Source organism: Aristolochia californica, unplaced genomic scaffold (assembly GCF_029961685.1).
Source record: "Aristolochia californica isolate CCGP_79_NKW_82.1479 unplaced genomic scaffold, dmAriCali1.0.hap1 SCAF_11, whole genome shotgun sequence".
NCBI classification, from domain to species: domain Eukaryota; kingdom Viridiplantae; phylum Streptophyta; class Magnoliopsida; order Piperales; family Aristolochiaceae; genus Aristolochia; species Aristolochia californica.
In genome coordinates, this window is record NW_027181782.1 from 17,073,999 (window position 1) to 17,218,177 (window position 144,179).

Here is a 144,179-nt window from a genome sequence, read left to right on the forward strand (position 1 = left end):
TTCCTAACATGTTTTAAATATGGATATGCATGTTCGAAACATGTTAAAGATGCAAATGCCTTATGGATCAAAACCTTTTAAAGCGAACAACAAATGCTCATTAAATTCTCAAGTGAATGTGAGGTGGGATATTTACCCAAGTCAAACAAGCCATTATTTTGCCCATTTACAAAAAGCTGACCTAACAATCGCAGATAATTTGTAAAGTGATTTATCCATCAATCATACGTAATGGGCTATGTTTTTAGAAGAAATGACTTATGAATAGGGAGTGAAAACTCAATTAAAAATCCCCCACCTCCCCCTTTTCTCGATCATTGCAAAACCTAATATATAAAAACTAAAAGAGTTTGTAGTCTCTAAAAGTTACAGAGACTATTGGAATTATCTCTCTCTACATTTGTGCATTTCCATTCTATTTTAGATTTACATTTTTTTCTTAAATCAAAACTTTGAGTTTTCACATTCCGGTTCTCTCGTAAACAAGAAGATAAAGGCAAAATAGATCACAACAAAATGAAAATTTTAGAGTTTATGTATGGAAAAAATTAAAAACAATAACAAATGTAAGTAAAGAAAATTTATTCACACATCACAAACGAACACAAAATTTTAGTTGTCCAAGTTTGGGAAATTCCACTAGTTCAACCCTAAAGGCTTGGAATTTGATAAGAAAGAGATTTCTAACTGATCATAAAATGTTTTAAATATGGATATGCATGCTAGAAACATCTTAAACATGCAAATGCCCTATGGATCCAAACCATTTAAAACGAACAAAAAATTCTCATTAAATTCTCAGGTGAACTTGAGGAGGATATTTACCTGAGTCAAACAAGCAATTATTTTGCCCATTTACAAAAAGTTGACTTAACAATCACAGATGATTTGTAAAGTGATTTTTTGGTAAATCATGCATAACGGGCTATGTTTTTGTAAGAAATCACTTATGGATTGCGAGTCAACACTCAGTTAAAAATCCCTCGCCTTCCCTTTTTCCCGATCATTGCCAAACCTAATATATAAAAACCAAAAGAGTTTGTTGTCCCTAAAAGTTACAAAGACTTTTTGGAATTATCGCTCTCAATATTTGTGCATTTTCATTCCATTTTAGATGTACATTTTTTTCTTAAATCAAAAATTTGTGTTTTCACTTTCCTATTCTCTCGTAAACAAGAAGATAAAGGTGAAATAGATCACAAAAAAATGAAAATTTTAGAGTTTATGTATGTAAAAAATTAAAAACAATAACAAATGGAAGTAAAGAAAATTTATTCACGTCCCACAAATGAACACAAAAGATTTGTTGTCCAAGTTTGGGAAATTCCACTAGTTCAACCCTAATGGCTCTGAATTTGATAAGAAAGAGATTTTTAACTGATCCTAACATGTTTTAAATATGGATATGCATGCTTGAAACATGTTAAAGATGAAAATGCCCAATGGATCCAATACTTTTAAAGCGAACAACAAATGCTCATTAAATTGTCAAGTGAACGTGCGGTCAGATATTTACCCAAGTCAAACAAGCCATTATTTTGCCTATTTACAAAAAGTTGACCTAACAATCACAGATGATTTGTAAAGTGATTTATCAGTCAATCATGTGTAACGGGCTATATTTTTGTAAGAAACGACTTATGGATTGGGTGTCAACACTCTATTAAAAATCCCCCGCCTCCCCCTTTTCCCGATCATTGCAAAACCTAATATATAAAAACTAAAAGAGTTTGCAGTCCCACAAAGTCAAAGAGACTTTTTGGAATTATCTCTCTCTACATTTTTGCATTTCCATTCCATTTTATATGTACAATTTTTTCTTAAATCAAAACATTGAGTTTTCACTTTCCGATTCTCTTATAAACAAGAAGATAAAGGCAAAATAGATCACAACAAAATGAAAATTTTAGTGTTTATGTAAAGAAAGAATTAAAAACAATAAAAAATGTAAGTAAAGAAAATTTATTCACACATCACAAACGAACACAAAATTTTAGTTGTCCAAGTTTGGGAAATTCCACTAGTTCAACCCTAAAGGCTTGGAATTTGATAAGAAAGAGATTTCTAACTGATCATAAAATGTTTTAAATATGGATATGCATGCTAGAAACATCTTAAACATGTAAATGCCCTATGGATCCAAACCATTTAAAACGAACAAAAAATTCTCATTAAATTCTCAGGTGAACTTGAGGAGGATATTTACCTGAGTCAAACAAGCAATTATTTTGCCCATTTACAAAAAGTTGACTTAACAATCACAGATGATTTGTAAAGTGATTTTTTGGTAAATCATGCATAACGGGCTATGTTTTTGTAAGAAATCACTTATGGATTGCGAGTCAACACTCAGTTAAAAATCCCTCGCCTTCCCTTTTTCCCGATCATTGCCAAACCTAATATATAAAAACCAAAAGAGTTTGTTGTCCCTAAAAGTTACAAAGACTTTTTGGAATTATCGCTCTCAATATTTGTGCATTTTCATTCCATTTTAGATGTACATTTTTTTCTTAAATCAAAAATTTGTGTTTTCACTTTCCTATTCTCTCGTAAACAAGAAGATAAAGGTGAAATAGATCACAAAAAAATGAAAATTTTAGAGTTTATGTATGTAAAAAATTAAAAACAATAACAAATGGAAGTAAAGAAAATTTATTCACGCCCCACAAATGAACACAAAAGGTTTGTTGTCCAAGTTTGGGAAATTCCACTAGTTCAACCCTAATGGCTCTGAATTTGATAAGAAAGAGATTTTTAACTGATCCTAACATGTTTTAAATATGGATATGCATGCTTGAAACATGTTAAAGATGAAAATTCCCAATGGATCCAATACTTTTAAAGCGAACAACAAATGCTCATTAAATTGTCAAGTGAACGTGCGGTCAGATATTTACCCAAGTCAAACAAGCCATTATTTTGCCTATTTACAAAAAGTTGACCTAACAATCACAGATGATTTGTAAAGTGATTTATCAGTCAATCATGTGTAACGGGCTATATTTTTGTAAGAAACGACTTATGGATTGGGTGTCAACACTCTATTAAAAATCCCCCGCCTCCCCCTTTTCCCGATCATTGCAAAACCTAATATATAAAAACTAAAAGAGTTTGCAGTCCCACAAAGTCAAAGAGACTTTTTGGAATTATCTCTCTCTACATTTTTGCATTTCCATTCCATTTTATATGTACAATTGTTTCTTAAATCAAAACATTGAGTTTTCACTTTCCGATTCTCTTATAAACAAGAAGATAAAGGCAAAATAGATCACAACAAAATGAAAATTTTAGTGTTTATGTAAAGAAAGAATTAAAAACAATAAAAAATGTTAGTAAATAAAATTTATTCACACACCACAAATGAACACATAAGTTTTGTTGTCCAAGTTTGGGAAATTCCACTAGTTCAACCCTAATGGCTTGGAATTTGATAAGAAAGAGGTTTCTAACTGATTTTAACAAGTTTTAAATACGGAAATGCATGCTTGAAACATGTTAAAGATGCAAATGACCTATGGATCCAAACCTTTTAAAGCGAATAAAAAATGCTCATTAAATTCTCAAGTGAACGTGCGGTGGGTAATTTACCTGAGTCAAGAAAGCCATTATTTTGCCAATTTACATAAAGCTAACCTAATAATCACAAATGATTTGTAAAGTTATTTATTAGTCAATCATGTGTAACGGGTTATATTTTTTTAAGAAATGACTTATGGATTGGGAATCAACACTCAGTTAAAAATCCCCTGCCTCCCCCTTTTTCCGATCATTGCAAAACATAATATATAAAAGCTAAAAGACTTTGCAGTCCCCCAAATTCACAGAGACTTTTTGGAATTATCTCTCTCTACATTTTTACATTTCCATTCCATTTTATATGTACAATTATTTCTTAAATCAAAACATTCAGTTTTCACTTTTGGATTTTCTCATAAACAAGAAGATAAAGGTCAAATAGTTCACAACAAAATTAAAATTTTAGTGTTTATGTAAAGAAAGAATTAAAAAAATAAAAAATTTAAGTTAAGAAAATTTATTCACACACCACAAACGAACACATAAGTTTTGTTGTCCAAGTTTTGGAAAGTCCACTTGTTCAGCCCTATTGGCTTAGAATTTGATAAGAAAGATATTTCAAACTTATCCTAACATGTTTTAAATATGGATATGCATGTTTGAAACATGTTAAAGATGGAAATGCCCTATGGATCCAAACCTTTTAATAACTAATACTCATTAAATTCTCAAGTGCACGTGAGTTGGTATATTTACCCAAGTAAAAGAAGTCATTATTTTGCCCAGTTACAAAATGCTGACCTAACAATCACAGATGATTTGTAAAGTGATTTATTGGTCAATCATGCGTAACGGGCTATGTTTTTTTAAGAAATGACTTATGGATTGGGAGTCAACACTCTATTAAAAATCCCTGACTCCCCCTTTTCCCGAACATTGTAAAACCTAATATATAAAAACTAAAAGGGTTTGCAGTCCCTATAAGTTACAGAGACTTTTTGGAATTATCTCTCTCTAAATTTGTGCATTTCCATTCCATTTTAGATGTACACTTTTTCTTAAATCAAAACTTAGAGTCTTCACTTTCCGATTCTCTCGTAAACAAGTAGATAAATGCAAACTAGATCACAACAAAATGAAAATTTTAGAGTTTACGTATGGAAAAAATAAAAACAGTAACAAAAATAAGAAAAGAAAATTTATTCACACACCACAAACGAACACAAAAGTTTTCTTGTCCAAGTTTGGGAAATTCTACAAGTTCAACCCTAATGGCTTGGAATTTGATAAGAAAGATATTTCTAACTAATCATAACATGTTTTAAATATGGATATGCATGCCTGAAATATGTTAAAGATGGAAATGCCCTATGGATCCAAACCTTTTAACAACAAATGCTCATTAAATTCTCAAGTGTACGTGCGGTGGGATATTTACCCGAGCCAAAAAAGCCATTACTTGGTCCATTTACAAAAAGCTGACTTAACAATCACAGATGATTTGTAAAGTGATTTATCGGTCAATCATGGGTAACGGGCTAAGTTTTTGTAAGTAATGATTTATGGATTGGGAGTCAACACTCAGTTAAAAATCCCCCGCCTCCCTCTTTTCCCAATAGTTGCAAAACCTAATATATAAAAACTAAAAGAGTTTTCAGTCCTTAAAAGTTACAGAGACTTTTTGGAATTATCTCTCTCTACATTTGTGCATTTCCTTTCCATTTTAGATGTACATTTTTTTCTTAAATCAATACTTTGAGTTTTCACTTTCCGATTCTCTTGTAAACAAGATGATAAAGGCAAAATATATCATAAAAAAAATGAAAATTTTAGAATTTATGTATGGAAAAAATTAAAAACATATAAAAAATATAAGTAAATAAAATTTATTCACATACCACAAACGAACACAAAAGTTTTGTTGTCCAAGTTTTGGAAATTCCACTAGTTCAACACTAATGGCTATGAATTTGGTAAGAAAGATATTTCTAACTGATCCTAATATGTTTTAAATATGGATATGCATCCTTGAAACAAGTTAAAGGTGGAAAAATCCCTATGGATCCATAGCTTTTAAAGCAAACTACAAATGCTTATTAAATTTTCTAGTTAATGTGCGATGGGATATTTACCCGAGTCAAACAAGCCATTATTTTGCCCATTTACAAAAAGCTGACCTAACAATCACAGATGATTTGTAAAGTGATTTATTTGTTAATCATGCATAATGGGATATATTTTCGTAAGAAATGACTTATGGATTGGGTGTCAAGACTCGGTTAAAAATACATCGCCTCCTTTTTTTACGATCATTGCAAAACCTAATATATAAAAACAAAAAGAGTTTGTAGTCCCTAAAAGTTACAAAGACTTTTTGGAATTATCTGTTACGGTCCCGGTTCTGACACAAGGATTCGTTGGGAGGATCTTGGATCTGGCACGGGTTACAGTCTGCCATGCATTACTATAGGGATTATAGGAAGACGTGGAGAAGACAAAGATCAATGGAGGATGAGAGAATACGTGGGTTTTTGAGGAAAACCTTAACCTCGAGATCAAGAAGGTGATCTCAAGCCTGTTTACGCTAGATTTAACCTAATTCTCAATGTTTGACCTTCTCATTACTCTTACCCCTTAAATAGGGTTCACCCTGTTATGGTTTAATAAAATATTACAAAAATATCCCTATGAATAAAATATTAAAAAAATATCCCTATGAATAAATAATTTCAAAAATGCCCCTGTGACCTAAAACTGAAATAAAATAAAGTTAATTAAAGAAAACAACTAAAATAATAATGTTATTGTGTGCATAAAACTAGAGCATCCACCAAGAGAAATAATTTTTTTTTATCCTCCATAACCAGTCAGGTCAAGCGAAAACAAAAACATTAGCTCGTCTGACAGTGAAGGAACAATTGGTTCTCCCCATTCCATGGCCTTTTGCTCGAGATTCTCAAATTCTGCTTTTCCACCCTCAATCATGGCTCCACTTTCTGAGTCAAAGCTTGCATATCGCTTTTGACGCAGCTCATCCAATTCACCTTCATCAATAAGTTTTGCAATACTGTGAAGCCCTCGAGCTAGGGTATCCATCCCAGATATATGAGCAATGAATAAATCTTCTGGATTTGTACTCTCTCTCCGAAGTTTTGCATCAAAGTTGAATCCCCCAAGTGCCAGCCCTCCATTTCTAATCACACATAGCATAATCAGAGTGGCCTCTCCAATGTCCACGAGGACTTGAACAGTGTCCCAACAATTCTGGGGGTTGCCGGTGTTTGCATCAATGTTGCCAAGCAACCCACTGATGCTTGCAGTTTCAAGCTCATGGAAACAACTATGTTTGGATAGGGTAGCATGGTTACACTCACTGTTGGATTTGAATTCCCCTGAAAGACCATATTGTAGGAGAAAGCTTGCTGGAGTAGCAGCATCCCACTCATACTGGTGCGTAGTGGGTTCTTGTGGTTTAGTTTCAATCAAAAGAGTACCAGTAAATCCAATGTTCTGCTTCCAATCAGCCGCAACTTTAAGAAAAGTTGCCATAGCCATATGATCCAACTCCCTTTTCATATCTGTGTGTAAGAGAGATTGATATCCTTCCCTTCCATCCCAAAAAACATAATTTTGTCCTCCAAGATAATGAGTAATCTCCATGGCTGTCTTGATTTGCATTGTGGCATATGCATATACACCTACTTCCGACCTTGTAGCAGCTTCGTGCAGAAAATATGAATGTGCAAAGGCAGCATGAATAGTAGCCCCAACCGGCAGAGCATCTTCATCAATAGCATAGTAAAGGGCTATGTGGAGGATGAGGAGATCCAATCGTCTCCTCCCTTGTACCCAAAAGAATAAAGGTTCCTGGTATGTGGGCCATATAGAAGGCAAAAACCTCACCACCCATAATAGGTTGAGCTATGGGAATATTCTTCACACCAACAATACTAATAGAGGCACAGCGAACATGTTCATAAATCCTCTCATCATTCCCAGTTTGAGGAATCATGGGCTGCTCTTTGTCAAAGAAGTCTAACGCGGCCCTGCATCGGTGCACAGCTGCCTGCCCAGTGATTACCTCTTGAATTCTTTGTTTTAATGCATAGAAGCTCTTTTTACAAAATGCCCTGAAAGTTCCGTCAACTGTTACTGAATCAGGAATGAAAGTGTAAGCACTGCCTCCCTTGATGTGGGACATTGAAACCATCTGTGAATCTAGATGATCTGCCTCCCTTGAGGCAAAGTTTTGTAAGCTGATTACAGAAGATGATGCTGCCAAAACAGGGTCAATTGAAGATTGTGGAATAGCTGCAGAGCCTCCTTTTCCACTAATCTTTATTTTGGAGTGTCCACAGCCCGCCAAGAAGTCTAGCCACTACCCCTGTGGGATAGTGAAACCCCAAGTGAATTCCCAACATAGCCTCTACATTGTCCAACACCTCTTCGTGGAGCATGTTCCAAGCTCCTGTTCCTTGTGCCTCAGCAGGTTGAAATATAAGAACAATGGAATGTTGAAGTGCAGCACTGCTCTCCTTTCCCAAGAAGGACATCTCTGATTCACAGTGCACACTTGTGGCTGCTTGAAGTCCATGGAAATTCCGAAAAGAGTTGGTTGAGCTGCACCTCATTTCTGCAGTCTCAACTAAGGCACTTCTAATAGTAGAAACATGCAACACTGATTCGTCTTTCTCCGCATACCCAACAGTAGGGTGAGCTCGAATAGCATAATCATTTAACAAGCATGCATTCTTATCATTGTAGACAGCACTACTGCATACTTCAGCATTCTCAAAATTAACACATCCAAAACATCGGAATTTCCCATCTCAGTCTCGCCTGGCGAGACCCAAAAAATGTAGCACTACAACAGTTAGAGCAGCTGCTGCGGCTTTGTCAATTGAATAACGACCCCACACACAGTGACTGTGCTCATCAACATCAAAATATAGCCCCTCACAAAAAAATTTCAGCAATGGAAAAGATTCTACACTCCCACTGAAATGAAACATATCCACTAACAATGCCCGAGCAGCAAATAAATCATCCCCAAAACAACCAAGCCACCCGAAAAAAATTTCAGAGGTCTCCAAAAACATTTTCCAATGGGTCGCGGCATCCTCCAAAAAAATTCAGCTCGAATTGCATATCCCCAATCTGATATTCTAGAACTTGGGCATTGTTTCACTACTTCACGAAACAGAGACCCTTCGTCCGCAATTTTCGAGCAACATTGCTGCTACTCAGCCCCTCTGAGCCACATCAACGCCCTAAAAAACTTATTTTGATCTAAAATTCGAGTTTCCAACTAGTGAAACCTTATTTGATCCTAAGATCAATCTCATTCAAATCTCTCCAACTCATTCCAGCAGGCAAATTAACATACACACCGGTATTGTGCCCATAAACAGAAAAACAGAGTTGCTTAAAAAAAATTGCCGACCCCGGCCAGAAATCCAATCCCACCATAGTTGTTTCCGACCGAGCCTCCTCTTCCTCCGGTGGCCCACAGGAGGACGTTGAGGTGTCCCTGCTGGAGGATTTTCTATTGCCTGGTTCGAGAGGGGTTCTGGTGCCTCTTTTTCCCGTCGCCTTTCTCCCATGTGCTCCATGCCATGCCAGCTGCTAGATTTACGGACCCCGGCGGAAAGGAGTAGCGGTTGGGTGCCAGCTGAACTTTCTCCGACGGCGAAAGCACCCCTTAGGGGCTAGGCAATTTGATTTGTGTCCCCTGTGGAAGACTTCTGGTTGACCGTGATAAGGGGTTTGGGGAATACCCCTCCGATTTCCCCAAATCGTCATCGTCGTTTGGGTTTGGATTTCCGTGCACAAAAATCTTGATTTTTTGTGACACCAAGCCTCTCTGTTCGTTCAGATTTGAGGTCACCCCCAAATCGTCCGGTGGCGACGATTTCAGAATTTCTCCCTTTTTCAGAATTTCTGAATTCCCAAGTGCAGATGTCACTGCCATCGGAGATGCAGAGAGGTATCTGATTCCTTGCTTCTCCTGCTTGTCCGAGCTAGCGTCTCGAGCAACTGCGGCAGTGAGTTGCTTTCTATCACAACGTGCAATGGAAGCTACCACCCATTCACATATTCTTTCCCATTCATTGTGGTACTCAAAGGACTGAGGCCAGAAGACCTTCTCGGTGGCAGCGAGTTGCTTTGTTGCATAATCACGTATTCATTCCACTTCGTCGCACCGTGCACGTCTCATTGTGTTCCGGCTCTGATACCAATTGTTACGGTTCCAGATTTGACACAAGGATTTGTTGGAAGGATCTTGGATCTACCACGGGTTACACGTCTGCCATGCATTACTGTAGGGATAGTAGGAAGACATGGGGAAAGACGAATATCAATGGAGGATGAGAGAATACGTGGGTTTTTGAGGAAAACCCTAACCTCGAGATCAAGAAGGTGAACTCAAGCCTGTTTACGCTAGATTTAACCTAATTCTCAATGCTTGTCCTTCTCATTACTCTTAACCCTTAAATAGTGTTCACCCTGTTTGGGTTTAATAAAATATTACAAAAATATCCCTATGAATAAAATATTCAAAAAATACCCATGTGACCTAAAACTGAATTAAAATAAAGTAAATTAAAAAAAACTAAAATAATAATGTTATTGCGTGCATAACATTATCTCTCTCTACATTTGTGCATTTCCATTCCATTTTAGATGTACGATATTTTCTTAAATCAAAACTTTGAGTTTTCACTTTCCTATTCTCTCGTAAAGAAGAAGATAAAGGCAAAACAGATCACAACAAAATAAAAATTTTAGAGTTTATGCATGAAAAAAATTAAAAACAATAACAAATGTAAGTAAAGAAAATTTATTCTCAAAACACAAACGAACACAGGTTTTGTTGTAAAAGTTGGGGAAATTCCACTAATTCAACCTTAATGGCTTGGAATTTGATAAGAAAGATATTTCTAACTGATCCTAACATGTTTGAAATATGAATATGCATGCTTGAAACATGTTAAAGATGCAAAAAGACCTATGAATCCAAACCTTTTAAAGCGAACAACAAATGCTGATTAAATTCTCAAGTGAACGTGCGGTGGGATATTTATGATGATTTTTAAAGTGATTTAACGGTCAATCATGTGTAACGGGCTATTTTTTTTTTAAGAAATGACTTATTGATTGAGAGTCAACACTCAGTTTAAAATCCTCCGCCTCTCCCCTTTCCCGATCATCCCAAAACCTAATATATAAAAACAAAAAACGTTTGCAGTCCCTAAAAGTTACAGAAAGTTTTTGGAATTATCTCTCTCTACATTTGTGCATTTCCATTCCATTTTAGATGTACACTTTTTTCTTAAATCTGAAATTCGAGTTTTCACTTTCTGATTCTCTCATAAACAAGAAGATAAAGGCAAAATAGATCACAACAAAGTGAAAAATTTAGAGTTTATGTATGTAAAAAATTAAAAACAATAACAAAAGTAAGTAAAAAAAATTTTCACACACCACAAACGAACACAAAAGTTTTGTTGTCCAAGTTTGGGAAATTCCTCTGGTTCAACCCTAATTCCTTGGAATTTGGTAAGAAAGAGATTTATAACTAATCCTAACATGTTTTAAATATGGATATGCATGTTTGAAACATATTAAAGATGCAAATGACCCTATGGATCAAAACCTTTTAAAGTGAACAACAAATGCTCATTAAATTCTCAAGTGAACGTGCAATGGGATATTTACCTGAGTCAAACAATTCATTATTTTTCCCATTTACAAAAATATGATCTAACAATCACAGATGATTTTTAAAGTGATTTATCGGTCCATCATGTGTAACGGGCTACGATTTTTAAGAAATGACTTATGGATTGGGAGTCAACACTCAGTTAAAATTCCCCCGCCTCCCCCCTTTTCCTGATCATTTCAAAACCTAATATATAAAACTAAAAGAGTTTGCCATCCTTAAAATTTATAGAGGCTTTTTGGAATTATCTCTCTCTACATTTGTGCATTTCCATTCCATTTTAGATGTACACTTTTTTCTTAAATCAAAACTTTGAGTTTTCACTTTCCGATTCATTCATCAACAAGAAGATAATCACAACAAACTGAAAATTTAAGAGTTTATGTATGGAAAACAATTAAAAACAATAAAAAATTTAAGTAAAGAAAATTTATTCACTCACCACAAACGAACACAAAAGTTTGGTTATCTAAGTTTCGGAAATTCCACTAGTTTAACCGTAACGGCTTGGAATTTGATAAGAAAGAGATTTCTAAGTGATCCTAACATGTTTCAAATATGGATATGCATGGTTGAAACATATTAAAGATGCAAATGCCCTATGGATCAAAACCTTTTAAAGTGAACAACAAATGCTCATTAAATTCTCAAGTGAACGTGCGGTTGGATATTTACCCGAGTCAAAAAAGCCATTATTGTGTCCATTTACAAAAAGCTGACCTAAAAATCACAAATGATTTGTAAAATGATGTATTTGTTTATCATACATAACAGGCAATGTTTTTTTAAGAAATGACTGATGGATTGGGAGTAAATACTTCGATAAAAATCCCCCCCCCCCTTTTCCCGATCATTGCAAAACCTAATATATAAAAACAAAAAGAGTTTGCAGTCCCTAAAGTTTACATAGACCTTTTGGAATTGTCTCTCTCAACATTTGTGCACTTCCATTCCATTTTAAATGTATACTTTTTTCTTAAATCAAAACTTATAGTATTCACTTTCCGATTCTCTCTTAAACAAGAAGATATTGGCAAATTAGATCACAACAAAATAAAAATTTTAGAGTTTATGTCTGGAAAAAATTTAAAAAAAACAATAGCAAATGTAAGTAAAGAAAATTTATTCACTCATCACAAACGAACACAAAAGTTTTGTTGTCCAAGTTTCGGAAATTCCACTAGTTCAACCCTAATGGCTTTGAATTTGATAAGAAGAGATTTCTAACTGATCCTAACATGTTTTAAATATGGATATGCATGCTTGAAACATGTTAAAGATGCAAATTTCCTATGGATCCAAACCTTTTAAAGCGAACAACAAATGCTCAACATATGCTCATTAAATTCTCAAGTGAACGTGCAGTGGGATATTTACCCGAGTCCAACAAGCCATTATTTTGCTCAATTACAAAAAGTTGACCTAACAATCACAGATGATTTGTAAAGTGATTTATCCGTCAATCATGCATAACGGGCTATGTTTTTGTAAATAATGACTTATGGAATGGGAGTGAACACTCGGTTAAAATCCCTCACCTCCCCCTTTTTCTCTATCATTGCAAAACCTAATATATAAAAGCTAAAAGAGTATGCAGTCCCTAATAGTTACAGATACTTTTTGGAATTATCTCTCTCTACATTTGGGCATTTCCATTCCATTTTAGATGTACACGTTTTTCTTAAATCAAAATTTTGAGTTTTCACTTTCCTTTTCTCTTGTAAACAAGAAGATTAAGGCAAAATAGATCACAACAAAATGATAATTTTAGATTTTATCTATGGAAAAAATTAAAAAAAATAACAAATGTAAGAAGAGAAAATTTATTCACACACCACAAGAAAACACAAAAGTTTTGTTCTCCTAGTTTGGGAAATTGCACTAGTTCAGCCCAAATGGCTTTGAATTTGATAAGAAAGAGATTTCTAACTGATCCTAACATGTTTTAAATATGGATATGCATGGTTGAAACCTGTTAAAGAGGCAAATGCCCTATAAAGAGGCAAATGCCCTATAGATCAAAACCTTTTAAAGCAAACAACAAATGCTCATGAAATTCTCAAGTGAAGGTGCATTGGGATATTTACCCGAGTTAAACAAGCCATTATTTTTCCCATTTACAAAAAGCTCACCTAACAATCATAGATGATTTGTAAAAATATTTATCCGTCAATCATACGTAACGGGCTATGTTTTTGTTGGAAATGACTTATGGATTGGGAGTGAACACTCAATTAAAAATCCCCCGTCTCCTCCTTTTCCCGATCATTGCAAAACTGAATATATAAAAACTAAAAGAGTTTGCAGTCCCTAAAAGTTACAGAGACCTTTTGGAATTATCTCTCTTTACATTTGTGCATTTCCATTCCATTTTAGATATACACTTTTTTCTGAAATGAAATCTTGGAGTTTTCACTTTCCGATTCTCTCGTAAACTAGAAGATCAAGGCAAAATAGATCACAACAAAATGAAAATTTTAGAGTTGATCTATGGAAAAAATTAAAAAAATAACAAATGTAAGTAAAGAAAATTTATTCACACACCTTAAACGAACACAAAAGTTTTATTATCCAAGTTTGGGAAATTCCACTAGTTCAACCCTAATGACTTGGAATTTGATAAGAAAGAGATTTTTAACTGATCCTAAAATGTTTTAAATATGGATATGCATGTTTGAAACATATTAAACATGCAAATACCCTATGGATCCAAACCTTTTGAAGTGAACAACAAATGCTTATTAAATTTTCAAGTGAACGTGCGGTGAGATATTTACTTGAGTCAAACAAACCATTATTTTACCCATTTACATAAAGGTGACCTCACAAACATAGATGATTTGTAAAGTGATTTATTGGTCAATCATGCGTACAGGGCTATGTTTTTTTCAGAAATGACTTATGGATTGGGAGTCGCCACTCAGTTAAAAATCCCAAGCCTCCCCCTTTTGCTAATCATTGCAAAACCTTATATATAAAAACTAAAAGAGTTCGCAGAGTCTAAAAGTTAAGGAGACTTTTTATAATTATCTCTCTCTACATTTGTGCATTTCCATTTCATTTTAGATGTACACTTTTTTCTTTAATCAAAACTTTGAGTTTTCACTTTCCGATTCTCTCGTAAATAGGGAGATAAAGGCAAAATAGATCACAAAAAAATGAAAATTTTTGAGTTTATGTATAAAAAAATTAAAAACAATAACAAATGTAAGAAAAGAAAAATTTTTCACACACCACAAACGAACACAAAAATTTTGTTTTCCAAGTTTGGGAAATTCCACTAGTTCAACCCTAATGGCTTGGAAATTGATAAGAAAGAGATTTCTAACTGATCCTAACATGTTTTAAATATAGATATGCATGCTTGAACATGTTAAAGATGCAAATGCCCTATGGATCTAAACCTTTTAAAGAGAACAACAAATGCTAATGAAATTCTCAAGTGAACGTCCGGTGGGATATTTTCCCAAGTCAAACAAGCCATTATTTTGCCATTTGCATCAAGCTGACCTAACAATCAAAGATGAATTGTAAAGTTATTTACCGGTCAATCAAGTGTAACGGGCTATGTTTTTGTAAGAAATGACTTATGGATTGGAGTCAACACTCAGTTAAAAATCCCCTGCCTCTCCCTTTTCCCGGTCATTGGAAAACTTAATATATAAAAACTAAAATAGTTTGCAGAGTCTAAAAGTTACAGAGACTTTTTAGAATTATCTCTCTCTACATTTGTGCATTTCCATTCCATTTTAGATGTACACTTTTTTCTTAAATCAAAACTTTGATTTTTCACTTTCTGATTCTCTTGTGAAGAAGGAGATAGAGGTAAACTCGATCACAAAAAAATGAAAATGTTTTATTTAATATATGAAAAAATTTTAAAACCCTAATGGCTTGGAATTTCGTAAGAAAGATATTTCAAATTGATCCTAACATGTTTTAAACATGGATGTGCATGCTTGAAACATTTTAAACATGCAAATGGCCTATAGATCCAAACCTTTTAAGGCGAACAACAAATGCTCATTAAATTCTCAAGTGAACGTGCGGTGGGATCTTTACCCGAGTCAAACTAGCCATTATTTTGCCCATTTACAAAAAGGCTGACCTAAATATCATAGATGATATTTAAAGTGATTTATCGGTCAATCATGCGTAACGGTCTATGTTTTTGTAAAAAATGACTTATGGATTAGGAGTCAACACTTAGTTAAAACCCCCCACCTTCCCCTTTTCCCGATCATTGCAAAACCTAATATAAAAAAACTAAAAGACTTTCCAATCCCTAAAAGTTATAGAGAGTTTTTGGAATTATCTCTGTCTACATTTGTGCATTTCCATTCCATTTTAGATGTACACTTTTTTCTTAAATCAAAACTTTAAGTTTTCACTTTCCGATTCTCTCATAAACAAGAAGATAACTGCAAAATAGATAACAAGAAAGTGAAAATTTTAGTGTTTATGTATAGAAAAAATAAAAAACAATAAGTAATGTAAGTTAATAAAATTAATTCACACACCACACACGAACACAAAAGTTTTGTTGCCCAAGTTTGGGAAATTCCACTAGTTCAACCCTAATTGTTTGGAATTTTGTAAGAAAGAGATTTCTAACTGAAAATAACATGTATTAAATATAAACAGGTTAAAGATGCAAATTCCCTATGGATCAAAACCTTTTAAAGCGAACAACAAATTCTCACAAAATTCTCTAGTGAACGTGCGGTGGGATATTTACCCGAGTCAAACAAACCTTTATTTTGCCCAATTACAAAAACCTGACCTAACAATCACATATGATTTTGAAAGTGAGTTATCCATTAATCAAGCATAACCGGCTATGTTTTTGTAAGAAATGACTTATGGATTGGGTGTGAACACTCAGTTAAAAATCCCTCGCCTCCCCCTTTTCCCAATCATTGCAAAACCTAATATATAAAACCTCAAAGAGTTTGAAGTCCCTAAAAGTTACAAAGACTTTTTGGAATTATCTCTCTATACATTTGTGCATTTTCATTCCATTTTTAATGTACATTTTTTTCTCAAATTAAAAATTTGAGTTTTCACTCTCTCGTAAACAAGAAGATAAAGGCAAAATTGATCACAACAAAATGAAAATTTTAGAGTTGATGTATGGAAAAAGTTAAAAACAATATCAAATATAAGTAAAGAAAATTTATTCACACACCACAAATGAACACAAAAGTGTTGTTGTCCAAGTTTGGGAAATTCCACTTGTTCAACCGTAATTGCTTGACATTTGAAAAGAAAGAGGTTTTTAACTGATCCTATCATGTTTTAATTATGGATATGCAGGTTTGAAACCTGTTAAAGATGCAAATGACCTATGGATCAAAACCTTTTAAGCGAACAACAAATGCTCATTAAATTCTCATGTGAACGTTTGGTGGGATATTCACCCGAGTGAATCAAGCCATAATTTTGCAAATTTGCAAAAAGCTGACCTAACAATCACAAATGATTTATAAAGTGATTTATCGGTCAGTCATGCGTAATGGGCTATATTTTTGTAACAAATGACTTATGGATTGGGAGTCAACACTTGGTTAAAAATCCCCGGCCTCCCCCTTTTCCCGATCATTGGAAAACCTAATATATAAAAACTAAAAGAGTTTGCAGTCTCTAAAAGTGACAGAGACCTTTTGGAATTATCTCTCTTTACATTTGTGCATTTCCATTCCATATTAGATGTAAACTTTTTTCTTAAATCAAATCTCTGAGTATTCACTTTCCGATTCTCTCGTAAACAAGAAGATCAAGGCAAAATAAATCACAACAAAATGAAAATTTTAGAGTTGATCTATGGAAAAAATTAAAAACAATAAAAAATGTAAGTAAAGAAAATTTATTCACACACCATAAACGAACACAAAAGTTTTACTGTTCATGGTTTGGAAATTCCACTAGTTCAACCTTAATGGATGGGAAATTTCTAACTGATCCTAACATGTTTTAAATATGGATATTAATGCTTGAAACATGTCAAAGATGCAAATGCCCTATGGATCCAAACCTTTTGAAGCGAACAACAAATGCTCATTAAATTCTCAAGTGAACGTGTGGTGGGATATGTACCCGAGTCAATCAAACCATTATTTTGCCCATTTACATTAACCTGAGCTTACAATCACAGATGATTTTTAAAGTGATTTATCGGTCAATCATCCATAACGGGCTATGTTTTTTTAAGAAATGACTTATGGATTGGGAGTCACCACTCAGTTAAAAATCCCCTACCTCACCCTTTTCCCGATCATTGCAAAATCTAATATATAAAAACTAAAAGAGTTTGCAGTCCCTAAAAGTGACACAGACTTTCTGGAATTATCTCTCTCTACATTTGTGCATTTTCATTTCATTTTATATGTACATTTTTTTCTTAAATCAAAACTTTTAGTTTTCACTTTCTGATTCTCTTGTAAACTAGAAGATAAAAGCTAAATAGTTCACAAAAAAATGAAAATTTTAGAGTGTATGTATGGAAAAATTTTAAAACAATAACAAATGTAAGTAAAGAAAATTTATTCACACACCACAAACGAACACAAAAGTTTTGTTGACCAAGTTTGGGAAATTCCACTAGTTCAACCCTAATGGCTTGAAATTTGATAAGAAGGAGATTTCTAATTGATCCTAACATGTTTTAAATATGGATATGCATGGTTGAAACATGTTAAAGAGGAATATGCCCTATGGATCAAAACCTTTTAAAGCGAAGAACAAAAGCTCAATAAATTCTCAAGTGAACGTGCGATGGGATATTTACCCGAGTCAAACAAGCCATTATTTTGCCCTTTTATAAAAAGCTGATCTAACCATCACAGATGATTTGTAAAATGATTTATCTGTTAATCATACGTAACGGGCTATGCTTTTTTATGAAATGACTGATGGATTGGGAGTGAACACTAAGTTAAAAACCCCTGCCTCCTCCTTTTCCGTATCTTTGCAAAACCAAATATATAAAAACTAAAAGAGTTTGCAGTCCCTAAAATTTACATAGACCTTTTGGAATTATCTCTCTTTATATTTATGCATTTTCATTTATTTTGGATTTGCAGTTTTTTCTTAAATCAAAACTTTGAGTTTTCACTTTCCGATTCTCTCATAAACAAGATGATCAAGGCAAAATAGATCACAACAAAATAAAAATTTTAGAGTTGATCTACGGAAAAAATGAAAAACAATAAAAAATGTAAGTAAACAAAATTTATTCACACACCACAAACGAACATAAAAGTTTTATTGTCCAAATTTGGGAAATTCCACTAGTTCAACCCTTATGGCTAGGAATTTGGAAAGAAAAAAATTTCTAACTGATCCTAACATATTTTAAATTTGGATATGCATACTTGAAACATGTTAAATATACAAATGCCGTATGGATCCAAACCTTTTGGAGTGAACAACAAATGCTCATTAAATTCTCAAGTGAACGTGTAGTGGGATATTTACCCGAGTCAAACAAACCATTATTTTGCCCATTTGCATAATGCTGACCTTACAAGCATAGATGATTTGTAAAGTGATTTATCGGTCAATCATGTATAACGGGCTATGTTTTTTTAAGAAATGACTTATGGATTGGGAGTCAACACTAAGTTAAAAATCCCCTGCCTCCCCCTTTTCCCGATCATTGCAAATTCTAATATATAAAAACTAAAAGAGTTTCCAGAGTCTAAAAGTTATAGAGACTTTTTAGAATATCTCTCTCACAAATCTCTCTACATTTGTGCATTTCCATTCCATTCTAGATGTTCACTTTTTTCTTAAAACAAAACTTTGATTTTTCACTTTCCGTTTCTCTCGTCAACAAGGAGATAAAGGTAAAATAGATCACCACAAAATAAAATTTTTTGAGTTTATTTATTGAAAAAATAAAAAATGTAAGTAAATAAAATTTATTCACACACCGCAAACAAACATAAAAGTTTTGTTGTCCAAGTTTGGGAAATTCCAATAGTTCAACCCTAATGGCAAGGAATATGGTAAGAAAGATATTTCAAACTGATCCTAACATGTTTTAAATATGGATATGCATGCTTGAAACATATTAAACATGAAAATTCCCTATGGAACCAAACGTTTTAAAGCGAATAACAAATGCTCATTATATTCTCAAGTGAACGTGCGGTGGGATCTTTACCCCAGTCAAACAAGCCATTATTTTGCCCATTTACAAAATGTTGACCTAACAATCACAGATAATTTGTAAAGTCATTTATCGATCAGTCATGCGTAACGGGCTATGTTTTTGTAAGAAATGACTTATGGATTGGGAGTCAACACTTAGTTTAAAATCCCCAGCCTCCCCCCTTTCCCCATCTTTGCAAAACCAAATATATAAAAACTAAAAGAGTTTGCAATCCCTAAAAGTTACATTAAGTTTTTGGAATTATCTCTATCTACATTTGTGCATTTCCATTCCATTTTAGATGTACTCTTTTTTCTTAATTCAAAACTTTGAGTTTTCACTTTCCGTTTCTCTCATAACAAGAACATAACGGTAAAATAGATCACAAGAAAGTGAAAATTTTAGAGTTTATGTATGGAAAAATTAAAAACCAATAATTAATGTAATTAAATAAAATTTATTCACACACCACAAATGAACACAAAAGTTTTGTTGTCCAAGTTTGGGAAATTCCACTAGTTACCCCCTAATTGTTTAGAATTAGATAAGAAACATATTTCTAACTAATCCTAACATGTTTTAAATATGAATATGCAAGCTTGAAACGAGTTAAAGATGCAAATGCCCAATGGATCAAAACCTTTTAAAGCAAACAACAAATGCTCATTAAATTCTCAAGTGAACGTGTGGTGGGATATTTACTCGAGTCAAACAAGCCATTATTTGGCCCAATTACAAAAAGCAGAGCTAACAATCATAGATGATTTGTAGAGTGATTTATCCATCAATCATGCGTAAAAGGAAATGTTTTTGTAAAAAATGACTTTTGGATTGGGAGTGAACACTCAATTAAAAATCCCCCGCCTCCCCCTTTTCCCGATCATTGCAAAACCAAATATCTAAAAACTAAAAGAGTTTGCAGTCTCTAAAAGTTATAGAGAGTTTTCTGAATTATCTCTCTCTACTTTTGTGCATTTCCATTCCATTTTTTATGTACACTTTTTCTTCAATCAAAACTTTGAGTTTTCACTTTCCGATTCTCACGTAAACAAGAAGATAAAGGCAAAATAGATCACAACAAAATGAAAATTTTAGAGTTTATGTATGGAAATTTTTTTTAAAAAAAACAAATGTAAGTAAAGAAAATGTATTCACACACCACAAACGAACAAAAAAGTTTTGTTGCCTCAATTTGGGAAATTCCACTACTTCAACCCTATTGGCATGGAATTTGGTAAGACATAGATTTCTAACTAATCCTAACATGTTTTAAATATAGATATGCATGCTTGAAACATGTTAAAGATGTAAATGCCCTATGGATCAAAATCTTCTCAAGTGAACAAAAAATGCTCATTAAATTCTCAAGTGAACGTGCGGTGGAATACTTTCCCGAGTCAAATAAGCCATTATTTTGCCAATTTACAAAAAGCTGACCTAACAATCACAAATGATTTTTAAAGTGATTTATCCATATATCAAGTGTAACGGGCTATTGTTTTGTAAGAAATGACCTATGGATTTGGAGTGAACACTCAGTTAAAAATCTCCTGCCTCCCCCTTTTCCCGATCATTGCAAAATCTAATATAATAAAACTAAAAAAGTTTGAAGTCCATAAAAGTATAGACTTTTTGGAATTATCTCTCTCTACATTCATGCCTTTCCATTCCATTTTAGATTTACACTTTTTTCTCAAATCAAAACTTTGAGTTTTCATTTTCCGATTCCCTCGTAAAGAAGAAGATATAGGCAAAATTGATCACAACAAAATGAAAATTTTAGAGTTGATGTAAGGAAAAAATTTATCACACACCACAAACAAACGAAAAAGTTTTGTTGTCCAATTTTGGGAAATTCCACTTGTTCAACCCTAATTGTTTGGAATTTGATTAGAAAGAGGTTTTTAACTTATCCTAACATGTTTTAAATATGGATACGCCTACTTGAAACATGTTAAAGATGAAAATGTCCTATGGATCAAAACCTTTTAAGCGAACAAAAAATGCTCATTAAATTCTCAAGTGAACATGCGATGGGATGTTTCCCCGAGTCAATCAAGCCATTAGTTTGCACATTTACAAAAAGCTGACATTTGGAAAAGTTACAAAAACTTTTTGGAATTATCTCGCTTTACATTTGTGCATTTCGATTCCATTTTAGATGTACACTTTTTTCTTAAATCAAAACTTTGAGTTTTCACTATCTGATTCTCTCTTAAACAAGAAGATAAAGGAAAAATAGCTCACAACAAAATGAAAATTGTAGTGTTGATGTGTGGAAAAAATTAAAAACAATAACAAATGTAAGAAAAGAAAATTTATTCACACACCACAAACGAACACAAGTTTTGTTGTTCAAGTTCTGGAAATTCCACTCGTTCAACCCTAATGGCTTGGAATTTGATAAGAAATAGATTTCTAACTGATCCTAACATGTTTTAAATATGGATATGCATGCTTGAAACATGTTAAAGATGCAAATGCCCTATGGATCCAAACCTTTAAAAGAGAACAACAAATGCTCATTAAACTTTCAAGTGAACGTGCGGTGGGATATTTATCCAAGTTAGACAAGCCATTATTTGTAAAGTGATTTATCGGTCAATGATGCGTAACGGGCTATATTTTTTTGTTAGAAATGACATATGGATTGGGAGTCAACACTCAGTTAAACATTACCCGCCTCCCCTTTTCCCGATCATTGCAAAACCTAAAATATAAAAACTAAAAGAGTTTGCAGTCCCTAAAAGTTACAAAGACTTTTTTGAATTTTCTCTATCTATATTTGTGCATTTCCATTCCATTTTAGAAGTACACTTTTTTCTTAAATAAAAAATATGAGTTTTCACTTTCCGATTGTTTCGTAAACATGAAGATAAAGGAAAAATAGATCACATCAAAATGAATATTTGAGAGTTTATGTATGGAAAAAATTAAAAAGAATGAAAAATGCAAGAAAATAAAAATTATTCACACACCACAAACGAACACAAAAGTTTTGTTGTCCAAGTTTAGGAAATTCCACTACTTTACCCCTTATGGCTAAGAATATGTTAAGAAAAATATTTCTAACTAATTCTAACATGTTTTAAATATGGATATGCATGCTTCAAAGATGTTAAAGATGCAAATGCCCTGTGGATCCAAACCTTTTAAAGAGAACAAGAAATGCTCATTAAATTCTCAAGTGAACGTGCGGTGGGGAATTTACCCGAGTCAAACAAGCCATTATTTTGCCCATTTACAAAAAGCTGACCTAACAATCACAGATGATTTCTAAAGTGATTTATAAGTCAATCATGCATAACGGGCTATGTTTTTGAAAGAAAAGACTTATGGATTGGGAGTCAACACTCAGTTAAAAATCCCCTCACCTCCCCCTTTACCCGATCATTGCAAAACCTTAGATATAAAAATTAAAAGAGTTTACAGTCCCTAAAAGTTACAGAGATTTTTGGAATTATCTCTCTCTACATTTGTGCATTTCCATTCCATTTTAGACGTACACTTTTTTCTTAAATCAAAACTTTGAGTATTCACTTTCCGATTCTCTCGTAAACAAAAAGATTTAGGCAAAATAGATCACAACAAAATGAAATTTTAGAGTTTATGTATGGAAAAAATTTAAAAAAATTAAAAATTTAATTAAAGAAAATTTATTCACACACCACAAACGAACACAAAAGTTTTGTTGTCCAAGTTTGGGAAATTCCACTAGTTCAACCCTAATGGCTTGGAATTTGATAAGAAAGAGATTTTTAACTGATCCTAACATGTTTTATATATGGATATGCATGCTTGACGCATGTTAAAGATGAAAATGCCCTATGGATCCAAACCTTTTAAAGTGAACAACAAGTGCTCATTAACTTCTTAAGTGAACGTGCAGTGGGATATTTACCTGAGTCAACCAAGCCATTATTTTGCCCATTTATAAAATGTTGTCCTAACAATCACAGATGATTTTTCAAGTGATTTATCGGTCAATCATACGTAATGGGCTATTTTTAATTAGAAAATAATTATGGATTGGGAGTCAACACTCAGTTAAAAATCCCCGGTCTCCCCCTTTTTTCGATCATTGCAAAAAATAATATATAAAAACTAAAACATTTTGCAGTCCCTAAAAGTTACAGAAAATTTTTCAAATTATTTCTCTCTACATTTCTGCATTTCCATTCCATTTTAGATGTAATCTTTTTTCCTAAATCAAAACTTTGAGTTTTAGCTTTTCGAATATCTCGTAAACAAGAAGAGAGGCAAAATAGATCACAACAAAATGATAATTATAAAGTTTATGTATGGAAAAAATTAAGAACAATAACAAATGTAAGTAAAGTAAATTCATTCACACCACAAACGAACACAAAAGTTTTGTTGTCCAGGTTTGGGAAATTCCACTAGTTAAACCCTAATGACTTGGAATTTTATAAGAAAGAGATTTCTAACATGTTTCAAATATGGATATGCATGCTCAAACCATGTTAAAGATGCAAATGCCCAATGGATCAAAACCTTTTAAAGCGAACAACAAATGGTCATTAAATTCTCAAGTGAACGTGAGGTGGGATATTTACCCGAGTCAAACAAGCCATTATTTTGCCCATTTACAAAAAAGCTGACCTAAAAAACACATAAGAAATGACTTATGGATTAGGAGTCAACACTCAGTTAAAAATCCCACGCTCCCCCTTTTCTAGATCATTGCAAAACCTAATATATAAAAACTAAAAGAGTTTGAAGTCCCTAAAAGTTACAGAGACTTTGTGGAATTTTCTCTCTAAACGTTTGTGCATTTCCATTCCATTTTAGATGCACACTTTTTTCTTAAATATAAACTTTGAGTTTCACTTACCGATTCTCTCGTAAACAAGAAGATAAAGGCAATATAGATCACAACAAAATGAAAATTTTAAAGTTTAAGTATAGAAAAAATTTAAAACAATAAAAAATGTAAGTAAAGAAAATTCATTCACACACCACAAACGAAAACAAAAGTTTTGTTATCCGTGTTTTGGAAATTCCACTTGTTCAACCCTAATGGCTTGGAATTTGAGAAGAAATAGACATCTAACTGATCCAAACATGTTTTAAATATGGATATGCATGCTTGAAACATGTTAAAGATGCAAATGCCCTATGGATCCAAACATTTTAAAGAGAACAACAAAAGCTCATTAAATTCTCAAGTGAATGTGCGATGGGATATTTATCCAAGTCAGACAAGCCATTATTTTGCCCATTTTGAAAAAAAGTGACCTAAGAATCACATATGATTTGTAAAGTGATTTATCGGTCAATCATGCGTAATGGGCTATGTTTTTGTAAGAAATGACTTATAGATGGGGAGTCAACACTCAGTTAAAAATCCCCCGCCTCCCCCTTTTCCCCATCATTGCAAAACCTGGTAAATAAAAACTAAAAGAGTTTGCAGTCCCTAAAATTTAAAGAGACCTTTTGGAATTATCTCTATCTACATTTGTGCATTTCCATTTCCATTTTAGTTGTTGACTTTTTTCTTAAATCGAACTTTGAGTTTTCACTCTCCGATTCTCTCGTAAACATGAAGATAAAGGCAAAGTAGATCACAACAAAATGAAAAATTTAGAGTTTGTGTAAGAAAAAAATTAAAAACAATGACAAATGTCGGTAAAGAAAATTTATTTGCACACACCACAAACGAACACAAAAGTTTTATTGTCCAAGTTTGGGAAATTCAGCTAGTTCAACCCAAATGGCTCGGAATTCGGTAAGAAAGAGATTTCTAACTGATCCTAACATGTTTTAAATATGGATATGCTTGCTTTAAACAAGTTAAAGATGCAAATGCCCTATGGATCCAAACCTTCTAAAGCGAACAACAAATGCTCATTAAATTCTCAAATGAACGTGCGGTGGGATATTTACCCAAGTCAAATAAGCAATTATTTTGCCCATTTACAAAAAGCTAACCTAAAAATCACAGATGATTTGTAAAGTGATTTATCAGTCAATCATACGTAACAGGCTATTCTTTTTTAAGAAATGACTTATGGATGGGGAGTCAACACTTAGTTAAAAATCCTCCGCCTCCCCCTTTTTCCGAACATTGCAAAACCTAATATATAAAAAATAAAAGAGTTTGCAGTCCCTAGAAGGTACAGAGACTTTTTCGAATTATCTCTCTCTGCATTTGTGCATTTGTATTCAAATTTAGATATACTCTTTTTTATTAAATCAAAACTTTGAGTTTTCACTTTCCGATTCTCTCGTAAACAAGAAGATCAAGGCAAAATAAATCACAAAAAAATGAACATTTTAGAGTTTATGTACGGAAAAAATTAAAAAAAAATGTATGTAAAGAAAATATATTCACTTACGACAGACGAACACAAAATTTTTTTGTCCAAGTTTCGGAAATTCCACTAGTTAGACCCAAATGGCTTTGAACTTGATTAGAAAGAGATTCCTAACTGATCCTAACATGTTTTAAATATGGATGTGCATGCTTGAAACATGTTATAGATACAAATGCCCTATGGATCCAAACCTTTTAAAGTGAACAACAAATGCTGATTAAATTCTCAAGTGAACGTGCGGTGGGATATTTACCCTAGTCAAACAAGCCATTATTTTGCCCATTCACAAAAAGCTTACCTAACAATCATAGATAATTTTTAAATTGATTTATCAGTTAGTCATAACTAACGGGCTATTTTTTTTTAAGAAATGACTTATGGATTGGGAGTCAACACTCAGTTAAAAATTCCTCGCCTCCCCTTTTCCTGATCATTGCAAGACCTAGTATATAAAAAATAAAAGAGTTTGCAGTCCCTAAAAGTTACAGAGACTTTTTGGAATTATCTCTCTCTACATTTGTGCATTTCTATTCCATTTTAGAAGAACACTTTTTTCTTTAATAAAAAATTTGAGTTTTCACTTTTCGATTCTTTCGTAAACAAGAAGGTAAAAGCAAAATAGATCACATCAAAATGAAAATTTTAGTGTTTATGTATGGAAAAAATTTTAAAAAAATGACAAATTTAAGAAAATAAAAATTATTCGCACACCATAAACGAACACAAAAGTTTTGTTGTCCAAGTTTGGGAAATTCCACTAGTTCAACCCTAATGGCAAGGAATATGATAAGAAAAAGATTTCTAACTAATTCTAACATGTTTTAAATATGGATATCCATGTTTGAAACTTGTTAAAGATGAAAATGCCCTATGGATCCAAACCTTTTGAAGAGAACAAGAAACGCTCATTAAATTCTCAAGTGAACGTACGGTGGTGTACTTACCCGAGTCAAACAAGCCATTATTTTGCCCCTTTACAAAAAGCAGACCTAACAATCACAGATGATTTGTAAAGTGATTTATCAGTCAATCATGCGTAACGGGCTATGTTTTTGTAAGAAATGACTTATGGATTGGGAGTTAACACTCAGTTAAAAATCCTCTGCCTCCCCCTTTTCGCAATAATTGCAAAACCTAATATATAAAAACTAAAAGAATTTGCTGTCCCAAAAAGTTACAGGGATTTTTGTATTATCTCTCTCTACATTTGTGCATGTCCATTCCATTTTAGATGTACACTTTTTTCTTAAATCAAAACTTTGAGTATTCACTTTCCGATTCTCTCGTAAACAAAAAGATTATGGCAAAATAGATCACGACAAAATGAAAATTTTAGAGTTTATGTATGGAAAAAATTGTAAACAATATAAAATGTAATTAAAGAAAATTTATTCAAACTCAACAAATGAACACAAAATTTTTGCTTTCCAAGTTTGAGAAATTCCACTAGTTCAACCCTAATGGCTTGGGATTTGATAAGAAAGAGATTTTTAACTGATCCTAACATGTATTAAATATGGATATACATGCTTGAAATATTTTAAAGATAAAAATGCCCTATGGATCCAAACCTTTTAAAGAGAACAACAAGTGCTCATTAAATTTTCAAGTGAACGTGCGGTGGGATATTTACTCGAGTCAAACAAACCATTATTTTGCCCATTTACAAAAAGTTATCCTAACAATCACAGATGATTTGTCAAGTGATTTATTGATCAATCATACGTAATGGGCTATGTTGAATAAGAAATGACTTATGGAATGGGAGTCAACCCTCAGTTAAAAATCCCCGGCCTCTTCCTTTTCCCGATCATTCCAAAACCTAATATATAAAAACTAAAAGAGTTTGCAGTCCCTAAAAGTTACAGAGAATTTTTGGAAGTATTTCTCACTACATTTGTGCATTTCCATTCCATTTTATATGTACACTTTTTTCTTAAATCAAAACTTTAAGTTTTCACTTTCCGAATCTCTCATAAACAAGAAGAGAGAGGCAAAATAGATCACAACAAAATGAAAATTATAAAGTATATGTACGCAAAAAATGAAGAAAAATAACAAATGCAAGTAAAAAAATTTACTTACACACCACAAATGAACACAAAAGTTTTGTTGTCCAAGTTTGGGAAATTCCTCTAGTTCAAATATGGATGTGCATGCTTGAAACATGTTAAAGAATCAAAGGCCATATGGATCAAAACCTTTTAAAGCGAACAACAAATGCTTATTAAATTCTGAAGTGAATGTGCAGTGGGATATTTACCTTAGTCAAACAAGCCATTATTTTGCCCATTTACAAAAAAGTTGACCTAACAAACACAGATGATTTGTAATGTGATTTATTTGTCAATCATGCGTAATGGGCTATGTTTTTGTAGGAAATGACTTATGGATTGGGAGTCAACACTCAGTTAAAAATCCCCCGCCTCCCCCTTTTCCCGATCATTGCAAAACCTAATATATAAAAACTAAAAGAGTTTGAAGTCCCTATAAGTTACCGAGACTTTTTGGAATTATCTCTCTCTACATGTTTGCATTTTCACTCCATTTTAGATGTTCACTTTTTTCTTAAATCAAAACTTTGAGTTTTTCACTTTTCGATTCTCTTGTAAACAAGAAGATAAAAGGCAAAATTGATGCCAACAAAATGAAAATTTTAGAGTTTATGAATGGAAAATGTAAGTAAAGAAAATTTATTCACACACCACAAATGAACACAAAAGTTTTGTTGTCCAAGTGTCGAAAATTCTACTAGTTCAACCCCAATGGCTGGGAATTTGAAGAGAAAAAGATTTCTAATTGATCATAACATGTTTTATATATGGATATGCATGCTTGAAACATGTTAAAGATGCAATTGAACTATGGATCCAAACCTTTTAAAGCGAACAACAAGTGCTCATTAATATCCAGAGTGAACGTGCGGTGGGATATTTACCCGAGTCAAAGAAGCCATTATTTTGCCTATTTACAAAAAGCTGACCTTAAAATAACAGATGATATTTAAAGTGATTTATCGGTCAATCATGTGTAACAGGCTATCTTTTTATAAGAAATGACTTATGGATTGGGAATGAAAACTCAGTTAAAAATCCCTCGCCTCCCCCTTTTCCCGATCATTGCAAAACCTAATATTTGTAAACGAAAAGAGTTTGAAGTCCATAAAAGTTCCAGAGACTTTTTGGAATTATCTCTCTGTACATTTGTGTATTTCCATTCCATTTTAGATATACATTTTTTGTTAAATCAAAACGTTGAGTTTTTCGCTTTTCGATTCTCTTGTAAATAAGAAGTTAGTGGCAAAATGGATCACAAAAAATTGAAAATTTTAGAGTTTATGAATGGAAAAAATATAAAATAATAAACAATGTAAGTGAAAAAAATTTATTCACACACCACAAACGAACACAATAGTTTTGTTATCCAAGTGTCGAAAATTCTACTTGTTTAACCGCAATGGCTGGGAATTTGAAAAGAAAAAGATTTCTAATTGATCATAACATGTTTTAAATATGGATATGCATGCTTGAAACATGTTAAAGATGCAAATGCCCTATGGATCCAAACCTTTTAAAGAGAACAAGAAATGCTCATTAAATTCTCAAGTGCATATGCAGTGGGATATTTTTCTAAGTCAAACAAGCCATTATTTTACCCATTTACAAAAAAGCTGACCTAACAATCACAGATGATTTGTAAAGTGATTTATTGGTCAATCATGTGTAACGGGCTATGTTGTTGTAAGAAATGATTTATGGTTTGGGAGTCAACACTCAGTTAAAAATCCCCGGCCTCCCCCTTTTTCCGATCATTGGAAAACCTAATATATAAAAACAAAAAGAGTTTGTAGTCCCTAAAAGTTACAGAGAATTTTCTGAATTATTTCTCTCGACATTTGTGCATTTCCTTTCTATTTTAAAGGTACACTTTTTTCTTTAAACAATTTCCAAATCTCTCGTAAACAAGAAGAGAGAGGCAAAAAATATCACAAAAAAATTAAAACTATAAATTTTATGTATGGAAAAAATTAAAAAAAATAACAAATGTAAGTAAAGAAAATTTATTCACACATCATAAATGAACAGAAAAGTTTTGTTGTCCAATTTGGGGAAATTCCACTACTTCCACCCTAATGACTTGGAAATTTATACGAAAGATATTTCTAAGATGTTTTAAATATGGATATGCATGCTCAAAACATGTTAAAGATGCAAATGCCCTATGGATCAAAACCTTTTAATGCAAACAAAAAATGCTCATTAAATCCTCAAGTGAATATGCGGTGGGATATTTACCCGAGTCAAACAAGCCATTATTTTGCCCATTTACAAAAAAGCTGACCTAACAAACACAGATGATTTGTAAATTGATTTATCTGTCAATCATGTGTAACGGGCTATTTTTTCTGTAAGAAATGACTTTTGGATTGTGAGTCAACACTCAATTAAAAATCCCCCGCCACCCCCTTTTCCCGATCATTACAAAACCTAATATATAAAAACTAAAAGAGTTTGCAATTCCATTTTAGATGACACTTTTTTCTTAAATCAAAACTTTGGGTTTTCTCTTTCCGATTCTCTCGTAAACATGAAGATAAAGGCAAAATTGATCATAAAAAAATGAAAATTTTTAGAGTTTATGTATGGAAAAATTTTAAAAAATGACAAATGTAAGTAAAGAAAATTTATTCACACACCGCAAACGGACAAAAAAGTTTTGTTGTCCAAGTTTGGGAAATTCCACTAGTTCAATCCTAATGGCTTGGAATTTGATAAGAAAGAGATTTCTAACTGATCCTAACATGTTTTAAATATGGATATGCATGTTTGAAACATGTTAATGATGCAAATGCCCTATGGATCCAAACCTTTTAAAGAGAAAAACAAATGCACATTAAATTCTCAAGTGAACGTTCGGTGGGAAATTTACCTGTGTCAAACAAGCCAGTATTTTGCCCATTTACTAAAAAGCTGACCTAACAATCACATATGATTTTTAAAGGGATTTATCGGTCAATAATGCGTAACGGGCTATGTTTTTGTAAGAAATAACTTATGGATTGGGATTCAACACTCAGTTAAAAATCCTCGGCCTCCCCCTTTTCCTGATCATTACAAAACCTAATATATAAAAACTAAAACAACTTGCAGTTCCTAAAAGTTATAGAGATTTTTTTGAATTATCTCTCTCTACATTTGTATTTTCCATTCCATTATAGATGTACACATTTTTCTTAAATCAAAACTTTGAGTTTTCACTTTCCGATTCTGTCGTAAAAAAGAAGATTAAGGCAAAATAGATCACAACAAAGTAAAAATATAAGAGCTTATTCATGGAAATTGTTTTAAGAAATAACAAATGTAAGTAAAAAAAATTTATTCACACACCACAAACGAACACAAAAGTTTTATTGTCCAAGTTTTGGGAATTCCACTAGTTCAACCCTAATGGCTTGGAATTTGAAACGAAAGAGGTTTCTAACTGATTCTAACATGTTTTAAATATGGATATGCATGCTTGAAAAATGTTAAAGATGAAAATGCCTTATGGATCCAAACCTTTTAAAGCGAACAAGAAATGCTGATTAAATTCTCACGTGCACATGGAGTGGGATATTTTCCTGAGTCAAACAAGCCATTATTTTGCCCATTTACAAAAAAATTGTCCTAACAATCACAGATGTTTTGTCCAGTGATGTATCGGTCAATCATACATAAGGGACTATGTTTTTGTACGAAATTACTTATGGATTGGGAGTCAACACTCAGTTAAAAATCCCCGGCCTCCCCCTTTTTCTGATCATTGCAAAACCTAATATAAAAATTAAAAGAGTTACCTATCCCAAAAAGTTACACAGACCTTTTGCAATTATCTCTCTCTACATTTGTGCATTTCCATTCCATTTTAGATGTACACTTTTTTCTTAAATCAAAACTTTGAGTTTTCACTTGGCGATTCTCAAGTAAACAAGAAGGTAAAGGCAAAATAGATCACAACAAAATGAAAATTTTAGAGTTTATGTATGGTAAAATTTTTTAAAAATAACAAATGATAGTAAAGAAATTTATTCACAAACCACAAATGAACACAAAACTTTTTTTGTCCGAGTTTAGGAAATTCCACTAGTTCAACCCTAATGGCTTGGAATTTGATAAGAAAGAGATTTCTAACTGATCCTAACCTGTTTAAAATATGGATATGCATGCTTGATACATGTTAAAAATGCAAATGCCCTATGGATCTAAACCTATTAAAGCGAACAAAAAATGCTCAATAAGTTTAGAAGTGAACGTGTTGTGGGATATTTACCCGAGTCAAACAAACCTTTATATTGCCCATTTACAAAGAAGTTGGCCTAACAATCACAGATTATTTGTAAAGTGATTTACCTGACAATCATGCGTTGCTATGTTTTGTTATGAAATGACTTATGGATTGAAAGTCAACACTTAGTTAAAAATCCCCAACTTCCCCCTTTTCTCGATCATTGCAAAACCTAATATCTAAAAACTAAAAGAGTTTGCAGTCCCTAAAAGTTACAGAGACCTTTTGGAATTACCTCCCTCTATATTTGTGCATTTCCATTCCATTTTAGATGTACACTTTTTTCTTAAATAAAAACTTTGATTTTTCACTTTACGATTCTCTCGTAAACATGAACATAGAGGCAAAATTGATCACAACAAAATGAAAATTTTAGAGTTTATGTATGGAAAAAATTAAAAACAATAAAAAATGTAAGTAAAGAAAATTTATTCACATAGAACAAACGAACACAAATTTTTTGTTGTCCAAGTTTTGGAAATTCCACTAGTTCAACCCTAATGGCTTGTAATTTGATAAGTAAGAGATTTCTAACATGTTTTAAATATGGATATGCTTGCTTGAAACATGTTAAAGATGCAAATTCCTTATGGATCCAAACCTTTTAAAGAGAACAACAAATGCTCATTAAATTCTCAAGTGAACATGCGGTGGGATATTTACCCGAGTCAAACAAAATGGATTGAAAGTCAAGAAAATTTATCCACACACACCACAAACGAAAACAAAAGTTTTGTTGTCTGAGTATGGGAAATTCCGCTAGTTCAACCTTAATGGCTTGGAATTTGATAAGAAAGAGATTTCTAACAGATCCTAACCTGTTTTAAATATGGATAAGCATGCTTGAAACATTTTAAAGATGCAAATGCCCAATGGATCCAAACCTAATAAAGCAAACAACAAATGCTCATTAAATTATAAAGTGAACGTGCAGATGGATATTTACCTGAGTCAAACAAGCCATTATTTGGCCCATTTACAAAAGAGCAGACCTAACAATCACAAATGATTATTAAATTGATTTAGCAGTCAATCATGCGTAACGGGCAATGTTTTTGTAAGAAATAATTTATGGATTGGGAGTCACCACTAAGTTAAAAATCACCCGCCTCCCCCTTTTCCAAATCATTGGAAAACCTAATATTTAAAAACTAAAAGAGTTTGTAGACCCTAAATGCTACAGAGACTTTTTGGAATTATATCTCTCTACATTTGTGCATTTCCATTACATTTTAGATGTATACTTTTTTCTTGAAACAAAACTTTGAGTTTTCACTTTTCGAATCTCTTGTAAACAAGAAAAGGAAGGCAAAATAGATCACAAAGAAATGAAAATTTAAGAGTTTATGTATGGAAAAAATTAAAAACAATAGCAAATGTAAGTAATGAAAATTTGTTCACACGCCACAAACGAACATCAAAGTTTTGTGCTCTAAGTTTGGGAACTTCCACAAGTTCAACCCTAATGGCTTGGAATTTGATAAGAAAGAGATGTCTAATGGTTTCAAACATGTCTAAAATATGGATATGCATGCTTAAAACATGTTAAAGATGCAAATTCCCAATGGATCCAAACCTTTTTAAGCGAAAAACAAATGCTCATTAAATTCTCAAGTGAACGTGCGGTGCGATATTTACCCGAGTAAAAAAAGCCATTATTTTGCCCATTTAAAAAGAAGCTGACTTAACAAAGACAAATGATTTGTAAAGTGATTTATCTGTCAATCATGCGTAACAGGCTCTGTTTTTTGTAAGAAATGATTGTTGGATTGGGAGTCAACACTCAATTAAAAATCCCCCGCCTCCCCCTTTTCCCGATCATTGCAAAAATAATATATAAAAACTAATAGAGTTTGAAGTCCCTAAAAGTTACAGAGACTTTTTGGAATTATCTCACTCTACATTTTTGCATTTCCATTCCATTTTAGATGTTAACTTTTTTCCTAAATCAAAACTTTGATTTTTCATTTTTCAATTCCCTCGTAAACAAGAAGATAACGACAAAATTGATCACAACAAATGGAAAATTTTAGAGTTTATGCATGGAAAGAATTAAAAACAATAAAAAAATTAAGTAAAGAAAATTTATTCACACACCACAAACGAACACAAAAGTTTTGTTGTCCAAGTTTGGTAAATTCCACTAGTTCAACCTTAATGGCTTGGAATTTGATAAGAAAGAGATTTCTAACTGATCCTAACATGTTTTAAATATAGATATGCATGCTTGAAACATGTTAAAGATGCAAATGCCCTATGGATCCAAACCTTTTAAAGTGAAAAACAAATGCTCATTAAATTCTTTAGTGAAAGTGCAGTGGGATATTTTCCCGAGTCAAACAAGCCATTATTTTGCCTATTTTAAAAAAAGTTGACCTAACAATCTCTGATGATATGTAAAGTGATTCCTCAGTCAATCTTGTGTTACGGGCTATGTTTTTATAAGAAATCACTCATGGATTTGGAGACAACACTCAGTTAAAAATCCCCCGCCTCCCCCTTTCACGATCGTTGCAAAAGCTTATAAATAAAAACTAAAAAAGTTTACAGTCCCTAAAAGTTACAGCGACTTTTTGGAATTATCTCATGCTACATATGTGCCTTTCCATTCCATTTTAGATGAACACTTTTTTCTTAAATCAAAACTATGAGTTTTCACTTTCAAATTCTCTAGTCAACAAGAATATAAAGGCAAAATAGATCACAACAAAATAAAAAAATTAGAGTTTTTGTATGGAAAATTTGTCAAAAAATAACAAATGAGAGTAAATAAAATTTATTCACACACCACACAAGAACACAAAAGTTTTGTTGTCTAAGTTTGGGAAATTCTAGTAGTTCAACCCTAATATCTTGGAATTTGATAAGAAAGAGATTTCTAACTGTTTCTAACATGTTTTAAATATGGATATGCATGCTTGAAACATGTTAAATATGAAAATGCCCTATGGATACAAACCATTTAAAGTGAACAACAAATGCTCTTTAAATTCTCAAGTGAACGTGCGGTGGGATATTTACCCGAGTCAAAGAAGTCATTATTTTGCCCATTTAAAAAAAAACTGACCTAACAATCACAAATAATTTTTAAAGTGATTTATCTTTCAATCATGCATAACGGGCTATGTTTTAGCAAGAAATGACCTATGGATTGGGAGTCAACACTCAGCTAAAAATCCCCCGCCTCCCCTGTTTCCCGATCATTGTAAAACCTAATATATAAAAACTAAAAGAGTTTGCAGTCCATAAGAGTTACAAACACTTTGTGGATTTATGTCTCTCTACATTTGTGCATTTTCATTCCATTTTAGATGTTCCCTTTCTTTTTAAATCAAACTTTGAGTTTTCACTTTGCGATTCTCTCGTAAACAAGAAGATAAAGGCAAAATTGATCACAACAAAAGGAAAATTTTAGAGTTTAAGTATGGAAAAAATTTAAAAAAATAACAATAGTAAGTAAAGAAAATTTATTAATACACCACAAACGAACGCAAAGTTTTTGTTGTCCAAGTTTGGGAAATTCCACTAGTTCAACCCTAATGGCTTGGAATTTGATAAGAAAGAGATTTCTCACGGATCCTACCATGTTTTAAATATGGATATGCATACTTGAAACATGTTCAAGATGCAAATGCCCTATGGATCCAAAACTTTTAAAGCGAATAACAAATGCTCATTGAATTCTCCAGCGAACGCGCAGTGGGATATTTACTGGAGTCAAACAAGCCATTATTTTGCACATTTACAAAAAAGCTGACCTAACAATCATAGAAGATTTGTAAAGTGATTTATCGGTCAATCATATATAACAGGCTATGTTTTTGTAAGAAATGAATTATGGATTGGGAGTCAACACTCAATTAAAAATCCCCCGAATCCCCCTTTTCCCTATCATTGCAAAACCTAATATATAAAAACTAAAAAAGTTTGCAATCCATAACAGTTACAGAGACTTTTTGGAATTATCTCTCTCTACATTTGTGCATTTCCATTCCATTTTAGATGTTCACTTTTTTCTTAAATCAAACTTTGTGTTTTCACTTTTCGATTCTCTTATAAACAAGAAGATAAAGGCAAAATAGATCACAACAAAATGAAAATTTTAGTGTGTGTGTAAAGAAAGAATTAAAAACAATAAAAAATGTAACTAAAGAAATTTTATTCACACACCACAAATGAACACAAAAGGTTTTGTTGTCCAAGTTTGGGAAATTTCACAAGTTCAACCCTAATTTCTTGGAATTTGATACGAAAGAGATTTCTAACTGATCCTAACTTGTTTTAAATAAGGATATGCATGTTTGAGACATGTTAAAGATGCAAATGCCCTATGGATCCAAACCTTTTAAAGTGAATAACAAATGCTCATTGAATTCTCTAGTGAACGTGCGGTGGGATATTTACCGGAGTAAAACAAGCCAATATTTTGCCCATTACCAAAAAATTTCACCTAACAATCACAAATGATTTGTAAATGTTTTTGTAAGAAATGATTTATGGGTTGGGTGTCACCGCTCACTTAAAAATCCCCCGCCTCCCCCTTTTCACGATCATTGCTGTCCCTAAAAGTTATAGAGACTTTTTGGAATTATCTCTCTCTACATTTGCGCATTTGCATTCCATTTTAGATGTACACTTTTTTCTTAAATCAAAACTTCGAGTTTTCACTTTCCTATTCTCTCGTAAACAAGAAGATAAAGGAAAAATAAAATTTTAGAATTTACGTATGGAAAAAATTAAAAACAATAACAAATGTAAGTTAAAAAAACTTTATTCACACTCAACAAACGAACACAATTTTTTTTCCAAGTTTGGGAAATTCCACTAGTTCCACACTAATGGATTGGAATTTGATAAAAAAAATAGATTTCTAACTGATCCTAACATTTTTTAAATATGGATACGCATGCTTGAAACATGTTAAAGATGCAAATGCCCTATGGATGCAAACCTTTTAAAGAGAACAACAAGTGCTCATTAAATTCTCAAGTGAACGTGCAGTGGGATTTTTACCCGAGTCAATCAAGCTATTATTTTGCCCATTTACAAAAAAAGATGACCTAACAATCACAAATGATTTTTAAATTGATTTATCGGTCAATCATGCGTAACGGGCTATGTTTTTGTGAGAAACGACTTATGGATTGGGAGTCAACAATCAGTTAAAAATCCACTGCCTCCCCCTTTTTCCCGATCATTGGAAAACCTAATATATATAAAATAAAAGAGTTTGCAGTTCCTAAAAGTTACAAAGACTTTTTGGAATTATCTCTCTCCATTTTTGCATTTCCATTCCATTTTAAATGTACACTTTTTTCTAAAATGAAAACTTTGAGTTTTCACTTTCGGATTCTCTCGTCAACAAGAAGATATAGGCAAAATAGATCACAACAAAATGACAATTTTAAAGTTTATGTATGGAAAAAATTACAAACAATAACAAATGTAAGTAAAGAAAATTTATTCACACACTAGAAATGAACACAAAAGTTTTGTTGTCATTGTTTGGGAAATTCCACTAGTTCAACCCTAATGGCTTGGAATTTGATTAGAAAGAGATTTCTTACTGTTTCTAACATGGTTTAAATGTGGATATGCATGCTTGAAACATTAAAGATGCAAATACCCTATGGATCCAAACCTTTTAGAGCGAACAACAAATGCTCATTAAATTCTCAACTGAACATGCGGTGGGATATTTACCCAGGTCAAACATGTCATTATTTTGCCCATTTACAAAAAAGCTGACCTAACAATCACAGATGATTTTTAAAGTGATTTATCGGTCAATCATGCATAATGGGCTATGTTTTTGTAAGAAGTGACTTATGGATTGGGAGTCAACAATCAGTTAAAAGTCCCCTGCCTCCCCTTTTCCCAGATCATTGCAAGCATAATATATAAAAACTAAAAGAGTTTGCAGTCCCTAAAAGTTACAGAGAATTTTAGGAATTATCTCTCTCTACATTTGTGCATTTCCATTAATTACTAGATCTACAATTTTTTCTTAAATCAAACATTTGAGTTTTCACTTTCCGATTCTCTTGTAAACAAGAAGATAATGGCAAAAAAGATCACAACAAAATGAAAATTTTAGAGTTTATGTACGGAAAAAAATAAAAAAATAAAAAATATAAGTAAATAAAATTTATTCACACACCACAAATGAACACAAAAGTTTTGTTGTCCAAGTTTGGGAAATTCTACTACCTCAACCCTAATGGCTTGGAAATTGATAAGAAAGAGATTTCTAACTGTTTCTAACATGTTTTAAATATGGATATGCATGCTTGAAACATGTTAAAGATGCAAATGCCCTATGGATCCAAAACTAGTGAACGTGCGGTGGGATATTTACTCGAGTCAAATAAGTCTTTACTTTGCCCATTTACAAAAAAGTTGTCCTAACAATCACAAATGATTTGTAAAGTGATTTATCGGTAAATCATGGGTAACGGGCAATGTTTTTGTAAGAAATGACTTATAGATTGGGAGTCAACACTTTGTTAAAAATCCCCTGCCTCCCCTTTTCCCGATCATTGCAATATCTAATATATAGAAACTAAAAATGTTTGCAGTCCCTAAAAGTTACAGAGACTTTTTTGAATTATCTCTATCTATATTTGTGCATTCCCATTCCATTTTAGATTTTCACTTTTTTCTTAAATCAAAACTTTGAGTTTTCACTTTCCGATTCTCTCGTTGATAAGAAGATAAAGGCAAAATAGATCACAACAAAATGAAAATTTTGGAGTTTATGTATCGAAAAAGTTAAACACAATAACAAATGAAAATAAAGAAAATTTATTCACCCACCACAAACGAACACAAAAGTTTTGTTGTCTGAGTTTGGGAAATTCCTCTTGTTCAACCCTATGGCTTGGAATTTAATATGAAAGAGATTTCTAACTGATCCTAACATGTTTTAAATATGGATATGCATTCTTGAAATATGTTAAAGATGCAAATACCTTATGGATCCAAACCTGATAAAGTGAACAACAAATGCTCATTAAATTCTTAAGTGAACGTGCGATGGGATATTTACCCGAGTCAAACAAACCATTAGTTTTCCCATTTACAAAAAAGGTGACCAACAATCACAAATGATTTTTTAAGTGTTTTATTGGTCAATCATGCATAATGGGCTATGTTTTTGTAGGAAATCAGGTATGGATTGGGAGTCAACACTCAGTTAAAAATCCCCCGCCTCCCTCTTTTTCTGATCATTGCAAAATCAAATATATAAAAACTAAAAGAGTTTACAGTCCCTAAAAGTTACAAAGACGTTTTTGAATTATCTCTCTCTACATTTGTGCATTTCCATTCCATTTTAGATGTTCACTTTTTTCTTAAATCAAAACTTTGAGCTTTCACTTTCCGATTCTCTCGTAAATAAGAAGATAAAGGCAAAATAGATCACAACAAAATGAAAGTTTTAGAGTTTATGTATGGAAAAAATTAAAAAACAATAAAAAATGAAAGTAAAGAAAATTTATTCACACACCACAAACGAACACAAAAGTTTTGTTGTCCGTGTTTTGGAAATTCCACTTGTTCAACACTAATGGCTTGGAATTTGATAATAAAATGATTTCTAACAGATCCTAACCAGTTTTAAATATGGATATGAATGCTTTGAACATGTTGAAGATGCAAATGCCCTATGGATCCAAACCTATTAAAGTGAACAACAAATTCTCATTAAATTTTGAAGTGAACACGCGGTGGGATATTTACCCAAGTCAAACCAGCCATTATTTTCCCCATTTACAAAAAAGCTGACCTAACAATGATAGAGGATTTGTAAAGTGATTTATTGGTCAATCATGTGTAGCGGGCTATGTTTCTTTAAGAAATGACTTATGGATTGAGAGTCAACACTCAGTTAAATATCCCTCGCCTCCCCTTTTTCCCGATCATTGCAAAACCTAATATAAAAAAACCAAAAGAGTTTTTCATTCTGTAAAAGTTACATAAACTTTTTGGAATTATCTCTCTACATTTGTGCACTTCCATTCCATTTTAGACGTACACTTTTTTATTAAATCAAAACTTTGAGTTTTCACTTACCGATTCTCTCGTAAATAAGAAGATGAAGGCAAAAGAGATCACAACAAAATAAAATTTTAGAATTTAAGTATGGAAAACATTAAAAACAATAACAAATGTGTTGGAAGATAAGCTCAAGATCGAAAGACCATGGAAGGACTTAATATGTAAGATTATTAAAAGATGGGCCACATGACCAAGGAAGGCCCACAAGTTGGGGCCAAGCCCATAAGAAGTAGGACCCACAATGATTACCAAGAGCTGGCATCCTTATCACATCAGTTGGAAGATCAAGAAGGACTAACAAAAGTATCTATATCTTAGGGTCACGACCAAGAAGAGTTTTAGTTTAAGTTATATTTGTCTTTTATCAATAATGAGTTACCTAATTATGTTAGGACTTACCTTAAGTGTTAGAGTTTGGGTGCAATTATGGAAAACATTAAGCTCAAGATCGAAAGACCATGGAAGGACTCCATATGTAAGATTATTAAAAGATGGGCCACATGACCAAGGAAGGCCCACAAGTTGGGGCCAACCCCATAAGAAGTAGGACCCACAATGATTACCAAGAGCTGGCATCCTTATCAAATCAGTTGGAAGATCAAGAAGGACTCACAAAAGTATCTTTATCTTAGGGTCACGACCAAGAAGAGTTTTAGTTTAAGTTATATTTGTCTTTTATCAATAATGAGATACCTAATTATGTTAGGACTTACCTTAAGTGTTAGAGTTTGGGTGCAATTGGGACAAGGGTAGTGTTATTGTAATTGGACTCTACTACCTTCCTCTATTATAAATAGAGGTTCGTATACTCTGATTACAACAAGTTATTGATGTCAATGAAGTATTTTAATTTTACATAAATTCAACATGGTATCAGAGCAGGTTCTGTGAGTTGACTTGGTCAACTCACGGAGGTAATGTGATCCTTTTCTTTAAACCCTAAACCCTAGGTCTAGGTTCGTAGTTATTGTTTTTCAGTCCTACACCTGTAGTTTTATTTGCATCTTTAACCTCTATATTTAGTTTTTCATATTTAAAATTATATATTTATGAAAATATATTTGAGTATACATTCCAAAGAAAAATGATTTGTTCCAATCGGAGTTATCTACAGAGAGATATTGATATTTGCATGAGTGAAGGTCAGATTGCAAAAAGGTTCAAGTAGCAGCAGAAATCTTCGGATTCCGAGGTATTTTTTGCTATCAAGAACTAGACTTTATATGGAGAAATTTATATCAAAAGAAATATCTGTAAGTATATTTTTTTACCTATTCAACCAATTGTATATCTGAGTTATCTACAAAGAGAAATCAATATTTGAAGCAACAAAGGTCAGATTGAAAAAGAGGTTCAAGAGGCAGCATATAGGCTCAACTTCCGAGGTATTTTAAGATATCAAGAAAGAGACTTTATATGGATAATTATATATCAAGAGAAATATATGTAAGTCTATTTTCTGACCTATACAACCAATTCTCAGTATAATTTTTTTATAAGGATATATTGATCTTGGAAGTGTCAATGATCGTTCTGGAAAAACAGTAAAACCAGAACTTAGTTCGGCCAGATGACAGAGACCGAAACCTATCAGATTATTTATCTTCTGATAATTATATTTTATGAAGAGATGTTATACTTGGATGAAATTTATTTACGTCTACTTTTAGAAGGAAAATATTTCATGTCAATCTGATCTATATTGAAAGATATATTCGCATTGGAAGAATCAAAGGTCATGTTGGTATTCTGTTACATTGAAAATCCAAATTTATGCCAATTGTTTTGTGTCCCTTTTTGAGTTGATATAAAAGGAAAATATCTCACTTCTGCCTGGTTTGAAGGCTTATTTATACATCTCTATTATTTTATCTTATGGCTACATATATGATATTTGGTTCAAGTTGGGATCATTGCCATTACCTCCAAGCTTGAGGGGGAGAAGTAGAAGAAGAACAAGAAAGAGGTATTTTATTCCTTACATTGTGGATAAGTTTATGTGACCAAAATATTCAAGAAAGGTGGAGCTCAAAAGATGAAGCTTGTGCATCAATGAAGAAAATTTTATATCTGATTATTTCATGGGTTCTTTTACAAAGTTTATTATTTGGTTTGTGTTATATGTGTTGGAAGATGATCGTGTTATATTCAGTTGCAGCTATTGTGTCTCTTTGGGGACAGTAGTAATGAATAAGAGGTGGCCTCATGTCATCATTTATTTTACCTGTCATAAAGATCAAAATTGTTTGTGGTTGGGAGTCCATGACGGAGGAACTTCAACCCCGTCAAAAAGATGAAAATTATTTGTGGTTGGAAGTCCATGATGGAGGAACTTCATCCCCGAGCAATGCCGATAGACACACTATCGATAGTAGTGGAGTGTGCCCTACATCCAGCATTAAGACTGGAATATGAAGCAATGACTTACTGGCTAGGAGTGATTTTTACTCTCACTTATAATGTTGCAGGGCCTCATGGAAAGACGCAACAACGTGAGGGGGAATGTTGGAAGATGAAGTCATATTGGAAGATGGACCATTTTATACAAAAATATTGTATACAACATTTGTAGCAAGCTGGGAGTTCATATTGTTCTCTCACCCCCAGCTTCAGGGGGAGTGTTGGAAGATAAGCTCAAGCCGAAACGACCAAGTCCCACATATGTAAGATTATTATAAGATGGGCCACATGACCAAATAAGGCCCACAAGATGGGCCCAAACCCATAAGAACTAGGACCCATAATGATTACCCATTTTAGAGTTTGGATGTAATTGGGACAAGGGTAGTTTTATTGTAATTGGACTTTACTACCTTCCTCTATTATAAATAAAGGTTCGTGTACTCCGATTACAACAAGTTATTGATGTCAATGAAGTATTTCACTTTTCCATAAATTCAACAAAATGTAAGTAAAGAAAATTTATTCACACACCATAAACGAACACAAATGTTTTGTTGTCTAAGTTTGGGAAATTCTACTTGTTCAACCCTAATGGCTTAGAATTTAAAAAGAAAGAGATTTCTAACTGATCCTAACATGTTCTAAATAAGGATATGCATGTTTGAAACATGTCAAAGATGCAAATGCCCTATGGATCCAAACCTTTTAAAGCGAACAACAAATGCTCACTAAATTCTGAAGTGAACACGCGATGGGAAATTTACCCGAGTCAAGCAAGATATTATTTCGCCCATTTACAAAAAAGTTGACCTAACAATCACGAATGTGATTTATCGATCAATCATGCGGAACGGGCTATGTTTTCTTAAGAAATGACTTATGGATTGAGAGTCTACACTCAGTTAAAAATCCCCCGCCTCCCCCTTTTCCCTATCATTGCAAAACCTAATATATAAAAACTAAAAGAGTTTGCAGTTCCTAAAAGTTACAGAGACTTTTTGGAATTATCTCTCTCTCCATTTGTGCATTTCCATTCCATTTTATATGGACACTTTTTTCTTGAATCAAAACTTTGAGTTTTCATTTTCCGATTCTCGCGTAAACAAGAAGAAAAAGGCAAAATAGAACAATACAAAATGAAAATTTTAGATTTTATGTATCAAAAAAATTAAAAACAATAACAAATGTAAGTAAAGAAAATTTATTTACACACCACAAACAAACACAAAAGTTTTGTGGTCTAAGATTGGGAAATTCCACTAGTTCAACCCTAATGGTTTGAAATTTGATAAGAAAGAGATTTCTAACTGATCCTAACATGTTTTAAATATGGACATGCATGCATGAAACATGTAAAAGATTTAAATGACCTATGGATCCAAACCTTTTAAAGCGAACAAGAAATGCTCATTAAATTCTAAAGTGAACGTGCGGTGGGATATTTACCCGAGTCAAACAAGCCATTATTTTGCCCATTAAAAAAAACGCTGACCTAAAAATCATAGATGATTTCTAAAGTGATTTATCGGTCAATCATGTGTAACGCGCTATGTTTTTGTAAGAAATGACTTATGGATTGGGAGTCAACACTCAGTTAAAAATCCCCCGCCACCCCCTTTTCCCGATCATTCCAAAACCTAATCTATAAAGACTAAAAGATTTTGGAGTACCTTAAAGTTACAGAGACTTTTAAGAATTATCTCACTCTACATCTTTGCATTTCCATTCCATTTTAGATGTACACTTTTTTCCTAAATTAAAACTTTGAGTTGTCACTTTCTGATTCTTTCGTAAATAAGAAGATAAAGGTAAAATAGATCACAACAAAATGAAAATTTTTGAGTTTATATATTGAAAAAATTAAAAAAAATCAAATGTAAGTAAATTAAATTTATTCACACACCACAAACGAACACAAAAGTTTCGTTGTCCAAGTTTGAGAAATTCCACTAGTTCAACCCTAATGGATTGGAATTTGATAAGAAATAAATTTTCTAACTGATCGTAACATGTTTTAAATATGGATATGCATGCTTGAAATTTATTAAAGATGCAAATGCCCTGTGGATCCAAACCTTTAAAAGAAAACAACAAATGCTCATTAAATTCTCTAGTGAACGTATGGTGGGATATTCACCCGAGTCAAACAAGCCATTATTTCGCCCATTTACAAAAAAAACTAACCTAACAATTACATATGATTTGTAAAGTGATTTATCGGTCAATCATGTGTTACAGGCTATGTTTTTGTAAGAAATGACTTATGGATTGGGAATCAACACTCAGTTAAAAATCCCACACCTCCCCCTTTTCACGATATTTGCAAAACCTAATATATAAAAACTCAAAGAGTTTGCAGTCCCCAAGATTTACAGAGACTTTTAGGAATAATCTGTCTCTACATTTGTGCATTATAATTTCATTTTAGATGTAAACTTTTTTCTCAAATAAAAACTTTGAGTTTTCACTTTTCGATTCTCTCGTAAACAAGAAGATAAAGGCAAAATAGATCTCAAAAAAATAAAAGTTTAGAATTTATGTATGGAAAAAATTTAAAACAATAAACAATGTAAGTTAAAAAAAAAAATTTCACACTCCACAAACTAACACTAAAGTTTTGTTGTCCAAGTTCTGGAAATTCCACTAGTTCCACCCTAATGGCTTGGAATTTTATAAGAAAGAGATTTCTAACTGATCCTAACATGTTTTAAATATGGATATGCATGCCTGACACATGTTAAATATGCAAATAACCTATGGATCCAAACCTTTTAAAGCAAACAACAAATGCACATTAAATTCTCTAGTGAACATGCGGTGGGATATTTAACGGAGTCAAACAAGCCATTATTTTGCCCATTTACAAAAAAAGCTGACCTAACAATCACAGTTGATTTGTAAAGTGATTTATCGGTCAATCATGCATAATGGGCTATGTTATTGTAAGAAATGACTTATGGATTGGGAGTCAATGCTCAATTAAAAATCCACCGCCTTCCCTTTTTCCCGATCATTGCAAAACCTAATATATAAAAACTAAAAGAGTTTGGAGTTCCTAAAAGTTACACAGAATTTTTGGAATTATCTCTCTCTACATTTGTACATTTCCATTCCATTTTAGATGTACTTTTTTTCTTAAATCAAAACTTTGAGTTTTAACTTTTCGATTCTCTCGTTAACAAGAAGAAAAAGGCAAAATAGATCACAACAAAAATAAAATTTTAGAGTTTATGCATGGAAAAAATTAAAAATAATAACAAATGTAAGTAGAGAAAATATATTCATACACCACAAACGAACACAAAAGTTTTGTTGTCCAAGTTTGGGAAATTCCACTACTTTAACCCTATTGGCTTGGAATTTGATTAGAAAGAGATTTCAAGCTGATCCTAATATGTTTTAATTATGGATATGCATGCATGAAACATATTATAGATTCAAATGCCCTATGGATCGAAACCTTTTAAAGTGAACAACATATTCTAATTAAATTCTCAAGTGAACGTGCAGTGGTATATTTACCCCCGTCAAACAAGCCATTATTTTGCTCATTTACATAAAAGCTGACCTATCAATCACATATGGTTGTAAAGTTATTTGTCGGTCAATCATGCGTAACGGGCTATGTTTTTGTCAGAAATGACTTATGGATTGGGAGTCAACAATCAGTTGAAAATCCCCCACCTCTTACTTTTCCCGTTCATTGCAAAACCTAATATGTAAAAACTAAAAGAATTTGCAATTCCTAAAAGTTACAGATGCTTTTTGGAATTATCTCTCTCTACATTTGTGCATTTCCATTCCGTTTTAGATGTACACTTTTTTCTTAAATGAAAACTTTGAGTTTTCACTTTCTGATTCTCTCGTAAACAAGAAGATCAACGAAAAATAGATCACAACAAAATGAAAATTTTAGGGTCATTGTAAGGAAAAAATTAAAAAATATAACAAATGTAAGTAACTAAAATTTATTCACACACCACAAATGAACACAAAATTTTTGTTGTCCAAGTTTGGGAAATTCCACTAGTTCAACCCTAATTCCTTGGAATTTGATAAGAAAGAGGTTTCTAACATGTTTTAATATGGATATGCATGCTTCAAATATGTGAAAGATGCAAATGCCCTATGTATCCAAACCTTTTAAAGAGAACAACCAATACTCATTAAATTCTCAAGTGAACGTGCGGTGGGATATTTACCCAAGTCAAACAAGTCATTATTTTGCCCATTTACAAAAAAATTTACCTAACAATCACAGATGATTTGTAAAATGATTTATCGGTCAATCGTGCATAATGGGCTATGTTTTTTTTAGAAATGACTTATGGATTGCGAGTCAACACTTAGTTAAAAATCCCCTGCCTCTCCCTTTTCCCGATCATTGAAAAACTTAATATAAAAAAGCTAAAAGAGTTTTGAGCCCCTAAAAGTTACAGAGTCTTTTTGGAATTATTTCTTTCTATATTTGTGCATTTCGATTCCAGTTTAGATGGACATTTTTTTCTTAAATCAAAACTTTCACTTTCACTTTCCGATTCTTTCGTAAACAAGATGATAAAGGCAAAATAGAGCACAACAAAATAACATTTTGGAATTTATGTATGAAAAATAAAAAAAATAATAACAAATGTAAGTAAAGAAAATATATTAACACACCATAATCGAGCAAAAAAGTTTTGTTGTCCAAGTTTTGGAAACTCCACTTATTCAACCCTAATGGATTGGAATTTGATAAGAAAGAGATTTCTAATTGATCCTAACATGTTTTAAATATGGATATTCATGCTTGAAACGTGTTAAAGATGCAAATGCCCTATGGATCCAAGCCTTTTTAATTGAACAACAAATGCTCATTAAACTCTCAAGTGAACATGCGGTGGGATGTTTACCCGAGTCAAACAAGCCATTATTTTGCCCATTTACAAAAAAACTGACCTAACAATCACAAATGATTTGTAAAGTTATTTATCGGTCAATCATGCATAATGGGTTATGTGTTTGTAAAAAATGACTTATGGATTGGTTGTAACCACTCAATTAAAAATCCCTTGTCTCCCCCTTTTCCCTATTATTGCAAAACCTAGTATATAAAAACTAAAAGAGTTTCCAGTTCCTAAAAAAGTAACCGAGATGGTTTGGAATTATCTCTCTCTCCATTTGTGCATTTCCATTCCATTTTAGATATACCATTTTTTCTTAAATTAAAACTTTGAGTTTTCCCTTTCCGATTCTCGCGTAACCAAGAAGATAAAGGCAAATAGATGACAACAAAATGAAAATTTTAGAGTTTAAGTATGGAAACAACTGAAAAAAATAACAAATGTAAATAAAAAAATTTATTCACACACCACAAACGAACACAAAAGTTTTGTTGTCCATGTTTTGGAAATTCCACTAGTTCAACCATAATGGCTTAGAAATTTATTAGAAATAGATTTCTAACTAATCCTAACATGTTTTAGATATGGATTTGCATGCTTGAATAATGTTAAAGATGCAAATGCCCTATGCATCCAAACCTTTTAAAGCGAACAACAAATGCTCATTAAATTCTCAAGTGAACGTGCGGTGAGATATTTACCGAGTCAAACAAGTCATTATTTTACCCATTTACAAAAAAACTGACCTAACAATCACAGATGATTTGTAAAGTTATTTATCAATCAATCATACGTAACGGGGTATTTTTTCATAAGAAATGACTTATGGATTGGGGGTCAACACTTAGTTAAAAATCCCCCGCCTCCCCCTTTTCCCAATCATTGCAAAACCTAATATATAAAAACTAAAAGATATTGCAGTCCCTAAAAGTTACAAAGACTTTTTGGAAATATCTATCTCTACATTTGTGCATTTTCATTCCATTTTAGGTGTTCACGTTTTTCTTAAATCAAAACTTTGAGTTTTCACTTTCTGATTCTCACGTAAATAAGAAGATAAAAGCAAAAGAGATCACAGAAAAATGAAAATTTTGGAGTTTATGTATGGAAAAAATTTTAAAAAATAACAAATGAAAGTAAAGAAAATTTATTCACACACCACAAACGAACACAAATTTTTTGTAGTCCGAGTTTGGAAAATTCCCCTAGTTCAACCCTAATGGCTTAGAATTTGATAAGAAAGAGATTTCTAACTGATCCTAACTTGTTTTAAATATGCATATGGAAGCTTGAAACATGTTAAAGATGCAAATGCTTATGGATCTAAACGTATTAAAGAGAACAACAAATGCACATTAAATTCTGAAGTAAATGTGCGGACGGAAATTTATCCGAGTCAAACAAGCCATTATTTTGCCCATTTACAAAAAACCTGACCTAACAATCACGGATGATTTTTAAAGTGATTAATCAGTCAATCAAGCATAACGGGCAATGTTTTTGTAAGAAATGACATATGGATTGGGAGTCAACACTCAGTTAAAAATCCCACGCCTCCCCCTTTTCACGATCATTGAAAAACCCAATATATAAAAACTAAAAGAGTTTGCAGTCCCTAATAGTTACAGAGACTTTTTGGAATTATCACTCTCTAAATTTGTGCATTTCCATTTCATTTTAGTTGTGAACGTTTTTCTTAAATCAAAACTTAGAGTTTTCACTTTCCGATTCTCTCGTAAACAAGAAGATAAAAGGTAAAATAGATCACAACAAAATAAAAGTTTAGAATTTATGAATGGAAAAAATTTTAAAAAATAAAAAATGTAAGTTAAAAAATTTATTCACACACCACAAATGAAAAAAAAAGTTTTGTAGTCCAAGTTCTGGAAATTCCAGTAGTTCCACCCTAATAGCTTTGAATTTGATAAAAAATGAGATCTCTAACTGATCCTAACATGTTTTAAATATGGATATGCATGCTCGAAACATGTTAATGATGCAAAGGCCCTATGGATCCAAACCTTTTAAAGCGAACAACAAATGCTCATTAAATTCTCAAGTGAACGTGCGGTGGGATATTTACCTGAGTCAAACAAGTCATTATTTTGCCCATTTATAAAAAAATTGACCTAACAATCACATATGATTTGTAAAGTGATTTATTGGTCAATAATGCATAACGGGCTATGTCTTTTTTAGAAATGACTTATGGATTGGGAGTCCACACTTAGTTAAAAATCCCTCCCCCCCCCCCTTTTCCCGATCATTGCAAAACCTAATATATAAAAACTAAAAGATATTGCAGTCCCTAAAAGCTACAAAGACCTTTTGAAATTATCTCTATCTACATTTGTTCATTTCCTTTCCATTTTAGACATTCATTTTTTTCTGAAATCGAAACTTTGAGTTTTCACTTTGTGATTCTCTCTAAAATCAGAAGATAAAGGCAAAATAGATGACAACAAAATGAAAATTTTAGAGTTTATGTATGGAAAAAATTAAAAACAATAATAAATGAAAGAAGAAACTTTAGTCACACACCACAAATGAACACAAAATTTTTGATGTCCGAGTTTTGGAAATTCTACTGGTTAAACACTAATGTCATGGAATTTGATAAGAAAGAAATTTCTAAGTGATACTAACATATTTTAAATATGGATATGCATGCTTGAAACATGTTAAAGATGAAAATTCCCTTTGGATACAAACCTATTAAAGCGAACAAAAAATGCTCATTAAATTCAGAAGTGAACGTGCAGTAGGATATTTACCAGAGTCAAACAAGCCATTATTTTGCCCATTTACAAAAAAAGGCCTAACAATGACAGATGATTTGTAAAGTGATACATCGCTCAATCATGCATAATGGGCTATGTTTTTTTTAAGAAATTACTTATGGATTGAGAGTCAACACTCAGTAAAAAATCCCTCACCTCCCCCTTTTCTCGATCAATGCAAAACCTAATATATAAAAACTAAAAGTGTTTGTAGTCCCTAAAAGTTATAGAGACTTTTTGGAATTATCTCTCTCAACATTTGTGCATTTCCATTCCATTTTAGATGTACATTTTTTTCTTAAGTCAAAACTTTGAGTTTTCCCTTTCTGATTCTCTCGTAAACAAGAAGACAAACGCAAAATAGATTACAAAAAAATTAAATTTTAGAACTTATGTTTGGAAAAAATTAAAAAAAATAACAAATTTAATTAAAGAAGATTTATTCACACACCATATACGAACACAAAAGTTTTGTTGTCCAAGTTTGGGAAATTCCACTTGTTCAACCCTAATGGCTTGGAATTTGATAAGAAAGAGATTTCTAACTGATCCTAATATGTTTTAAATATGGATATACATGCTTGAAACATGTTAAAGATGCAAATGCCTTATGGATCGAAACCTTTTAAAGCGAACAAAAAATGCTCATTAAATTCTCAAGCGAACGTCCGAAGGGATATTTACCCGACTCAAACAAGCCATTATTTTGTCCATGAACAAAAAAGATGACCTACATTCTGAGATGATTTTTAAAGTGATTTATCAGTCTATCATGTGTAACAGGCTATGTTTTTTTAAGAAATTACTTATGGATTGAGAGTCAACACTCAGCAAAAACTCCCCCGCCTCCCCCTTTTCTCGATCATTGCAAAACATAATATATAAAAACTAAAAAAGTTTACAGTTCCTAAAAGGTACAGAGACTTTTTAGAATTATCTCTCTCTCCATTTGTGCATTTCCTTTCCATTTTAGATGTACACTTTTTTCTTAAATCAAAACTTTGAGTTTTCACTTTTCGATTCTCGCGTAAACCAGAAGATAAAGGCAAAATAAATCACAACAAAATGAAAATTTCAGAGTTTATGTATGGAAAAAATTAAAAATATAAAAAAATTATGTAAAGAAAATTTATTCACACACCACAAACGAACACAAAAGTTTTGTTGTCCATGTTCGACCCTAATGGCTTGGAATTTGATAAGAAAGAGATTTTAAACTGATCCTAACATGTTTTAAATATGGATATGCATTCTCGAAACATTTAAAGATGTAAATGCCCTATGGGTCAAAACCTTTTAAAGCGAACAAGAAATTCTCATTAAATTCTCAAGTGAATGTGCGTCTGGATATTTACCTGACCCAATCAAGCCCTTCTTTTGCCCATTTACAATAATATGACCTAACAATCACAGATGTTTTGTAAAGTGATTTATCGGTCAATCATGCATAACGTGCTATGTTTTAGTAAGAAATGACTTATGGATTGGTTGTAACCACTCAGTTAAAAATCCCATGCCTCCCACTTTTCCCTATTACTGCAAAACCTAATATATAAAAACTAAACGAGTTTGGAGTTCCTAAAAGTTACAGAGACGTTTTGGAATTATATCTCTCTCCATTTGGGCATTTCCATTCCATTTTAGATGCACATTTTTTTCTTAAATCAAAACTTTGAGTTTTCCCTTTCGATTCTCGCGTCAACAAGAAGATAAAGGCAAAATAGATCAAAACAAAATGAAAATTTTGGAGTTTATATATGGAAAAAATTAACAATAACAAATGTACGTAAATAAAATTTATTCACACCCCACAAACGAACACAAAAGTTTTGTTGTCCATGTTTGGGAAATTCCACTAGTTCAACCCTAATGGCTTGGAATATGATAAGAAAGAGATTTCTAGCTGATCCTAAAATGTTTTATATATGGATAGGCATGCTTGAATAATGTTATAGATGCAAATGCCCTGTGGATCCAAACCTTTTAAAGTGAACAACGAATGCTCATTAAATTCTCAAGTGAACGTGCGGTGGGATATTTACCTGAGTAAAACAAGTTATTATTTTGCCCATTTACTAAAAAAACTGACCTAACAATCACAGATGATTTGTAAAGAGATTTATCGATCAATCATTCTTAACGGGCTATGTTTTTGTAAGAAATGACTTATGGATTGGGAGTCAACACTCCGTTAAAAATCACCTGCCTCCCCCTTTTTCCGATCATTGCAAAACCTAAAATATAAAAACTAAAAGATTTTGCGTTTCCAAAAAGTTACAGAGACTTTTCGGAATTATCTCTCTCTACATTTGTGAATTTCCATTCCATTTTAGATGTTCACTTTTTTCTTAAATCAAAACTTTGTGTTTTCACTTGGCGATTCTCTCGTAAATAAGATAATAAAGGCAAAATAGATCACACCAAAATAAAACTTTTAGTGTTTATGTATGTAAAAAATTAAAAACAATAATCAATGAAAGTAAAGAAAATTTATTCACACACCACAAACGAACACAAAAGGTTTGTTATCCGAGTTTTGGAAATTCCATTAGTTCAACCCTAATGGCTTGGAATTTGATAAGAAAGAGATTTCTAAGAGATCCTAACCTGCTTTAAATATGGATATGCATGCTTTAAACATGTTAAAGATGAAAATTCCCTATGGATCATAACCTATTAAAGCGAACAACAAAAGCTCATTAAATTCAGAAGTGAACGTGACGTGGGATATTTACCCGAGTCAAACAAGCCATTATTTTGGACATTTACAAAAAAAACTAACCTAACAATCACATATGATTTGTAAAGTGATTTATCACTCAATTATGTGTAACGGGCTATGTTTTTGTAAGAAATTACTTATGAAGTGAGAGTCAACACTCAGTTAAAAATTCCCCGCCTCGCCCTTATCCCGATCATTGCAAAACCTAATATATAAAAACTAAAAGAGTTTGTAGTCCCTTAAAGTTACAGAGCCTTTTTGGAATTATCTCTCTCTACATTTGTGCATTTCCTTTCCATTTTAGATGTACACTTTTTCTTAAATCAAAACTTTCAGTTTTCACTTTCTAATTCTCTCGTAAACACGAAGATAAAGGCAAAATTTATCACAACAAAATTAAATTTTAGAAATTAAGTATGGAAAAAAATAAAAACAATAACAAATGTACGTAAATAAAATTTATTCACACACCATATACGAACACAAAAGTTTTGTTGTCCAAGTTTGGGAAATTCCACTTGTTCAACCCTAATGGCTTGGAATATTATAATCTAACTGATCCTAACATGTTTTAAATATAGATGTGCATGCTTGAAACATGTTAAAGATGCAAATGCCCTATGGTTCCAAACCTTTTAAATCAAACAACAAATACTCAGTAAAAATTCAAGTGAACGTCCGGTGGGATATTTACCCGAGTTAAACAAGCCATTATTTTGCCCATTCACAAAAAAAGATGGCCTAACAATCACAGATGATTTGTATATTGATTTATCAGTCAATCATGTGTAACGGGCTATGTTTTTTTAAGAAATGACTTATGGATTGGGTGTCAACACTCAGTTAAAAATCCCATGCCTCCCCCTTTTCCCTATCATTGCAAAACCTAATATATAAACATTAAAAGAGTTTGCAGTTCCTAAAAGGTGCATAAACTTTTTGGAATTATCTCTTTCTCCATTTGTGCATTTCCATTCCATTTTAGATGTACACATTTCTCTTAAATCAAAACTTTGAGTTTTCACTTTCCGATTCTCTCGTAAACATGAAGGTAAAGGCAAAATAGATCACAAAAAACAGAAAATTTTAGATTTTATGTATGGAAAAAATTAAACACAATAAAAAATGTTAGTAAAGAAAATTTATTCTCACACCACAAATGAACATAAAAGTTTTGTTGTCCAAGTTTAGGAAATTCCACTAGATTAACCCAAATGGGTCTGAATTTGATAAGAAAGAGATCTCTAACTAATCCTAACATGTTTTAAATATGGATATGCATGCTTGAAACATGTTAAAAATGCAAATGCCCTATGGATCTGAACCTTTTAAATCGAAGAACAAATGCTCATTAAATTCTCAAGTGAACGTGCAGAGGGATATTTACCCGAGTCAAACCAGCCATTATTTTGCCCATTTATATAAAGATAACCTAACAATCACAAATGATTTGTAAAGTGATTTATCGATCAATCATGCATAACGGGCTATGTTTTTGTAAGAAATGACTTATGGATTGGGAGTCAACACTCAGTTAAAAATCCCCCATCTCCCCTTTTGACGACCATTGCAAAACTTAAAATATAAAAACTAAAAGAGTTTGCAATCCCTAAAAGTTACAAAGACTTTTTGGAATTATCTCTCTCGACATTTGTGCATTTCCATTCTATGTTAGTTGTGCACTTTTTTCTTAAATCAAAACTTTGAGTTTTCACTTTTCAATTCTCTCGTAAACAAGATAAGGCAAAATAGATCACAACAAAATGAAAATTTTTGAGTTTATGTATGGAAAAATTAAAAACAATAAAAAAAGAAAGAAAAGAAAATTTATTAACACACCACAAATGAACACAAAAGTTTTGTTGTCCAAGTTTGGGAAATTCCACAAGTTCAACCCTAATGGCTTGGTATTTGATAAGAAAGAGATTTCTGATTTGATCATAACTTTTTTTAAATATGGATATGCATGCTTGAAACATGTTAAAGATGCAAATGCCCGATGGATCCAAACCTTTTAAGGGGAACAACAAATGCTCATTATTTTGCCCATTTACCAAAAGATGACCCAACAATCACAGATGATTTGTAAAGTGATTAATCGGTCAATCATGCATAACGGGCTATGTTTTCGTAAGAAATGACTTATGGATTGGGTCTCAATACTCTGTTAAAAAATCCTCCACCTCCCCTTTTTTCCTGATCATTATAAAACCTAATATATAAAAACTAAAAGATTTTGCAATGCCTAAAAGTTACATAGACTTTTTGGAATGAACTCTCTCTATATTTGTGCAGTTCTAATCCATTTTAGATGTACACTTTTTTCTTAAATCAAAACTTTAAGTTTTTACTTTTCGATTCTCTCGGAAACAAGAAGTTAAAGGCAAAACAGATCACAGAAAAATAAAAATTTTAGAGTTTATGAATGGAAACAATTTATTTAAGTAAAGAAAATTTCTTCAAACACCACAAACGAACACAAAAGTTTTGTTGTCCAAGTAATGGAAATTCCTCTAGTTCAACCCTAATGGCTTGAAATTTGATAAGAAATAGATTTCTAACAGATCATAACATGTTTTAAATAAGGATATGCATTCTTGAAACATGTTAAATATGCAAATGCCCTATGGATCGAAACCTTTTAAAGGGAAAAACTAATTCTTATTAAATTCTCAAGTGAACGTGCTTTGGGATATTTACTTGAGTCAAACAAGCGATTATTTTCCCCATTTACAAAAAGCTGACCTACCAATCACAGATGATTTGTTAAGTGATTTATCGGTCCATCATGTGTAACGGGCTATGTTTTTTTAAGAAATGACTAAGGATTGGGAGTCAAGACTCAGTTAAAGATCCCCCACTTCCCCGTTTTCCCGATCATTGCAAAACCTAATAAATAAAAACAGAAAGAATTTGCAGTCCCTAAAAGTTACAGAGACTTTTTGGAATTATCTCTCTATATATTTGTGCATTTGCATTCCACTTTAGATGAACATTTTTTATTAAATAAAAACTTTGAGTTTTCACTTTCCGATTTTCTCATAAACTAGAAGACAAAGGCAAAATAGATCACAAAAAAATGAAACTTTTAGAGTTAACAAACACAAAAAATTAAAAAAAATAAAAAATTTAAGTAAAGAAAATTTATTCATACACCACAAACGAACACAAAAGTTTTGTTGTCCGAGTTATGGAAATTCCACTTGTTCAACCCTATTGGCTTGGAATTTGATCAGAAAGAGATTTCTAACTGATCCTAACATGTTTTAAATATGGATATGCATGCTTGAAACATGTTAAAGATGCAAATGCCCTATGGATCCAAACCTAAAGTGAACAAAAAATGCTCATTAAATTCTCAAGTGAATGTGCAGTGGGATAGTTACCCGAGTCAAACAAGCCTTTATTTCGCCAATTTAAAAAAAAACTGACCTAACAATCACAGATGATTTGTAAAGTGATTTATCGATCAATCATGCGTAACAGGCTGTGTTTTTGTAAAAAATGACTAACGGATTTGGAGTCAAGACTCAGTGAAAGATCCCCCGCCTCCCCCTTTTCCCGATCAAATCAGATCCTAATATATAAGAACATAAATAGTTTGCAGTCCCAAAAAGTTACAGGGACTTTTCAGAATTATCTCTCTCTATGTTTGTGCATTTCCATTCCATTTTAGATGTAAAATTTTTTCTTAAATCAAAACTTTGAGTTTTCACATTCCGATTTTCTCGTAAATAAAAAGATAAAGGCAAAATAGATATAAAATGAAAAATTTAGAGTTTATGTATGGAAAAAATTTAAAAAAATAACAAATTTATGTAAAGAAAATTTATTCACCTATGACAAATGAACACAAAACTTTTGTTGTCCAAAGCTGGGAAGTTCCACTAGTTCAACCCTAATGGCTTTGAATTTGATAAGAAAGAGATTTCTAACTAATCCTAACATGTTTTCAATATGGATATGTATGCTAGAAACAAGTTGAAGATGCAAATACCCTATGGCTCCAAACCTTTTAAAGGGAACAACAAATGCTCATTAAATTCTCAAGTGAACGTGTTGTGGGATAGTTACCCGAGTCAAACAAGCCATTATTTTGCCCATCTAGAAAAAGCTGACCTAATAATCACAGAAGATTTATAAAGTGATTTAATTGTCAATCATGTGAATGGGCTATGTTTTTGTAAGAAAAGACTAACGGATTGGGAGTCAAGACTGAGTTAAAGATCCCCTGCCTCCCCCTTTTCCCGATCATTGCAAAACCTAATACATACAAACATAAAGAATTTGGAGACCCTGAAAGTTTCAGAGACATTTTGGAACTATCTCTCTTTATATTTGTGCATTTCCAATCCATTTTAGATGTACACTTCTAACTGATCCTAACATGTTTTCAATATGGATATGCATGCTAGAAACAAGTTGAAGATGCAAATACCCTATGGATCCAAACCTTTTAAAGGGAACAACAAATGCTCATTAAATTCTCAAGTGAAAGTGCAATGGGATATTTGCCCGAGTCAAACACGCCATTATTTTACCCATTTACAAAAAGATGTCCTAACAATCATAGTTGATTTTTAAAGTGATTAATCGGTCAATCATGCATAATGAGCAGTGTTTTTGTAAGAAATGACTTATGGATTGGGAGTCAATACTCAGTTAAAAATCCTCCGCCTCCCCCTTTTTCCTGATCATTGCAAAACCTAATATATAAAAACTAAAAGATTTTGCAGTGCCTAAAAGTTACATAGACTTTTTGGACTGGTCTCTCTCTATATTTGTGCATTTCCATTCCATTTAAGATGTTCACTTTTCTTTTAAATTAAAACTTGAGTTTTTACTTTTCGATTCTCTCGTAAAAAAGAAGATAAAGGCAAAATAGATCTCAACAAAATACAAATTTTAGAGTTTATGTATGGAAAAAATTAAAAACTATAAAAAATTGAAGTAAAGAAAATTTATTCACACACCCCAAACAAATACAAAAGTTTTGTTGTCCAAGTTATGGAAATTCCACCCAATGGCTTTGAATTTGATAAGAAAGAGATTTGTTTACTGATCCTATCATGTTTTAAATATGGATATGCAGGCTTGAAACATGTTAAAGATGCAAATGCCCAATGGATCCAAACCTGTTAAAGCGAAGAAAAAATGCTCATTAAATTATCTAGTAACTGTGTTGTGGGATATTTACCCGAATCAAACAAGCCATTATTTTCCTCATTTAAAAAAAGCTAACCTAACAATCATAGCTGATTTATAAAGTGATTTATTGGTCAATCATGCGTAATGGGCAATGTTTTTGTAAGAAATGACTAACGGATAGGGAGTCAAGACTCAGTTAAAGATCCCCCACCTTCCCCTTTTCCCAATCAATGCAAAACCTAATAAATAAAAACATAAAGAATTTGCAGTCGCTAAAAGATACAAATTTTTTTTGGAATTATCTCTCTCTATATTTGTGTATTTACATTCCATTTTAGATTTACACGTTTCTCGTAAATAAAAAATATGATTTTTAACTTTTCGATTTTCTCGTAAACAAGAAGATAAATGCAAAATAGATCACAACAAAATGAAAATTTTTGAGTTTACGTATGGAAAAAATTAAAAACAATAACCAATTTAAGTAAAAAAAATTTATTTACACACCACAAACGAACACAAATTTTTTGTTGTCCAAGTTATGGAAATTCCACTAGTTCAACCTTAATGGCTTGGAATTTGATAAGAAAGACATTTCTAACTGATCCTAATATGTTTTAAATATGGAAATGCATGCTTGAAACATGTTAAAGATGCAAATGCCCTATGGATCCAAACCTTTTAATGCGAACAAAAAATGCTCATTAAATTCTCAAGTGAACGTGCAATGGGATATTTACCCGAGTCAAACAAGCCTTTTTTTTACCCATTTCCATAAAGTTGACCTAACAATCACAGGATATTTGTAAAGTGATTTATTATTCAATCATGTGGAACGGGCTGTGTTTTTGTAAGAAATGACTAACGGATTGGGAGTCAAAACTCAGTTAAAGATCCCTGCCTCCCCCTTCTCCCAATCATTGCAAAACCTAATATATAAAAACATAAATAGTTTGTAGTCCCTGAAAGTTACAGAGACTTTTTGGAATTTTCTCTTTCTATGTTTGGGCTTTTCCATTCCATTTTAGATGTAGACTTTTTTCTTAAATCAAAACATTGAGTTTTCAGTTTCCGATTTTCTCATAAACAAAAAGATGAAGGCAAAATAGATCACAGCAAAATGAAAATTTTAGAGTTTATGTATGGAAAAAAATAAAAACAATAAAAAATGTAAGGAAAAAAAGTTTATTCACACACCACAAATGTAGACAAAACTTTTGTTGTCAAGTTTGGGAAGTTCCACTAGTTAAACCCTAATGACTTTGAGTTTGATATGAAAGAGATTTCTAACAGATCCTAACATGTTTTAAATAGGGATATGCATGCTTGAAACATGTTAAAGATGTTAATGCCCAATGGATCCAAACCTTTTAAAGCGAACAACAAATGCTCATTAAATTCTCAAGTGAACGTGTGGTGGGATTTTTGCTCGAGTCAAACAAGTCATTATTTTGCCCATTTACAAAAAGCAGACCTAACAATCACAGATGATTTGTAAAGTGATTTACTGATCAATTATGCGTAATAGGGTATGTTTTCGTAAGAAATGACTTATGGATTGGGAGTCAACACTTAGTTAGAATCCCCTGCCTCCCCCTTTTCCTGATCATTGAAAAAACTAATATATAAAAACTAAAAGAGTTTGCAATCCCTAAAAGTTACAGAGAATTTTTGGAATTATCTCTCTCTACATTTCTGCATTTTCATTCCATTTTAGAGGTACACTTTTTTCTTAATCAAAACTTTGAATTTTCACTTTCCGATTCTCTCATAAATAGGAAGATAAAGGCAAAATAGATCACAAAAAAAAGAAAATTTTAGAGTTTATGTATGAAAAAAAAATAAAAACAAAAAAAATGTAAGTAAAGAAAATTTATTCACATACCACAAACGAACACAAAACTTTTGTTGTCCAAGTTTGGGAAGTTCCATTAGTTAAACCCTAATGATGTTGAATTTGATAAGAAAGAGATTTCTAACTAATCCTAACATGTTTTAAACAGGGATATGCATGCTTGAAACATGTTAAAGATGCAAATGTCCAATGCATCCAAAACTTTTAAAGCGAACAACAAATGCTCATAAAATTCTCAAGTGAACGTGTGGTGGGATATTTACTCGAGTCAAACCAGCCATTATTTTGCCCATTTACCTAAAGCTGACCTAACAATCACAGATGATTTGTAAAGTAATTTATCGATCAATCATGCATAACGGGCTATGTTTTTGTAAGAAATGACTTATGGATTAGGAGTCAACAGTCAGTTAAAAATCCCCCGCCTCCCCCTTTTCTCGACCATTGCAAAACCTAAAATATAAAAACTAAAAGAGTTTGCAGTCCCTAAAAGTTACAAAGACTTTTAGGAATTATCACTCTCGATATTTGTGCATTTCCATTCCATTTTAGATGTACACGTTTTTCTTAAATCAAAACTTTGAGTTTTCACTTTTCGATTCTCTCATAAACAAGATAAAGGCAAAATAGATCACAACAAAATGAAAATTTTTGAGTTTATGTATTGAAAAATTAAAAAAAAATAACAAATGAAAGTAAATAAAATTTATTCACACACCACAAATGAACACAAAAGTTTTACTGTCAGACTTTGGGAAATTCCACAAGTTCAACCCTAATGGCTTGGTATTTGATAAGAAAGAGATTTCTAACTGATCATAACATGTTTTAAAAATTGATATGCTTCCTTGAAACATGTGAAAGATGCAAATGCCCTATGGATCCAAAACTTTTAAAGGGAACAACAAATGCTATTTAAATTCTCAAGTGAATGTGCAGTGGGATATTTACCCGAGTCAAACACGCCATTATTTTGCTCATTCACAAAAACATGACCTAACAATCACAAATGATTTGTAAAGTGATTTACTGGTCAATCATGCGTATCATGCTGTGTTTTGGTAAGAAATGACTTATGGAATGGGAGTCAACACTCAGTTAAAAATCCATCGCCTCCCCCATTTCCCGATCATTGGAAAAACTAATATATAAAAAATAAAAGAGTTTGCTGTCCCTAAAAGTCACAGAGACTTTTTGGAATTATTTCTCTCTACGTTTGGGCATTTCCATTCCATTTTAGATTTTCTCTTTTATCTTAAATAAAAAATTTGAGTTTTCACTTTCCGATTCTCTCGTAAACAAGAAGATCAAGGCAAAATAGATCACAAAAAAAGGAAAATTTAAGAGTTTATGTACGAAAAAATTTAAAAATAATTAAAAATGTAAGTAAACAAAATTTATTCACACACCACAAACGAACACAAAAGTTTTGTTCTTCAAGTTTGGTAAATTCTACTAGTTCAACCAGATGACTTGGAATTTGATAAGAAAGAGATTTCTAACTGATCCTAACATGTTTTAAATATGGATATGTATGCTTGAAATATGTTAAAGATGCAAATGCCCTATGGATCCAAACCTTTTAAAGTGAGAAAAAAATACACATTAAATTCTTAAGTGAACGTTCAGTGGGATATTTACCTGAGTCAAAGAAGCAATTATTTTGCCAATTTACAAAAAGCTAACCTAACAATCACAGATGATTTGTAAAGTGATTAATCAGTCAATCATGCATAACGAGCTGTGTTTTTTTAAGAAAAGACTTATGGATTGGGTGTCAACAATCAGTTAAAAATCCTCCGCCTCCCCCTTGTCATGATCAATGCAAAACCTAATATATAAAAACTAAAAGAGTTTGCAGTCCCTAAAAGTTACATACACTTTTTGGAATTACCTCTCTCTATATTTGTGAATTTCAGATCCATTTTACATGTACACTTTTTTCTTAAACCTAAACTTTGAGTTTTCACTTTCCGATTCGCTCGTAAACAAGAAGATAAAGGCAAAATAGATCACAACAAAATAAAACTTTCAGAGTTTATATAAGGAAAAAATAAAAAACAATAAAAATTTTAAGTAAAGAAAATTTATTCACACACCATAAACGAACACAAAAGTTTTGTTGTCCAAGTTATGGAAATTCCACTAGTTCTACCCTAATGGCTTGCAATTTGATAAGAAAGAGATTTCTAACTGATCCTAACATATTTTAAATATGGATATGCATGCTTGAAGCATGTTAAAGATGAAAAAGCCCAATGGATCCAAACCTGTTAAATCAAACAACAAATGTTCATGAAATTATCAAGTGAGTGTGTTGTGGTATATTTACCCGAGTCAAACAAGCCATTATTTTCCCCATTTACAAAAAACTAACCAAACAATCATAGATGATTTTTAAAGTGATATATAGGTCAATCATGTGTAACAGGCTGTATTTTTGTAAGAAAAGACTAACGGATTAGGAGTCAAGAGTCAGTTAAAGATCCCCGCCTCCCCTTTTTCCTGATCATTGCGAAACCTAATATATAAAAAAATAAAGAGCTTGCAATCCCTAAAATTTACAGAGAATTTTTGGAATTATCTCTCTCTATATTTGTACATTTCAATTTAATTTTAGATGTACTTTTTTTTCTTAAACCAAAACTTTGAGTTTTCACTTTCCGATTTTCTCGTAAACAAGAAGATAAAGGCAAAATAGATCACAAAAAATGCAAATTTTAGAGATTATGTCCGGAAAAAATTAAAAACAATAAAAATTTTAAGTAAAGAAAATTTATTTGCACACAACAAACGAACACAAAAGTTTCATTGCCCAATTTTGGGAAGTTCCATTAGTTCAACCCTAATGGCTTTGAATTTTATAAGAAAGAGATTTCTAATAGATCCTAACATGTTTTAAATATGGATATGAATGCTTGAAACATGTTAAATATGCAAATGCCCAATGGAGCCAAACCTTTTAAAGCGTACAACAAATGCTCATTAAATTCTCAAGTGAAGGAGCGGTAGGATATTTACCCGAGTCAAACAAGCCAATATTTTGTCCATTTACAAAAAGCTGACCTAACAATCACAGATGATTTGAAAAGTGATTTACCGGTCAATCATGCGTAATGGGCTCTATTTTTGTAAGAAATGACTTATGGATTGGGAGTCAACACTCTGTTAAAAATTCCCCGCATCCCCCATTTCCCGAGCATTGCAAAAACTTATATATAAAAATTAAAAGAGTTTGCAGTCCCTAAAAGTTGATGAGACTTTTTGGAATTATCTCTCTCTACCTCTGGGCATTTCCATTCCATTTTAGACATACACTTTTTTCTTAAATCAAAACTTTGAGTTTTTACTTCCCATTCTCTCGGAAACAGGAAGATAAAGGCAAAATAGATCACAACAAAATGAAACTTTTAGAGTTTACGTATCGAAAAAATTTAAAAAAATAAAAAATTTAAGTAAAGAAAATTTATTCACACACCACAAACGAACACATAAGTTTTGTTGTCCAAGTTATGAAAATTCCACTTGTGCAACCCTGATGGCTTGGAATTTGATAAGAAAGAGATTTCTAACTGATCCTAACATGTTTTAAATATAGATATGCATGCTTGAGACATGTTAAAGATGCAAATGCCCAATGGATCCAAACCTGTTAAAGAAAACAACAAATTCTCATTAAATTCTCAAGTGAACTTGTTGTGGGATATTTACCCGAGTCAAACAAGCCATTATTTTCCCCATTTACAAAAGCTGACCTAACAATCACATATGATTTGTAAAGTGATTTATCTGTCAATCATGCATAACGGGGTATGTTTTTGTAAGAAATGACTAACAAATTGGAAATAAAAACCTAAAAATAAAAAGATAAAGAATTTGTAGTCCCAAAAAGTTACAGAGACTTTTCAGAATTATCTCTCTCTATATTTGTGCACTTTAATTCCACTTTAGATGTACACTTTTTTCTTAAATAAAAACTTTGAGTTTTCACTTTCCAATTTTCTCATAAACAAGAAGATAAAGGCAAAATAGATCACAACAAAATGAAAAATTTAGAGTTTACATATGGAAAAAATTAAAAAACATAACAAATTTAAGTAAAGAAATTTTTTTCACACACCACAAACAAACACAAAAGTTTTGTGGTCCAAGTTATGGAAATTCAACTAGTTCAACCCTAATGGCTTGGAATTTGATAAGAAAGAGATTTCTAACTGATCCTAACATGTTTTAAATATGGATATGAGTGCTTGAAGCATTTTAAAGATGCAAATGCCCTATGGATCCAAACCTGTTAAAGCGAACAACAAATGCTCATTAAATTCTCAAGTGACTGTGTTGTGGTATATTTACCCAAGTCAAACCAGCCATTATTTTCTCCATTTAAAAAGAACTGACCTAACAATCACAGATGATTTTTTAAGTGATTTATCGATCAATTATGCGTAATGGGCTGTGTTTTTGTAAGAAAAGACTAACAGATTAGGAGTCAAGAGTCAGTTAAAGATCCACCGCCTCCCCCTTTCCCTGATCATTGCAAAACCTAATATATAAAAACATAAAGAGCTTGCAGTCCCTAAAAGTTACAGAGACTTTTCTGAATTATCTCTCTATATTTTTGCATTTCCATTCCATTTTCGACGTACAGGTTTTTCTTAAATAAAAACTTTGAGTTTTCACTTTCCTATTCTCTTGCAAACAGGAAGATAAAGGCAAAATACATCACAAAAAATGAAAAAATTAGAGTTTATGTATAGAAAAAATTAAAAACAATAAAAAATTTAAGTAAAGAAAATTTTATCACACACCACAAACGAACACAAAAGTTTTGTTGTCCAAGTTTGGGAAATTCCACTAATTAGAGCCTAATGGTTTTGAATTTGATAAGCAAGAGATTTCTAACTGATCCTAACATGTTTTAAATATGGATATGCATGCTTGAAACATGTTAAAGATAAAAAATACCCTATGGATCCAATCCTTTTAAAGAGAACAACAAATGCTCATTAAATTATCAAGTGAACGTGCATTGGAATATATACCTGAGTCAAACCTGCCATTATTTTGCCCTTTTACAAAAAGTTGACCTAACAATCACAGATGAATTGTAAAGTGATTTATCGGGAAATCAAGCATAATGGGCTATGTTTTTGTAAGAAATGACTTATGGATTGGGAGTCAACACTCAGTTAAAAATCCCCCGCCTCCCCCTTTTCCCGACCATTGCCAAACCTAAAATATAAAAACTAAAAGAGTTTGCAGTCCCTAAAGTTACAAAGATTCTTTTTGAAATATCTCTCTTGACATTTGGGCATTTCCATTCCATTTTAGATGTACACTTTTTTCTTAAATCGAAACTTTGAGTTATCACTTTTCGATTCTCTCGTACACAAGAAGGTAAAGGCAAAACAGATCACAACAAAATGTAAATTTAAGATTTTATGAATAAAAAAATTAAAAAATTTAAAATTTTAGTGAAGAAATTTTTTTCACACACCACAAATGAACATAAAAGTTTTGTTGTCCAAGTTTGGGAAATTCCACTAGTTCAACCCTAATGGCTTGGAATTTGATAACAAATAGATTTCTAACTGATCATAACATATTTTAAATAAGGATATGCGTGCTTGAAACATGTTAAATATGCAAATGCCCTATGGATCCAAACCTTTTAAAGGGAACAACAAATGCTCATTAAATTCTCAAGTGAAGGAGTGCTAGGATATTTACCCGAGTCAAACAAGCCAATATTTTGTCCATTTACAAAAAGCTGACCTAACAATCACAGATGATTTGAAAAGTGATTTACCGGTCAATCATGCGTAATGGGCTCTATTTTTGTAAGAAATGACTTATGGATTGGGAGTCAACACTCTGTTAAAAATTCCCCGCCTCCCCCATTTCCCGAGCATTGCAAAAAGTTATATATAAAAATTAAAAGAGTTTGCAGTCCCTAAAAGTTGATGAGACTTTTTGGAATTATCTCTCTCTACCTTTGGGCATTTCCATTCCATTTTAGACATACACTTTTTTCTTAAATCAAAACTTTGAGTTTTTACTTTCCCATTCTCTCGGAAACAGGAAGATAAAGGCAAAATAGATCACAACAAAATGAAACTTATAGAGTTTTCGTATCGAAAAAATTTTAAAAAATAAAAAATTTAAGTAAAGAAAATTTTTTCACACCCCACAAACAAACACAAAAGTTTTGTTGTCCAAGTTATGAAAATTCCACTTGTGCAACCTTGATGGCTTGGAATTTGATAAGAAAGAGATTTCTAACTGATCCTAACATGTTTTAAATATGGATATGCATGCTTGAGACATGTTAAAGATGCAAACGCCCAATGGATCCAAACCTGTTAAAGAAAACAAAAAATGCTCATTAAATTCTCAAGTGAACTTGTTGTGGGATATTTACCTGAGTCAAACAAGCCATTATTTTCCCCATTTACAAAAGCTGACCTAACAATAACATATGATTTGTAAAGTGATTTATCGGTCAATCATGCATAACGGGGTATGTTTTTGTAAGATATGACTAACAAATTGGAAATAAAAACCTAAAAATAAAAAGATAAAGAATTTGTAGTCCCAAAAAGTTACAGAGACTTTTCAGAATTATCTCTCTCTATATTTGTGCACTTTAATTCCACTTTAGATGTACACTTTTTTCTTAAATAAAAACTTTGAGTTTTCACTTTCCAATTTTCTCATAAACAAGAAGATAAAGGCAAAATAGATCACAACAAAATGAAAAATTTAGAGTTTACTTATGGAAAAAATTAAAAAAAATAACAAATTTAAGTACAGAAAATTTATTCACACACCACAAACAAACACAAAAGTTTTGTGGTCCAAGTTATGGAAATTCAACTAGTTCAACCCTAATGGCTTGGAATTTGATAAGAAAGAGATTTCTAACTGATCCTAACATGTTTTAAATATGGATATGAGTGCTTGAAGCATGTTAAAGATGCAAATGCCCTATGGATCCAAACCTGTTAAAGCGAACAACAAATGCTCATTAAATTCTCAAGTGACTGTGTTGTGGTATATTTACCCAAGTCAAACCAGCCATTATTTTCTCCATTTAAAAAAAACTGACCTAACAATCACAGATGATTTTTAAAGTGATTTATCGATCAATTATGCGTAATGGGCTATGTTTTATTAAGAAAAGACTAACAGATTAGGAGTCAAGAGTCAGTTAAAGATCCACCGCCTCCCCCTTTTCTTGATCATTGCAAAACCTAATATATAAAACATAAAGAGCTTGCTGTCCCTAAAAGTTACAGAGACTTTTCTGAATTATCTCTCTATATTTTTGCATTTCCATTCCATTTTTGACATACAGGTTTTTCTTAAATAAAAACTTTGAGTTTTCACTTTCCTATTCTCTCGCAAACAGGAAGATAAAGGCAAAATACATCACAAAAAATGAAAAATTTAGAGTTTATGTATGAAAAAATTAAAAAAAATAAACAATTTAAGTAAAGAAAATTTTATCACACACCACAAACGAACACAAAAGTTTTGTTGTCCAAGTTATGGAAATTCCACTAATTCAAGCCTAATGGCTTTGAATTTGAAAAGCAAGAGATTTCTAACTGATCCTAACATGTTTTAAATATGGATATGCATGCTTGAAACATGTTAAAGATAAAAAATACCCTATGGACCCAATCCTTTTAAAGAGAACAACAAATGCTCATTAAATTATCAAGTGAACGTGCGTTGGAATATATACCCGAGTCAAACCTGCCATTATTTTTCCCTTTTACAAAAAGTTGACCTAACAATCACAGATGAATTGTAAAGTGATTTATCGGGAAATCAAGCATAATGGGCTATGTTTTTGTAAGAAATGACTTATGGATTGGGAGTCAATACACAGTTAAAAATCCCTCGCCTCCCCCTTTTCCCGACCATTGCCAAACCTAAAATATAAATACTAAAAGAGTTTGCAGTCCCTAAAGTTACAAAGACTCTTTTGGAAATATCTCTGTTGACATTTGGGCATTTCCATTCCATTTTAGATGTACACTTTTTTCTTAAATTGAAACTTTGATTTTTCACTTTTCGATTCTCTCGTACACAAGAAGGTAAAGGCAAAATAGATAACAAGAAAATGTAAATTTAAGATTTTATGAATAAAAAAATTATAAAATTAAAAATTTTAGTGAAGAAATTTTTTTCACACACCACAAATGAACATAAAAGTTTTGTTGTCCAAGTTTGGCAAATTCCACAAGTTCAACCCTAATGGCTTGGAATTTGATAACAAATAGATTTCTAACTGATCATAACATGTTTTAAATAAGGATATGCGTGCTTGAAACATGTTAAATATGCAAATGCCCTATGGATCCAAACCTTTTAAAGGGAACAAAAATTGCTCATTAAATTCTCAAGTGAACGTGTAGTGGGTTATTTTCCCGAGTCAAACAGAGCCATTATTTTCCCCATTTACAAAAAGCTGACGTAACAATCACATATGATTTGTAAAGTGATTTATCAGTCAATCATGCATGATGGGCTATGTTTTTGTAAGAAATGACTAACGAATTGGGAATCTAGACTCAGTTAAAGATCCCCTGCCTCCCCCTTTTCCCGATCATTGCAAAACCTAGTAAATAAAATTATAAAGAATTTCCAGTCCCAAAAAGTTACAGAAGTTTTTGGAATTATCTCTCTCTATATTTGTGCATTTACATTCCACTTTAGATGTACACTTTTTTCTTAAATAAAGTTTCGACTTTCCAATTTTCTCGTAAACAAGAAGATTAAGGCACAATAGAAAACAAAAAAAAAACAAAACTTTAAGAGTTTACATATGGAAAAAATTTAAAAAAAATAAAAAATTTAAGTAAAGAAAATTTATTCACACACCACAAACGAACACAAAAGTTTTGTGGTCCAAGTTATGGAAATTCCACTAGTTCAACCCTAATGGTTCTGAATTTGATAAGAAAGAGATTTCTAACTGATCCAAAAATGTTTTAAATATGGATATGCATGCTTGAAGCAAGTTAAAGATGCAAATGCCCTTTGGATCCAAACCTGTTAAAGCGATTAACAAATGCTCATTAAATTCTCAAGTGACTGTGTTGTGGTATATTTACCTGAGTCAAACAAGCCATTATTTTCCCCATTTACAAAAAACTGACCTAACAATGACAGTTGATTTTTAAAGTGATTTATTGGTCAATTATGTGTAATAGGCTGTGTTTTTTTAAGAAAAGACTAATAGATTAGGAGTCAAGAGTCAGTTAAAGATCCCCTGCCTCCCCCTTTTCCCGATCATTGCAAAACCTATTATATAAAAACATAAAGAGCATGCAGTCCCTAACATGTTTTCGATATGGATGTGCATGCTTGAAACATGTGAAAGATGCAAATACCCTAAGGATCCAAATCTTTAAAAGTGAACAACAAATGCTCATTAAATTCTCAAGTGAACGTGCAGTGGGATAGTTACCTGAGTCAAACTTGCCATTATTTTGCCCATTTAAAATCAGCTGACCTAATATTCATAGATGATTTGTAAAGTGATTTTATCGGGCAATCATGCATAACGAGTTATGTTTTTGTAAGAATTGACTGATGGATTGGGAGTCAACACTAATTTAAAAATCCCCCGCCTCCCCCTTTTGCTGACCATTGCAAAACCTATAATATAAAAACTAAAAGAGTTTGATGTCCCTAAAAGTTACAAAGACTCTTTAGTAAATATCTCTCTTGACATTTGTACATTTCCATTACATTTTAGATATACACTCTTTTCTTAAATCAAAGCTTTGAGTTTTCACTTTTCGGTTCTCTCGTAAACAAGAAGATAAAGGCACAATAGATCACCAAAAAATGTAAATTTTTGAGTTTATGAATAAAAAAATTTAAAACAATTAGAAAAGAGGTAAAGAAAATTTATTCACACACGACAAATGAACACAAAAGTTTTGTTGTCCAAGTTTGGGAAATTCCACAAGTTCAACCCTAATGGCTTGGATTTTGATAAGAAATAGATTTCTAACTGATCATAACATGTTTTAAATAAGGATATGCATGCTTGAAACATGTTAAATATGCAAATGCCCTATGGATCCAAACCTTTTAAAGGGAACAAAAAATACTCATTAAATTCTCAAGTGAACGTGCTGTGGGATATTTAACCTAGTCAAACAAGCCATTATTTTTCACATTTACAAAAAGTTGACCTAACAATCACAGATGATTTTTAAAGTGATCTATCGGTCAATCATGCGTAACGGGCTATGTTTTTGTAAGAAATGACTAACGAATTGGGAGTTAAGACACAGTTAAAGATCCCACACCTCCCCTTTTCCTGAACATTGTAAAACCTAATAAATAAAAACATAAAGAATTTGCAGTCCCAAAAAGTTACAGAGACTTTTTGGAATTATCTCTCTCTATATTTGTGCATTTACATTCAACTTTAGATGTATACTTTTTTCTTAAATTAAAACTTTGAGTTTTCACTTTCCGATTTTCTCGTAAACAAGAGGATAAAGGCAAACTAGATCACAACAAAATGAAACTTTTAGAGTTTAAAAATGGAAAAAATTAAAAACAATAACAAATTTAAGTAATGAAAATTTATTCACACACAACAAACGAACACAAAAGTTTTGTGGTCTAAGTTATGGAAATTCCACTTGTTCAACGCTAATGGCTTGGAATTTGATAAGAAAAAGATTTCTAATTGATCCTAACAAGTTTAAAATATGGATATGCATGCTAGAAGCATGTTAAAGATGCAAATACCCTATGGATCCAAACATGTTAAAGCGAACAACAAATGCACATTAAATTCTCAAGTGACTGTGTTGTGATACATTTACCCTAGTCGAACAAGCCATAATTTTCCCCACTTACAAAAAACAGACCTAATAGTCACAAATGATTTGTAAAGTGATTTATCGGTCAATTATGCATAACGGGCTGTGTTTTTGTAAGAAAAGACTGACAGATAAGGAGTCAAGGGTCAGTTAAGATCCCCGCCTCCCCCTTTTCCTGATCATTGAAAAACCTAATATATAAAAACATAAAGAGCTTGCAATCCCTAAAAGTTACAAAGACTTTTCTGAATTATCTCTCTTTATATTTGTGCATTTCCTTTCCATTTTAGACGTACATGTTTTTCATAAATCAAAACTTTGAGTTTTCACTCTCCGATTCTCACGCAAACAGGAAGATAAAGGCAAAATTGATCACAAAAAAATGATTATTTTAGAGTTTATGTATGGAAAAAATTAAAAACATTAACGAATGTAAGTAAAGAAAATTTACTCCCACACCACAAATGAACACAAAAGTTTTGTTGTCCAAGTTTGGGAAATTCTATTAATTCAAGCCTAATGGCTTGGAATTTGATAAGAAAAAGATTTCTAACTGATCCTAACAGGTTCTCAATATGGATGTGCATGTTTGAAACATGTTAAAGATGCAAATAAACTATAGATCCAATCCTTTTAAAGTGAACAACAAATGCTCATTAAATTCTCAAGTGAACGTGCGGTGGGATATTTACCCGAGTCAAACCTGCCATTATTTTGCCCATTTACAAAAAGCTTACCTAACAATCACAGATGATTTGTAAAGTGATTTATTGGGCAATCATGCATAGAGGGCTATGTTTTTGTAAGAAATGACTTATGGATTGGGAGTCAACACTCAGTTAAAAATCCCCCGCCTCCCCCTTTTCCCGACCATTGCAAAACCTAAACTATAAAAACTAAGAGAGTTTGCAGTCCCTAAAAGTTACAAAGACTCTTTTGGAAATATCTCTCTTGACATTTGTGCATTTCCATTCCATTTTAAATGTACACTTTTTTCTTAAATCAAAACTTTGAATTTTCACTTTTCGATTCTGTCGTAAACAAGAAGAAAAGGCAAAATAGATCACAACAAAATGTAAATTTTTGAGTTTATGTATGGAAAAATTAAAAACAATAAAAAACGTAATTAAAGAAAATTTATTCACACACCACAAATGAACACAAAAGTTTTGTTGTCCTTGTTTTGGAAATTCCACTAGTTCAACCCTTATGGCTTTGAATATTATAAGAAATAGATTTCTAACTGATCATAACATGTTTTAAATAAGGACATGCATGCTTGAAACATGTAAATATGCAAATGCCCTATGGATCCAAGCCTTTAAAAAGGGAACAACAAATGTTCATTAAATTCTCAAGTCAACGTGCTGTGGGATATTTACCCGAATCAAAAGAGCAATTATTTTCCCCAATTAAGAAAAGTTGACCTAACAATCACAAATGATTTGTAAAGTGATTTATCTGTCAAGCATGCATAATAGGTGATGTTTTTTTAAGAAATGACTAACGGATTGGGAGTCAAGACTCAGTTAAAGATCCCCCGCCTCCCCCTTTTCTCGATCATTGCAAAACCTAATAAATAAAAACATAAAGAATTTACAGTCCCTAAAAGTTACAGAGAGTTTTCGGAATTATCTCTCTCTATATTTGTGCATTTACATTTCACTTTAGATGTACACTTTTTTCTTAAATAAAAACTTTTAGTTTTCACTTTCCGATTTTCTTGTAAACAAGAAGATAAAGGCAAAATAGATCACAACAAAATGAAACTTTTAGAGTTTACGTATGGAAAAATAAAAACAATAACATATTTAAGTAAAGAAAAGTTATTCACAAACCACAAACGAACACAAAAGTTTTCTTGTCCAAGTTATGGAACTTCCACTTGTTCAACCCTAAAGGCTTGGAATTATAAGAAAGAGATTTCAAACTGATGCTAACATATTTTAAATTTTGATATGCAAGCTTGAAACAAGTTAAAGATGCAAATGCCCTATGGATCCAAACCCGTTAAAGCGAACAAAAAATGCTCATTAAATCTCAAGTGAATGTGTTGTGGGATAGTTACCTGAGTCAAACAAGCCTTTATTTTGCCCATTTAGAAAAAGTTGACCTACCAATCACTGATGATTTGTAAAGTGATTTATTGGTCAATAATGCATAATGGGCAATGGTTTTGTAAGACTTATGGATTGGCAATCAACACTATGTTAAAAATCCTCTGCCTCCCCCTTTTCCTCATCATTGCAAAACCTAATATATAAAAACTAAAAGATTTTTCAGTCCCTAAAAGTTACTTAAACTTTTTGGAATTATCTATCTCTATATTTTTGCATTTCCAATCCATTTTAGATGTACACTTTTTTCTTAAATCAGAACTTTGAGTTTTTACTTTTCGATTCTCTTGTATACAAGAATATAAAGGCAAAATAGATCACAACAAAATAAAAAATTAGAGTTTATACATGGAAAAAATTTAAAACAATTAAAAATATAAGTAAAAAAAATTTATTTACACACCAGAACCGAACACAAAAGTTTTGTGGTCCAAGTTATGGAAATTTCACTAGTTCAACCCTAATGGCTTTGATTTTGATAAGAAAGAGATATCTAACTGATCCTAACATGTTTTAAATATGGATATGCATGCTTGAAGCATGTTAAAGATGCAAATACCCTATCGATCCAAACATGTAAAAGCGAACAACAAATGCTCATTAAATTCTCAAGTGACTGTGTTGTGGTATATTTACCCAAGTAAAACAAGCCATTATTTTCCCCATTTACAAAAAACTTACCTAACAATCACAGATGATTTGTAAAGTGATTTATCGGACAATTATGCGTAACAGGTTGTGTTTTTGCAAGAAAAGACTAACAGATTAGGAGTCAAGAGTCAATTAAAGATTCCCCGCCTCCCCCTTTTCCTTAACATTGCAAAACCTAATATATAAAAACATAAAGAGCATGCAGTCCCTAAAAGTTATAGAGACTTTTCAGAATTATCTCTCTCTATATTTGTCCATTTCCATTCCATTTTAGATGAACACTTTTTTCTTAAATCAAAACTTTGAGTTTTCACTTTTCGATTTTCTAGTAAACAAGAATAAAAGGCAAAATAGATCACAAAAAAATGAAAATTTTAGAGTTTTTGTATGGAAAGAATTAAAAACCCAAACAAATCTAAGTGAAGAAAATTTATGCACACACCACAAACGAACACAAAAGTTTTATTGCCCAAGTTTGGGAAGTTCCACTAGTTTCACCCTAATGGCTTTGAATTTTATCAGAAAAAGATTTCTAACAGATCCTAACATGTTTTAAATATGGATATGCATGTTTGAAACATGTTAAAGATGCTAATGCCCAATGGATCCAAGCCTTTTAAAATGAACAACAAATGCTCATTAAATTCTAAAGTGAACGTGCGGCTGGATATTTACCCAAGTCAAACAAGCCAATATTTGGCTCATTTACAAAAAGTTGACCTAACAACCACAGATGATTTGTAAAGTGATTTATCGATCAATCATGCGTAACGGGCTCTATTTTTTTAAGAAATGACTTATGGATTGGGAGTCAACACTCAGTTAAAAATCCCACGCCTCCCCCTTTTCTCGATCCTTGAAAAAACTAATATACAAAAACTTAAAGAGTTTGCAGTCCCTAAAATTTACAGAGACTTTTTGGAATTATCTCTCTCTACCTTTGGCATTTCCTTTCCATTTTAAACGTACACATTTTTCTTAAATCAAAACTTTGAGTTTTCAATTTTCGATTCTCTCGCAAACAGGAAGATAAAGGTAAAATAGATCACAAAAAAATGAAAATTTCAGAGTTTATGTTTTGAAAAAATTAAAAAAACAATAACAAATGTCAGTAAAGAAAATTTATTGACACACCACAAATGAACACAAAAGTTTTGGTTGTCCAAGTTTGGGAAATTGCACTAGTTCAAGCCTAATGGCTTGGAATTTGATAAGAAAGAGATTTCTAACTGATCGTAACTTGTTTAAAATATGGATATGCATGCTTGAAACATGTTCAAGATGCAAATATCCTATGGATCCAAACCTTTTAAAGTGAACAACAAATGCTCATTAAACTCTCAAGTGAACGTACGGAGGGATATTTACCCGAGTCAAACCTCCCATTATTTTGCCCATTTACAAAAAGCTGACCTAATAATCACAGATGATTTGTAAAGTGATTTATCGGGCAATCATGCATAACGGGCTATGTTTTTGTAAGAAATGACTTATGGATTGGGAGTCAACATTCAGTTAAAAATCCCCCGCCTCCTCCTTTTCCCGACCATTGCAAAACCTAAAATATAAAAACTAAAAGAGTTTGTAGTCCCTAAAAGTTAGAAAGACTCTTTTGGAAATATCTCTCTTGACATTTGTGCATTTCCATTCCAGTTTAGATGTACACTTTTTTCTTAAATCAAAACTTTGAGTTTTCATTTTTGATTCTCTCGTAAAAGAGAAGATAAAGGCAAAATAGATCGCAACAAAATGTAAATTTTTAAGTTAATGTATGGAAAAATTAAAAACAATAAAAAATATAAATAAAGAAAATTTATTCACACACCACAAATGAACACAAAATTTTTGTTGTCCAAGTTTGGGAAATTTCACTAGTTCAACGCTAATGGCTAGGAATTTTATAAGAAATAGATTTCTAACTAATCATAACATGTTTTAAATCAGGATACGCATGCTTGAAACATGCTAAATATGCAAATGCCCTATGGTTCCAAACATTTTAAAGGGAACAACAAATGCTCATTAAATTCTCAAGTGAACATGTTTGTGGATATTTACCCGAGACAAACAAGCCATTATTTTTCCCATTTACAAAAAGCTGACCTAATAGTCACAGATGATTTGTAAAGTGATTTATCAGTCAATCATGCGTAACGGGCTATGTTTTTGTAAGAAATGACTAACGGATTGGGAGTCAAGACTCAGTTAAAGATCCCCCACCCCCTCCCCCTTTTCCTGATCATTGCAAAACCTAATAAATAAAAACATAAAGAATTTGAAGTCCTAAAAAGTTACCGAGAAAGTGAACATGCGGTAGGATATTTACCGGAGTCAAACAAGCCAATATTTTGTTCATTTACAAAAAGCTGACCTAATAATGACAGATGATTTGTAAAGTGATTTACCAATCAATCATGTGTAATCGGCTCTATTTTTGTAAGAAATGACTGATGGATTGGGAGTCAACCCTCAGTTAAAACTCCCACGCCTCCCCCTTTTCCCGATCATTGAAAAAACTAATATATAAAAACTTAAAGAGTTTGCAGTCCCTAAAAGTTATAGAGACTTTTTGGAATTATCTCTCTCTACCTTCGGCATTTCCTTTCCATTTTAGACGTACACATTTTTCTTAAATCAAAACTTTGATTTTTCACTTTTCGATTCTCTCGCAAACAGGGAGATAAAGGCAAAATAGCTCACAAAAAAATGAAAATTTTAGAGTTTATGTATGGAAAAAATTAAAAACAATAAAAAATATCTGTCAAGAAAATTATTCACACACCACAAACGAACACAAAAATTTTGTTGTCCAAGTTTGGGAAATTCCACTAGTTTAAGCCTAATGGCTTGGAATTTGATAAGAAAGAGATTTCTAACTGATCCCAACATACTTTAAATATGGATATGCATGCTTGAAACATGTTAAAGATGCAAATACCCTATGGATCCAAACATGCATGCTTGAAACATGTTAAAGATGCAAATACCCTATGGATCCAAACCTTTTAAAGTGAACAACTAATGCTCATTAAATTCTCAAGTGAACATGCGGTGGGATATTTACCCGAGTCAAACCTGCCATTATTTTGCCCATTTACAAAAGCCTGACCTAACAATCACATATGATTTGTAAAGTGATTTATCGGGCAATCATGCATAACGGGCTATGTTTTTGTAAGAAAAGACTTATAGATTAGAAGTCAACATTCAGTTAAAAATCCCCCGCCTCCCCCTTTTCTTGACCATTGCAAAACCTAAAATATAAAAACTAAAAGAGTTTGCAGTCCCTAAAAGTTAGAAACACTCTTTTGGAAATATCTCTCTTGACATTTGTGCATTTCCATTCTCTTTTAGACCTACACTTTTTTCTGAAATCAAAACTTTGAGTTTTCACTTTTCGATTCTCTCGTAAACGAGAAGATAAATGCAAAATAGATCACAACAAAATGTAAGATTTTAAGTTAATGTATGGAAAAATTAAAAATAATAAAAAATATAAGTAAAGAAAATTTAATCGCACACCACAAATGAACACAAAATTTTTGTTGTCGAAGTTTGGGAAATTCCACTAGTTCAACCCTAATGGCTAGAAATTTGATAAGAAATAGATTTTTAACTAATCATAACATGTTTTAAATAAGGATATGCATGCTTGAAACATGTTAAATATGCAAATGCCCTATGGATCCAAAACTTTTAAAGCGAACAACATATGCTCATTAAATTCTCAAGTGAACGTGTTGTGGGATATTTACCCGAGTCAAACATGCCATTATTTTTCCCATTTACAAAAAGTTGACCTAAAAATCACAGATGATTTGTAAAATGATTTATCAGTAAATCATGCATAACGAGCTATGTTTTTTTAAGAAATGACTAACGCATTGGGAGTCAAGACTCAGTTAAAGATCCCTCGCCTCCCCCTTTTCCCGATCATTCCAAAACCTAATAAATAAAAACATAAAGAATTTGCAGTCCCAAAAAGTTACAGAAATTTTTTGGAATTACCTTTCTCTAAATTTTTGCATTTAAATTCCACTTTAGAAGTACATTTTTTTCTTAAAAAAAAACTTTGAGTTTTCATTTTCCGATTTTCTCGTAAACAAGAAAATAAAGGCAAAATAGATCACAACAAAATGAAACTTTTAGAATTTACGTATGGAAAAAATAAAAAACAATAAAAAATTTAAGTTAAGAAAATTTATTCACACACCACAAACGAGCACAAAAATTTTGTGGTCCAAGTTATGGAAATTCCACTGGTTTAACCCTAATGGCTTGGAATTTGATAAGAAAGATATTTCGAATTGATCCTAACATGTTTTAAATATGGATATCCATGCTTGAAGCATGTTAAAAGTGCAAATGCCCTATGGATCCAAACCTGTTAAAGCGAACAACAAATGCTCATTAAATTCTCAAGTACTATGTTGTAGTATATTTACCCGACTCAACAAGCCATTATTTTTCCCATTTACAAAAAACTGACATAACAATCACAGATGATTTTTAAAGTGATTTATCGATGAATTATGCGTAACGGGCTGTGTTTTTGTAAGAAAAGACTAACAGAGTAGTAGTCAAGAGTAAGTTAAAGATCCCCCGCCTCCACTTTTTCCTTATCATTGCAAAACCTAATATTTAAAAACATAAAGAGCTTGCAGTCCCTAAAAGTTGGAGAGACTTTTCTGAATTATCTCTCTAAATAATTGTGCATTTCCTTTCCATTTTAGACAAACAATTTTTTTTTAAATCAAAACTTTGAATTTTTACTTTCTGATTCTTTCGGCAACATAAAGATAAGGCAAAATAGATGACAAAAAAAATAAAATTTATAGTTTATGTATGAAAAAAATTAAAAAAATAATAAATGTAGTAAAGAAAATTTATTCACACACTACAAATGAACACAAAAGTTTTGTTGTCCAAGTTTGGGAAATTCCACTAGTTCAAGCCTAATGGCTTGGAATTTGATAAGAAAGAGATTTCTAACTGATCCTAACTTTTTTTAAATATGGATATGCTTGCTTGACACATGTTCAAGATTCAAATACCCTATGGATCCAAAAATTTTGAAGCGAACAAAAAATGCTCATTAAATTCTCAAGTGAACGTGCGGTGGGATTTTTACCCAAGTCAAACATGCCCTTCTTTTGCCCATTTACAAAAAGCTGACCTAACAATCACAGATGATTGGTAAAGTGATTTATCAGGCAATCATGCATAATGGGCTATGTTTTTTAAGAATTGACTTTTGGATTGGGAGTCAACACTACCTTAAAAATCCCCTGCCTCCCCTTTTTCCCGACCATTGCAAAACCTAAAATATAGAAACTAAAAGAGTTTGCAGTCACTAAAGTTACAAAGACTCTTTTGGAAATATCTCTCTTGACATATGTACATTTCCATTCCATTTTAGATGTATACTTTTTTCTTAAATCAAAACTTTGAGTTTTCACTTTTTGATTCTCTCGTAAACAAGAAGATAAAGGCAAAATAAATCACAAAAAATTGTAAATTTTTTAGTTTATGTATGGAAAAATTTTAAAAAATAAAAAATGTATGTAAAGAAAATTTATTCACAAATGAAGACAAAACTTTTGTTTTCCAAGTTTTGGAAATTCCACAAGTTCAACCCTAATGGCTTGGAATTTGATAAGAAATAGATTTCCAACTTATCAAAACATGTTTTAAATAAGGATAGGCATGCTTGAAACATGTTTAATATGAAAATGCCCTATGGATACAAACCTTTTAAAGGGAACAACAAATGCTCATTAAATTATCAAGTGAACGTGTTGTGGGATATTTACCCGATCCAAACAAAATATTATTTTCCACATTTACAAAATGTTGACCTAACAATCACAAATGATTTGTAAAGAGATTTATCGGTCAATAATGCATAACGGGCTATGTTTTTGTAAGATATGACTAACAGACTGGGAGTCAAGCCTCAGTTACAGATCCCCCGTCTCCCCATTTTCTCGATCGTTGCAAAAGCTAATAAATAAAAATAGAAAGAATTTGCAATCCCTCAAAGTTACAGAGACTTTTTGGAATTATGTCTCTCTATATTTGTGCATTTACATTCCACTTTAGATTTACATTTTTTCTTACATAAAAACTTTTAGTTTTCACTTTCCGATTTTCTCGTAAACAAGAAGATAAAGGCAAAATAGATCACAAAAAAATTAAAATTTTAGACTTTATGTATGGAAAAAATTAAAAAATATAAAAAAAAATTATTCACACACTGCAAATGAACACAAAAGTTTTGTTGTCAAAGTTATGGAAATTCCACTTCTTCAACCCTGGTGGCTTGGAATTCGACAAGAAAGTGATTTCTAACTGATCCTAACATATTTTTAATATGGATATGCATGCTTGAAACATTTTAAAGATGTAAATGCCCTATGGATCCAAACCTATTAAAGCGAACAACAAATGTTCATTAAATTCTCAAGTGAATGTGCTGTGGGATAGTGACCCGAGTCAAACAATCCTTTATTTTGCCCATTTAGAAAAAGTTTACCTAACAATCACAGATGATTTGTAAAGTGATTTATCGGTCAATCATGCATAACGGGTTGTGCTTTATAAGAAATGACTCATGGATTGGGAGTCAACACTCAGTTAAAAATCCTCCGCCTCCCCTTTTCCTGATCATTGCAAAACCTAATTAAAAATATAAAAAGATTTTGCAGTCCCTAAAAGTTACATAAACTTTTTGGAATTATCCCTCCTCATATCTGTGCATTTCCAATCCATTTTAGATGTACATTTTTTTCTTAAATCAAAACTTTGAGTTTTTACTTTCCGATTCTCTCGTACACAAGAAGATAAAGGCAAAATAGATCACAACAAAATGAAAATTTTAGAGTTTATGTATGTAGAAAATAAAAAAAAATAACAAATGTTAGTTAAGAAAATTTATTCACACACTACAAACGAACCCAAAAGTTTTGTTGTCCTAGTTATGGAAATTATACTAGTTCAACCCTAATGTCATGGAATTTGATGAGAAAGAGATTTCTAACTGATCCTAACATGTTTTAAATATGGATACGCATGCTTGAAACATGTTAAAGATGCAAATGCCCTATGGATCCAAACTTGTTAAAGCAAACAACAAATGCTCATTAAATCCTCAAGTGACAGTATTGTGGTAGATTTACCTGGGAGTCAAGCCTCAGTTACAGATCCCCCGTCTCCCCATTTTCTCGATCGTTGCAAAAGCTAATAAATAAAAATAGAAAGAATTTGCAATCCCTCAAAGTTACAGAGACTTTTTGGAATTATGTCTCTCTCTATATTTGTGCATTTACATTCCACTATAGATGTACACTTTTTTCTTATATAAAAACTTTTAGTTTTTACTTTCCGATTTTCTCTCAATCAAGAAGATAAAGGCGAAATAGATCACAACAAAATGAAACTTTTAGAGTTTACGTATGGAAAAAATAAAAAAAATAACAAATTTAAGTAAAGAAAAGTTATTCACACACCCCAAACGAACACAAAAGTTTTGTTTTCCAAGTTATGGAAATTCTTCTTGTTCAATCCTAATGGCTTGGAATTTGATAAGAAAGAGATTTCAAACTTATCCTAACATATTTTAAATATGGATATGCATTCTTGAAACATGTTAAAGATGCAAATGCCCTATGGATCCAAACCTATTAAAGTGAACAACAAATGCTCATTAAATTCTCAAGTGACTGTGTTATGGTATATTTACCGCAGTCAAACAAGCCATTATTTTCTCCATTTACAAAAAACTGACCTCACAATCATAGATGATTTGTAAAGTGATTTATCAGTCAATTATGTGTAACGGGCTGTGTTTTTGTAAGAATAGACTAACAGATTCGGAGTCAAGAGTCAGTTAAAGATCCCCGCGTCCCCCTTTTCCAGATCATTGCAAAACCTATTATATAAAAAGATAAAGAGCTTGCAGTCCCTAAAAGTTACAGAGACTTTTCAAACAAGCCTTTATTTTTCCCATTTACAAAAAGCTGACCTAACAATCACAGATAATTTGTAAAGTGATTTATCGGTCAATCATGTATCACGGGTTGTGTTTTTGTAAGAAATGACTTATAGATTAGGAATCAACACTCAGTAAAAAATCCTCCGCCTCCCCCTTTTCCTGATCATCGCAAAATCTAATATATAAAAACCAAAATATTTTGCAGTCCCTCAAAGTTACATAGACTTTTTGGAATTATCTCTCTCTAAATTTGTACATTTGCGATTCATTTAGATGTACACTTTTTTCTTAAATAAAAAATTTGAGTTTTTACTTTTTTGATTCTCTAGTAAACATGAAGATAAAGGTAAAACAGATCACAAAAAAATAAAAAATTTAGAGTTTATGTAAGGAAAAGATTAACAACAATGACAAATTTATGTAAGGAAAACTTGTTCACACACCACAACTGAACACAAAAGTTTTGTTGTCCAAGTTGTGAAAATTCCACTAGTTCAACCCTAATGGCTTGGAATTTGATAAGAAAGAGATTTCTAACTAATCCTAACATGTTTTAAATATGGATATGCAAGCTTGAAGCATGTTAAAGATGAAAATGTCCTATGGATCAAAGCCTGTTAAAGCGAACAACAAATGCTCATTAAATTCTCAAGTGACAGTGTTGTGGTATATTTACTCGAGTCAAACAAGCCATTATTTTCTCCATTTGCAAACAAATTGACTTAACAATCACAAATGATTTTTAAAGTGATATATCAGTGAATTTTGTGTAACGGGCTGTGTTTTTGTAAGAAAAGACTAACATATTTTGAGTCAAGAGTCAGTTAAAGATCCCCCGCCTCCCCCTTTTCTTGATCTTTGCAAAACCTAATATATAAAAACATAAAGAGCTTGCAGTCCCTAAAACTTACAAAGACTTTTCTGAATTATCTCTCTCTATATTTTTGCATTTCCAATCCATTTTAGATGTACACTTTTTTCTTAAATCAAAACTTTGGGTTTTCACTTTCCGATTTTCCCGTAAACAAGAAGATAAAGGCAAAATAGATCACAAAAAATTTAAAATTTTAGAGTTTATGTGTGGAAAAATTTAAAACAATGACAAATGTAAGTAAAGAAAATTTATTCACACACCACAAATGAACACAAAAGTTTTGTTGTCCAAGTTTGGGAAATTCCCATAGTTCAAGCCTAATGGCTTGGAATATAATAAGAAAGAGATTTCTTACTGATCCTTTTGGAAGATGGGCTCAAGCCCACGAGCTCAAGACAAGAAGCCCACACATCAAAGGAGTGGCATATGTGTAAAATATGGTACTTTCCATAAAGATGGCATAGAAGTGTAAATATGTGTTCCTTTTATGTCTTTTGTTTTATCAAGTTGTAGCCCTAAGGGTATTGTAAAACTATAAATAAAGGCATTGGCTAAGAGGTAGGGCATTGAAGCACTCTCCTCTTTTTCCAAAAATTCGTCCAGCCCTCATTTTTCTTTTTGACGCAACCCTCTTCTCCCTTAATCCAAACTCTCTTCTTCCACGTTCTTCTTCTTCTCTTGTCCTTCTCTCTTCTTCTTCTTCTTCTTCTTCTTTCTTGTTGATCTAAAGTTCCTTTCATGAGATCCTAAATTCTACATGGTATTAGAGCAAGGAGTCTAGGATCTCTTCATGGAATTATTATGAAATCTGTTCAAGAAGTTGTAAAAGGAGTTCAGTCATAAAGAGATAAGTTCATCATCTTTTTATTTACGTTTTTTTTTGTTTCCTTTTCTTATTTACATACTCCTTTTTACTGTTTTTCTTTACTTCTTGAATTTTGAGTCACATCAAGTCAAGATAAATCTTTATATGTTGTAAAGATTTATTTCTATGACTAAATTGATGTTATAATCTTGACTCCTTGTAAATCAATTACAAGAGTGATCAAGATCATTTGCTGTTTGCATCTTATTAAGATTGATGGGTGAAATTCAATTACCTTTATGTAATTTGGATCCATCTCATTTTAGGTAGAATTCCAGCACATGTTGTTGTATCTTCTCCTACTTTAGGTTGCTCATGGGTTTGTGTTGTGTTGTTGGATGCCCATTACATGCTTGATGAAATGCCAACAGCCATTTACCCTTTGTAGTTCCGTTTTTTTTAACTTCAACAATTGAATTTTTTCTTACGTTGAAGTCTCCCATGAGCTGAAGATAAATCTCTTCCAAGTGTCTTGGTTTGTCTTTAAATCTTCTCTAAATTTTTGTCTATTGCTCTTTTGTGTTGGAGTTTGGATTAAGGCCTAATCGGTTGCATCTACTTTCTTCTCTTTGTTTTTTTGAATACAAGAGAAGTTGAGTGATGGCTGGATGTTATTATCACTTTCTAAAGGCACAAATTTGGTGATAATTTGGTGCTTGCCCTTGTGAAAGAAATTGGTTCTTGTTCTCTTTTGTTTGTTATTGATTTGGTCTACGGGTTCTTCAAATTACATAGAGTAATTGTTCTTTGAAGAAGGCCTTTTCCCTTGACCTCCATATTTTACTTGCCTCATCATGGAGATTGGATACAATAGTAATAAGAGTGATATACTCCGTATTACTACAATTCCACTTAGAGGTCTCTCCAATTACATGATCTGGTCACAATCAGTTCGGAGGGTTCTTATTACTCGTGACCTCTTGAGCTACATTGTTAACTTTCCTCCTCCGATTGATGATGAAGATGTGTCCTACCACAAGTGGGTTAAGGATGATAACATGGTGATAAGTTGGCTCATTAATAGCATGGAAGAGCAGGTGGCCAACAATGTGGTCCACTTGGAAACCGCCAAGAACATATGGGACACTTGTGCCAAGCTTTACTCAAGCACTGCTTCATTACAAAAAATATATGATGTCTTAAAAAACATGCTGCATACGAAACATGGAGATAATATTCACGAATTTTTGGCACGGTTTCGCGGTCTTCTTCAAGAATGGAAACTAGCTCAGCCATATTCCACTGATATTACCGTTCAAGAACAACAAAGAGAAGCTTTGGCAGCAGCCATTTGCTTATCGAATATTAAACCATACCTTGAGGTGGCCAAAACTCAACTTCTAAGTTCTTCTGCTCTTCCATCCTTCGATGATATTAGTGCTACATTACTTAGGATACCGGATCCATCCCCTCCTTCTCCTATTGATGCTCCATCGGTGATGTTCTCTGGCAATCGGGGAACATCTTCCTCATCCCGAGGACGGGGTAGAAATATGAGAGGGGGTCGAACTATGAGAGGTGGTAGAATGGGTCAGAATTCTTTTCGTACTGAGCCTCAACTTTGCACTTATTGTGGCAGAACCACCTTGTGGCATTATTCTGGAAACTTCATGGCAAGCCTGATTGGGCCACAACTAACCCAGTCTCAGTTAACATTGAGAAAAATGAAGATAAGGCTGAATCATCATCCAGAAATGTGACTCTTACGGCTGAGGACTATGCTGCATTTCAGAAAATGAATTCCTTCATGGAATCATCTATTCCCTCATCATCTACTGCTGCCACAACTATTGCCTCATGTATGCTTTCTTCCTCTTCTTCCTCTTCCTCTTGGATCATCGACTCCGGGGCCTCCGAACATCTATCAGGTAACAAACACTTGTTGCAGTCCTTATCTCCTTGTTATCCTCATAAATTCGCTACTATTGCTGATGGTACCCAAACCAAGGTCCTTGGCAAAGGTTCCTCCTCTCTTACTTCATCTATTCCCCTTCAAGATGTTTTGTTTGTTCCTCAATTTCCTTTAAATTTGCTCTCGGTTGGCCAATTGACCAAACAATTAAATTGCTCTATCACCTTCTCACCGTGTTCTTGTGTCTTTCAGGATCTCACTACGAAGTGGGTGATTGGTGGCGGCCATGAAAAGGGGGGTTTGTACTAGTTCACTCTTCCACCATTAGCTGCATTATCGTCCACTACATCTAAGGCCCAACTTTGGCACAACCGACTTGGTCATCCATCTACCCCTTCACTTCGTTCTTTGGTTCCTTCTTTAAAAGGACTTTCTAATATCAGTTGTGAGGTTTGTCAATTAAGTAAACATGTCAGGAGTACATATTCTCCTCGTCTTATAACTACAAGTACTGCTCCATTTGAGCTAATACATTCTGATGTATGGGGCCCTTTATGTGTCTCAAATATTTCCCAAGTTAAATATTTTGTCATTTTTGTTGATGATTTTACTCGAGTGACTTGGTTATTTCTATTTAAAGAGCGTTCCAAAATTCTTTCTTTGTTTAAAAATTTTCATGCTATGGTCTTAACACAATTTGGGAAGAAAATTCAAACCCTTAGATCTGATAATGCTAAGGAATACATGTCTCATGACTTCAAATCATTTTGTGAGAGTAATGGGCTTATTCATCAAACATCATGTGCCTATACTTCTCAGCAAAATGGTGTTGCTGAAAGGAAGAATCGTCATCTTCTTGAAGTTGCTCGAGGCCTCCTCTACTCCATGAAGGTACCCTATTTCTATTGGCCTCATGCTATACTTACAGCATGCTTTCTCATTAATAGGTTACCTTCATCAGTCCTCCATCATAAAACTCCTTACTCTATGTTATTTAATGGTGAAGATCCTTTTTCTCTTCCTTTGAAAGAGTTTGGATGTACATGTTTTGTTCATGTTACATCTTCACATAAAAATAAACTTGATCCTTGGTCTATGAAGTGCATTTTTTTGGGATACTCTCTCACCCAGAAAGGTTATGTCTGTTATAATCCTACCCTTCGGAGGATGTTTATCTCTAGGGATGTGACTTTCTTTGAGGACACTCCCTTCTACTCCTCCCATGATGCTCCTCTAGGATGGACTTGTCCTTCTACTACTCCTTGTCCGCTTGTGCCGTTCAATCTTGAAGTGGATCCATCCCCTGATGCACCGGTCGTACCTTCACCTGTGGAGTTGTCAGATCCACCTGAGGTAAGTCCTTCTCCTCCTATGTATGGGCCTGAATTTGATACTCGGCCTATTTCTTTAAGAAAAGAACGTCTCTCCTGTACTACTTCGCATCCTATCTCAAATTTTATGTCTCACCATCGCTTGTCTTCCAAGTGTTTTCAGTTTCTTGTGTCCCTTTCTTCTACTTCTGTTCCACAGTCGTATCAGGAGGCCCTGAGACATCCAGGATGGAAGGCGGCTATGGATGAAGAAATGCATGCCTTATATGAAAATCAAACCTAGTACTTAACATCACTCCCGAAAGGTAAAAGACCAGTTGGTTGTAGATGGGTTTTTTCAGTAAAACATAATCCGAATGGATTGGTTGCTCGTCTTAAAGCTCGACTGGTTGCTAAGGGCTATACACAATTCTATGGGATAGATTATGAGGAGACCTTCTCTCCTGTTGCAAAATTGAATTCGGTACGCATCATCTTATCTATTGCTGCTAACTCCTCATGGCCCGTCTATCAGTTGGATGTCAAAAATGCTTTTTTAAATGGTGATATCAGTGAGGAAATTTATATGGTTCAACCACCTGGTTATGTGGTTGAGGGGGAGTCAGTATGCCAATTAAAAAAGTCTTTATATGGGCTTAAGCAGTCCCCTCGGGTTTGGTTGGATAAATTTAGTCAAACACTCCTACGGTTTGGTTTTCATCGGTGCTCAGTTGATCATTCCGTATATTATAAAGATACGATCAAAGGGAAAATATTATTGGTCATATATGTGGATGATATTATCTTAACCGGTGATGATGCTTTGAGCATACAAGAGGTGAAACAGATGATATGTCAGGAATTCAAGACTAAAGGCCTTGGTATGCTTAAATATTTTTTGGGTATAGAAGTTCTTCAATCCAAACATGGGATAATATTGTCTCAAAGGAAATATGTCTTGGATCTCCTTGAAGAAATAGGAATGAAGGGTTGTAGACCAGTTGACACACCTATGGATACAAATGTAAAATTATGTGCCACAAATGAAGAAGATATTGATATTGGCAAATATCAAAGACTCGTGGGAAAATTGATTTATCTCACGGTAACTAGGCCAGACATATCATATGTTGTAAGTGTGGTGAGTCAATTCATGCGAAAACCACAAATTACCCACTGGCAGGCTTTAGAGAGAATATTATGTTATCTAAAAGGAGCTCCAAGAAGAGGATTGTTGTATAAAAAACATGGGCACTTCAATATAGAAGGCTTCTCAGATGCAGATTGGGCTAGATCTCCTGATGATAGAAAATCTACATCAGGATATTGTACTCTGGTTGGGGGAAACTTGGTTACATGGAAAATTAAGAAGCAAAATGTGGTTGCAAGATCTAGCGCCGAAGCAGAATATAGAGCTATGGCCCATACCGTTAGTGAACTTTTATGGATTAGGACCCTTCTTACTGAACTAGGTTTTTATAAAAAGGGGTCCATGAATCTGCATTGTGATAATCAAGCAGCTATTCATATCACTTCAAATCTAGTTTTTCATGAAAGAACTAAACATATTGAGGTGGATTGTCATTTTATACGGGAGAAGTTTCAAGCAGGAATAATCTCTCTCAAACATGTGTCATCTCAAGAGCAAGTAGCTGATATTCTCACTAAACCCGTTACATCTAAAATCCTATCGTTTATATGTGGCAAGCTGGGTATTTATGATGTATTTTCTCCTCCAGCTTGAGGGGGAGTGTTGGAAGATGGGCTCAAGCCCACGAGCTCAAGACAAGAAGCCCACACGTCAAAGGAGTGGCATATGTGTAAAATATGGTACTTTCCATAAAGATGGCATAGAAGTGTAAATATGTATTCGTTTTATGTCTTTTGTTTTATCAAGTTGTAGCCCTAAGAGTATTGTAAAACTATAAATAAAGGCATTGGCTAAGAGGTAGGGCATTGAAGCACTCTCCTCTCTTTCCACAAATTCGTCCAGCCCTCATTTTTCTTTTTGACACAACCCTCTTCTCCCTTAATCCAAACTCTCTTATTCCACGTTCTTCTTCTTTTCTTCTCCTTCTTTCTTCTTCTTCTTCTTCTTTCTTATTGATCTAAAGTTCCTTTCATTAGATCCTAAATTCTACAGATCCTAACATGTTTTAAATATGGATATTCATACTTGAAACATGTTAAAAATGTAAATACCCTATGCATCCAAACCTTTTAAAGCGAACAACAAATGCTCATTAAATTCTCAAGTGAACGTGCGGTGGGATATTTACCCGAGTCAAACCTACCATTATTTTGCCCATTTTTTACAAAAAGCTGACCTAACAATCACATATGATTTGTAAAGTGATTTATCGGGCAATCATGCATAACGGCCTATGTTTTTGTAGGAAATTACTTATGGATTGGGAGTCAAGATTTAGTTAAAAATCCCCCGCCTCCTCCTTTTCACCACCATTGGAAAACCTAAAATATAAAAAATAAAAGAGTTTGCTGTCCTTAAAAATTACAAAGAATCTTTTGGAAATATCTCTCTTTGACATTTGTGCATTTCCATTCCATTTTAGATGTACACTTTTTTCCTAAATCAAAATTTTGAGTTTTCACTTTTCGATTCTCTCGTAAAAAAGAAGATTTTGAGTTTATATATGGAAAAATTAAAAACAATAAAAAATGTTAGTAAAGAAAAGTTATCCACATGCCACAAATGAAAAAAAAAGTTTTGTTGTCCAAGTTTGGGAAATTCCACTAGTTCAACCCTAATGGCTTGGAATTTGATAAGAAATAGATTTCTAACTGATCATAACATGTTTTAAATAAGGATATACATGCTTGAAATTTGTTAATATGCAAATGCCCTATGGATCCAAACCTTTTATGAACATTTTGTGGGATATTTACCCGAGTCAAACAAGCCATTATTTTCCCCATTTACAAAAACCTAACCTAACAATCACAGATGATTTGTAAAGTGATTTATCAATCAATCATGCGTAACTGGCTATGTTTTTTGTAAGAAATGACTAAAGGATTGGGAGTCAAGACTATGTTAAAGATCCCCTGCCTCCCCCTTTTCCAGATCATTGCTAAGCCTAATAAATATAAACATAAAAAATTTGCTGTACCTAAAAGTTACAGAGACTTTTTGGAATTATCTCTCTCTATATTTTTGCATTTACATTCCACTTTAGATGTTCACTTTTTTCTATAATAAAAAGTTTGAGTTTTCACTTTTTCGATTTTCTTGTAAACAACAAGATAGAGGCAAGATAGATCACAACAAAATGAAACTTTTAGAGTTTACGTAAGGAAAAAGTTTTGTTGTCCATGTTTGGGAAATTCAACGAGTTCAACCCTAATGGCTTTGAATTTGATAAGAAAAAGATTGCTATCTTATCCTAACATGTTTTAAATATGGATATCCATGCTTGAAACATGATAAAGATGCAAATGCCCTATGGATCCAAACCTTTTAAAGAGAACAAGAAATGCTTATTAAATTCTCAAGTGAACATGCGGTGGATATTTACCCGAGCCAAACAAGCCATTATTTTGCCCATTTACAAAAATGCTTACCTAGCAATCACAAGTGATTGTAAAGTGATTTATCAGTCAATCATGTGTAACGTCCTATGTTTTTGTAGGAAATGACTTATGGAGTGGGTGTCAACACTCAGTTAAAAATCCCATGCCTCCCCCTTTTCCCTATCATTGTAAAACCTAATATCTAAAAACTAAAAGAGTTTGCAGTTCCTAAAAGTTACACTGACCTTTTGAAATTATCTCTCTCCCCATTTTTGCATTTCCATTCGATTTTAGATGTACAATTTACTCTTAAATCAAAACTTTGAGTGTTCACTTTCCAATTCTCGCGTAAAAAAGAAGATAAAGGCAAAATAGATCACAACAAAATAAAATTTTTGAGTTTATGTATGGAAAAAATAAAAAAAATAATCAATGAAAGTAAAGAAAATTTATTCACGCACCACAAACGATCACAAGAGTTTTGTTGTCCGAGTTTTGGAAATTCCACTAGTTCAACCCTAATGGCTTGGAATTTGATCAGATTGAGATTTATAATTGATCCTAACCTTTTTTAAATAAGGATATGCATGCTTGAAAGATGTTAAAGATGAAAATGCATTATGGATCCAAGCCTATTAAAGTGAACAAAAAATGCTCATTAAATTTAGAAGTGAACGTGCGGTGGGATATTTACCTGAGTCAACGAAGCCATTATTTTGCCCATTTACAAAAAAACTAACCTAACAATCACAAATGATTTGTAATGTGATTTATCCCTCAATTATGCGTAACGGGGTATGTTTTTTAGAAATTACTTATAAATTTAGAGTCAACACTCACTTAAAAATCCCATGCCTCCCCCTTTTCCCTATCATTGCAAAACCTAATATATAAAAACTAAAAGAGTTTGTTGTTCGTAAAAGATACAGAGAATTTTTGGAATTATCTCTCTCTCCATTTCTGCATTTCCTTTCCTTTTTAGATGTTTACTTTTTTCTTAAATAAAAACTTTGAGTTTTCACTTTCCGAATCTCGCGTAAACTAGAAGATAAAGGCAAAATAGATCACAACAAAATGAAAATTTTAGAGTTTATGTATGGAATTTTTTTTAAAAATAACAAATGTAAGTAAAGAAAATTTATTCACACACCACAAATGAACACAAGTTTAGTTGTCCAAGTTTGGTAAATTCCTTTGGTTCGATCCTAATGTCTTTGAATTTGATAAGAAAGTGATTTCTAATTGATCCTAACATGTTTTAAATATGGATATGCATGCTTGAAACATGTTAAAGATGTAAATACCCTATGGGTCCAAACATTTTAAAGTGAACAACAAATGCACATTAAATTCTCAAGTGAACATGCGGCTGGATATTTACCTGACTCAAACATGCCCTTATTTTGCCCATTTACAATAAGATTACCTAACAATCACAGATGGTTTGTAAAGTGGTTTATCGGTCAATCAAGCATAACGGGCAATTTTTTTGTAAGAAATGACTTATAGATTGGAAGTCAACACTCAGTTGAAAATCCCCTTCCACCCCCTTTTCCAGATCAATGCAAAACCTAATATATAAAAACCAAAGAGTTTCCATTACCTAAAAGTTACAGAGACTTTTTGGAATTATCTCACTCTATATTTGTGCATTTCCATTCCATTTTAGATGTACATTTTTTTCTTAAATTAAAACTTTGATTTTTCACTTTCCGATTCTCTCATAAACAAGAAGATAAAGGCAAAAAAGATTTAAAAAAAAATGAAAGTTTTAGAGTTTATGTATGCATAAAGTTAAACAAAATGTCAAATGTAAGTAAAGAAAATTTATTCACACACCACAAATGAACACAAAAGTTTTGTTGTCCAAGTCTTGGAAATTCAACGAGTTCAACCCTAATGGCTCAGAATTCTATAAGAAAGAGCTTTCTATATGATCCTAACATGTTTTAAATATGGATATGCATGCTTGAAACATGTTAAATATGCAAATGCCCTTTGGATCCAAACCTTTTAAAGCGAACAAGAAATGCTCATTAAATTCTCAAGTGAACGTGCGGTAGACCATTTACCCAAGTCAAACAAGCATTATTTTGCCCATTTAAAAAAAAGCTGACCTAGCAATCACGGATGATTTGTAAAGTGATTTATCGGTCAATCATACGTAATAGGCTATGTTTTTTAATGAAATGACTTATGGATTGGGAGTCAACACTTAGTTAAAAATCCCCCACCTCCCCCTTTTCCTTATTATTGCAAAACCTAATATAAAAAAACTAAAAGAGTTTGCAGTCCCTAAAAGTTACAGAGACCTTTAGGAATCATCTCTCTCTACATTTGTGCATTTCCATTCCAGTTTAGATGTACACGTTTTTCTTAAATCATAACTTTGAGTTTTCACTTTCCGATTCTCTCGTAAACAAGAAGATAAGGGCAAAATAGATCTCAACAAAATAAAATTTTAGAGTTTATGTATAGAAAAAATTTAAAACAATAAAAAATGTCAGTAAAGAAAATTTATTCACACACCACAAATGAACACAAAAGTTTTGTTGACCAAGTTTTGGAAATTCCACTAGTTCAACCCTAATGGCATGTAATTTGATAATAAAGAGATTTCTAACTGATCCTAACATGTTTTAGATATGGATAGGCATGCTTGAAAGATGTTAAAGATTCAAATTCCCTATGGATCCAAACCTTTTAAAGCGAATAAAAAATGCTCATTAAATTCTCACGTGAACGTGCAGTGGGATATTTACCCGAGTCAAACAAGTATTATTTTGCGCATTTACAAAAAAGCTGATCTAACAATCACAAATGATTTTTAAAGTGATTTATCAGTCAATCGTGTTTAACATGCAATGTTTTTGTAAAAAATGACTTATGGATTGGGAGTCAACACTCAGTTAAAAGGCCCCCGCATCCCCCTTTTCCCGATCATTGCAAAACCTAATACATAAAAAGTAAAAGAGTTTGCAATTCCTAAGAGTTCCAGAAACTATTAGGAATTATCTCTCTCTACATTTGTGTGTTTTCATTCATTTTTATATGTACACTTTTTTCTTCAATCAAATCTTTGAATTTTCACTTTTTGATTCTCTCGTAAACAAGAAGATAAAGGCAAAATAGATCACAACAAAATGAAAATTTTAGATTTTATATATGGAAAAAAATTAAAAACAATAAAAAATGTAAGTAAAGAAAATTTATTCACACACCATAAACGAACACCAATGTTTTGTTGTTCAAGTTTGGGAAATTCCACTAGTTCAACCCTAATGGCTTGGAATTTGATAAGAAAGAGATTTCTAACTGATCCTAACATGTTTTAAATATGGAAATGCATGCTTCAAACATGTTAAAGATGAAAATTCCCTATGGATCCAAACCTTTTAAAGTGAACAACAAATGCTCATTATTTATAAAGTGATTTATCGGTCAATCATGAGTAATGGGCTATGTTTTTGTAAGAAATGACTTATGGATTGGGTGTCAACACTCAATTAAAAATCCCATGCCTCCCCCTTTTCCCATATCCTGGCAAAACGTAATATATAAAAACTAAAAGAGTTTGTAGTTCCTAAAAGTAATAGAGACTTTTTGAAATTATTTGTCTCTACATTTTTGTATTTCCATTCCATTTTAGATGTACACTTTTTTATTAAATATGAACTATAAGTTTTCACTTTTCGATTCTCGGGTAAAAAAAAGATAAAGGCAATATAGATCACAACAAAATGAAAATTTTAGATTTTATATATGGACAAAATTAAAAACAATAACAAATGTAAGTAAAGAAAATTTATTCACATGCCACAAACGAACACAAAAGTTTTGTTGTCAAAGTTTGGGAAATTCCACTGGTTCAACCCTAATGGCTTGGAATATGATAAGAAAGAGATTTCTAAATGATCCTAACATGTTTTAAATATGGATATGCATGCTTGAAACATGTTCAAGACGTAAATGCCCTATGGTTCCAAACCTTTTAAAGCGAACAAGAAATGCACAATAAATTCTCTAGTGAACGTGCGGTGGGATATTTAACCGAGACAACCAAGCCATTATTTTGCCCATGTACTAAAAGCTGACCTAACAATCACAAATTGTTTGTAAAGTGATTTATCGGTCAATCATGCATAACGGGATATGTTTTTGTTAGAAATCACTCATGGATTGGGACTCAACACTCAGTTTAAAACCCCTGCCTCTCCCTTTTCCCGATCATTGCCAAGCCTAATATATAAAAACTAAAAGAGTTTTTAGTCCCTGAAAGTTACAGAGACCTGTTGGAATTATCGCACTTTATTTGTGCTTTTCCATTCCATTTTAGATGTATACATTTTTCTTAAATCAAAACTTTGAGTTTTCACTTTTCTGTTGTCTCGTAAACTAGAAGATAAAGGGAAAATAGATCTAAAAAAAATAAAATTTTGAGTTTATGTATGGAAAAAACTCAAAAAAATAACAAGTGTAAGTAAAGAAAATTTATTCACACATCACAAACGAACACAAAAGTTTTGTTGTCATAGTTTGGGAAATTCCACTAGTTCAACACTAATGGCTTGGAATTTTATAAGAAAGAGATTTCTAACTGATCCTAACTTGTTTTAGATATGGATATGCATGCTTGAAACATGCTAAGGATGCAAATGCCCTATGGATCCAAACCCTTTAAAGTGAAAAAAAAAATCTCATTAAATTCTCAAGTGAACGTGCGGTGAGATATTTACTCGAGTACCACAAACCATTATTTTGCCCATTTACAAAAAAAAGGTGACCTAACAATCACAGATGATTTGAAAAGTGATTTATCGGTCAATCATGCATAATGGGCTATTTTTTTTAAGAAATGACTTATGGATTGGGAGTCAACACTCTGTTAAAAATTCCTCGCCTCCCCCTTTTCCTGATCATTATAAAACCTAATATATAAAAACTAAAACTGTTTGCAGTCCCTAAAAGTTACAGAGACCTTTTGGAATTATCTCTCTCTACATTTGTGAATTTCCATTCCATTTTAGATGTACATTTTTTTATTAAATCAAAAATTTGAGTTTCGCTTTCTGATTCTCTCGTAAACAAGAAAAAAAAGAAAAATAGATCACAACAAAATAAAAATTTTATATTTTATGTTTGGAAAAAATTGAAAAATATGACAAAAGTAAGTAAAGAAATCTTTTTTCACACACCACAAATGAACACAAAATTTCGTTGTCCAAGTTTTGGAAATTCCACTAGTTCAACCCTAATGGCTTGGAATTAGATAAGAAAGAGATTTCAAACTGATCCTGACTTGTTTTAAAGATGGATATGCATGCTAGAAATATGTTAAAGATGTAAATTCCCTGCGGATCCAAACCTTTTAAAGTGAACAAAAAATGCTCATTAAATTCTCAAGTGAACGTCCGGTGGTATATTTACCCGAGTCAAATAAGCCATTATTTTGCCCATTTACAAAAAAACTGACCCAACAATCACAAATGATTTGTAAAGTGATTTATCGGTCAATCATGTGTAACAGGCTTTGTTTTTGTAACAAATGACTTTTGGATTTGAAGTCAACACTCAGTTAAAAATCCCCCGCCTCCCACTTTTCCCGTTCATTGCTAAACCTAATATATAAAAACTAAAAGAGTTTGCAGTCCATAAAAGTTATAGAGACTTTTTGGAATTATCTCTCTCTACATTTGTGCATTTTCATTCCATTTTTTATGTACAGGTTTTTCTTCAATAAAAACTTTGAGTTTTCACTTTCCGATTCTCTCGAAACAAGAAGATAAAGGCAAATTAGATCACAACAAAATGAAAATTTTAGAGTTTATGTATGGAAAAAACTAAAAACAATAACAAATGTAAGAAAAAAAATTTATTGACACACCACAAACGAATACAAAACTTTTGTTGTCCAAGTTTGGGAAATTCCACTACTTCAACCCTAATAGCTTGGAATTTGATATGAAAAAGATTTCTAACTGATCCTAACATGTTATAAATATGGATATGGATATGCATGCTTGAAACATGTTAAAGATGTAAATTCCCAATAGATCCAAACCTTTTAAAGCAAAAAGTAAATGCTCATTAAATTCTCAAGTAAACGTGCGGTGGGATATTTATATGTGTCAAACAACCATTATTTTGCCCATTTATAAAAACAACTAAGCTAACAATCACAGATGATTTTTAAAGTTATTTATTGGTCAATCATGTGTTACGGGTTATGTTTTTGTAAGAAATGACTCATGGATTGGGAGTCAACACTAGGTTAAAAATCCCCTACCTCCCCCTTTTCCTGATCATTGCAAAACCTAATATATAAAGACTATAGGATTTTGCAGTCCCTAAAAGTTACAAAGACTTTTTGGAATTATCTCTCTCTACATTTGTGCATTTTCATTCCATTTTAGATGTACACTTTTTTCTTAAATCAAAACTTTGAGTTTTCACTTTTCGATTCTCACGTAAAAAAAGAAGAAAAAGACAAAATAGATCACAACAAAATGAAAATTTTAGTGTTTATGTAAGGAAAAAAATTAAAAACAATAACAAATGTAAATAAAGAAAATTTATTAACACAACACAAAAGTTTCGTTGTCCAAGTTTGGAAAATTCCATTAGTTCAACCCTAATGGCTTGGAATTTGATAAGAAAGATATTTCTAACTGATCCTAACATGTTTTAAATATGAATATGCATGATTCAAACATGTTAAAGATGCAAATGCCCTATTGATTCAAACCTTTTAAAGGGAACAAGAAATCCACATTAAATTCTCAAATGAACATGAGGTGGGATATTTACCCGAGTCAAACAAGCCATTATTTTTGCCCATTTACAAAAAGTTGACCTAACAATCACTGATAACTTGTAAAGTGATTTATAGGTGAATCAAGTGTAACGTGCTATGATTTTTTAAGAAATGACTTATGGATTGGGAGTCAACACTCAATTAAAAATCCCCCGCCTCCCCCTTTTCCCGATCACTCCAAAACCTAATGTATAAAAATTAAAAGAGGTTGCAGTCCCTAAAAGTTACAAAGACTTTTTGGAACTATCTCTCTCTACATTTGTGCATTTCCATTCCATTTTAGATGTACATTTTTTCTTAAATTAAAAATTTGAGTTTTCACTTTTCGATTCTTTCGTAAACATTAAGATAAAGGTAAAATAGATCACAACAAAATGAAAATTTTAGAGTTTATGTATGGAAAAAATAAAAAAAATAACAAATGTAAGTAAAGAAAATTTATTCACACACCACAAATGAACACAAAATTTTTGTTGTCCAAGTTTGGCAAATTCCACTAATTCAACCCTAATGACTTGGAATTTGATAAGAAAGAGATTTTGAACTGATCCTAACATGTTTTAAATAGGGATATGGATATGCATGCGTGAAACATGTTAAAGATACAAATGCCCAATAGATCCAAACCTTTTAAATTGAACAACAAATGCTCATTAAATTCTCAAGTGCACGTGCAGTGGGATATTTATCTGAGTCAAACAAGCTATTTTTTTGCCCATTTACAAAACAAGTTAACCTTACAATCCCAGATGAATTGTAAAGTGACTTATCAGTCAATCATTGATTGCAAAACCTAATATAGAAAAACTAAAAGAGTTTCACGTACCTAAAAGTTACAGAGACTTTTTTGAATTATCTCTCTCAATATTTGTGCATTTCCATTCCATTTTAGATGTACATTATTTTTCTTAAATCAAAACTTTGAGTTTTCACTTTTCGATTCTCTCATAAACATGAAGACAAAGGCAAAATAGATCACAACACAATGAAAATTTTAGAGTTTATGTAAGGAAAAAATTAAAAACAATAAAAAATGTAAGTAAGGAAAATTTATTAACAAAACATAAAATTTTTGTTGTCCAAGTTTGGGAAATTCCACAAGTTCAACACTAATGGCTTGGAATTTGATAAGAAAGAGATTTCTAACTGATCCTAACATGTTTTAAATATGTATATACATGGTTGAAACATGTTAAAGATGTAAATGCCCTATGGATCCAAAACTTTTAAAGCGAACAAAAAATGCTCATTAAATTCTCAAGTGAACGTGCGATGGGATATTTACCCGAGTTAAAGAAGCCATTATTTTGCCCATTTACAAAAAGCTGACCTAACAATCACAGATAACTTGTAAAGTGATTTATAGGTCAATCAAGCATAATGGGCCATGTTTTTGTAAGAAATGACTTCTGGATTGGGAGTCGACACTCAATTAAAAATTCGCCGCCTCCCCCTTTTCCCGATCACCATAAAACCTAATATATAAAAATTAAAAGAGTTTGCAGTCCCTAAAAGTTATAGAGACTTTTTGGAATTATCTCTCTCTAATTTTGTGCATTTCCATTCCATTTTAGATGTACACTTTTTTCCTAAATAAAAATTTGAGTTTTGACTTTCCGATTCTCTCGTAAACAATAAGATAAAGGCACAATAGATCACAACAACATGAAAATTTTAGAGTTTATGTGTGGAAAAAATTAAAACCAATAACAAATATAAGTATAGAAAATTTATTCACACACCACAAACGAACACAAAAATTTTGCTGTCCAAGTTTGGGAAATTCCACTAATTCAACCCTAATGCCTTGGAATTTGATAAGAAAGAGATTTTGAACTGATCCTAACATGTTTTAAATATGGATATGCATGCTTGAAACATGTTAAAGATGCAAATTCCCTATGGATCCAAACCTTTTAAATCGAATAAGAAATGCTCATTAAATTCTCAAGTGAACGAGCAGTGGGCAATTTACCAGAGTCGAACAAGCCATTATTTTTCCCATTTACAATAAAGTTGACCTAACAATCACAGATGATTTTTAAAGTAATTCATCGGTTAGTCATGCGTAATGGGCTTTGTTTTTGTAAGAAATGTCTTATGGATTGGGAATCGACACTCAATTTAAAAACTTAGCCTCCTCCCCCTTTTCTTGATCATTGCAAGACCTAATATATAAAAACTAAAAGAGTTAGCAGTCCCTAGAAGTTATAGAGACCTTTTGGAATTCTCTCTCTCTACATTTGTGCATTTCCAATCCATTTTATATAAACTTTTTTTTCTTTAATCAAAACTTTGAGTTTTCACTTTCCGATTCTCTCGTAAACAAGATGATAAAGGGAAAATAGACTCAACAAAAGAAAATTTTAGAGTTTATTTATGGAAAAAATTAAAAACAATAAAAAATGTAAGTAAATAAAATTTATTCACACCCCACAAACAAACACAAAAGTTTTGTTGTCCAAGTTTGGAAAATTCCACTAGTTCAACCCTAATGGCTTGGAATTGGATAAGAAAGAGATTTCTAACTTATCCTAACATGTTTTATATATGGATATGCATGCTTGAAACATGTTAATGATGCAAATGCCCTGTGGATTCAAACTTTTTAAAGAGAACAACAAATGCTCATTAAATTCTCAAGTGAACGTGGAGTGGAATATTTACCCGAGTCAAACAAGCCACTATTTTGCCCATTTAAAAAAAAAGATGACCTAACAATCATAGATGATTTTTAAAGTGATTTATATTTGAATCCTGCATAACGGGCTATGTTTTTATAAAAAATGACTTATAGATTGGGAGTCAACACTTAGTTAAAAATCCCCCACCTCCCCCTTTTTCCGATCTTTGCAAAACATAATATATAAAAACTAAATGAGTTTGCAGTCCTTAAAAGTTACAGAGATTTTCTGGAATTATCTCTTTCTCTAAATTTGTGCAGTTCCATTCCATTTTAGATGTACACTTTTTTCTTAAATCAAAACTTTGAGTTTTCAGTTTCCGATTTTCTCGTCAACAAGAAGACAAAGGCAAAATTGATCACAACAAAATGAAAATTTTAAAGTTTATGTATGGAAAAAATTAAAAACAATAACAAATGAAAGTAAAAAAAATTTTTCACACACCACAAACGAACACAAAAGTTTTGTTGTCCAAGTTTGGGAAATTCCAGAAGTTCAACCCTAATGGCTTGAAATTTGATAAGAAAGACATTCCTTACTGATACTAACATGTTTTAAATATGAATATGCATGCTTGAAACATATTAAAGATGCAAATTCCCTATGGATCCAAACCTTTTATAGCAAACAACAAATGCTCATTAAATTCTCAAGTGAACGTGCAGTGGGCCATTTACCCAAGTCAAACAAGCATTATTTTACCCATTTACAAAAAAGCTGACCTAACAATCACGGATGATTTGTAAAGTGATTTATCGGTCAATCATACGTAATAGGCTATGTTTTTTAAAGAAATGACTTATAGATTGGGAGTCAACACTTAGTTAAAAATCCCCCACCTCCCCCTTTTCCTTATTATTGCAAAACCTAATATAAAAAAACTAAAAGAGTTTGCAGTCCTAAAAGTTACAGAGACTTTTTGGAATTATCTCTCTCTACATTTGTGCATTTCCATTCCATCTTAGATGTACACTTTTTTCTTAAATCAAAATATCGAGTTTTCACTTTCTGATTCTCTCGTCAACGAGAAGAAAAAGGCAAAATAGATCAAAACAAATTGAAAATTTTAGAGTTTGTGTATGGAAAAAAATTAAAAAAAATAAAAAATGTAAGAAATAAAATTTATTCACACACCACAAACGAACACAAAAGTTTTGTTCTCCAAGATTGGAAAATTCCACTAGTTAACCCCTAATGGCTTTGAATTTGATAAGAAAGAGATTTGTAACTGTTCTAAACCTATTTTAAATATAGATATGCATGCTTGAAACATGTTAAAGATGCAAATGCCCTATGGATTCAACCCTATTAAAGCGTACAACAAATGCTCATTAAATTCTCAAGTGAACGTGTTGTGCGATATTAACACGAGTCAAACAAACAGTTATTTTGCCCATTTACAAAAAACCTGACCTAACAATCACAGATCATTTGTAAAGTGATTTATCAGTCTATCATGTGTAACGGGCTATGTTTTTGTAAGAAATGACTTTTGGATTTGGAGTCAACACTCAGTTAAAAATCCCCCGCTTCCCCCTTTTCCTGTTCATTGCTAAACCTAATATATAATAAATAAAAGAGTTTACAGTCCCTAAAAGTTATAGAGAACTTTTGGAATTATCTCTCTCTACATTAGTGCATTTCCATTACATTTTAGATCTACACTTTTTTATTAAATCAAAACTTTGAGTTTTCACTTTTCGATTCTTTTGTAAACAAGAAGATAAAGGCAAAATAGATCACAACAAAATGAAAATTTAAGAGTTTATGTATGGAAAAAATTAAAAACAAAAACAAATGAAAGAAAAAAAGTTATTCACACACCACAAACGAACACAAAAATTTTGTTGTCCAATTTTTGGAAATTCCACTTGTTCAATCCTAATGGCTTGGAATTTGATAAGAAAGAGATTTCCAATTGATCCTAACATGTTTTAAATATGGATATGCATGCTTGAAATATGTTAAAGAGGCAAATGCCCTATGGATCCAAACCTTTTAAAGAGAAAAATAAATGCTCATTAAATTCTCAAGTGAACATGCTGTGGGATATTTAAATGAGTCAAACAAGCCATTATTTTTCCCATTTACAAAAAAAAGCTAACCTAACAATCACAGATGATTTGTAAAGTGCTTTAGCGGTCTATCATGTGTAATGAGCTATGTTTTTTTAAGAAAAGAATTATGGATTGGGAGTCAACACTCAGTTCAAAATCCCTCGCCTCCCCCTTTTCCCGATCATTGTTAAACCTAATGTAGAAAAACTAAAAGAGTTTGCAGTCCCTAAAAGTTACAGAGACTTTTTTGAACTATCTCACTCTACATTTGTGCATTTCAATTCCATTTTAGATGTACATATTTTTCATAAATCAAAACATTGAGTTTTCATTTTTCGATTGTCTAGTAAACAAGAAGATAAAGGAAAAACATATCACAACAAATTGAAAATTTTAGAGTTTATGTATGGAAAAAATAAAAAAACAATAACAAATTTAATCAAAGAAAATTTATTCACATAGCACAAACGAACACAATAGTTTTGTTGTCCAAGTTTAGGAAATTCCACTAGTTCAACCCTAATGGCTTGGAAATTGATAAAAAGAGATTTCTAACTGATCCTAACATGTTTTAAATATGGATATGCATGCTTGAAGCATGTTAAAGATGCAAATGCCCTATTGATCCAAACCTTTTAAAGCGAACAAGCGATCCACATGAAATTCTCCAATGAACTTGCGGTGGCATATTTACCCTAGTCAAACAAGCCATTATTTTGTCCATTTACAAAAAAATTGACTTAACAATCATAGATAATTTGTAAAGTGATTTTCAATCATGCGTAAAGGGCTATGTTTTTGTTAGAAATGACTTATGGATAGGGAGTCAACACTCAATTAAAAATCCCCCGCCTCCACCTTTTCCCCTTCAGTACAAAACCTAATATATAAAAATTAAAAGAGTTTGCAGTCACTAAAAGTTACAAAGACTTTTTGGAATTATGTCTCTCTAATTTTTTTTCATTTACGTTCCATTTTAGATATACATTTTTTCTTAAATTAAAACTTTGAGTTTTCACTTTCCGATTCTCTAGTAAACATGAAAATAAAGGCAAAATAGATCACAACAAAATGAAAATATTAGAGTTTATGCATGGAGAAAATTAAAAACAATAACATATTTAAGCAAGAAATTTATTCACTCACCACAAAGGAACACAAAAGTTTTGTTCTCCAAGTTTGGGAAATTCAAGTAGTTAACCCCTAATGGGTTTGAATTTGATAAGAAAGAGATTTGTAACTGATCCAAACCTGTTTTAAATATGGATATGCAAGCTTGAAACATGTTAAAGATGCAAATGCCCTATGGATCCAAACCTATTAAAGCGTACAACAAATGCTCATTAAATTCTCAAGTGAACGTGCGGTGGGATATTTACTCAAGTCAAACAAATAGTTATTTTACCCATTTACAAAAAACCTGACCTAACAATCACTGATGATTTGTAATGTGATTAATCGGTTAATCATGTGTAACGGGCAATGTTTTTATAAGAAATGACTTTTGGATTTCAAGTCAACACTCAGTTAAAAATCCCCCGCCTCCCCCTTTTTCAGTTCATTGCTAAACCTAATATATAATAACTAAAAGAGTTTGCAGTCCCAAAAAGTTACAAAGACTTTTTTGAATTATCTCTCTCTGCATTTGTTCATTTCCATTCCATTTTAGATGTACACTTTTTTCTTAAATCAAAACTTTGAGTTTTTACTTTCCAATTCTCTCGTAAACCAGAAGATAAAGGCAAAATAGATTACAAAAAAATGAAAGATTTAGAGTTTATGTTTGGAAAAAATTAAAATCAATAACAAATGAAAGAAAAAAATTTATTCACACACCACAAACGAACACCAAAGTTTTGTTGCTAATTTTGGGAAATTCCACTAGTTCAACCCTAATGGCTTGGAATTTGATAAGAAAGAGATTTCTAACTGATCCTATCATCTTTTAAATATGGATATGCATGCTTGAAACATGTTAAAGACACAAATACCCTATGGATCCAAACCTTTTAAAGCGGAAAAGAAATGCTCATTAAATTCTCAAGTGAACGTGAGGTGGTATATTTACCCCAGTTAAACAAGCCATTATTTTGCCCATTTACAAAAAGCTGACCTAACAATCACAAATAACATGTAAAGTGATTTATAGGTCAATCAAGCGTAACAGGCTATGTTTTAGTAAGAAATGACTTATGGATTGGGAGTCGACACTCAGTTAAAAATCCCCCGCCTCCCCCTTTTCCCAATCATTGCAAAACCAAATATAGAAAAAATAAAAGAGTTTGCAGTCCTTAAAAGTTACAAAGACTTTTTGGAATTATCTTGCTCTACATTTTTGCATTTTAGTTCAATTTTATAGGTACACTTTTTTCATAAATCAAAACTTAGAGTTTTCACTTTTCGATTCTCTCGTAAACAAGAAGAAAAAGGAAAAATATATCAAAACAAAAGGAAAATTTTAGACTTTATGTATGGAAAAAATAAAAAACAATAACAAATGTAAGTAAAGAAAATTTTCACACAGCACAAACGAACACAAAAGTTTTGTTGTCCAAGTTTGGGAAATTCCACAAGTGCAACCCTAATGGCTTGGAATAGGATAAGAAAGAGATTTCTACCTCATCCTAACATGTTTTAAATATGGATATGAAAGCTTGAAACATGTTAAAGATGCAAATGCCCTATTGATCCATACCTTTTAAAGCGAACAAGAGATCCACATTAAATTCTCAAGTGAATGTGCAGTGGCATATTTACCAGAGTCAAACAAGCCATTCTTTTGCTCATTTACAAATGAGCTGACCAAACAATCACAAATAATTTGTAAAGTGATTTATCGGTCAATCATACGTAATGGGATATGTTTTTGTAAGAAATGACTTATGGATTGGGAGTCAAAACACAATTAAAAATCCTCCGCCTCCTCCTTTTCCCGATCACTGTAAAACCTAATATATAAAAATTAAAAGAGTTTGCAGTCACTAAAAGGTACAGAGACTTTTTGGAATTACCTCTCTCTAAATTTTGGCATTTACATTCCATTTTAGATACACACTTTTTTCTTAAATTAAAAATTTGAGTTTTCACTTTCCGATTCTCTCGTAAACAAGAATATAAAGGCAAAATAGATCACGACAAAATGAAAATATTAGAGTTTATGCATGGAAAAAAATAAAAAAAATAAAAAATGTAAGTAAAGAAAGTTTATTCACACACCACAAACGAACATAAAAGTTTGTTTTCCAAGTTTGGGAAATTCCACTAGTTCAACCCTAATAGCTTGGAATTTGATAAGAAAGAGATTTATAACTTATTCTAACATGTTTTAAATATGGATATGCAAGCTTGAAACATGTTAAAGATGAAAATGCCTGATGGATCCAAACCTTTTAAAGCGAACAAGAAATGCTCATTAAATTCTCATCTGAACGTGCGGTGGGCTATTTAACCGAGTCAAACAGGCCATTATTTTGCCCATTAACGAAAAAGCTGACCTAAAAATGACAGATGATTTTTAAAGTGATTTATTGGTCAAACATGCATAACGGGCTATGTTTTTTTAAGAACTGACTTATGGATTGGGAGTCCACACTGAGTTAAAAATCCCCCACCTCCACCTTTTCCTGATAATTGCAAATCCTAACATATAAAAACTAAAAGAGTTTGCAGTACCTAAAAGTTATACAGACCTTTTGGAATTATCTCTCTCTACATTTGTGCATTTTCATTCCATTTTAGATGTACATTTTTTTCTTTAATCAAAACTTTGAGTTTTCACTTTCTGATTCTCTTGTAAACAAGAAGACAAAGGAAAAATATATCACAACAAAATTAAAATTTTAGAGTTTAAGTATGGAAAAAATAAAAAACAATAACAAATGAAAGCAAAGAAAATTTATTCATGCACCACAAATGAATACAAAAGTTTTGTTGTCCATGTTTGGGAAATTCCACTAGTTCAACCCTAATGGCTTGGAATTTGATAAGAAAGAGATTTCTAACTAATCCTAACATGTTTTAAATATGGATATGCATGCTTGAAACATGTTAAAGATGCAAATGCCCTATTGATCCAAACCTTTTAAAGTGAACAAGAGATCCACATTAAATTCTCAAGTTAACGTGCAATGACATATTTACCGGAGTCAAACAAGCCATTATTTTGTCCATTTACAAAAAAGCTGACCTAGTAATCACATATAATTTGTAAAGTGATTTATCAGTCAATCATGCGTAACGGGCTATGTTTTTGTAAGAAATTACTTATGGATTGGTTGTCAACACTCAATTAAAACCCCCCCTCCTCCACCTTTTCCCGATCACTAAAAACAAAATATATAAAAATTAAAAGAGTTTGCAGTCACTAAAAATTACAGAGATTTTTTGGAATTATTTCTCTATAAATTTGTACATTTACATTCCATCTTAGATATACACTTTTTTTTAAAATTAAAACTTTGAGTTTTCACTTTCCGATTCTCTCGTAAACATGAAGATAAAAGCAAAATAGATCACAACAAAATGAAAATATTAGAGTTTATGCATGGAAAAAATAAAAAACAATAACATATGTTAGAAAGAAAATTTATTCAAACACCAAAAACGAACACTAAAGTTTTGTACTCCTAGTTATTGAAATTCCTCTAGTTAACCCTAAATTGCTTTGAATTTGATAAGAAAGAGATTTGTAACTGATCCAAACCTGTTTTAAATATGGATATGCATGCTTGAAACATGTTAAAGATTCAAAAGCGTACACAAATGATCATTAAATTCTCAAGTGAACGTGCGGTGGGATATTTACCCGAGTCAAACAAACAGTTGTTTTGCCCTTTTACAAAAAACCTGACCTAACAATCACAGATTATTTGTAAAGTGATTTGGAGTCAACACTCAGTTAAAAAATCCCAGCCTCCCCCTTTTCCATTTAATATGCTAAAATAATATATAATAATTAAAAGAGTTTGCAGTCCCTAAAATTTACATAAACTATTTGGAATTATCTCTCTCAACATTTTTGCATTTCCATTCCATTTTAGATGTACACTTTTTTCTTAAATTAAAACTTTCAAGTTTCACTTTCCGATTCTCTCGTAAACTAGAAGATAAAGTCAAAATAGATCACAACAAAATGAAAATTTTAGAGTTTATGTATGGAAAAAATTATTTACACACCACAAACGAACATAAAGGTTTTGTTGTCCAATTATGGGAAATTCCACTAGTTCAACCCTAATGGCTTGGAATTTGATAAAAAAGAGATTTCTAACTGATCCTAACATGTTTCAAATATTGATATGCATGCTTGAAACATGTTAAAGATACAAAAGTCCTCTGGATCCAAACATTTTAAAGCGAAAAAGAAATACTCATTAAATTCTCAAGTGAACATGCACTGGGATAATTACCCTAGTCAAACAAGCCAATATTTTGTCCATTTACAAAAAAAATTGACCTAACAATCATAGATGATTTGTAAAGTCATTTATCGGTCTATCATGCGTAACGGGCTATGTTTTTTTAAGAAATGACTTATGGATTGGGAGTCAACACTCAGTTAAAAATCCTCCGCCTCCCCCTTTTCCCGATCATTGCAAAACCTAATATAGAAAAACTAAAAAAGTTTATAGTCCCTAAAAGTTATAGAGTCTTTTTGGAATTATCTATCTCTACATTTATGCATTTTAATTCCATTTTAAATGTATACTTTTTTCATAAATCAAAACTTTGAGTTTTTACTTTTCGATTCTCTCGTAAACAAGAAGATAAAGGAAAAATAAATCACAACAAAAGGAAAATTTTAGAGTTTATGTATGGAAAAAATAAAAAATAATAACTAATTCAAGTAAAGAAAATTTATTCACACAACACAAATGAACACAAAATTTTTGTTGTCCAAGTTTGGGAAATTCCACTAGTTCAACCATAATGGCTTGGAATTCGATAAGAAAAAGATTTCTAACTGATCTTAACATGTTTTAAAAATGGATATGCTTGCTCTAAACATGTTAAATATGCAAATGCCCTATTGATCCAAATCTTTTAAAGCGAACAACAGATCCACATTAAATTCTCAAGTGAACGTGCGGTGGAATATTTACTCGGGTCAAACAAGCCATTATTTTGCCCATTTACAAAAAAGCTGACCTAAATATCACAAATAATTTTTAAAGTGATTTATCGGTCAATCATGCGAAACGGCCTATTTTTTTTGTAAGAAATGACTTATGGATTGGGAGTCAATACTCAATTAAAAATCCCCCGCCTCCACCATTTCCCGATCACTGCAAAACCTAATATATAAAAATTAAAAGTGTTTACAGTCACTAAAAGTTATAGAGACTTTTTGGAATTATCTCTTTCTAAATTTGTGCATTTACATTCCATTTTAGATATACATTTTTGTCTTAAATTAAAACTTTGAGTTTTCACTTTCCGATTCTCTCGTAAATAAGAACATAAAGGCAAAATAGATCACAACAAAATGAAAATATGAGAGTTTCAGCATGGAAAAAATTAAAAAAATAACATATGTAATAAAAAAAATTTATTCACACTCCACAAATGAACACAAAATTTTTGTTCTCCAAGTTTGAAAAATTCCACTAGTTAACCCCTAATGGCTTTGAATTTGATAAGAAAGTGATTTTTAACTGATCCTAACCTGTTTTAAATATGGATATGCATGCTTGAAACATGTTAAAGATGCAACTGCCCAATGGATCCAAACCTACTGAATCGTACAACAAATGCTCATTAAATTCTTAAGTGAACGTGCGGTGGGATATTTACCCGAGTCAAACAAGGCCTTATTTTCCCCTTTTACACAAACATTGACCTAACAATCACAGATGATTTGTAAAGTGATTTCTCGGTCATTCATGCATAACGGGATATGTTTTTTTTTAGAAATGACTTTTGGATTTGGAGTCAACAATCAATTAAAAATCCCCCACCTCCCCCTTTTCCCGATCATTGCTAAACCTAATATATAATAACTAAAAGAGTTTACAATCCCTAAAAGTTAAAGAGAATTTTGCGAATTATCTCTCTCTACATTTTTTCCTTTGCATTCCATTTTAGATGTACACTTTTTTCTTAAATAAAAAGTTTGAAGTTTCACTTTCCGATTCTCTCATAAACAAGAAGATAAAGGCAAAATAGATCACAACAAAATGAAAAGTTTAGAGTTTATTTATGGAAACAATTAAAAAAATAACAAATGAAAGAAAAAACGTTATTCACACAGCACAAATGAACACAAAAGTTTTGTTTTCCAATTTTGGAAATTCCACAAGTTCAACCCTAATGGCTTGGAATTTGATAAGAAAGAGATTTCTAACTGATCCTAACATGTGTTTGAATATGGATATGCATGCTTAACTGATCCTAACATGTTTTAAATATGGATATGCATGCTTGAAACATGTTAAAGATGTAAATACCCTATGGATCCAAACCTTTTAAAGTGAAAAAGAAATGTTCATTAAATTTTCAAGTGAACGTGCGATGGGATATTTACTAGAGTCAAACAAGCCATTATTTTGCCCATTTACAAAAAAAGCTGACCTAACTATCACAGATGATTTGTAAAGTGATTTATCAGTCAATCATGCATAACATGCTATGTTTTTGTAAGAAATGACTTTTGGATTGGGAGTCAACACTCAGTTAAAAATCCCCCGCCTCCCCCTTTTCCCGATCATTGTAAAATCTAATATAGAAAAACTAAAAGAGTTTCCAGTTCGGGAAATTCCACTAGTTCAACCTAATGGCTTGGAATTTGATAAGAAATAGATTTCTACCTGAGCCTAACATGTTTTAAATATGGATATGAATCCTTGAAACATGTTAAAGATGCAGATGCCCTATTGATGCAAACCTTTTAAAGCGAACAACAAATGCCCAATAAATTTAAAGTGAACGTGCGGTGGGATGTTTGGCCGAATCAAACAAGCCATTATTTTGCCCATTTACATAAAAGTTGATTTAAAAATCACAAGTGATTTTTAAAGTGATTTATTGGTCAATCATTCGTAAGGGGCTATGTTTTTGTAAGAAATGATTTATGGATTGGGAGTCAACACTCACTTAAAAATCCCCACCTCCCCCTTTTCCCGATCATTGCAAAACCTTATACATAAAAACTAAAAGAGTTTGTAGTCCCTAAAAGTTATAGATTCCTTTTTGAATTATCTCTCTCTAGATTTGTGCATTTCCATTCCATTTTAGATGTACACTTTTTTCTTTAATAAAAAATTGGAGTTTTCACTTTCCTATTCTCTCGTAAACAATATAATAAAGTCAAAATAGATCTCAACAAAATAAAATTTTAGAGTTTATATAAGGGAAAAATTAAAAACTATAACAAATGTAAGTAGGGAAAATTTATTCACAAACGACAAACGAACACAATTTTTGTTCAGCAAGTTCAGGAAATTCCACTAGCTCAACCCTAATGGTTTGGAATTTGATAAGAAAGAGATTTCTAACTGATCCTAACATGTTCTAAATATTGATATGCATCCTTGAAACATGTTAAATATGCAAATGCCCTATTGATCCAATCCTTTTAAAGTGAACAACAAATGCTCATTAAATTCTAAAGTGAACGTGCTGAGGGATGTTTACCCGAGTCAAACAAGCCATTATTATGCCCATTTACACAAAAGTTGACCTAACAATCACAGATTATTTGTAAAGTGATTTATCATTCAATCATGCGTAAGGGGCTACGATTTTGTAAGAAATGACTTATGGATTGGGAGTCAACACTCAGTTAAAAATCCCCTGCCTCCCCCTTTTACCGATCATTGCAAAACTTAATATATAAAAACTAAAAGAGTTTGCAGTCCATATAAGTTACAAAGACTTTTTTGAATTATCTCTCTCTACATTTTTGCATTACCATTTCATTTTAGATGTACACTTTTTTCTTAAATCAAAACTTGGAGTTTTCTCTTTCTGATTCTCTCGAAAACAATAAAAAAAGGTAAAATAGATCACAACAAATGAAAATTAGAGAGTTTAAGTATGGAAAAAATTAAAAAAACAACAAATTTAAGTAAAGAAATTTATTCACACACCACAAATGAACATAAAATTTTAGTTGTCCAAGTTTTGGAAATTCCACTAGTTCAACCCTAATAGCTAGGAATTTGATAAGAAAGAGATTTCAAACTGATACTAACATGTTTAAAAATATGGATATACATGCTTGAAATATGTTAAAGATGCAAATGCACTATGGTTCCAATCCTTTTAAAGCGAACAACAAATGCTCATTAAATTCTGAAGTGAACGTGCGGTGGGATATTTAACCGAGTCAAACAAGCCATTATTTTGCCCATTTCCCACAAAAGCTGACCTAACAATCATAGATGATTTGTAAAGTAATTTATCGGTCAATCATACGTAACGGACTATGTTTTTGAAAGAAATGACTTATGGATTGGGAGTCAACACTCAGTTAAAAATCATCCGCCTCCCCCTTTTCTCGATCATTGCAAAACCTAATATATAAAAATTAAAAGAGTTTGCAGTGCCTAAAAGTAACAGAGACATTTTGGAATTATCTCTCTCTACATTTGTGCATTTCCATTCCATTTTAGATGTACACTTTTTACTTAAATCAAAAGTTTATGTTTTCACTTTCCATTTCTCTCGTAAACAAGAGGATAAAGGCAAAATAGATCACAACAAAATGAAAATTAGAGAGTTTATGTATGAAAAAAATTTAAAAACAATAAAAAATGTAAGTAAATAAAATTTATTCACGCACCACAAATGAACACAAAAGTTTAGTTGTCCAAGTTTTGGAAATTCCACAAGTTCAACCCTAATTGCTTGGAATTGGATAAGAAAGAGACTCCAAATTGATCCTAACATGTTTTAAATATGGATATATATGCTTGAAATATGTTAAAGTGGCAATCCTTTTAAAGCGAACAAAAAATTCTCATTAATTTCTCAAGTGAACGTGCGGTGGGATATTTACCCGTGTCAAACAAACCATTATTTTGCCCATTTACACAAAAGCTTACCTGACAATCATAGATGGTTTGTAAAGTGATTTATCGGTCAATCATGCATAACAGGACTTTTGGATTGGGAGTCAACACTCAGTTAAAAATCCCCCACCTCCCCCTTTTCCCGATCATTGCAAAACCTAATATATAAAAACTAAAAGAGTTTGCAATGCCAAAAAGTTACATAGACTTTTAGGAATTATCTCTCTCTACACATTTGTGCATTTCCATTCCATTTTTTATGTTTACTTTTTTCTTAAATCAAAACTTTGAGTTTTCACTTTCCGATTCCCTCGTAAACAAGAAGGTAAAGGCAAAATATATTACAACAAAAAGAAAATTTTAGAGTTTATGTATGGAAAACATTAAAAACAATAACAAATGTAAGTAAAGAAAATTTATTCACACACCACAAACGAACACAAAAGTTTAGTTGTCCAAGTTTGGGAAATTCCACTATTTCAACCTTAATGACTTGTAATTTGATAAGAAAGAGATTTCTAACTGATCCTAACATGTTTTAAATAAGGATTTGCATGCTTCAAAAATTTTAAAGATGCAAATGCCCTATGGTTCCAATCCTTTTAAAGCGAACAAGAAATGCTCATTAAATTCTCAAGTGAACGTGTGGCGAGATATTTACCCGAGTCAAACAACTCTTTATTTTGCCCATTTACAAAAAAGCTGACCTAACAATCACAAATGATTTGTAAAGTGATTTATCGGTCAAACATGTGTAACGGACTATGTTTTTGTAAGAAATGACAGATGGATTGGGAGTCAACTCTCAGTTAAAAATCCCACGCCTCCCCCTTTTAACGATCATTGCAAAACCTATAAAACATGTTAGGATTCCTTTGTAGTCCATGAAAGTTATAGATTCCTTTTTGAATTATCTCTCTCTACATTTATGCAATTCCATTCCATTTTAGATATACACTTTTTTCTTTAAACAAAAATTTGAGTTTTCACTTTCCGATTCTCTCGTAAACAATATAATAAAGTCAAAATAGATCTCAACAAAATAAAATTTTAGAGTTTACGTCAGGAAAAATTTAAAAACAATAAAAAATTTAAGTAAAGAAAATTTATTCACACACGACAAAGAACACAAAAGTTTTGTTATCCAAGTTCGGCAAATTCCACTAGTTCAACCCTAATGGCTTGGAATTTGATAAGAAAGAGATTTCTAAATGATCCTAACATGCTTTAAATATGGATATGCATCCTTGAAACATGTAAAAGATGCAAATGCCCTATTGATCCAATCCTTTTAAAGTGAACAACAAATGCTCTTTAAATTCTAAAGTGAACGTGCCAAGCCATTATTTTTCCATTTACACAAAAGATGACCTAACAATCACAAATGATTTGTAAAGACATTTATCGATCAATCATACATAAGGGGACTTGTTTTTTTAAAAAATGATTTATGGATTGGTAGTCAACAATTAGTTAAAAATCCTAGCGACCCCATTTTCCTGATAAATGCAAAACCTAATATATAAAACCTTAATGAGTTTGTAGTCCCTAAAAGTTACAGAGACTTTTTGGAATTATCTTTTTTCTACTTTTTTACATTTCTATTCTATTTTAGATGTACACTTTTTCTTAAATCAAAACTTTGAGTTTTAACTTTCCCATTCGCTTGTAAACAAGAAGATAAAGACAAAATAGATCACAAAAATATTAAAATTTTAGAGTTTATTGATGGAAAAAATTAAATACAATAACAAATATAAGTAAAGTAAATTTATTCACACACCACAAACGAACACAAAAGTGTTTTTATCCAAGTTTCGGAAATTCCACTAGTTCAATCCTAATGGTTTGGAATTTTATAAGAAAGAGATTTCTAACTGATCATAACATGTTTTAAATATGGATATGCATGTTTGAAACATGTTGAAGAAGCAAATGCCCTATTGATCCAAACCATTTAAAGAGAAAAATAAATGCTCATTAAATTCTCAAGTGAACGTGGGAAATTTACCCGAGTTAAACACACCATTATTTTGCCCATTTACAAAAAGCTATCTTAACAATCACAGATGATTTGTAAAGTGATTTATCTGTCAATCATGCGTAATGGGCTAAGTTTTTGTAAGAAATGACTTATGGAATCTGAGTCAACACTCAGTTAAATCTCTCCCACCTCCCCCTTGGCCCTATCATTACAAAACCTAATATTTAAAAACTAAAAGAGTTTGCAGTCCCAAGAAGTTACATAGACTTTTTGGAATTATCTCTCTCTAAATTTGTGCATTTCCATTCTATTTTAGATGTACATTTTTTTCTTAAATCAAAACTTTGAGTTTTCACTTTCCGATGCTCTCATAACAAAGAAGATAAAGGTAAAATAGATCACAACAAAATAAAATATTAAGAGTTTATGTATGGAAAAAATTAAAAACAATAAAAAATGTAAGTAAAAGAAATTTATTCACAAACCACAAACGAACACAAAAGTTTAGTGTTCCAAGTTTGGGAAATTCCACTAGTTCAACCCTAATGGCTTGGAATTTGATAAGAAAGAGATTTCTAACTGATTCTAACATGTTTTAAATAAGGATATGCATGCTTGAAACATGTTAAAGATGCAAATGCCCTATCGATCCAAACCTTTTAAAGCGAACAACAAATGCTCATTAAATTCTCAACTGAACGTGCGGTAGGATATATACCCGAGTCAAACAAGTCATTATTTTGCCCATTTAAAAAACATTAACGTAACAATCACAAATGATTTGTAAAGTGATTTATCGATAAATCATGCACAATCGGCTATGTTTTTGTAAGAAATGACTTAAGAATTGGAGTCAACACTCAGTAAAATATTCCGCCCGATCATTGCAAAACGTAATATTTAAAAACTAAAAGAGTTTTGCAGTCCCTAAAAGTTACAGAGACTTTTTGGAATTATCTCTCTATAAATTTTTGCATTTCCATGCCATTTTAGATCTACACTTTTTTCTTAAATCAAAACTTTTAGTTTTCACTTTCTGATTCTCTCGTAAACAGGAAGATAAAGGCAAAATATATTACAACAAAATGAAAATTTTAGAGTTTATGGATGGAAAAAATTAAAAACTATAACAAATATAACTAAAGAAAATTTATTCACAAACCACAAACGAACACAAAATTTTTGTCATCCAAGTTCTGGAAATTCCACTAGTTCAACCCTAATGGCTTGGAATTTGATAAGAAAGAGATTTCTAACTGTTCCTAACATGTTTTAAATATGGATATGCATGTTTGAAACATGTTAAAGATGCAAATTACCAATGGATCCAAATATTTTAAAGCGAACAACAAATGCTCATTAAATTTTCAAGTGAACGTACGGTGGGATATTTACCCGAGTCCAACAAGCCATTATTTTGTCCATTTACAAAAAAACAGACCTAACAATCACAAATGATTTGTAAAGTGTTTTATCGGTCAATCATGCCTAACGGGCTTTGTTTTTATAATAAATGACTTATGGATTGGGAGACAACACTCAGTTAAAAATCCCATGCTTCCGTCTTTTCTTGATCATTGCAAAACCTAATATATAAAAAACTCAAAGAGTTTGTTGTCCCTAAAAGTTACAGAGACTTTTTGGAATTATCTCTCTCTAGATTTGTTCATTTCCATTCCATTTTAGATGTACATTTTTTTCTTAAATAAAAAATTTGAGTTTTAACTTTCTAATTCTCTCTTAAACAAGAAGATAAAGGCAAAAAGGATCATAACTAAATAAAAAATTTAGAGTTTGTGTATGGAAAAAATTAAAAACAGTAACAAATTTAAGTATAGAAAATTTATTCACACACCACAAACGAAGACAAAATTTTTGTTTTCCAAGTTTGGGAAATTCCACAAGTTTAACCCTAAAGGCTTGGAATTTGATAAGAGAGAGATTTCTAACTGTTCCTAACATGTTTTAAATATGGATATGCATGCTTGAAACATGTTAAAGATGCAAATGACCTATGAATCGAAACCTTTTAAAGAGAACAAAAAATGGTCAATAAATTCTCAAGTGAATGCACGGTGGGATATTTACCCCAGTCAAACAAGCCCATATTTAACCCATTTATAAAACGCTAACCTTACAATCACAGATGACTTGTAAAGTGATTTATCGATCAATCATGCGTAACGGCCTATGTTTAGGTAAGAAATGACTTAAGGATTGGGAGTCAACACTCAGTTAAAAATTCCCTGCAACCCCCTTTGTCCGATCATTGCAAAACCTAATATTTAAAAACTAAAAGAGTTTGCAGTCCCTAAAAGTTACAGAGACTTTTTGAAATAATCTCTCTCTACATGTTTGCATTTCCATTCCATTTTAGATGTACGTTTTTTTCTTAAATCTAAACTTTGAGTTTTCACTTTCCGATTCTCTCGTAAACAAGAAGTTAATGCCAAAATAGATCACAAAAACATGAAAATTTTAGAGTTTATGTATAAAAAAAATAAAAAATGTAAGTAACAAAATTTTATTCACACACCACAAACAAACACAAATTTTTTGTTGTCCGAGTTTTGGAAATTCCACTAGTTATACCCTAATGGCTAGGAATTTGATAAGAAAGAGATTTCTAACTGATTCTAAGAAGTTTTAAATATGGATATGCATGATTGAAATATGTTAAAGATGCAAATGCCCCCTGGATGAAAACCTTTTAAAGCGAACAACAAATGCTCATTAAATTCTCAAATGAACTTGCGGAGGGATATATACCCGAGCCCAATAGGCCATTAGTTTGCCCTTTTACAAAAAGCTGACCTAACAATCACAGATGATTTGTAAAGTGATTTATCAGTCAATCATGTGTAACAGGCTACGTTTTTGTTAGAAATGACTTATGGATTGGGTGTACACTCAGTTCAAAATCCCCCGCCTCCCCCGTTTCCCGATCATTGCAAAACTTAATATATAAAAACTTAAAAGGGTTTGCAGTCCCTAAAAGTTACAGAGACTTTTTGGAATTATCTCTCTCTACATTTGTGCATTTCCATTCCACTTTAGTTGTACATTTTTTTCTTAAATCAAAACTTTGAGTTTTTCAGTTTCCAATTCTCTCGTAATCAAGAAGATAAAGGCAAAATAATACACAAAAAAATGAAAATTTTAGAGTTTAAGTATGGTAAAAATTAAAAAAATTAAAAATGTTATTAAAGTAAATTTATTCACACACCACAAACGAACACAAAACTTTTGTTGTCCAAGTTTGGAAAATTCCACTATTTCAACCCTAATGGCTTGGAATTTGTTAAGAAAGAGATTTCTAACTGATCCTAACATATTTCAAATATGGATATGCATGGTTGAAACATGTTAAAGATGCAAATGCCCTATGGATCCAAACTTTTTAAAGCGATCAACAAATCCTCATTAAATTCTCAAGTGAACGTGCGGTGGGATATTTACCCGAGTCAAACAAGCCTTTAATTTCCCCATTTACACAAAAGTTGACCAAACAATCATAGATGATTTTTAAAGTGATTTATCGGTCAATCATGTGTAATGGCCTATGTTTTCTTAAAAAATGACTTAAGGATTGGGAGTCAACACTCAGTTAAATATCCCTCGCCTCCCCCTTTTCCCGATCATTGCAAAACCTAATATATAAAAACTAAAAGAGTTTATAGTCCCTAAAAGTTATAGAGAATTTTTGGAATTATCACTTTCTACATTTGTGCATTTCCATTACATTTTAGTTGTACACTTTTTTCTTAAATCAAAACTTTGAGTTTTCACTTTCTGATTCTGTCCTAAACAAGAAGATAAAGGCAAAATAGATCACAACAAAATGAAAAATTTAGAGTTTATTGATGGAAAAAATTAAATACAATAAAAAATTTAAGTAAAGTATATTTATTCACACACCACAAATAAACACAAAAGTCTAGTAATCGAAGTTTGGGAAATTCCACAAGTCCAACCCTATTGCTTTGGAATTTGATAAGAAAGAGATTTCTAACTAATCATACAAGTTTTTAATATGGATATGCATGTTTGAAACATGTTAGAGATTCAAATGCCCTATTGATCCAAACATTTTAAATGAACAACAAATGTTGATGAAATTCTCCAATGAAAATACGGTGGGATATTTACCCGAGTCAAACAAGCCTTTTTTTTGCCCATTTACAAAAAGATGACCTAATAATCATAGATGATTTGTAAAGTGATTTATTGGTTAATCATGCATAACGGGCTATGTTTTTATAAGATAGGACTTATGGATTGGGAGTCAACACTCAGTTAAAATTCCCCTGCCTCACCCTTTTCCTGATCATTGCAAAACCTAATATATAAAAACTAAAATAGTTTGCAGTCCCTAAAAGTTATAGAGTCTTTTCATAATTATCTCTCTCTACATTTGGGCATTTCCACTCCATTTTAAACGTACACTTATTTCTTAAATCATAACTTTGAGTTTTCACTTTCCGATTCTTTCGTAAACAAGAAGATAAAGGCAAAATAGATCACTAAAAATTGAAAATTTTAGAGTGTATGCATGGAAAAAATTAAAAACAATAACTAATGTAAGTAAAGAAAATTATTCACACACCACTAACGAACACAAATTTTTTTTTTTCCAAGTTTGGGAAATTCCACTAGTTCAACCCTAATGTCTTGGAATTTGATAAGAAAGGGATTTCTAATTGATCCCAACATGTTTTAATTATGGATATGCATGCTTGAAAGATGTTAAAGATGCAAATGCCATATGGATCCAAACCTTTTAAAGTGAAGAACAAATGCTCACTAAATTCTCAAGTGAACGTGCGGAGGGATATTTATGAGAGTCAAACAAGCATTCATTTTGCCCATTTAAAAAAAGCTGACCTAACAATCACAGATGATTTGTAAAGTGATTTATCAGTCAATCATGCGTAATTGGCTATGTTTTTGTAAGAAATGACTAATGGATTGGGAGTCAACACTTAGTTAAAATCCCCCCGCCTCCCCCTTTTCCTTGATTGCAAAACCAAATATATAAAAACTAAAAGAGTTTGCAGTCCCTAAAAGTTACATAGACTTTTTTGAATTATCTTTCTCTGCATTTGTGCATTTCCATTTCATTTTATATTTTCACTTTTGTTTTTAAATCAAAATTTGAATTTTCACTTTTTGATAAGTAGATAAATGCCAAATAGATCACAACAAAATCAAAATTTATGAGTTTAAGTATGGAATTTTTTTTTAAAAAAAAAATGTAACTATAGAAAACTTATTCACAGACCACAAACAAACACAAAAGTTTTGTTGTCAAAGTTTGGGAAATTCCACCAGTTAAACCCTAATGGATTGGAATTTGATAAGAAAAAGATTTCTAACTAATCCTAACATGTTTTAAATATGGATATGCATGCTTGATACATTTTAAAGATGAAAATGTCCTATGTATCCAAACCTTTTAAAGTGAACAACAAATTCTCACTCGTAAACAATATAATAAAGTAAAAATAGATCTCAACAAAATAAAATTTCAGGGTTTATGTATGGAAAAAATTAAAATCAATAACAAATGTAAGTAAAGAAAATTTATTCACACACGACAAACGAACACAAAATTTTTGTTGTCCAAGCTTCAGAAATTCGACTAGTTCAACCCTAATGGCTTGGAATTTGATAAGAAAGAGATTCCTAACTGATCCTAACATGTTTTAAATATGGATATGCATGCTTGAAATACGTTAAATATGCAAATGCCCTATGGTTCCAAACCTTTTAAAGCGAACAACAAATGCTCTTTAAATTCTCAAGTGAACATGCGGTGGGATATTTACCTGAGTCAAACAAGCCATTATTTTGCCCATTTACTAAAAAAACTGACATAACAATCACAGATGATTTTTAAAGTGATTTATCGGTCAATCATGCGTAATGGGCTATGTTTTTTTAAGAAATGACTTATGGATTGGGAGTCAACACTCCGTTAAAAATCCCCCGCCTCCCCCTTTTCCCGATCATTGCAAAGCCTAATATATAAAAACTAAAAGAGTTTGCAGTCCCTAAAAGTTACAGAGTCTTTTGGAACTATCTCTCTCTACATTTGTGCATTTTCAATTCATTTTAGACGAACACATTTTCTTAAATCGTAACTTTGAGTTTTCACTTTCCGATTCTCTCGTAAACAAGAAGATAAAGGAAAAATAAATCACAACAAAATGAAAATTTTGGAGTTTATGCATGGAAAAAATTAAAAACAATAATTAATGTAAGTAAAGAAAATTTAATCACACATCACAAATGAACACAAAAGTTTTGTTGTCCAAGTTTTGGAAATTCCACTAGTTCAATCCTAATGGCATGGAATTTGATAAGAAAAAGATTTCCAACTGATCCCAACATGTTTTAAATATGGATATGCATACTTGAAACATGTTAAAGATGCAAATGCCCTATGGATCCAAACCTTTTAAAGCGAACAACAAATGCTCATTAAATTCTCAAGGGAACGTGCTAAGGGATATTTACCAGAGTCAAACAAGCATTTATTTTGCCCATTTACAAAAAGCTGACCTAACAATCACAGATGATTTGTAAAGTTATTTATCGGTCAATCATGCATAACAGGCTTTGTTTTTTTAAGAAATGACTTATGGATTGGGTGTCAACACTCAGTTAAAATTCCCCCGCCTTCCCCTTTTCCCGATCATTGCAAAACCTAATATATAAAAACTAAAAGAGTTTGCAGTGCCTAAAAGTTACAGAGTAATTTTGGAATTATCTCTCACTACATTTGTGCATTTGCATTCCATTTTAGACGTACACATTTTCTTTAATCAAAACTTTGAGTTTACTTTTTTCTATACTCTAGTAAACGAGAAGATAAAGGCAAAATCGATCACAACAAAATGAAAGTTTGGAATTTATGCATGAAAAAAATTGAAAACAATAAAAAATGTAAGTAAATAAAATTTATTCACACACCACAAATGAACACAAAAGTTTTGTGGTCCAAGTTTGGGAGATTCCTCTAGTTCAACCCTAATGGATTGAAATATTATAAGTAAGAGATTTCTAACTGCTCCGAACAAGTTTTAAATATGTATACGCATGCTTCAAACTTGTTAAAGATGCAAATGCCCTATGGATCCAAACATTTTAAAGCGAACAACAAATGCTCATTAAATTCTTAAGTGAACATGCGGTGGGATATTTGCCTGAGTCAAATTAGCCATTACTTTCCTCATTTCCAAAAAGCTGACCTAACAATCACAGATGACTTGTAAAGTGATTTATCGGTTAATCATGCCTAACTGGCTATGTTTTTGTGAGAAATGACTTATGGATTGGGCATCAAAACTGATTTTAAAATCCCCCGGCTCCCCCTTTTCCCGATCATTACAAAACCTAATATTGAAAAACTAAAAGAGTTTGTAGTCCCTAAAAGTTACAGGGACTTTTTGGAATTATCTCTCTCAACATTTTTGCATTCCCATTCCATTTTAGATGTACACTTTTTTCTTAAATGAAAACATTGAGTTTTCATTTTCCAACTCTCTCGTAAACAAGAAGATAAAGGCAAAAAAGATCACAGCAAAATGAAAATTTTAGAGTTTATGTATGGAAGAAATTACATACAATAACAAATGTAAGTAAAGAAAATTTATTCATACACCACAAATGAACGCAAAAGTTTTGGTTTCCAAGTTTGGGAAATTCCCCTAGTTCAACCCTAAAGGCTTGAAATTTGATAAGAAAGAGATTTCTAACTGATCCTAACATGTTTTCAATATGGATATGCATGCTTGAAACATGTTAAAGATGCAAATGCCCTAAAGATCCAAACCTTTTAAAGAGAACAATAAATGCTCATTAAATCTTAAGTGAACATGTGGTGGGATATTTACCTGAGTCAAACACGCCATTATTTTTTCCATTTACAAAAAACTGACCTAACAATCACAGATGATTTATAAAGTGATTTATCGGTCAATCATTCATATTGGTCTATGTTTTTTTAAGAAATGATTTATGGATTGGGAGACAACACATTTAAAATTCCCCCGCCTCCCCTTTTTCCCAATCATTGCAATACAAAATATATCAAAACTAAAAGAGTTTGTAGTCCCTAAAAGTTACAAGACTTTTTGGAATTATGTCTCTCTACATTTGTGCATTTCAATTCCATTTTAGATTTACACTTTTTTCTCAAACCAAAACTTAGAGTTTTCACTTTCCGATTCTGTCGTAAACAAGAAGATAAAGGTAAATTAGATCACAACAAAATTAAAATTTTAGAGTTTATGTAAGGAAAAAAATAAAAAAAATAAAAAATGTACGTAAAGAAAATTTATTCATACCCCACAAATGAACACAAAATTTTTGTTGTCCAAGTTTGGGAAATTCCACTAGTTCAACCTTAATGGCTTGGAATTTGATTAGAAAGATATTTCTAACTGATCCTAACAAGTTTTTAATATGGATATGCATGCTTGAAACATGTTACAGATGAAAATTCCCTATGGATCCAAACATATTAAAGCGAACAACAAATTCTCATTAAATTGTCAAGTGAACGTGCGATGATATATTTACTAGAGTCAAGCAAGCCATTATTTTCCCCATTTACAAAAACCAGACCTTTTAATCACAGATGATTTTTAAAATGAATTATCGGTCAATCTTGCGTAACGGGCTATGTTTTTGTAAGAAATGACTTATGGATTGGGAGTCAACACTCATTTAAATATCCCCTGCCTCCCCCTTTTCCCAATCATTGCAAAACCTAATATATAAAAACTAAAAGAGTTTGTAGTCCCTAAAAGTTACAGAGACTTTTTTGAATTATCTCTCTCTAAATTTGTGCATTTCTGTTCCATTTTAGATTTACACTATTTTCTTAAATAAAAACTTTGAGTTTTCACTTTTCGATTCTCTTGTAAAGAAGAACATAAAGGCAAAATAGATCACAACAAAATGAAAATTTTAGAGTTTAAGTAAGGAAAAAAAATAAAAAAATGTAAGTAAATAAAATTTATTCACACAGCACAAACGAACACAAAAGTTTTGTTTACCAAGTTGGAGAAATTCCACTAGTTCAACCCTAATGACTTGGAATTTGATAAGAAAAATATTTGTAACAGATGCTAACATGTCTTAAATATTGATAAGCATGCTTGAAACATTTCAAAGATGCAAATGACCTGTGGATCCAAACCTTTTAAAGTGAACAACAAATTCTCATTAAATTATCAAGTGAACCTACGGTGGGATATTTACACGAGTCAAACAAGCCATTTTATTGCCCATTCACAAAAAGTTGACCTAACGATCACAAATGATTTGTCAAATGATATATCGATCAATCATGCATAATGTTCTATGTTTTTTTTAAGAAATGACTTATGGATTGGGCGTCAACACTCAGTTAAAAATCCCCTGGCTCCCCCTTTTCCCGATCATTGCAAAACCTAATATATAAAAACTAAAAGAGTTTGCAGTCCCTAAAAGTTACAGACACTTTTTGGAATAATCTCTCTCTACATTTGTTCATTTCCATTCCATTTTAGATGTTCACTTTTTTTTCTTAAATCAAAACTTTGAGTTTTCACTTTTCGATTCTCTCGTAAACAAGAAGATAAAGGTAAAATAGATCACAACAAAATGAAAATTATAAAGTTTATGTATGGAAAAAATTAAAAAAAATAACAAATGTAAGTAAAGAAAACTTATTCACACACCACAAACGAACACCAAAATTTTGTTGTCCAAGTTTGGGAAATTCCACTTGTTCAAGCCTAATGGCTTAGAATATTAAAAGAAAGAGATTTCTGACTGATCCTAACAAGTTTTAAATATGGATATGAATGCTTGAAAAATGTTAAAGTTGCAAATGCCCTATGGATCCAAACCTTTTAAAGCGTACAACAAATTCTCATTAAATTCTCAAGTGAACGTGCGATGGGATATTTATCCGAGTCAACAAGCCATTATTTTGCCCATTTACAAAAAGCTTACCTAACAATCGCAGATGAATTGTAATGTGATTTATCGGTCAAACATGGGTAACGGGCTATGTTTTTTTAAGAAATGACTTATGGATTGGGAGTCAACACTCAAGTTAAAAATCCCTCGTCTCCCCCTTTTGCCGATCATTGCAAAACCTTTGATATAAAAACTAAAAGAGTTTGCAGTCCCTAAAAGTTACAGAGACTTTTTGGAATTATCTCTCTCTACATTTGTGCATTTCCATTATATTTTCGATATACATTTTTTTCTTAAATCAAAACTTTGAGTTTTCATTTTCCGATTCTCTCGTAAACAAGAAGATAGAGATAAAATAGATCACAACAAAATGAAAATTTTAGTTTATGTATGGAAAAAATTAAAAACAATAACAAATGTGAGTAAAGAAAATTTATTCATACACCACAAGTGCACACAAAAGTTTTGTTGTCCATGTTTGGGAAATTCCACTAGTTCAACCCTAATTGCTGGGATTATTATACGAAATAAATTTCCAACTGATCCTAACTTGTTTTAAATATGGATATGCATGCTTTAACCATGTCAAAGATGCAAATGCCCTATGGATCCAAACCTTTTAAAGCGAATAACAAATGCTCATTAAATTCTCAAGTGAACGTGCGATGGGATATTTACCCAAGTCAAACAACCCATTATTTTGCCGATTTAAAAAAAGCTTACCTAACAATCACAGATGATTTGCAAAGTGATTTATTAGTCAATCATGAGTAACAGGCTATGTTTTTGTAAGAAATGACTTATGGATTGGGAGTCAACACTAAGTAAAAAATCCCCCACCTCCCCCGTTACCCGATCATTGCAAAACGTAGTATAAAAACTAAAAGTGTTTGCAGTCCCTAAAAGTTACAATGACTTTTTGGAATTATCTCTCTTTACATTTGTGCATTTCCATTCCATTTTAGTTGTGCACATTTTTCTTAAATCAAAACTTTGAGTTTTGACTTTCCGATTCTCTCGTAAACAAGAAGATAAAGGCAAACTGGAACAGAACAAAATGAAAATTTTAGAGTTTATGTCTGGAAAACATTAAAAAAATTAGAAAATGTAAATAAAGAAAATTTATTAACACACCACAAATGAACACAAATGTTTTGTTGTCCAAGTTTGGGAAATTCCACTAGTTCAACCCAAATGGCTTGGAATTTGATAAGACAGAGATTTCTAACTGATCCAAACATATTTCAAATGTGGATATGCATGCTTGAAACAAGTTAAAGGTGCAAATGCTCTATGGATCCAAACCTTTTAAAGCGAACAACAAATGCTCATTAAATTCTCATGTGAACATGCGGTGGGATATTTACCCGAGTCAAACAAGCCATTATTTTGCCCATTTACAAAAAGTTGACCAAACAATCACAGATGATTTTTAAAGTGATTTATTTGTCAATCATGCACAACGGGCTATGTTTTTGTAAGAAATGACATAAAGATTGGAAGTCAACACTTAGTTAAAAATCCCCCGCCTTCCCCTTTTCCTGATCATTGGAAAACCTAATATATAAAAACATAAAGAGTTTTCAATCACTAAAAGTTACATAGACTTTTTGGAATTATCTGTTTGTACATTTGTGCATTTCCATTCCATTTTAGTTGAACACTTTTTTCTTAAATCAAAACTTTGAGTTTTCACTTTTCGACTCTCTCATAAACAAAAAGAAAAGGCAAAATAGAACACACAAAAACTTAAAATTAAAGAGTTTATATATGGAAAAATTTTAAAAAATTTAAAATGTAAGAAAATAAAATTTATTCATACGCCACAAATGCACACAAAAGTTTTGTTGTCCAAGTTTCACAAATTCCACTCGTTCAACCCTAAAGTCTTGGAATTTTACAAGAAAGAGATTTCTAACTGATCCTTGCATGTTTCAAATATGGATATGCATGCTTGAAACATGATAAAGATGCAAATGCCCTATGGATCCAAACCTTTCAAAGCGAACAACAAATGTTCATTCAATTCTCAAATGAACGTGCGGTGGGATATTTACCTGAGTCAAATAAGCCATTGTTTTGCCCTTTTACAAAAAGTTGAACTATCAATCCCAGATGGTTTGTAAAGTGATTTATCGGTCAATCTTGCATAACAGGTTATGTTTCTGTAAGAAATGACTTATGGATTGGGAGTCAACACTCAGTTAAAAAACCCCACCACCCTCTTTTCTCGATAATTGCAAAACCTAATATATAAAAACTTAAAGAGTTTGCAGTCCCTAAAAGTTATAGAGACTTTTTGGAATTATCTCTTTCTACATTTGTGCATTTAAAATCCATTTTAGATGTACACTTTTTTCTTAAATAAAAACTTTGAGTTTTCACTTTCTGATTCTCTCGTAAACAAGAAGATAAAGGCAAAATAGATCACAACAAAATGAAAATTTTAGAGTTTATGAATGAAAAAATTAAAAACAATAACAAATGTAAGTAAACAAAATTTATTCACACACCACAAACGAACACAAATGATTTTTTGTCCAAGTTTGGGAAATTCCACTAGTACGACCCCAATGGATTGGAATTTCATAAGAACGACATTTCTAACTGATCCTAACATGTTTTAAATATGGATATGCATGCTTGAAACATGTTAAAGATGGAAATGCCCTATGGATCCAAACCTTTTAAAGCGAATAAAAAATGCTCATTAAATTCTCAAGTGAACTTGCGGTGGGATATTTACCCAAGTCAAACATGCCATTAGTTTGTCCATTTAAAAAAAGTTGACCTATCAATCACAAATGATTTGTAAAGTGATTTATTGGTCAACCATGCGTAATGGGCTATGTTTTTGTAAGAAATAACTTATATATTGGGAGTCAACACTCTTTTAAAAATCCCCAGCCTCCCCCTTTTCCCGATCATTACGAAACCTACTATTTAAAAAAGAAAAGAGTTTGCAGTCCCAAAAAGTTATAGAGACTTTTCGGACTTATCTCTCTCTACGTTTGTGCATTTCCTTTCCATTTTTGATGTACACTTTTTTCTTAAATCAAAACTTTGACATTTCACTTTTTGATTCTCTCGTAAACAAGAAGATAAAGGAAAAATAGATCTTAACAAAATGAAAATTTTAGAGTTTATGTGTGGAAAAAATTAAAAATAATTACAAATGTAAGTAAATAAAATTTATTCTCACACCACAAACAAACAAAAAAAATTTGTTGTCCATGTTTTGGAAAGTCCACTAGTTCAACCCTAATGGCTAGGAATTTGATAAGAAAGAGATTTCTAACTGATCATAACATGTTTTAAATATGTATATGCATGCTTGAAACATGTTAAAGATGCAAATGCCCTATGATTCCAAACCTTTTAAAGCGAATAACAAATGCTCATTAAATTCTCAAGTGAACGTGCGGTGGGATATTTACCCGAGTCAAACAAGCCATTATTTTGCCCATTTACAAAAAGCAGAGTAACAATCACTAATGATTTTTTAAGTGATTTATCGGTCAATCATGCGTAACGGGCTATGTTTTTGTAAGAAATGACTTATTGATTGGGAGTCAACACTCAGTTAAACATCCCCTGCCACACCCTTTTCCCGAAAATTGCAAAACCATTTATATAAAAACATAAAGAGTTTACAATCCCTAAAGGTTACAGAGACTTTTTGGAAGTATCTCTTTCTACATTTGTGTATTACCATTCCATTTTAGATGTATACTTTTTTCTTAAATAAAAAATTTTAGTTTTCATTTTTTGATTCCCTCATAAACAAGAAGATAAAGGCAAAATAGATCACAAAAAATTGAAAATTTTAGAGTTTATTTATGGAAAAAATTAAATACAATACCAAATGTAAGTAAAGTAAATTTATTCACACACCACAAATGACCACAAAAGTTTTGATGTACAAGTTTGGGAAATTCCAATGGTTCAAACCTAATGGTTTGAAATTTAATTAGAAATAGATTTCTAATAGATCCTAACAAGTTTTAAATATGGATATGCAGGTTTGAAACATGTTAAAGATGCAAATGCCCTATGGATCCAAACCTTTTGAAGCGAACAAAAAATGCTCAATAAATTCACAAGTGAACGTGTGGTGGGATATTTACCCGAGTCAAACAAGCCATTATTTTGCCCGTTTACAAAAGCTTGACCTAATTATAACATATGATTTGTAAAGTGATTTATCAGTCAATCATGCGTAATGGGCTATGTTGTTGTTAGAAATGAGTTATGGATTGGGAGTCAACACACAGTTAAAATTCCCCCGCCTCCCCCTTTTCCCGATCATAGAAAAACCTAATATATAAAAACTAAAGGAGTTTGCAGTCCCTAAAAGCTACAAAGTCTTTTTCGAATCATCTCTCTCTACATTTGTGCATTTCAATTCCATTTTAGACATACACATTTTTCTTAAATCAAAACATTGAGTTTTCATTTTTCGATTCTCTTGTAAACAAGAAAATAAAGGTAAAATACATCACACCAAAATAAAAATTTTAGAGTTTATGGATACAAATAATAAAGAACAATAAGAAATGTAAGTATAGAAAGTTTATTCACACTCCACAAACGAACACAAAAGTTTAGTTGTCCAAGTTTTGGAAATTCCACTAGTTCAACCCTAATGGCTTGGAATATTAAAAGAAAGAGATTTCTATCGGATCCTAACATGTTTTAAATATGGATATGCATGCTTGAAACATGTTAAAGATTCAAATGCCCTATGGATCCAAACCTTTCAAAACGAACACAAATGCTCTTTAAATTCCCAGGTGAACGTGCGGTGGGATATTTACCCGAGTCAAACAAGCCATTATTTTGCCCATTTAAAAAAAGCTGACCTAACAATCACATATGATTTGTAAAGTGATTTATCCGTCAATCATGCGTAACGGGCAATGTTTATGTAAGAAATGACTTAAGGATTGGGAGTTAACACTCAGTTAAAATTCCCCCGCCTCCCCCTTTTCCTGATCATTGTAAAACCTTATATATAAAAACTAAAAGAGTTTGCAGTTCCTAAAAGTTACCGAGACTTTTTGGAATTATCTCTTTCTACATTTGTGAATTTTCATTCCAATTTTGATGTACACTTTTTTAATAAATCAAAACTTTGAGTTTTCTCTTTCTGATTCATTTGTAAACGAGAAGATAAAGGAAAAAAAGGTCAGAAAAAAATGAAAATTTTGGAGTTTATTTATGGAAAAAATTAAGTACAATAGAAAACTTAATTAAAGAAAATTTATTCACTTACCATAAATGAACACAAAAGTTTTGTTGTCCAAGTTTGGGAAATTCCACTAGTTCAACCCTAATGGTTTGGAATTTGATAAGAAATAGATTTCTAACTGATCTTAACAAGTTTTAAATGTGGATATGCAAGTTTGAAACATGTTAAAGATGCAAATGCCCTACGGATCCAAACTTTTTAAAGTGAACAAAAATGCTCATTAAATTCTCAAGTGCATGTGCGGTGGGAGATTTACCAGAGTCAAACAAATCATTATTTTGCCCATTTACAAAAAGCTGAGCAAACAATCACAGATGATTTGAAAATTAATTTATAGGTCAATCATGTGTAATGGGCTATATTTTTGTAAGAAATTACTTATGGATTGGGAATCATCACTCTGTTAAAATTCCTCCGACTCCCCCTTTTCCCAATCAATGCAAAACCTAAAATATAAAATCTAAAAGAGTTAGCAGTCCTAAAACGTTACACAGTCTTTTTGGAATTATCTCTCTCTACATTTGAGGTTTTTCATTCCATTTTAGACTTACACTTTTTTCTTAAATCAAAACTTTGAGTTTTCATTTTCCGATTCTCTCGTAATCTAGAAGATAAAGACACAATAAATCACAACAAAATGAAAATTTTAGAATTTATGCATGGAAAAAATTTAAAAAAATAACAAATTTAAGTAAAGAAAATTTAATCACACACCACAAACGAACACAAAAGTTTTGTTGTCCAAGTTTGGGAAATTCCACTAATTCAACCCTAATGGCTTGGAATATAATAAGAAAGAGATTTCTATCGGATCCTAACATGTTTTAAATATGGATATGCATGCTTGAAACATGTTAAAGATGCAAATGCCCTGTGGATTCAAACCTTTTAAAGTGAACAACAAATGCTCATTAAATGCTCAGGTGAACGTGCAGTGGGATATTTACCTGAGTCAAACAAGCCATTATTTTGCCCATTTACAAAAAGTTGAGCTAACAATCACAGATGATTTGTAAAGTGATTTACCGGTCAATAATGGGTAACGGGCTGTCTTTTTGTAAGAGATGACTTATGGATTGGGAGTCAACACTTATTTAAAAATCCCCTGCCTCGCCCTTTTCCCGATCATTGCAAAACCTAATATATAAAAAGTAAAAGAGTTTGCAGCCCATAAAAGTTACAAAGACTTTTTGGAATTATCTCTCTCATCATTTGTGCATTTCTATTACATTTTAGTTGTACACTTAATTCTTAAATCAAAACTTAGAGTTTTCACTTTTCGGCTCTCTCGAAAAAAAGAAGAAAAAGGCAAAATAGAACACAACAAAATGAAAATTTTAGAGTTTATGAATGGCAAAATTTTAAAACAATAAAAAATTTAAGTAATAAAAATTTATTCACATACCACAAACAAACACAAAAGTTTTGTTGTCCAAATTTTGGAAATTTCACTAGTTCAACCCTAATGGCTTGGAATTTGATAAGAATGAGATTTCTAACTGATCCTAACATGTTTCAAATATGGATATGCATGCTTGAAACATGTTAAAGACACAAATTCCCTATGGATCCAAACCTTTTAAACCGAACAACAAATGCTCATTAAATTCTCAAGTTCACGTGCAGTGGATATTTACCTGAGTCAAACAAGCCATTATTTTGCCCATTTACAAAAAGTTGTCCTAACAATCACAGATCATTTGTGAAGTGATTTATCGGTCAATCATGCATAACAGGCTATGTTTTTGTAAGAAATGACTTATGGATTGGGAGTCAACACTAATTTAAAAATCCCCCGCCTCCCCCTTTTCCCGATCATTGCAAAACCTAATATATAAAATGTAAAAGAGTTTGCAGCCCATAAAAGTTACAGAGATTTTTTGGAATTATCTCTCCACATTTGTGCATTTCCATTACATTTTAGTTGTATACTTTTTTCTTAAATCAAAACTTTGAGTTTTCACTTTCCGAATCTATCGTAAACAAGAAGATAAAGGAAAGATAGAACACAACAAAATGAAAATTTTAGAGTTTATGAATGGAAAAAATTTTAAAAATAAAAAATTTAAGTAAGCAAAATTTATTCACATACCTCAAACGAACTCAAAATTTTTGTTGCCCAAATTTGGGAAATTCTGCTAGTTCAACCCTAATGGCTTGGAATTTGATAAGAATGAGATTTCTAACTGATCCTAACATGTTTCAAATATGGATATGCATGCTTGAAACATGTTAAAGATGCAAATTCCATATGGATCCAAACCTTTTAAAGCGAACAACAAATGTTCATTAAATTCTCAAGTTCACATGCGGTGGATATTTACCCGAGTCAAACAAGCCTTTATTTTGCCCATTTACAAAAAGCTGACCTAACAATCACAGATGATTTGTAAAGTGATTTATCGGTCAATCATGCGTAACGGGTTATATTTTTGTAAGAAATGACATATGGATTGGGAGTTAACACTCAGTTAAAATTCCTCCACCTCCACCTTTTCCCAATCATTGCAAAACCAAATATATAAAAACTAAAAGAGTTTGCAGTCCCAGAAAGTTACGGAGTCTTTTTGGAATTATCTCTCTCTAAATTTTTACATTTTGATTCCATTTTATACGTACACTTTTTTATTTAATCAAAACTCTCAGTTTTCATTTTCCGATTCTCTCGTAAAAAAGAAGCAAAAGGTAAAATAGATCTGAACAAAATAAAAATTTTAGAGTTTATGCATGGAAAAAATTATAAAGAATAGAAATGTAAGTAAAGAAAATTTATTCAAACATAAAAAACGAACACAAAAGTCTTGTTGTCCAAGTTTGGAAAATTCGACTAGTTCAACCTTTGTGGCTTGGAATATTAAAAGAAAGAGATTTCTATCGGATCCTAACATGTTTTAAATATGGATATGCATGCTTGAAACATGTTAAAGATGCAAATGCCCTATGGATCCAAACCTTTTAAAACGAATAACAAATGCTCATTAAATGCTCAGGTGAACGTGCGGTGCAATATTTACCCGAGCCAAACAAGCCATTATTTTGCCCATTTAAAAAAAGGTAACCTAACAATCACATATGATTTTAAAAGTGATTTATCGGTCAATCATAGGTAACGGGCTATGTCTTTTTAAGAAATGACTTAAGGATTGGGAGTCAACACTCAGTTAAAAATCCCCCGCCTCCCTCTTTTTCCGATCATTGCAAAATCTAATATATAAAAACTAAAAGAGTTTGCAGTGCCTAAAAGTTGCAAAGACTTTTTGCAATTATCTCTTTCTACTTTTTTGCATTTCCATTCCATTTTAGATGTACACATTTTTTATAAAATAAAAACATTGAGTTTTCACTTTCTGATTCGCTCGTAAACAAGAAGATAACGGCAAAATAGGTCAGAACAAAATGAAAATTTAAGTGTTTATTTATGGAAATAAATAAATACAATAACAAATGTAATTAAATTAAATTTATTCACTCACAACAAATGAACACAAATTTTTGTTGTCCAATTTTGGGAAATTCCACTAGTTCAACCCTAATGGTTTGGAATTTGATAAGAAAGAGATTTCCAACTGATCTTAAAATGTTTTAAATGTAGATATGTATGTTTGAAACATGTTAAAGATGCAAATGACCTATGGATATAAACCTTTTAAAGCGAACAACAAATGCTCATTAAATTCTCAAGTGCATGTGCGGTGAGATATTTACCCGAGCCAAACAAGCCATTATTTTGCCCATTTTCAAAAAGATGACCTAACAATCACAAATGATTTTTAAAGTGATTTATGGGTCAATCATGCGTAATGGGCTATGTTTTTGTAAGAAATGACTTATGGATTGGGAGTCAACACTCAGTTAAAGTCCCTCCTCCTCCCCCTTTTCCCAATCATTGCAAAACCTAATATATAAAAACTAAAAGAGTTTGCAATCCTAAAAGATTACAGAGTTTTTTTGGAATTATCTCTCTCTACATTAGTGCATTTGCATTCCGTTTTAGACGTACACTTTTTTCTTAAATCAAAACTTTGAGTTTTCATTTTTCGATTCTCTCGTAAAAAAGAAGATAAAGGTAAAGATCACAACAAAATGAAAATTTTAGAATTTATGCATGGAAACAATTAAAAACAAAAAAAAATGTAAGTAATGAAAATTTATTCACACACCACAAACGAAAACAAAAGTTTTGTTGTCCAAGTTTAGGAAATTCCACTAGTTCAACCCCAATGGCTTGGAATATTAAAAGAAAGAGATTTCTATCGAATCTTAACATGTTTTAAATATGGATATGCTTGCTTGAAACAAGTTAAAGATGCAAATGCCCTATGGATCCAAACATTTTAAAATGAACAAAAAATGCTCATTAAATGCTCAAGTAAACGTGCGGTGGGATATTTACCCGAGTCAAACAAGCCATTATTTTGCCCATTTAAAAAAAGCTGACCTAACAATCACAGTTGATTTGTAAAGTGATTTATCGGTCAATCATGCTTATCGGGCTATGTTTTTGTAGGCAATGACTTAAGGATTGGGAGTCAACACTCAGTTAAAAATCCCTCGCCTCCCTCTTTCCCCGATCATTGCAAAATCTAATATATAAAAACTAAAAGAGTTTGCAGTCCCTATAAGTTACAAAGACTATTTGCAATTATCTCTTTCTACATTTGTGTATTTCCATTCCATTTTAGATGTACACTTTTTTTATAAAATCAAAACTTTGAGTTTTCACTTTCTGATTCGCTCATAAACCAGAAGATAAAAGCAAAATAGGTCCGAACAAAAAGAAAATTTTAGAGTTTATTTATGGAAAAAATTAAATACAATAACAAATGTAAGTTAACACAAATGAACCCAAAATTTTTGTTGTCCAAAATTGGGAAATTCCACTAGTTCAACCCTAATGGTTTAGAATTTGATAATAAAGAAATTTCTAACAGATCTTAACATGTTTTAAATGTGGATGTGCATGTTTGAAACAAGTTAAAGATGTAAAAAACCTATGGATCCAAACCTTTTAAACCGAACAACAAATGCTCATTAAATTCTCAAGGGCACGTGTGGTGGGAGTTTTTCCGGAGTCGAACTAGCCATTATTTTGCCCATTTACAAAAAGCTGACCAAACAATCACAGACGATTTGAAAAGTAATTTATAGGTCGATCATGCGTAACGGGCTATGTTTTTGTAAGAAATTACTTATGGATTGGGAGTCAACACTCTGTTAAAATTCCTCCGACTCCCCCTTTTCCCAATCATTGCAAAACCTAATATATAAAAACTAAAAGAGTTTGTTGTCCCTAAAAGTTACAGAGACTTTTTGGAATTATCTCTTTCTACATTTGTGCATCTCCATTCCATTTTAGATGTACACTTTTTTCTTAAATCAAAACTTTCAGTTTTCATTTTCCGATTCTCTCGTAAAAATGAAGATAAAGGCAAAATAGGTCACAATAAAATGAAAATTTTAGAGTTCATGCATGGAAAAAATTAAAAACAATAACAAATTTTAGGAAATAAAATTTATACACACACCACAAACGAACAGAAATGTTTTGTTGTCCAAGTTTTGGAAATTCCACTTGTTCAACCTTAGTGGCTTGGAATTGGATAAGAAAGAGATTTCTAACTAATCCTAACATGTTTTAAATATGGATATGCATGCTTGAAACATGTTAAAGATGAAAATGCCCTATGGATCCAAACCTTTTAAAGCGAACAACTAATGCTCATTAAATTTTCAAGTAAACGTGCGGTGGGATATTTACCCGAGTCAAAGAAGCCATTATTTTGCCCAATTAAAAAAGTTGACCTAACAATCATTGATGATTTGTAAAGTGATTAATCGGTCAACCATGCATAATGGGCTACGTTTTTGTAAGAAATGACTTATGGATTGGGAATCAACACTCTGTTAAAAACCCCCTGCCTCCCCCTTTTCCCGATCATTGCAAAACCTAATATATAAAAAACTATAAAAGTTTGCAGTCCCTAAAAGTTACTGAGACTTTTTGCAATTATCTCTTTCTGCATTTGTGCATTTCCATTCCATTTTAGTTGAACACTTTTTCTTAAATCAAAACATTGAGTTTTCACTTTCCGATATTCTCGCAAACAAGAATTTAAAGGTAAAATATAACACAACAAAATGAAATTTTAGAGTTTATTTATGGAAAAAATTATAAACAATAAAAAATGTAAGTAAAAAATATTTATTCACACATCACAAACGAACACAAAATTTTTGTTGTCCAAGTTTGGGAAATTTCACTAGTTCAACCCTAATGGCTTGGAATTTGATAAGAAAAAGATTTCTAACTGATACTAACATGTTTCAAATATGGATATGCATGCTTGAAACATGTTAAAGATGCAAATGCCCTATGGATCCAAACCTTTCAAAGAGAACAATAAATGCTCATTAAATTCTCAAGTGAACGTACGGTGGGATATGTGCCCGAATCAAACAAACCATAATTTTTCCCATTTACAAATAGTTGACCTAACAATCACAGATGATTTGTAAAGTGATTTATAGGTCACTCATGGGTAACGGGCTATGTTTTTGTAAGAAATGACTTATAGATTGGGAGTCAACACTCATTTAAATATCCCCCGCCTCCCCCTTTTCCCGATCATTGCAAAACCTAATATATAAAAAGTAAAAGAGTTTGCAGCCCATAAAAGTTACAGAGACTTTTTGGAATTATTTCTCTCTACATTTGTGCATTTCCATTACATTTTAGTTGTACTCTTTTTTCTTAAATCGAAACTTTGAGTTTTCACTTTTCGATTCTCTCGTAAACAAGAAGATAAAGGCAAAATAGAGCACAACAAAATGAAAATTTTAGAGTTTATGAATGGAAAAATAAAAATAACTAAAAAATAATAGTAAGCAAAATTTATTCACACACCACAAATGAACACAAAAGTTTTGTTGTCCAAATTTGGGAAATTCAACTAGTTCAACTCTAATGGCTTGGAATTTGATAAGAATGAGATTTCTAACTGATACTAACAAGTTTCAAATATGGATATGCATGTTCGAAACATGTTAAAGATGCAAATTCCCTATGGATCCAAACCTTTTAAAGCAAAAAAAAAAATGTTCATTAAATTCTCAAGTTCATGTGCGGTGGATATTTACCCGAGTCAAACAAGCCATTATTTTACCCATTTACAAAAAGCTGACCTAACAATCACTGATGATTTGTAATGTGATTTATCAGTCAATCATGCGTAACAGGCTATGTTTTTTTAAGAAATGTCTTATGGATTGGGATTCAACACTCAGTTAAAATTCCTCCGCCTCCCCCTTTTTGCAATAATTGTAAAACCTAATATAGAAAAACTAAAAGAGTTTGCAGTCCCAAAAAGTTACAGAGTCTTTTTGGAATTATCTCTCTCTACATTTTTGCATTTTCCTTCCATTTTAGATGTACACTTATTTCTTAAATAAAAATTTTGAGTTTTTATTTTCCGATTCTCTTGTATAAAAGAAGATATAGCCAAAATAAATCACAACAAAATGAAAATTTTGGAGTTTATGCATGGAAAAATTAAAAACAATAACAAATGTGAGTAAAGAAAATTTGGGAAATTTGGGAAACCAAGTTTGGGAAATTCCACTAGTTCAACCCTAATGGCTTAGAATATTAAAAGAAAGAGATTTATATCGGATCCTAGCATGTTTTAAATATGGATATGCATGTTTGAAACAGGTTAAAGATGCAAATGTCCTATGGATCCAAACCTTTTAAAACGAACAACAAATGCTCACTAAATGCTCAAGTGAACATGGAGTGGGATATTTACCAGTGTCAAACAAGCCATTATTTTTCCCATTTAAAAAAAGCTGACCTAACAATGACTGATGATTTTTAAAGTGATTTATCAGTCAATCACGTGTAACGGGCTCTGTTTTTGTCAGAAATTACAAAAGGATTCGAAGTTAACACTCAGTTAAAAATCCCCTGCATCCCCCTTCTCCCGATCATTCCAAAACCTAATATAAAAAATAAAAGAGTTTGTAGTCCCTAATAGTTATAGAGACTTTTTGGATTTATCTCTCTCTAGATTTGTGTATTTTCATAGTTTTTTAGATGTACATTTTTTTCTTAAATCAAAACTTTGTGTTTTCACTTTCCGACTATGTCGTAAAACAATAAGATAAAGGCAAAATAGATTACAACAAAAGGAAAATTTTAGAGTTTGTGTATCGAAAAAATCAAAAACAATAAAAAATGTAAGTAAAGAAAATTTATTCACATACCACAACCGAACACAAATGTTTTGTTGTCCAAGTTTGAGAAATTCCACAAGTTCAACCCTAATGGATTGGAATTTGATAAGAATGACATTTCTAACTGATCCTAACATGTTTTAAATATGGATACGCATGCTTGAAACATGTAAAAGATGGAAGTGCCCTATGGATCGAAACCTTTTAAAGCAAACAACAAATGCTCATTAAATTCTTAAGTGAACGTGCGGTGGGATAATTACCCGAGTCAAACATGCCATTATTTTGCCCATTTACAAAAAGTAGACCTATCAATCACAGATGATTTGTAAAGTGATTTATTGGTCAACCATGCATAACGGGCTATGTTTTTTTAGAAAAGACTTATAGAATTGGAGTCAACACTCTGTTAAAAATCCCCGCCTCCCTCTTTTCCCAATCATTGCAAAACCTAGTATACAAAAACGAAAAGAGTTTGCAGTCCCTCAAACTTATAGAGATTTTTTGGAATTATCTCTCTCTACGATTATGCTTTTCCATTCCATTTTAGATGAAGGTTTTTTTCTTAAATCAAAACTTTGACATTTCACTTGTCGATTATCTCGTAAACAAGTAGATAAAGGCAAAATAGATCTTAAAAAAATAAAAATTTTAGAGTTTTTGTGTGGAAAAAATTAAAAATAATTACAAATGTAAGTAAATAAAACTTATTCATACATCACAAACAAACAAAAAGGTTTTGTTGTCCAAGTTTTGGAAATCCCACCAGTTCAACCCTAATGGCAAGGAATTTTATAAGAAAGAGAATTCTAACTGATCCTAAAATGTTTTAGATATGTATATGCATGCTTGAAAAATGTTAAAGATGCAAATGCCCTATGAATCCAAACCTTTTAAAGCAAATAATGAATGCTCATTAAATTCTCAAGTGACCGTGCGGTGTGATATTTACCCGAGTCAAACAAACCTTTATTTTGCCCATTTACAAAAAGCAGACCTAACAATCACATACGATTTTTGAAGTGATTTATCGGTCAATCATGCGTAACGGGCTATTTTTTTTAAGAAATGACTTATGGATTGGGAGCCAACACCACACCACCCCTTTTCCCGATAATTGCAAAACCTAATATATAAAAACATAAAGAGTTTGTAGTCCCTAATGGTTACAAAGACTTTTTGGAATTATATCTTTCTACAATTGTGCATTTGCATTCCATTTTAGATGTACACTTTTTTCTTAATTAAAAACTTTGAGTTTTCACTTCCTGATTCTCTCGTGAACAAGAAGACAATGGCAAAATAGATCACTATAAAATGAAAATTTTAGAGCTTATCTATGGAAAAAATTAAATACAATAGCAAATGTAAGTAAAGTAAATTTATTCACACACTACAAATGAACACAAAAGTTTTGTTGTCCAAGTTTGGGATATTCCAATTGTTCAACCCTAATGGTTTGGAATTTGATAAGAAAGAGATTTCTAACAGATCCTAACATGATTTAAATATGGATATGCATGTTTGAAACATGTTAAAGATGCAAATGCCCTATGGATCCAAACCTATTGAAGCGAACAACAAATGCTCATTAAATTCTCAAGTGAACATGTGGTGGGATATTTACCCGAGTCAAACAAGCCATTATTTTTCCCATTTACAAAAGGTTGAACTAACAATAACATATGATTTTTAAAGTGATTTAGCGGTCAATCATGTGTAACAGGCTATGTTTTTGTAAGAAATGAGTTAGTGATTGGGACTCAAGACAGTTAAAATTCCCCTGCCTCCCTCTTTTCCCGATCATTGCAAAACCTAATATATAAAAACTAAAAGAGTTTGCATCCCCATAGGTTAAAAAGTCTTTTTGGAATTATCTCTCTCTACATTTGTGCATTTCAATTCAGTTTTAGACATACACTTTTTTCTTAAATCTAAACATTGAGTTTTCATTTTCCAATTCTCTCGTAAACAAGAAGAATAAGGCAAAATACAGCAAAACAAAATGAAAATTTTAGAGTTTAAGCATGGAAAAAATAAAAAACAATAAAAAATGTAAGTATAGAAAATTTAATCACACTCCACAAACGAACACAAAATTTTGGTTGTGCAAGTTTTTGAAATTCCACTAGTTCGACCCTAATGGCTTGGAATATTATAAGAAAGAGATTTCAAACTGATCTTAACATGTTTTAAATATGGATATGCATGCTTGAAACATGTTAAAGATGCAAATTCCCTATGAATCCAAACCTTTTAAAGCGAATAACAAATTCTCATTAAATTCTCAAGTGAACGTGCGGTGGGATATTTACCCGAGTCAAACAAGCCATTATTTTGCCCATTTACAAAAAGTTGACCTTATAATCACAGATGATTTGTAAAGTGATTTATCGGACAATCATGCATTACGGGCTATGTTTTTTTTAATAAATGACTTATGGATTGGGAGTCAACACTCAGTTAAACATTCCCAGCCTCTCCCTTTTCCTAATCATTGCAAATCCTAATATATAAAAACTAAAAGAGTTTGAAGTCCCTAAAATTTAAAGAGGTTTTTCGGAATTATCTCTTTCTACATTTGTGCATTTCCATTCCAATTTAGATATACACTTTTTTCTTAAATCAAAAGTTTGAGTTTTCACTTTCCGATTCTCTTGTAAACATGAAGATAAAGGCAAAATTGATAAAAAAAATGAAAATTATAGAATTTATGTGTCGAAAAAATTTTAAAAAATAACAAATGTAAGTAAGTAAAATTTATTCACACACCACAAACGAACAACTATGTTTTGTTGTCAAAGTTTGGGAAATTCCTCTAGTTCAACCCTAATGGCTTGGAATTTCATAACAAAGAGATTTCTAACTGATCTTAACATGTTTTAAGTATGGATATGCAAACTTGAAACATGTTAAAGATACAAATGCCCTATGGATCCAAACCTTTTAAAGCGAATAACAAATGCTCATTAAATTCTCAAGTGAACGTGCGGTGGGATATTTACCCGTGTAAAAAAAGGCATTATTTTACCCATTTACAAAAAGCTGACTTAACAATCACTTATGATATGTATAGTGATTTATCGGTCAATGATGCATAACGGGCTATGTTTTTGTAAGAAATGACTTATGGATTGGGAGTCAACACTCAGTTAAAAATCCCCCACCTCCCCCTTTACCTGATCATTGCAAAACTTTAGATATAAAAAATAAAAGAGTTTGCAGTCCCTAAAAGTTACAGAGACTTTTTGGAATTATCTCTCTCTACATTTGTGCATTTCCATTCCATTTTAGATGTACACTTTTTTCTTAAAAAAAACTTTGAGTTTTCTCTTTTCGATTCTCTCATAAACAAGAAGATATAGGCAAAATAGATCACCAAAAAATGGAAATTTTAGAGTTTATGTATGGAAAAAATTAAAAATTATAACAAATGTAAGTAAGTAAATTTTTTTTCACATACCACAAACGAACAAAAAAGTTTTTTTGTCCATGTTTGGGAAATTCCACTAGTTCAACACTAATGGCTTGGAATTTGATTAGAAAGAGATTTCTAACTGATCCTAACATGTTTTAAGTATGGATATGCATGCTTGAAACTTGTTAATTATGGGAATTCCCCTTGGATCAAAACCTTTTAAAGCGAACAAAAATGCTCATTAAATTCTAAAGTGAACGTCTATTATGATATTTACCCGAGTCAAACAAGCCATTATTTTGTCCATTTAGAAAAAGTTGACCTAACAATCATATATGATTTGTAAAGAGATTTATCGGGAAATCCTGCATAATGGGCTTTATTTTTGTTAGAAATGACTTGTGGATTTGGAGTCAACACTCAGTTAAAAATACCCCACCTCCCCCTTTTCCCGATCATTGCAAAACCTAATAAACAAAAACTAAAAGAGTTTGCAGTCCCTAAAAGTTATAGAAACTTTTTTGAAGTATCTCTCTCAACATTTGTGCATTTCCATTCCATTTAGATGTATACTTTTTTCTTCAATCAAAGCTTTCAGCTTTCTTTCCGATTCCCTCGTAAACATGAAGATAAAGGCAAAATACATCACAACAAAATGAAAATTTTACTGTTTATGTATTGAAATAATTAAAAAAATAACAAATGTAATTAAAGAAAATTTATTTACACAAAAGTTTCGTTGTACAAGTTCGCGAAATTCCACTACTTCAACCCTAATGGCTTGGAATTTTATAAGAAAGAGACTTCTAATTGATCCAAACATGTTTTAAATATGGATATGCATGCTTGAAACATGTTAAAGATGAAAATGCCCTATGGATCCAATCGTTTTAAAGCGAACAACAAATGCTCATTAAATTCTCAAGTGAACATGCGGTGGGATATTTACTCGAGTCAAACAAGCCATTATTTCTCCCATTTACAAAAAACTGACCTAAAAATCACAGATGATTTGTAAAGTGATTTATCGATCAATCATGTGTAATGGGCTATGTTTTTTTAAGAAATGACATATGGATTGGGAGTCAACACTCAATTAAAAATCCCCCTCCCCCCTTTTCCCGATCATTGCAAAACCTAATATATAAAAACTAAAAGAGTTTGCAATCCGTTAAAGTATAGAGAGTTTTTGGAATTATCTCTCTCTACATTTGTGCATTTCCATTCAATTTTTTATGTGCACTTTTTTCTTAAATCAAAATTTTGAGTTTTCACTTTCCGATTCTCTTGTAAACAAGAAGAAAAGGCAAAATAGAACACAACTAAATGAAAATTTTAGTTTTTATGTATGGAAAATATTTAAGAAATTAAAAATGTAAGTAAAAAGAATTTATTCATACGCCACAAATCAACACAACAATTTTGTGTTCCAAATTTGGGAAATTCCACTAGTTCAACCCTAATGGCTTGGAATTTGATAAGAAAGAGATTTCTAACTTATCCTAACATGTTTTAAATAAGGATATGCATGATTGAATCATGTTAAAGATACAAATGCCCTACGGATCCAAACCTGCAAACAACAAATGCTCATTAAATTCTCAAGTGAATGTGCGGTGGGATATTTACCCAAGTCAAACAAGCTATTATTTTGCCCATTTAAAAATAGCTGACCTAGCAATCAAAAATGTTTTGTAAAGGGATTGGTGAATCATGCGTAATGGGCTATGTTTTTGTAAGAATTGACTTATGGATTGTGTTGAATTTATGGAAGAGTGAAATACTTCATTGACTTCAATAACTTGTAGTAATCAGAGTACATGAACCTCTATTTATAGTAGAGGAGGATGTAGAGACCTTATACAACTCATCATTCTATCCTAATTACATTATGACTCTAACTCTTCAATTTAAGTAAGTCTATCTAAAAAACTAGAAGACTAACTTGATTAGAACTAGGAGTTTTTCTTGATCTTCCAACTTATGTGATAAGGATGCCAGCTCATGGTAATCATTGTGGGTCCTACTTCTTATGGGTTTGGGCCCATCTTGTGGGCCTTCCTTGGTCATGTGGCCCATCTTATAATACTCTTATATATGTGTGCCTTCCTTGGTCTTATGGGCTTGGGCCCATCTTCTAATACACTTCAATATGTGAGTCTTCCTTGGTCGTGATGGCTTGGGCCCTATCTTCCAACATTCCCCCTCAAGCTGGGGGTGAGAGAACAACTTGAACTCCCAACTTGATGCAAATGATGTATAGAATATTTTTTTTTTTATAACATAGCACATATTTCAATATGCCTTCCTCTTTCAACATTCCCCCTCACGTTGTTGCGTCCTTCATTGAGGCCCTACGACATTATAAAAGTGGGAGTAAAAATCACACCTAGTCGGTAAGCCATTGCTTCATAATCCAGTCCTAATGCTGGTGTAGGAGACACTCCACTACTATCGGTAGTGTGTCTATCGACATTGCTCTGAAGTGTCCACCACCGTGTCCTTCCACAGGACAACGACTCTATAATGGTAGGAGTTATAAAAGCCATTACAGGGGGAGAGGGGGGAGGGGGTGATGGGGATAACATAGATGTAATAATAAGTTCCTCCATCATGGTTTCCCAACCGTGATATTTTTTGATAGGGCCTGTCATGGTTTCCCAACCGTGATATTTTTTGACAGGGTATCCTCTGTCATGATTTCTCAACCATGACATTTTTTTTTATAGGGCCCATCATGGTTTCCAAACTGTGATATTTTTTTACAGGGTATTCTCCATCATGGTTTCCCAACCGTGATCTTTTTTGACGGGGTAAAATAAATGATAATATGAGGCCACCTCTTCTTGAATAATAATGTCCCCAAAGAGACATAATAGCAACAATTGTATATAACACGACCATCTTCCAACACATATAACACAAACCAAATAATAAACTTTGTAGAAGGACCCATGAAATAATCTTAATCCGATATAAATTTTTTTTCTTAGATCCAAAAACTTCATCTTTTGTGCTCCCTTTTTCTTGAATATTTTGGTCTCATAAACTTATTCACAACATATGAAATAAAATACCTCTTTCTTGTACTTCTTCTACTTCTCCCTCTCAAGTTGGGAGGTAATGGCATTGATCCTAGCTTGAACCAAATATCACAGATGTAGCAATAAACCAAAATTACAGAGATTTATAAATAAGCCCTCAAATCAGGGAGAAGTGAGATATTTTTCTGATATATCAACTCAAACAGTGACACAAAACAATCGGCTTAAATTCGGATTTTCAATGTAACAGAATACCAGCAGGACCTTTGATTCTTCGAATTCGAATATATCTTTAAATATAGATCAGATTGACATGAAATTTACTTTGTCTGAAACTAGACTTAAATAAATTTCATCCAAGTATAACTTCACTTCATAAAATATAAATTTCAGAAGATAAATAATCTTATATATTTCGGTCTCTATCATCTGGCCGAACTAAATACTGTTTCTCCTGTTTTTCCAGAATGACCATTGACTCTTCAAAGATCAATATCTCCTTATAAAAATATCATACCAAGGATTGATTGAATATTTAAGAAAATAGACTTACATATCTTTCTGTTGATATATAATTCTCCATATAAAGTCTCTTTCTTGATAACATAAAATACCTCAGAATTTTAGGTTTTCTGCTGCAGCTCGAACCACTTCTATAATCTGACCTTTGCTGCTTCAAATATCGATTTCTCTTTGTAGATAAATCAGATAAAAAATTGGTTGAATAGGTAAAAGAATAGACTTACAGACATT

At 32.0% G+C, this 144,179-nt stretch overlaps 1 pseudogene; it reads right to left on the bottom strand.

The window, feature by feature from the left end:
• Positions 1 to 6,269: 6,269 nt before the first annotated feature.
• LOC137943642 (uncharacterized) lies at positions 6,270 to 9,119 on the bottom strand (annotated as a pseudogene).
• Positions 9,120 to 144,179: the final 135,060 nt, after the last annotated feature.